This window comes from Vanellus vanellus (genome assembly GCF_965231255.1).
Source record: "Vanellus vanellus genome assembly, chromosome: 1".
NCBI classification, from domain to species: Eukaryota; Metazoa; Chordata; class Aves; order Charadriiformes; family Charadriidae; genus Vanellus; species Vanellus vanellus.
Window position 1 is genome coordinate 155,674,584 of NC_138905.1, and position 144,179 is coordinate 155,818,762.

Consider the following 144,179-nt stretch of genomic DNA (forward strand, 5'->3'; position numbering starts at 1 on the left):
TGAAAAAAGTGTCACACAAATACATTCCATAAACGTGTTCTACCCTCATGTCTTGCCTGATCAATCACAAATAACTAAAGTAAATCAAATTGTGTACACTCATAGAAAATGGTACATGGAGTTTAAAAAGCTCACCCCAAACTAATCAAATACTTTGAATAATGAATAGATTAGACAAAATCATGGACTACTCGTGCATATGCCACAATCAGACAGAGAGGCTAAACTCATTGGATGCATTATTCATTGTGAATTATTTGCTCTACCTATCGGTGGGGAAGCTTGCAAACACTACTGCTATATCTGTGATCATCTAACAGCCTGAAGAAGGAGATCTGATTGCCCTTATCATTGCGTCGCATCTTGCCATTTAGATGAGGATTCCACTTACTTATTTATTTATTTTGTCTGAGAAAAATGTTGTCCATCAAGTGCTCAAACATGCTAGGGACAAACCGGAACGGCTGCTGTAAAGACAAATCATGTCTTTTCAATCTACCAGCATTCTTTGCAGAAGTTGGAGAATGGTGAATAAAGAACAGCAAATACGGTGGGTTTGGTCTTTCAGTGAAATCTACAGTAATGATTTTTTGAAAGGGATAAAGAAAACCAACACAGGATTGGTAAAGTTAAGTAATGGGCACTAATGTAGAGAAAGGGCAAATAACAAAGCCCAGCATTACAGTTTCAAAATATAAATGAGTTAAGGCTGTGTAAGGTAAAATAGTGATCTAGAAGGGAACACAGAGTAAAGTGATAACATTTGTATGTTTTTATTTAGATCCAGTGTGGATTGATAGGGAATATGGGAAATGATGTGAATACAGAAAAAGGTAACAAATGAGGAAACAGTATGTCCACCATATACAAACTTTCATTTTTCTGTATTGACCACACTCTGTTATCATCTCATGTGAGCATAAAAAAAGAACATTTACATATAGGGGAAGTGCTGTTTGAAATTTTATACGTGTTATGAAGTTATAATGAACTTCAAATGAACCGAAGTTCTTGAACATCTTAGAGCAGCAATGGGAATGAGCATTATTCAGCATACTGTGAGAAGGGGACAACCAGTGATACTAAAAAACCCCAGCAACTATGCCTAAAATTTTCTCAAAAAGCTGACTGCTGCTAAATTTTATGAAGCCAGACTGCCTAGTGGATCAACACAGGATATCAAATTTATAAGAATAATAAAAATCTCACTCATTTTTGTAGCCTACTTTTAATATACCCTGTAAGTGTTGATCATATAATGATTCAGGCAATAGAACAACTAGTAAATTCAAGAGTATGAGCAAGGCACTTATATATGCAAATCCTAACCTATAAAATCATGCATTTATATAACTGCTATTGCTGTGAAACATGTGTATAATTTTATCAGCTTAATGATGCTAAGACATTAGACAGTAGTCTATTTTAGGTACCATGACCTCCTTTGAAATGCCTATTAATGGAAAAAACATGACAAAACGTAAACCAGTGTTAGTCTGCATAGGAATGGCAGCTTCTATACTGCAGAATAGTCATCTTGGCCTATTTTAAAGGGAAGAACGGACAGCAGTGGCAGGCCAAAGGAGTGAATGGCAACCTTCCTCCCTTCCTCCTCTCTCAACTGATGGCTTTGAAGATGTAGAAACGCCAAATTACCAAAGTCTCCTCCCTTTCAGGACTGACCATGTTGCTTTAACATCATTTCAGTTGTGCACATATGTTATTAACTCAACATGCTTCATCAATAAATAGGGAGATGCTATATCAGGATTTGGATGGGAGGAACAAGAATTCTGTACAAACCCACTTCACTTCCAGGCAGCACCAAATAAATATCTGAGCATAAATTTTAGAACACTAATTTTGGATGATCTCCCTTCAAATAAGCCATAAATTATCTCCCCTAATCATGTCACATGCAAAATGATGTTATGTGATTTATGTTCCTCTGTTGTCCTGTCACTAAAAAACCAAACCTGTTTTAATATTAACCTGAATAGTCTAATTCTGTTGGGCAATTTCTTCAGCGGCGACGTTTACTTAGAAATCAAAAGACAACTTGATCAATTTTAAATTATGTGTTCCACTCAAACTTTAATAACTGCTTCTTTAAATTAAATGCAAATGAAGTCATTATAACTAGCCAAGATAACACGTGCCACAAACTTGTTTTGGTCATTTTTCTTCTTATATATTCCTTAATGTTCCAAAAATAAAAAAGAACAATACCCAGCATATTGAAGTATTTCTAAAAATCAGAATATTGCTGTTGCTCTATGAGTGCAAAATTCAATCCTGCAGCTTCTTTGGTAGGAACCTGCCAATAATATGAACTTTATCAAAGTACTAGTACCGCAGTGATATCAAAATGTGATGTAAAAGGTTTCAGTTACCCCAACAGTTCAACACATTGATGTTAATGTCTTAATAAACATTCTGAAAGATACAGAATAGTTTATGGTTTAAAAATAGCTAATATTATTGGGGTGAATGTGACCAACATTCGTATGACATCTTTCTCACCCCCTCTAGCAAATAGGTTGTGCCAGAATTTTTCATGATAGTTTTCAGAAATTAGAATCATAGGAAAATACAAGTTGGAAGAGATCTCAGGAGGCCTCTAATTCACCCTCCCACTTGAAGAGGAGTCAGCTGTGTGCTCAGACCGAGTTACTCAGGGCTTTATCTCATTGAATCTTGAAAACCTCCACTAATGGAGACTGCACAACCTCCCTGGGCAGCCTGCTTCAGTGTTTGACTGTCCTCGTGGTGAAAAAAAGAAAAATATGACTATTCATACCATTAAATAAGTGTTTTTAAGAAGTTGTCATAAAAGCATGAATTAAGCTGACTGAGAAAAATTGAAACGTCTCTGCTTTTATATGAGAGGAAAAAGTTCAGGTGGCATCAGACTACAGGGATAGGCAGAACAAAGTGACAACTGTATTCCAGCTACACTACAAACAGAGGGTAAAAGATGGTAGTGCAGAGGAATGTGAGATTTAGGTTTATGTTCAGGCACATAAGTGGCCCCACAGGAGTTGGGATTTTGCACTGCTTTCACAACTAAAGGCAGCAGGCAGCTCTTGTGTGATGCTAAGTTACCAAGTGTGTGCGTGGCTTCAAGAAAAGTCTTCCCTTCCAGCAGCTTTGACCTGCTCGTGCAGTGATGCCCATGGCTGGAGCACAGTATAAAAGCTGCATGGCAATGAAATAACAGTGGAATAAAAAACCACGGAAAAAGGTAAAGAACAAGGAAACTGACAAGGGAGAAAGTCCTTCATCTGTTGGAGTTGTGTCCAGTTCTGGGCTCCCCAGTTCAATAAAGACAGGGATCTGCTGGAGAGGGTTCAGCAAAGGGCTACAAAGATGATTAGGGGATTAGAACATCTCTCCTATAAGGAAAGGCTGAGGGACTTGGGTCTTTTTAGTCCAGAGAAAAGAAGACTGAGGGGGGATTTTATCAATGCTTATAAATACTTAAAGGGTGAGTGCCGGGGGGATGGGAACAGTCTTTTTTCAGTGGTGTCCAGTGATAGGACAAGAGGTAACGGGCACAAACTTGAACATAGGAAGTTCCATCTTAACATGAGGAGGAACTTCTTTACTTTGAGAGTGGCAGAGCACTGGAACAGGCTGCCCAGAGAGGTTGTGGAGTTTCCCACTCTGGAGACATTCAAAACCCGCCTGGATGCCGTCCTGTGCAACCTGCTGTAGGTGACCCTGCTCTGGCAGGGGGGTTGGACTAGATGATCTCCAGAGGTCCCTTCCAATCCTGACCATTCTGTGATTCTGTGAAAGCACGGCAAAGCTGGTTAGAGGTGATCATACCAGCAAAAGGATTTCTTTTGCTAACAGAGTTTGCCCAAATATCGATCAGCTGTACCCTGAGAAGACTCTTCTGCCTCTGTACGTAGGCTTTGCTGGCACTGCTGGGTGAGTTAATCTTCCAGTGTGCCACGGCATCATGTCCAAGTAGTCTGTACTTGAATTACCTTTTCTAAACTTAAAGAGAAGCCTAGGATTGAACCCCAAGAGATGGTGAGAGATTTACATGGGCTTACAGCTTTATAGCTTGCTAAAGGCATTGAAGGATTTAATGTAAAATTAGTTACTGTTCTGCTACTGTAAAGACAAACCTACAGGCAATGAGATTTTTGCCCTTTTTTTATTTTCCCTTTTTTTTACAAATTTTTGCTAAATGGATTTGTTTGTTCAGTCAGAGAGTAGGGTACTGTAGTGGTTATATATTTTCCTGTGAGAAATTCCTGCCTGTTTGAATTAAAAATGTTATCAAATTCCCAGTGAGACCAAAAGCAGCCTCAGCTGCTGAGCTTCCCCAGCATAGAAACACACAGAGCCACGAGGGGTCTTTGGTTTACCCACTGAGGAATGTCATCTTGGCCACGTAAGACAGAGCTTCATCAAATTTGTATCATAATGGCACTGCTACCGCCACCCTCCTCTTTTACGAGGCCATAATCCAGATCCATCAGTTTTCCGCTCAGGAAAGGTGCTCCTGCGTAGCAAAGCTGCTGTTGTTGTTTGGGTAAACATGTTTACATCCTTGGGAGTGAACAGGAGGAAAGTGACACCCGCGTTTGGGCAAAGCGCGCTGTCACATTTCACTGACAGGGGGGTACCCCCGGGCCTGCAAGGCACAGCAGTCCTGAAGGGGGTCCTTGGACCCCACGGGACCTGAAGCCAGGCTCAACCCTGCTGCAAACCACGTCTGGGATCATCCGGGAGCACGGCCTGGAGGGGAGCCGGGCGGGTGGGAAGGGAAGAGCCTTCACGCCTCTGGCTCCAGCTCCACAGGGCGGATGCCAGGGCGGCCACCGCTGGCCTTGGGCACAGGGCTGGGGGGGTCAGGAGTTGGGCTGGAGGGGAACATTTTGCCTCACCTCCGCGAACTGCCCAGCAGGTTGGTTTCGCTATGTTGTTCATGTCAAATACAAAATATTCTTCTCTTTGTTGCTTCCATGCCGCGAGTATCAGACCTTTCTTTTCCAACCCGGTTTCATTTGGTTGTTAAATCGCATTGGCCAGCCCAGCCGACTGAAGAGCAGCCCACTTGTTGGGATTTCTTCAAATGATTCTGACAGGTACATTTTGTCAAAAATACACCACAACTGTGGCTGTCTAATCCCAAAAAGCCTTTGTTTAATTTTAAATGTGTCAGTGCAAAACATGACCAAACACAACAAGCAACTATAATCAACTGAATGTGTAACATGGATGCTGAATTATTGTTATGCTTCAAGAAAATCTTTGTTATTCCTTTCTAAGAGAAAAAAAATATGAAAAGTATGAAAGTGATATTAAGCAGATGTTAGACTGGAGTTGTCAATCTTGTCTAAGCATGCAGGTGCTAATGTGTTATAATTATCCCTTCTGGCAGTTGATATTTAGGATTTTGGATCCCACCTAGTCAATCACAGCTGTAATTGTTAAGCTACTTACATAGCTAATATGCTGGGTAATAACCAGATCAAGATTTAATATTTGACGTTTACCATCAATTATCTTTTCTTCTGACATACATCTCCCCCACTCAGGTTCTTGCAGATCGGAACACTCTTCTGATTTCAGTAAAATAAATAAGAATCTGGTTATAGAAGAAGACTTAAATAAAAAAATATTCCTGTCATTGCCTCTTGTCTCATCGGCTCTTGTTTCTTAAAGAAGAGTAGGGTATCTTCTTGTTACAAGCTTTACAAGTATAATCATTCGATTCAGAATAATTCCTTCCCTTTTTACATTTTGATGGATTTATTTACAGAAAATCTCATACCTGCTATTGCAAAAATGTGGTGTAAGTATGTTAACCTAAGCCAGGCATATTTCCAAATGACAATATTTGCTATGAAACAAAGCGTTGGCGTTTGTTTTGTAGCTTGAAAATATATGCATATGTTCACACCACATATGTTATATCAGAGGAGATTTCCTGCTAAAAGCACTACAAAAATTAATTCTGGACTTAAAACATTTTAAAATGAAAATTAATTTGCCAGTTCTGCGGTTTTTACTCTTCTACTACATGAAATGTGTGTTATAAAATTTCCTCCAATAAGCACAAATACAACAAGAAGGTTTTCTTCCAAATGTTCTGAGATTTCATCCTGTAAGATTGTGTTGAAGTTCACAAAACTCAAACACTTCCATTCCAAATCAGCATGCAGTACTCGCAGTGTGCTCAAAAGTTAGGTGTAGCTATACTGTCCAGAGGACCTGTAAAGAACTGTGTGAACCAAGTTTTCTGTTGCTATAATTGCATGAAAGTACTTTATTTGCATCAAAAAGAATTCTCTATTACTACTTGTCTCAAGCAATATTATATGATTTTTCCTTTAACAGAGAACCACTGGGCCTATTTCTAGTACCGATAGTCCTGTCTCAGGAAACCTTTAACAAAAGAAAAAAAAAAAAAAAAAAAGAAAATTCAGATGTGTATTTGGTCCTGATTCTGCAAAGTTTTTAAGTATCTGCTTTTGTTTAGATACACTGACTGTGTTGTATTTTATTTCCTACCAAAAACCCGCAGGTACACAAACTTTAAGATGAAAACATTTTTACTATAAATTAACTAAAGCCTAACAAATGTTAGGAAGAACATATCCAGTCCAGGTTATCACTTTTAGATACTTATACATTTTTTCTATAAGGATATGTATTTTTATGCTTCTAAACAATTTTAAGTTGCAGCTTCCATATGAATGTAATCATTAGTGTAAGTTAAACGCAAAACTGCAATTTTACCAAATCTTTTCCTGTACAGGCAAGCTAGCATTAAACGAAGTAACGGCGGATAATATTACACCAGTGAAAGCCAGGCAACTAAGCCTGAAAACAGCATTTTTACAGGCAAAGTTGTCCCTGTTGTCTAGAGAAGACAGTGTCTTGGTTCAAGGGGACCGTGCTCAAAGTTTGAATAGGCAAAGGCTGCAATCAGGCAGCCAAGGGACATGAATACTTCAAAGCAGAACAAATGAAACTGGACCTTGTCATTTTGCAATAAAATGCGAAGTCATGTAATAGTGCCCTTTTAAGCCACTAGTGACTTTTAAGACTTCAAATGAAATGCTATTAGCAGACAGATAAACATGCTAAGCTGTTATTTGCCTGGGGTGATAGCCTTGTGATTTGTAACAGGCAATGAAAATACAGCAGCCTAGGCGTTCAGGAAGAATGATACGAATACCGGTAGTCTCTTCGCAGTGATGCAAAGACCTTTGATAATAAATCCTCCAGAAAATCTTGGGTTAGTCACAACGACTGGGCATTTTTTTACCTTATTACGAAAGTTTTCTAAAAGAGGAAAGCATTTCTAAAACCTTACAAAATTTGTAGAAAAAGAAAAAAATATTTAGATCAACATCGCATTCAGTTTTAGGTCAGAAATGAAAAAAAACCCAAAACACTCTGACTTTTTATCAAAGGGTTACAAACACCTGCCTTGATTGTACATTGCGGCACCCTGATTTACTTGCCCAAGCAGACTCGGTAAAACTGCTGGCAATGTAACCTCTCTGTGAATTGTAACACAGGGATATGCAGAACCAGGAGCTTGGATAGAAACCAGACCATACCTGGTTAAAAACCCGTTCAACCTCGGCAAATAAAGGAACAAGTATCCATCACAACTTATGTGAAAATTTACTCACTATTATGCCTGTTCTGTACGTGTGTGTCGACTGGAAAACAGTCAGCAACTCTGTGTTTAGGTTTTTCCCCAACTGGAAGCTTGTATGTATTTCTTGATAGAGAGAGCAAGAAGGATGCAATGTTGGATCTTTTCTTAGGAAGTTTTGGGGCACATAAATAAGAGACAGGGTAGCACCGCTTGGACAGGAGGCTGGGTTTTCCTACGAAAGGGCCCAGCTTCACTAAAAAAAAAAGCCCCATCTTTTTCAGAGCTGCGTCAGAGAGGTCTGCAAAGGAGGTGCCAATCCAAATTAACCTGGAGTGCCACAATAGGCCAGAGTGTAAATTTAAACAAAAACCTGGATGGCAGCTTCGTTTTTTAACAAGGGCAGTATATCTAGTCAGTAACCGATGTATGCTGTTTTTCCAGCTGGCAGCGACTCCTGGGGTATGCAGGCACATATTTCCAAGCACGTTGTTCTTCTGAGTTGTTTGCGCTTGGACCATAACTGTAGTCTAGGCAGCCAAAATAAAATATGCCAAGTAATACTGGCTGAGGGACAGAAAGATTGGACCGAATTCCCGCCTGATACAATGCATTTGACATCAGTGGAGTCACGCAGTGACAGTTCATTGTTCTCCACTTTCAAACACAAAATATGGAGGGGGCTTTAAGGTAGGACAGCGAAGGCATTGCTGCCGCTGCCTTCATGAAATTGTCTTTGTTCTCGTCTGGAGACAACAGAGAGTTATCAGCCATGAGGATTCCCTGTTTGACCACGTTTTGTGACTGCGCACAGACAGGGCTGGTGGCCTCATGTAGATACAGATTTACCTGGCAGAGGACTGGGGGGCAGCCTACCAGCTAATTTCCTTCCCCACCCCTTGGTGACAGTGTCACAGCTCATCCAGTGCTTCCCCAGGTACCTGCAGAGGACACGGGGCCGCTAAAATCCATGAGAAGATGCATGCCTGGCTCTTGGATTTCAGGGGTGGCCCAAGAAGTCAACCATGCTTTTCCGCCTGGGTTCACCAGCTGCAAAACGGGTGTAGAACCGCTCGTCTGCTTGCGCGGTGCTTAGTAGTCAGGTGATGAAACCGGTACAGGGTTTAAATAAAGGGTTTAAATAAACTTTCTCAGCTAGGATGTATTTGAGGCACGCATGGCCCAACTCTGTTTTATCATTTGCAATGAAACCTGGAGGAATTTTCTCGGCAGGAAAGGCAGAGTCTGGAAGGAAAAATGTAAAATGGTTTTCTGGGTGCGCCATATTCTACGATTAAAATCTAAACTAAAGATATATGAGCTCCAATAAACAAAAATAATCTCCTATAGTTTGCTTTAAAGCACCATGCTATTGTCTCTTTAAATAATAATGAAAAAGGAGAAAATATTCTACAACTTCCATAAAAAATGTCATATTTGTATAGACCCCAAATCCCCTCTGTTTAAACAGGGTGATTAATATCAGCTCCTGTAGGAAATTAAATTCAGGGAAGAACAGTAATATGCAGATATGCAGATTTCCAGGCAGAATGGCTAGCCCTGGGTAAGAGAGTCAGGTTGATTAATCTGCATCCTCAGAATACAAAATGAAATGCTGGGCTCTCCTGGGTTAGCACCAGAAATGACTTTTCCTTCCTACATTAGAAATAAACGGACAAACACATGCACGTATATTGCAAAAGGCCTTAATATCACATGCAGTGTTTACGAAGGTGATAAGAGTTTAATATTTAAAATATCCTATTTCATCTGGGAGGGGAAAGAAAAAAAAAGAGCTGCTTTTCATTAGGGTGAAGAGTTTTGCTTATGCTAAAATAGTATTTTTTTTAATCTTTCGTAAAGACTACAAAATTATAAGGAAATCCTGTATCAGCGTGCACGTGCATCTTTAATCTGTTCATAAGCATTTTACTGAAATAATATGGTCCAGGGAGACATTGGAAACAAACATGGCCATACTGTGGAAAAAACTGGGATCGTAAAACAAAACCACTCAGTCCTAAGTAAGTTTTTCATATAAATTTCAGTGCACTTTTCTTTTTTTCATTTCAAAATTACAAATACAATACAGAAGCACAATAGACCACAAGTATGATTCCACAGACTTGATTTCCACAAATGTAAATTCTCCCATAAATATAACCTTTCTCTCACTTCAGAATTATTTCATTTTCACATTACCAAGAGTAAATATGCAATTTTTAATAATTTAATCTTTCAAAAAAACACCCCCCAAAACTCAGAAAAATATTTACAGCAAAATGCAAAATGTCATTTTCAGATTTTTTTTTTCCCCTGTCGTTACTGGAAAACCAAGCCTGTTATTTAAAATCATTCAGGGTCTCTCCAATAATTGTATAGAAGTAGGCATTATGCTATATTATTAAAGCTGTAATTTCCTGCTGAATCTGGCTGGATGTTTCTTTTTATCACTTGGCAATTTCTATCTAGTTATGGCATAATTAAGTTTCCTGACCCTTGCTCACTCTCTTAACAGGACGCTTAGAAATATACTAGAATTGCAGATCTTCAACCTGATGTCCTCTCTCCCCACACAGTAATGGAATAAAATTATTAATCCAGTAATTGTACAGAACACATTACTTTGCATTGAATGTTCCTATTTCTCATTTTCTGTTAGTGACAATCAGGCAGAGGTACAAATCATTTCTGCAGGGAGCAGAGCCCTTGAAAAAGCCTCTCATTCACTCCACTGGAGCTACCTGTACAGCTGTGATTATTCAAAGTCTAACACAGTACTAGGCTCAAGCGAACAAAACAAAGTTAATAAAATGGAATAAGGAACAAGATATTTTCCTGCCTGCAGCCTCCTATGTGCCAAAATTAGAACCTTACCTCCAAATGATAAACCACACTTCCAATTGCGTTTTTATAACAAGACTAATGAGTCTCAGCTAAGCGTTTCAGACTTGGCTGGCGTTAGCAGTGGCCATCTACTGTGGGGGTACGCTTTGTACGCTTGGACCATTAAGGAGGGGCGGGAGGGGAAGGAGAGGAAAGAAGCTGGAAGGGAGACAAAGCATCCCTGTTCCTGAGCCTTAGGATCCAGGCACCAACGATGTGGGTCCGCGCCTACTGAAATCTCCACAGAAGGAATCCCAGCTGCACCACAGTTAATCACAAAATCCCAACTGAATTCAGTGGAGTTACTATTTCCCCCTAAGAAATTTGCAGTTTATCCTGCTGTGCCTGGACCCAAATCTCAGTTTGGTCACTGCCTACATGGGACTCGTGAGCCCAGTGAGTGATATCTATCCTGGCAGATGTTATGAGCTCCACAACTCAGCCAATGAATAAAGGCTTGGAAAACAACTTGGGTTTTTTAACACACATCTCCTCAACCCATCCCCCTAATAACTTTGTTTTATTTTCAGATTAGCTACAGCTGGGGCAGGAAGGGGCAGGGGGGGATGAAGTTGTATTTTATCACCATTTTCTAAGAACACAAATGGAATCTGCTCCTGCACAGAGTGCCTCGACTCGAACGGTGGATCTCCCTGAAATATGTAGTCCTAATCTTTGCACTGGTCTCCTCCCTCTTTCCCGATTGCACCAGGTTTATCCCCTCTCTGCCTCTTAGAAGAAATATATTATCTCGCTAAAACCTGCTGGTTTATTGGACTGAAGTCCCACGAATATATCTTCAGCGTGCACTTGAATTGATGGAACAAGCTAGTGAGAAAGTCTCTGAAGCAGCTTTGCTCCTTTAATAAAACCCTGATCTTAGGGAGGATAAACAGCAAAACAAAATCCCTATCTTCATGAAGAACTCTAGTGATTTTATGCCAACGCAATAACGTATTTCAAATTGAAACAAGGCAAAGTGCTGTGTATCATTACAGAAAAGAAACACAAATAATGCATAGGATGCTGCATTAGGATACTCCATTTGATCGCGTTTCTTTCTTTGTATTTTTCCACGCTCTTGCCTTGTCCTCTAATAATGAATATCTTTGGGTTTTTCTGAAGAGCAGACTGCACAGCCAGAGAATGCTGGTTGCATAAGCATTTCCATTACAGACTGTCAGGTTTATAAACTCATCTGTGTTCCTTGCTTTATATCTACGAGAGGAATGTGTGCAATTTTCACTACTCTGGTAAATCGAACTGATCAAATAATAAAAATACTGTTCTAAAGTGCATTAGACAATAGGCCATTTCCAGTGAAAAACAATACTACAGCAGTCGTCTCAAGGTGGCTTTTTTGGGGGGTTGTTTTTTTTTTTTCTTTCACCTGCTACAAAATAGCTCTGGTTTTATTTCCATTGAGTCAGTCACTGAGGAAAAGGTAATCACTATAATCACAGCAAAGATTTCTGTTTGTCTAGGGCGCTTAAGTGACTGCCATCACCGTAGTGTCTGAGCAGCTTCCAGAGAAGTCGTGTTTCGTAGGAGGCTTGATATGTGCTAACTTTATTTAATTTATAAAGCAAATCATTGTGTCTGTGACTTGCACGGTCATCTCAACCACTTCTACAATTAATAATCAGCTTTTATACAGAGAATACTTCCCAATCGGAGGTGATAAAGGAGAGATAGAGGAAATAAAGCTGTGGACTTTTAAACTGTTTGTTTCCCTCTCCTGCATTGTCACTTTAATACAGCATACACTAATTGAAGTCTATTTCTTCTTCTATGCCTAACACAAAAGCTCCATTTGCATAGATCAGGTAGCAACCAACTAATACAGCGATTTATCGAATTATTATCCCCTTGCACATATTTGGTAAGTGATGGACTTGAGAGCGCATCATAAATAGAGACGCATGACATATCAGTACACTATACAAAAATATACACAGGTATTCACATGCAGTTATTGAGTATTGCTTTACACCATTGGCCCAGCCTGAGATTTTGCCTTTGCAATAGGAGCATGGTCAGCTCTATGGGCGCAGACATTATATACTTGTGCAGATCACAAAGTTCTGTTTTATACAAAGATCTCTGTGTATATAGATAATAATTTCTTTAGCATATCAGCAGGAAGCAGAGTGGTTATTTGCAGACATAGAGGACTTTTGTGTTCAACTTATTCTAAAATGCGTGGTTTTCCAAAAAAGGGAGGAGTCACGCTTTCCCTTCCAAACTTTGCTTTCTTTTCCGTACAGGGCAAGCATACCCACACACCGAGTGCTCTCTGTTCAGCCTGATCTGGCTGTCCTGACTTCCCACATGTAGATGGACGGGGGCTGGGACACTGCATAAACTGCACTAATCAGCATCATTCTCATTCTCACAGTCTGATGATATTTATTTGGGATTACTAAGTACCCTAAAAAAACCCCATCATAAACAAATGATACGTATATCGTCCATTCATCTAAGCAAACACCCAAATAATTGCATGAAGTCCACAGTATTGCATATGTTCCCACAGTCAATTCTTATTTGATTTCACCTGTGTGAACCTGCTTCTTTTTACCCACTGACAAGAAAGTAATCTTTAAAAATGACGTGTTGATGTTCTGTAATTTCATTTACAGTGTTTTGCCTGTTAAGAGACTGATGGCAAAACAGTTATAAATTCTCCAAATCAGCCCCTAATAAATACGTGCATTCATTATGAGGAGGTGGCGGGGAGGAACTATCACTTAGCTTCCTAAAGTTTCATTGATAAAAATGATCTTGGAAGCAGGAGAATATATTAATTTTTTCCTTTTGGATTTCTTTTTTTTTTTTTTTTTTTTAATCTAGAAGTCTGGAAGACATTTCTAAAATGGATCTATTTTCTTTTCATTCTGCAGAATAATGCATGAATGATTATAACATATGCTCTATCTCCAGTTTTTTCAACCAGTGGAAAAGTGCCTGACACAATAATCACAACTTGTTGGGTTTTCAATCTGATGCTGTCCTATTTTATCATGGTAGTTAAATGTCCATTCTTGTTCGGCGTGATAAATGTTATGGCCATTTAACAGTACCGAAAAAGAGAGACATGTTAAACCAAATATTGCTTCAGATTGTGTCTTTTATTCTCCTTTATCATCATATCTTAATTTATAGTATAATCATCATTATCACAACTGTCAGCCTCATTTAACCTTCCCTGCTCTCCCATGATTCTCCGCTGTCAGGCCTGATTGCCTGCCTTCTGCTGACGGGCTGATAATGCCTGACTGATTAGCCCTCCCCGAGAAGAAGACAATGATATATAGAACCGCGCCGCTCACTCTATATATTAATGAGGAGCTGGCAAAGCTTTGATAAGGCGGTGGAATAATCCATCAGCCAGAGAAGGAGCTTGTAAAACTGGTGGAACATTTCATGGGAAAAACACCTGGGAAGGATGTAATGACCCGGCAGCTAAATACCTCTCAGCCCTCCTTCCCCTCTTGTAATTAACATCAGATAGCTGCCACGTGGATAGCGCCCGGGGCGTTATCAGTCCCCAAATCCCCCGTACGTTCTCCCCGTCCCGTTTTGCACCCAGGGCTTTAGGCCTTTACAATGTCTTTAGCGAGCGGGCAATTAATAGCTCATTTTCCTTGGCGTTCGGCACTGTTTATCTTCTGAACTAGCTCTTATCGCAGACCGTTACCTATGAAAGGCGAGAGTCATCGGCGTTTTTGCGCGCTAGTTGTTACACTTACTCAGCAGAGGCCTGCTTCGCCATTAGATACAAAGCTTCTGATGGCTACTTGAGTTTGAATGCACTGTTATTACAGGTATTATATGAAATTGCTTGTGTTATGTGAAGGGGATTATAGAGGTTCTGGATCAATAACTTCAGTGGATGTTGGGAGTGATTACAGTGCTCTGTCAATTTTTCCCATTTGGCTGTCAGTACTGATTTACAACACACCACCTCTTTTATTCACATCAAATCACTCATTTCATTGGTAAATTCTATATATCTCAATTTACTTTAAGTAGCTGATTTGTGTAAAATAAAATGACTTCCTCTCTTCAGCGTATGTGAGAGAGTGTGTGCGCGTATGCACACAACAGACATAACCCTATAGTGCCATAAGTGGCACCGACATTTACGAAGCTCTTTGTCCTCTTGGAAAAGACAGCATGCAACATCATATAGGTCACCTAAATAAAAACAAACACATAGAGTTGAAACATTTCTCCAATGGCTAGGGTTTCTTTAACACGTTTTTTCTTCCTTTACACAAAGTGGCAGATCTGCTGATGCGCATCTGCTCAGAGGATGCAGCTGAAGGATTTTACATCACTGCAAAAAAAAAAAAAAACAAAAAAACCCAAACCAAACCAAAACCAAAAACCTGAGGAGCTTTGGACTAAAGAAATGTGATACTGGATGAAGACCCCAAAGAAAATGCCCATGGCATTTCAGGCTTCAGACTTGAAGCTCAGTGCAGAAGGTCCGTCCTGGAAAGGGGGCTCAAGCCAAAGATGTGGAGAATTCTCAGGAGAGCCACCTCATAAGATTACTTGGATTGATTTTAGGGTACTGAGGGGGACTGGTGGAAGCCGATTCCTGAGAGGAGGTACTAGGCATTTTGCAAAGGCCTACTGTGAAGGGAATTGCATTTTTTAATAAAATATTAGGCTTACTCTTTCCAGAGACTTTTTAGAAATGATAAACGTTAGTGAAAAAAAAACGAGGGCTCTTAGAAATGACCAGTGATAAATTAGGTTTTGCAAAAGGAAGAACAGTGAGATGGAACATGATGAAACAGTCAGGTATTTATGTACCTGTTGAAATTCTGCATTAGAAGACAGGGGCATCACGTGCAAGCCTACTGACCAACATCAGTGAAGTACAGATATATGTTTCCAGTTTTATGTTTATGGAGTTACTTTATTTCATTCTGTGATATATAGGCATCTGTTCTGTTAATTCTGGAATAAAAAGCTATCAGTGTTTTCTATTAACCTTGACCTAGAAGGAGCCCTATATTTTTTCTTAAAGTAATAAGCAACTTATAGAAACAGTCTATAAAGAGCAAACAAGTAATATCTAATAAAAATTCTCTAACTGCATACGATTCAAAGAATAAAACATAAAAAAGTAGATTTACAAAACTACTAACTCAGACACTTTCTGAGTGCTAAAGCCATTACACTGAAGTAATAGATTATAGAATATAAAAAAAATACATTTTTTATCATTCCTGGAAAAAACTGTTTATTTCTTTTTATCATTATTTCCATTCACATATACAGATTAACCTTGTTAGATTTGCAATTCTCAATCTTTTTCCTTCACTGCAATATATTTCCTAATATAATTTAGAGATTTTAAACCACAAAAATATAGAACGATGTTTAAAAGTAAAAGCTCTATAAACTATGCCTGTATTTCTGAATAGTCATATTACTCCAGGTAACACTGTGTTAGCGAATATGATACTGAAGTAAGAGATCACTTACGTCATCTGTTTCTTAGAGTCTTAACACAAGTGCTTCCAGTGGAACGTTTAGTACTTTCACTAATACAAAACAACCCCGCAGCTTATATTTTATAATTATACTAGTATTAAAAATTAACTGAGAAATAAGGGTAACAAAATAAAACCCTTTTTCTCAAAACACTCAGTTACTGTAAGCATTAAGAAAATAAGCATGGGTCAAAAACATTATAACCACTCATCTTTTGAAAGGCTGAGCTGGTTGCAGGCAGAAATAACAATCAAGCAAAATTCAAAGCTCAAAATAACAATTAAACTGATAAGCCATTTATCCACAAAAATACTGATTGTTACCTTTATTTATACTGTATTGTATCTGTAGATCAAAAGTAGCTTTGCAATATATCTTGTGGGCTGAGCTGGTGCTTGGCAAGAGTAATGTTAGTGGTACTGACTCCTAACTTGCACACAATTTGAGTTATTTATGTTTTGAAAAGTTACAGTAAAATAACTTTGCACTGAGGCCTAGAGAACTTAAGCTTGAGTTCTGTGAGGGTCCATGTAACCATCCTTGTGGTAAAATTAGGCACAGGTGTAAGTAGCTTAATAAATCAACAGTCTGTCAATCCTTTGTATGGATTTTGGCTCTACAACTTTTGGAACATGTATGACAATTGAGGATACATGCTGCATTTGAATAACTTGCTTAATAAAGATTTACAATAGCCAAAGTAAGAATTTACGTGTGAGAACAAACTCATCATGTTGTCTTGGCCTAAGTGTATATGTTGCTGAATGTGCTATAAGCACCGATTCACAAATAGAAAACAATAATCTTGATGACAGTGTTACAGTATATTGGTCAAATATACTTAACTAATGAATAGCTATTCCTTCAAGAAAAGCACAAATAGAAATTTAGGAGAAAATTAATATTGCCCCCTACCATAAATTTACCAACACGTGCTCACAGGTCTCAAAGTAGGTATATGTGGCTAGGCCTGCTTTCAGTGCAAACCTGCGAAGAAAATGTCAGTGCTAGGAGTCTCTCTTAAATCTTTCTTCATCTTAACCAGATGTGTAATACCTTGGAAATGTATTTTATGACTCAGATCCCTTTGTCTCGATACCCACGTTCACGGGTCGTGCTCTTTTGTGCCTCAGAAGGGCCCAGTTTTCTCTGTGGCATCAACTTCTGCTCATTTACTCAGTCATGTTACATTAGCTGGCAAGATGATGGGTTTTGGGAGGACGGTGCTGGGTGTGGTGTGAGGGACGTACTGCCTTGGTCCTGATAGCTTTCCAGCTGAGACCTGTTATTCCCCACATCCCCCCATGGGGAGTTGCTCTTGCCACCTGCACCAGCGAACTGAGAACAGACGTCTCTGTCTTCACCTAAGGGAAACCTCACCAGCGAACAGTCTTCTGTTTTACAATGAAAATTTAGACTTTGCAGACAGTTTCTCACCTCGGTTGCCTCACACAAGCTTGGATAAAGCCCTAAAGTATGTACAGCAGGGAACTAATTCTCAACAGCAGGCAAGGTCAAACTCAAGGCTGATACAAACATGACTGCCCATAAAACCTTGAGAACACTTTGAAAAAGTAGTATTCCATCAGTTTTAATTCACGTGTATTGTTTGTAAATCTCTGTCACGCTTAAATGGCATTTTTTCAAATATGCTATGCAAATTAAAGGCAGAAAAAGTAGTGTTTTGATGAAAGCTTGAGAACCTCATACAGTCATACAGCTCTAGTGTTCGGGGGCTGTGAGAAAGAAAAAACAATTACGATGCTTGTGATGAAGCCGTCTGCTAGGCTGAGGCCACGGGCTAGATGCTGGGAGATGGTGCATTTAAAACTCACAGGATAACATGAGCAATTTAAGAAGTAACTTTAGCAACTCTATGACAATCTGAACAGTCAATGGCATAGAAAAAAATCTAACATTAACAAGTAAAAACAAAAGAGTTTCTTTTCCAGGAAGCGTAGAAACAAAAAATATCTAAATGATACTTCAGTCCATACTATACTGAAACCTGGTTTAATGTACTGATTTTAATGTAGTGATGTAGTGACACATTTGTTGACAGCGGAGCTCCTCAGCAAGGCTTCATGTAATTTACTATGAGGGTGGCATAAAACATTTACAAAGAAATTAGTTTAAGGTTGTTTTTGTTTTATTTTGGTTTTGAAGGAGAGAAGGTGAAAGCTAGATGCTTATTTATACAGTTTTCCTGAAACAAACTTATATTTTTTTTTCCCAAAGAAATGTATCCATTTTTTTGCTGAAAGAATGTTTTCAGGGTATTTGGATAAACAATTCAAGTCAGGATGTTCTTTGGCCTCTACTGTGATCAGTTCCTGCTAATCATCTGCATGTGTGATTTAGTTGCCTGGACAGGCAAACTTAGTTGCCTTATTTGCCTAAACAAACAACTACTGTGTTTGAGATGGTTGAGAGTCTCCAGGCTGGCTCTCAGCCACCAGTCCAGAGCAGTGTCGGTCTTTTCTCTCTCTTGCATTATACCTGCTGACACCATAAGGATATCTTAGACAAACTGAGTTGCCTCAAATGGTTCTGGCTGTCTAAGGTTTAGGCACCTGAGGCAAGGCTACAAGACTGGAAGCCAGAGAAACGGGTCTTCTAATCCTACCTTTGCAGCTGAATGCTGCTTGGTAACTTGCACATAAGCGCTCAGAGCACTCCCTATATGTGTGAGGCTTCTGCTCACTTGAATAAACCTACTGAAAAAAAGTTTTACTTGCTAAAATTCCACTTTTATTTTTTTCTGCACATTCGATTTGGCAAAACTGGGGCCTAAATATTTTTTTCCCCTCTCTAAAATCCTACAGCCCAAAGCTTCTACTCCATCACTCCGCACAAATCCCGGCACTCCCAGAAGTCACAGAAGCTTGAGTACTTCTGACCCATGGCTTTTAATCCTACAAAAGAGGAGCAGGACTAGAAGGCCCTCGGGAGCTTTGCCACTGATCATCCTCGAGGCCACTTGTGCACAGTCCTGAGCCAGTGCGAAAGGTTTGGGAAACACAGACCTCCAGTTTTTGCTTGACAAAAGTAAATTTCAGAGATGATATGAAATCAGTAAAATGGAGCAGCTTATCCTGGGGTGACCATTCCAGGCATGCACTGATCAAATGTGCTTGTCAGGCTTTTGCTCATTCACTGGAGATGAGTGAGCCACTCCAGCCATTCTCTGTATGATTACCTCTGTGCAAAAGCAATAAATCCTCCTCATTTACCTGTATATAATTTACCTGTGGGTTAGATGGCCATATCTTGTGGTTTCAGTTTAGGCACATAGGCTGAACTATGTGATGTGCAAACTAGGACATACAAGTAGGCTTTCAGTTCAATCTGAACTGCTTTGCTCTACTTCAGAAATGCTTTTACCCCAGATGAATGTGTCTCAAGTGGAGCTGAGGGTTTTGTCTAAGCCCTTTGCTCTGAAGTTTTCAGTTCAACGCGGGGTTAGGATCCCAGCACTCATGTTTAAATTCCAGTCTTAGCTGTCACTCAGCCTTGATCTCAGCTTTCTCTGCTGTAAAATGGGAATAATGATTTTTTTTTTCCTGTAGGCAAAATGCCATGAAGGACTGCAGACTGCCCGTCGCCCTGTGCACTATTTGCAGTAAGTTCCTCCGTCCACTTCTACAGAAAGGGCAAAAGCAATAGTTTGCAGGTCTCTGTGCCTGGTCCTGCAGAGGGGGAGTACGAGGCAGATGCACTTCATGAGGTGCTCTGCAAGCAAAGCCTCACCTGTGAGCCCAGGCAGGCTTCCCACAAAAGATGGGGCTGCCCGCAGCCTTAGCCTTGGGGAACCGGTTTGCAGAGGAGCTGTAGGGATATCATTCCTGGCCGTAGGCATGGGAAACCAAAGCTAGCACGGCAGACCCTGACCCCCATTTTTCCTGCCACCCCATGTCAAGAGAAGGCTGATTTTCTGGCTCACGAGAACATTCCCATCCTATGGGGGACCTGGCAGGGGGCAGGAAGCCCGAATGCCCGACTCGATGCCACTTATGATGGGCTTTGCTGAGTATGGGCGTGAGGAGAGAGAGGTTGCGGTTGCAACATTTGCTGGGACTTAAACTATCAACACAAGGAATTAGTAAGAAAGCCTAGTGACAAACATGGTGATAGAATCTTCCTGTGCCAAAAGCTTGCTGTGTTTAACTCAGTGATTGCATATCACTCTTTGTCAGAAACCTGCCATCCTCCATTTTACCTAATTTACAGGTCTGGATTTTTCCACATGTATGAATATGCAAGATCAATGTTTTGTCACAAATAATACCCAGTTCTTTGAAAACAGGAAAATATCTGAGGTGGCAGAAAGCCTGGGGACAAATTTGGCCAACGGTTTCACCTGAAACCCCTAATTCTGGAAACAGTGCAAAACCAGGTTAAATGGCAGGATCCATTTTCAGCACAAATGTCCGTGAGTTATTTGATCAGTAACTATAGCGAATCCAGAAATAGTCAACTTCCTTCTGATTCCAGCCATTGCAGAGACATACATTTCTCCTCTTCCCTTTATGACACCTGTCTTCTCCATAAAATGGAACAAAAAGGGCATTTAATATATTTTATTTCTTAGCATCAGAACACCTGGTTATCGGTTGCACACCTGGTATCAGGAATCAGTACTTGCATTTTCTAGTCGCAATGCTCACATCAAACAGTGGCCTCAGAAAACCTTATGTTTACCCCTTTAATACTATGCCTATACAATTAAATGAGCATTGAAATGCATAAATCTGATTAAACTCAAATCAGTCCAGTATTCTGATCCTGCACTTAATTTATGGATGAACAGATACTTTAGTTTTTTAAATACTGCAGGTGCTTTCCTCTCTGTTAACAAATACCAATTGATCTTAATTTAGTTGCTATATTCTGCGGTGTTTGAACTCTCTTCTGATAGGACAAAGTTATTCTTTTTTTTTAAACATGGTAATCTATGTGGGTGAAAACAGCGATGGGGAATTTCTGTGTGACACATTTAATAGTTCAAATGAAAAATAATTGAATACTTTGCAGCTCAAAAGTGGTTTATCACCATGGGTATTGCAGTGTTTAGAGTTACTTAGTTTGACCATGTTAAAGCAAGAATGGATTGTTCAGTGGTGAAGCATATTATTTGTGGTCTATTTAGTCTGCTGTTTCTTCCAGAGAGAAAAATCCTCTTTATTTGGAGCAGAAAGCTCAAACCAAAATGTGTAGGGAGGGTAAAAGCTTGCCATAATAAGCCCTTACCTAAGGTGAAAACAGTACTATTTTGAAAAACAAGATAATTTGGGAGCCTGCCTACACTTACTGATTCCTAGCAAAACTGACACTTGCTACCATCTTAGCTGTTAAATATTTTACGACTCAGCTTTCTATCTTTTTGTTGTTGCTGTTGCCAATCTGCCATAATCAACTTCATGAATTGATCACTGAACTGGGTATTTTATTATCATGATGATAATAAGCTTTCAGGTCAGCATCCGTTTTTTGACTTTGTTTTCTAAAGCCCCCTGGTCCCTGCGAGGGTTCATTAACGCCACGTAACAAACCCATGACTTTGGGGGCAGCATTCAGTAATTTCTACTGACAATGATTTTAGTATCCGTCACCCTGAGCAATGTCAGAATCCTCACCTTAAAGAAAAAATCCCCCCACCGACCGATAACTTTGAAACCTGACGCCTTTTGCCCTGTGAGGGTCACAGGTTTGAGAGACTGTGTTCCTTGAAACAGCACTGAAGATGCCTAATCCATTTTCTAGTCCTGCAATAATCAGATTAAAATTCAAACATACCAGACCCTAGCTCCCCGCATGTAGGCAAGCACACAAACACCTCTCAGCTACAATGTAACCAGCTGATTAGAAGCGGCTTTTATTTCTTTTATTACAAGTTTTGCTCAATTTTAACCCTGAGATTTGCTTTATAGGGAAGTGTCTGCATACCGCCTTCCTTTTGTCTCAACCAGAGGGTTTAATAGCTAAAGTAACTGAAAAGGACTAGCACCAGAAAGGCTTTGGTTACCAGAGTAACCGTAAAAACAGACCCCAGTCTCCATGGCAAAGAGAAAAGCTATTTGCTGCAGCCTTTTCAGACCTTGAACAGACACTGACAGTTTTCCTATAATCAGTGCAGATTATTTGTAGCAACTAACTATATTATAATGTTGACTATAGGAGGTCTTTGAAAATATGCAGTGCAAAAAAAAAAAAGAAATAAATATAAGGATTTTTTTTGCTAGGTTAGGTGTGATTGGATCATATATTTAAAAACAATAACATAAATCAATATAACATTGTATTCCAATGAAACCACCTCCTTCTTAATGTTTTTCCCCTCTTTTTGTTTTGCTTTTAATTTTCTGCAGGAAATTTGTGTCTTTTGGGCGTCTAAATACCTAACGTTTTAGTAAAGAAGTTCTTACGATAAATGCGTATGCTATGGTTTTATTGCATGCCTCCTTCTACATATCTTTCCAAATACTATACATCAGTGATGCTTTATCTTATCTGAATTACTTGATAGCTGATTCTTCCTCGTGTCTGCTTCAGGATATGTTCAAATTGCACAATATATATTTTTAAAAAGATCTCTGTAATTCATGGGTCTACAAACCCTGCAATACAATTACCTAAATTACCAGTGCACATTTAAGTGCTCCTTGTGGCTAATCATTCTGTCCTCAGTGAATTGCTTGACTTGCCAGTGGCTTGTTCTCTGTAACAGCAATGTTCAGTCTCTGTCCTCCAAACCAACGTCTGTGAGCAGAGTCATTAATTCCAATATGAGTGAGGATGAAACTTAAGTCTTTACTGGTTTTAACTATATCTATTTAAATAGCTGATAATTGCAATGCTGGGAGATATACTGCATGGTATTTCCCAGGTAGCTTAGTTTCAAAAGAAAAATTTCAAGTGAGCACTCATTCTGCATTTTAATGAGTGAAGTAAAAACATAGTGAATAGAGAAAGCAAATATTTAGAAGAATAGTTCATTTTAAAATGCGTATGTGCATATCCAAAACAATGCCATAAATATGTGCAGCAGCTAAGGCGTAGTAGTGGTAGGGGGCATTCTTAAAAAATTATTTGGCTTAATCTAGTCTGGATTGTATGAGCAACATGAAATTTGAATAGATATTTTTAAAATTGCAGTTAAAATATGCAGTATGTGCAACATATTTAGCTATAGGTATTTGTTTACATATTACAGATATTCATTAAGTTAAATGGAAATATACAAAACATACAAAAAATGCAAGAAAATTCAACATATCTCCTTCAAAACACTTCATAAAATTACCCCAAAATTGTATTGCAAATACAAATTCAAATACAAAATTATGCTTTTATTTGAAATAAAGAAAAACAACTAAGTTAATTATGTTTAGCTTATTTTTCACTGTCTGTATCTGTGTTGAAGAGAAGCAAAGAATTGTCTAAATAATAGAATGAAAATTATTGTCAGATACCTGTCATGTCAAAAGGAAAGAAAGCTTTTATCACCTTGTATAATGCCTTTGCTTTAAAGGAAACTGAGGCAAGGATTTTTTGCCTAAAGCCACAGAGGCTTGAGTGTCAAATCTAAGGAAAGAACTCAGCACACCATGACCCCTGTGCCAGGGCCCAGGATATGATTCTTCACCTTTCCTGTAAAAAGACATGTTTTTAAAGTGTCTTATGTGTTTTGATGCTGAAATGAAAGGCACACAGCTCTCTGAGCTCAAGTAGACTCATTTCTGGAAATGAGTGGTGGAAGAGCGGTGGTAGAAGGGTTGGAGTACTTCTCTTTGGAATCAGAATCTATATTTTTAACTGGAGGCATTTTCACTCAAATTAAAAAACAAAACAAAACAAAACAAAACAGAGCTTCACTGAGTTTACTGGAGTAAAAACTAGGACAGTGAGATCATAATCTATTTCATCAGTTTGTTATAAAAATGGCATCTTCACATGGTAGAGAAACAAAAAATCCCAACCATTGTCTTATTAAAATCTACTAATTTCAGTTAACTTTTTTTCTGGAAAAATGTTATCAAGTGTGGTTAAAGCAGAAACAGATTAAGAAGTCTTAAAGCCAGAAGAAGCCGAGACAGAAAATGTTAGTTCTTCCAAAATGCCAGGTCAATGTACCTGGGTTGGAAGATGATGGAAGAAAGAGCTTTAAGGAAAGGTCCCCAGAATAGGCAAAAATCAGTGTCCTACTACTCCGGACCATGGAAGACATGCACCTGCACCACCTCCTGCAAAACCACTTGGCTGTTCGAGATTCCTACCTCTCTCTAGTGCCAAAACTCTTCTTAGAGCTCTTCTAAAGTCTGTAAATAGTGCTCCCTGAGGCAGACCCTTAGAGGAATCTCAAGGCATCTGAACTTCATGTCTGCATTCTAATAAATAGCTGTAGCCAGGGAGATCTACCCAGAAAAGCTAACAGCCAACAAGGTAGGCTATTTTGCCTGTGGAAGAATGGCAAAACAGACTTTCAAAGCAGAATTTCCTACAGTTCAACTAATTGCCTGCATTATGAAGCTATTGGCTGCTCTGAAGTCTTTCTTTTCTCTTCTGCCTTCTTCGTCCTGATGTGGATTGGGAATCTCAGAAAGTTTGGAGAGACCCTGTGCCAAGTCTCAAGACCAGCAAAGAAGAACATCACTTTCAGTTTTACTAGAGGAGACTTCCTGCTGCACCAGTTCACCCAGTGATTCCTAGGATATAGGAAAAAGTCTTCCGACTAGTAAGGTGGAACTAAAACCTTGTGACCCCAGCTAGTATTTTAAATTGGTCCTCCAGAACACGAAAAGGTAGATGTGCTTCACCAGATAGCCTTTTCTATATGGATTATGGCTTTTTTTATGTTACATGCTGAAATAAGTCCCTCGAAGATAAAAGACGCAAATGTAAAAATAAGTCCATAACAGATAAAATATAATGTTGAATTCTAAGTATAATGACGAGCACTCCTGATGCCCCTTATATATTTAAAATTGCCATTCACTTGCATTGAATGTAATTCATGCTATTTTTCCAAAGTATAATCCCACAAGGGTTTTGACCAAACAAAAATGCTCTAATGACTGCAAATGGTTCAAATATTCTGTCCAGTGAGTTGAAGTTAAGTGATAAAAGTTTCCATGTTAAAAGAAATAATAAGTGGAATTTCACACATATTATAGTAATTGTGAAGCATCCAATTTACATAGAAATAATGTAAAAGAATTCTGACCATGATGGTTTAAGTGAATCATTACATGCATCGCTGATACATTTAGAAAACTGCAGCATGCCAGGTATGTTTCTTTTAGCATAATAAGTCTTGTAATGGAGCCTTTAAAAGCCTTAAATGTATAGTTAGATTAACCTTTCTGTTTGGATTAAAAAAGGGAAGAAGAAGAGAAAGAAGAAGAAGAAAACAGATAATCATTAAATAGCCAATTAAACCAACTTTCATTTCCCTTTCCGAGTTAGTACAGGTTCTTTCGACTGTCCCTCCCTCCAAGACACAGTATGTTATTTACACCGCGCTCACATTTTAATAGTTTTCCTCTGCTAATGTATTTTACTTCCATAGGAGTTCACTCCTCTCTGGATCAGTTACAGTTCACGGCAGTACTGAGGTACCCAAGCTCAGGTGACGTTCCCAAGCAGCTGTTTGGCACAGGCTGATACTGCAACACGACTGTGCGATTTAAGGACTCAGACTTCAGGTGGAGAAAGCCCTTCACCCGCATAAGTTGCACAACCTGTGCTACGGGAAACCAAGAGCCAAGAAGTAAGTTGTTGGGAGCGTATCTTCAGGAGTATCTTTGGCGCTTGAAGGTGCCAAAACAAGTTTTCAACAAAATGCATGGGAAAAGTACCTTGCCCGGGAAAAGTTAAGGAGCTAAAATTTGTTAATGGTGTTCTATATGTTTGCATTTTTTTTTTTAAATTATTGACCCTGTTCTTGTCTTTTCAACGCCGTCTTTTCAGTTTTAGACTCTAGCTTTGTGTAGTTTATTTAGAACAAAAAAGATTTCTCTGGTTCTGTGAAAGGGGTGCTGAAAACAATAATTGAAACAAATCAGTCAAATCCATATCCCGAAGTGCATTTTTATTATCACCACTGCAGAGCTCTGAAAAACATCTTAAATTACATGTGAAGATATTTGACCATCACGTTGGCGGTCCCTGAAAATCAGACCTCTCTCCCAGACTGTTTCACCCCTCTTTGAGTTTTTTCTTATGTGGTCTGTGATTATCACACCATTTGTCTTTTCTGTTTCCTTCAGACCTCGAGGGAATGCAAAATAATACAGATCCCAGAAAGAGATTTGGATTGAATTTGATTCTTTCCAATAGAGAGTTCAAACAGCTAAAGAGGGTCACGGAATCAATATGCTCAAAAAACATGGGCGTTTCAGAGAAAAACTCAGTCGGGATACGAGGGGGAAAAGCAGCTGTTCTCCCCTCTTCACCTTCACCCTCCCGCTGTTGCTGCTGCCCTTCTTTTTCCCATTTCTCTCCCTTTTGGAAGCTGCTTTCCATTCTCTTCTTTTTGTGTACCCCTCCTCCTGCAGCTAGCCCTCTCCCTCGCCGGCTGCGGCCCTTTCCCAGTGCTGCCTTCTTCCGCTGCCTCCGCCGCAAGGCTTGTGTAGCTCTGCATGCTAATTCACAGGCATGAGATCACAGACAGGCTTCAGCTTTAAAAGACACTTCTATTCACTGAAAAAAAGAACGGATACGCAACCTGACTACTTTCCGTGATACTTCGTACTTTTGAGAAGTAACTTTTGAGCATGATGAAGAGGCAATATAAACGGACATCAATTACAGCAAATCCAAGGCCCTGCATGCTGGCAGAGTTTGAATATTTCCAAATAAATACAGAAAAAAAAAACCAAACAACCAACCCAAACACTTATCATAATAGATAAGTGTACAAGCGAATCGATTCAAAGTTGTTTACTCTTGGTCTCACTCCATGACTCAGGGTATAAAGCAGTAGTGCCTCCTTCAAACTACTTCTACTGCAAATAAAACACAAAAAATGCTACACATAGTTCTATGATAATTTTTTTGGCATTCATTAACAGACAGTAGCAATATTCATTTAACTGCTGTTGTACTGTTTGGGTTTTTTTGTTAGTGATGTAATTCACCTCAATTCCCACTGAATGTGCTCCACATACCGAGGTACAAACACAGCAGCCTTCACGGTATCCCCCCTACCTTCATGAAGCATCAGGTTGAACTTGCTGCTTTGCAACTCCAGAACGGGTGTGGAGGAGAGCACAAAGCAAAACAATGTGCAGGCTTGAACGCTGCTAGTCCCAGGGTGTCCTGCATTCCCATGGGCATATTGCAGCATGGAATTACAGCCAGAGCTTCTCCTCCTGGAGTCACTGGAGAGGAGATATGGCTGACAAACGTAGACCTCCTGTGAGATCCGCCTTTGCCATTCCACAAGGGCACAGATCACCTACGGGAACCAAGCTACACCTGACAGCCTACTACAAATATCTTGGCCAAGCTAAAGCACCTGAAATACACAACATTAGAGGACCATGCTGGGTAGCTGAATCTGTCCTCGTCGAGTTTAAATTTTCACAATATCTCAGAATTTAAATTTCCACAGCAAAAGAAAATTTACAGCCACCCCTCTTGCAAAGAAATTTAGAAAATATGACCTGTGTGTAACCAGTACTGGTTGAATCTGCTGAGAGCCAGAAGCATCTCTGAGAAATATTCACAGACCAGTTCGGTAGTAATGAGGGTTATTAATTTGCAGCACCCCAATTTAGCCACTTAGCAGAGCTTTAAAGGGGTAAGGTAGCTGGCTAGTTTCCTTAGCTTGCCGATGCACAGAGTGATACCTTTGGTGATGGCAAACTGACATGGGTCAGTCTCAGTCTTTCTGCGGGCACTGCATAATGACACCAGGATGATCAAGCTGCTAACTTGGCCAGTTAAATTCAGTGCATAACTGTGAGTGGCCCGAACAACGTTATTGTCGGTCCCTGCTCTTCGGTGACCTCACAGCATATCCACGATGTAAGGTCTGCAAGGGGGAAGTGGTGAACTATGGAGGCGATCAACCCCATTAATGCATGAATTAATACCTTAAACGCTGATGATTCAGACTCCTTCTGAATCTGAGAAGGCCTCTACCACTTCTGTGGATAGAAAGAAGGAAACACTCTTGTCAATCAGTCTGCAGGAGTAAGACAGTGGGACAAGTGTTCTTGGTGTGGGAATAGAAGTACAGGGACAGCACAGAAGCTCAGCGCTGGGTTGTTACAAGCTGCCGCTTGATCAGAGGTTGGTCGCAGCCAGCTACAGTATGAGGTAGCCACCCACCACTAATTTCTGTAATTTATGACATATATGCTACAGCAGTTCAAAAGACAAAGCCAGAGATGATTTCAGAGCAGAAAACCACATTTTCTTCCTGTTTCTTTCATTCTTAAGACGGTACAAATCTGACAAAACATTCGCCTCCTGGCTTGTGAAAGAGGATACCAAATGCCATCTACAGAAGTAAAAGATTTAAAGGTTGTAGACGAGCAATTATAAACGACCCAGTGGAAAGGACGGGTTTGTACACTGCTCTACCACACAGTGGCAATTTCCTGAGCCTCGGTCCAGTGCAGGGCTCTAGCGCTTGCCTGACGAAGCATGTGAAGAGTTCTGCTGACTTGCAGACCATTACTAGTGTACTTCATGCTAAATGCATGTTTGCATCAGCATCCTGTAAGATGCAAAATGTGCTAAGAGTCATTCCTACGGTTTTCTGTAGAGCAAATTGTGAGAGATGAACTGAAGACTGGAACAACTTTTCTTTCAGAGATTCCAGTTGGTGGCTGAAAGGTTCTTGTAACCTTGTGAGATAAATAAGGGAAATTCAGGAATGTGTTCCACAGTGAAAATGTCAACATATCAGAAGAAGATCTGTTTTAAGAGAATGCAATAGACTTTACCTATATGGAGTACTTAGCACACAAAAAGGTATCATTAAAAACTAAAAATGCTGTAATTGTTCTTGGAGTCATACTTTGCATGTACTCTATCATGATAGACTGCCTGTGTTAAAAGATGTAAATAAAAATTCTATTGACAAGCTGCGAGGAAACTTATATACTGAAAAAGAAGTTATATTGTAAAAGGAATGTTTTATGGATACGTTTAGAACATATCCTTTTCATAATTTAAATATCCAACCATACAACTTAGAATATTTTTTTTTTTTTTCAGTCACTAGACCTAGCGGAATATCATATTTCAACAGATACCAGAAATTACCTCATTTAATTCTGTGTGGTGGGGATATGTGTAAGCCTGAGGAACCAGAAGTGATTACATTAAAGTTATCTTTTTAGCGATGGCTAGAGCTGGTCACCACTGCCAGAAATATACCAGAAAGCACAGAAGTGTTTCATCAAATGTATTATTTAATTGTATGCTTGATAGAAAGTAATCAAAATGTTTTATTTTATTAACTATTCAATGCTTCATTCTTATCCAAGCAAAATATTTCAAGAAAGGCCTTAAATACCTCAAAAACATTTTCAGAAGGAAATTTTGGCATTTTTCTGTTCCACGGTAAAAGGAAAATTTAGCAAGAGGAAATGTTTTCCTCGAAAAACAAATGAGAAGTTCTGGCCAGTTCTAAAAATGACTTGGAAGTGACACAGAACAACACTGCGTGCAAGTCAGTACTACAGCATTAGTTCTAAGCACCTTCTCTTCAGAGGCCAAACCAAAATTTTTTCAAACTGCCCAGACCGCCTGTTTTCTTCCTCATCTTCTTACAACAGATGCCATTTTAGAGCAGTGCTTTTACAATTCTTAGTAAAAGCTCAGTCCCCCAGCTTCATTCACATCCACGGTGGAGAAGAAATGCCCGTGTTCTGTGGCACATATGGGACTGCACAAGGCATCCCTTCCCCATTTCCATAGCGATGGCAACGGTCTTACAAAACTACTAGCTGTGATCACAACTGCTCCCCAAAACAGCTGAAAGAAAGTATTAGCTGGAGGCCACGGCTCCCCATTGCACTAATTTGATCTTTTGCAGTCAATGGAGAGAATGGGTCCCGCAGGCAACAGCTGAAGGGGAAAGTGGCAAGGAAACACAACAGCTCAGAGCAGACAACACTGGTTCTCCCTGAAATTTGCCGGTGAGGAAAACAGGCTCAAGCTAAAGACGCAGGAAAAAATTTATCCTGCTTTCGGACCAAAAGTTTACTTCTCCCCTCCCCCCGCCCTGTGTTAACTGTCGAATCTTACAGTTCAGTTAGGTGAAGCGGGAAATTTTGTCAGCCTGGCATATGATACAATCAGAACATAAGGAAGGATCCCACAAAGAGGGCTTTGGGGAAGATTTTGTGGTACATCTGGATGTACAAATTTGCCTTGTCTTGCTCTTGCTCTCAGGTGGCTGGTTACGAACAAGTTCTAGCACGTGATTTGTATATCTGCGCAAGCATGGCACCATGCCCAAGCTGATAAACCCCTCTGGGAATAAGGCCAGCTTGCAAAACAGACAGGTGAGCGTATATCTGTCTGCATCCGGCCACACCAATATGTGTTTAAAGATCCATTCATCGCCTACAAGAAAGATTCTGTTCAATACACACATACACAAACACTCATGTCCCTAAACGCGTGCAGAATGGACAGAGGATTCACGTCCAGATATATATGAACATCAATGAGTGCAGCAAAAAACCTTATACTCCAGCATCAACAAAATGAAAAACTGACAGACAGAGATGAAAAAAATCATTTGACTAATTTTAATTTTACCATAAAAATACCAGGCAGATGAGAGGAATACCAATGCCAAAATCTTATCAAGAATATCTTTTAGATTGGGACAGATTACTGGAAAATACTAGAAAAGAGATATTATATGGTGTAATAAACGCAGCTGTTACAGCACTAGGAGGACGGTGGGTGGTGGCAATTCCAGCAGACTTAGCGGCGGCAGAGGAGGATGTATTAGAGAACACCAGACTCACTCACAACCAATTAGTAGCATGGAACTGAGGAGAGCACAGCAAGAAAACCTAATAATAAGCATTCTTAAATATAAGAAACTGGTGCAGAGGACAAATTAAAGTCAAGGGCCATGATTTTTTAGGAAGCCAATTGTAGCTTACCATCTATTTAGTGTAGTTTCTCCTGCCAACTGAAGCAATGCTCATTACGTGAGATTAATACCATATGTGTTTGAACTCAACTGTGTTCTCCATGCTACCTTTTGCTATTATGATGGGTGTACCTTTTAAGCTAATCAGCAAAAAAAAAAAAAAGACGATGATGATGCTTAGTGATTTTTTCTCCTATTTTGTACTATAATGAATGCTCATTTCACTCTGAAATGATAATTAAAAAACCCTATCAGTGTAAGTGATGACTATCCACAATAGAATCTAGTAATAAGCAAAGTTCTTAATTCTGGAAAAACAGGCCGATGATTCAATAAAAATTAAAAGAGAGATCATCTTTCATTTAGATTTCATTTCGTTCCCAGTCCAACTTCTTATATGAAAATCCAAGTTCTTGTCTGGAAATGGAACAAATTAACAAAAAATAATTATGACGTTCTTAAGAAAAGCAATGGATAAAAATTAAGACTAGCCATTTTTGAAGGAGCAAATCACTTTTGTGACCAAAAAATAACAATGACTCTGAACTAACAGTTTCTGACAACTCAAGTATGTTTGCAACTTGCATTCAGTTGACAGTTTCAGCCAAAAAAAAAAGAAAATCAGAATTTTCGAAATTATTTGCTGCAGCATTTCTGAAACATTTCACTTTTGCAGGCTGGATTTACAAGTGATTTTATAGTTTCATTCATATAACTGCCAGTCTGCAAAAATTGGTACCAGTTCATTTTTGTACCAGTATAACTTCAATTTGCAAAAGGCAATCTCAGGTTGCACAATTCAGTGGATTGTTACTATTTATACTGAGAGATGCCAAGAGAAGCTGGGTAAAAATGATCTTTTTAAAAATTGAGATTAACCCGTACACTCAATTTGTATGACCAAGCCTATAATTTCATTGTGATTTTTTAAACTTCTTTTAGGTGACCATTTCCTTTCAAACAACTTGGAATCATAGAAAGCAAAGACCAGATATCATGGTAGCAAATGTAATTTACTTATAAATTAGCTTGGAAAAAATGAGAGATATCAGCTGAGTAAATTCTACAGTTTTGCTCCAGATAACTAAATGAAACAGTTGGTCAAAAGAGAAGTACATCTCTAAGTACATTTATTTTGAAGGAAATATTGGGCAAAAACCTGACAAAGAAAAAGAAGGCAGAAAAGGAATATTACTGTTTCTCTACTGTTGAGATGAATCTCCTTTTAACTATCAGTTGGTGTCCTTAGTTATTCTCATCAACTTAAAATAATGTCCTGGAGGTTTATGATTTTAACCAAAGCCAAAAAGTGAACCAAACTTCCAGTAGCGACTTCCTAGCAACGACATACAGCTATTTTACCCCGAGGTAGCCACTTTAAACATGTATTCGTGATAAGAAGTCACATTGGCAGATGTCCCAGGTGAGTAGAAAGATATCTGTGACCCAGAGGAGTGGCTCATTTCATTGCTGGACGACACAGTTACACCTGTGTAATGTTGGACAACGCCGTCATGATGTGTCATTACACAGGAGCTGAGGGCAGCTGTCTTACGGGTGCAACACCTTATTATAACAGTTTCAGAAATTAAGTGTATGGGCTTGATTCAAGCATTTCTTTGATGCAGTCTTTTACTTGTCCCACAGACCGATCTAAAGTCACCCTTCCCAAGTCAGGAGAGGTGGAGGACTTGAAGGCAGCTTGCTTTCTCACAGATTTAGTACCATTTTGATGACTTCCCAGACCAAAAAGACTTCTCTCAATGTTTCTCTAGGTCTATCTGGCCTGTGTCTAGGATTTCCCTTCCTGGTTTATGCTGTGTCTTCTACTTGTCTCTCTCCCTCCCCTTCACACCTGCTCAAACATGAAGCCCTATATTCAAATATTCAAATGGTCTGTTGGACAGAGACATGTGCTATGGTCTTGTTTTATGGTCACCTTAAAGGAGGGCTGGTTGCTAAATGCTCACTGTCGGCAGTTGTTATAGGTTAATGCAGCCCGTAGCAATACTTTTCTTAGCAAGCTCAAAGGAAGCATCTAGAAACTGTCCTCTCTAGTGCAACAAACCACCTTCATGCATGCAGGAACTCAGTTACTCAGCTGCAGCACTCCATCCAGCTATCTGGTCATTGTCACTGCCTGCCCGAGCCTTGGGCAATTTACAACTGCACTTTTGGTTTCCGTATGCTTACACAGCTCTTACACAGGACCTTCTCATAGGTAACATTGTTTAGCATTATAGGATAAAAACCAAAAGGAACATAAACTCCCCCAAATGTGCAAGTCTATAAATCCAAACTTATTGGGAAAAGAGGACCACTGGTCATCTTAATACCGCTGAAATACCTGCATCATTCTTCCCTTGCCCAGCGTGAGTAAAACCTTCCCACTGGGGCATGTTCATCTAATGCAGTTCTGAAGATTAGGTAAGTACCAAATCTAATAAAGGTAGGTAATTAAGAGGATTGAATGATAAGACATGGTTCTGTGCCTTCGTCACATTGGACAGGATATATTTCCAAGAGGTCTCACAAGTTCCATTAGCCCGAGGAAAGGCAAGCAAATCTGGCACAGTCTGCACTAATGCAGGGAGGAAAATTACGGATAAGGTGAAGAAAATCTCCTATAAGGTTGAAGAATGGCAACTAACTCATGATAAAAAATTACTCCTGTTGTGAAAAAAATACTCTTCTAGTGACCACCATTTTACTGCTTGATAATGCTTACGTGTATTTTTGTAAACAGATGTAGTAAGAAACTGGTACAACCCTGTCAAAGGATGGGTAATAAATATCTGACATGTCAGCTGTGAGTATCGCCTCCTCCCTTTTCCTTTCTATGTACATTTATATGTCATAGTCGGTGCATATAACATGTTACCTCCTGTTACTGAAATAATACCTTTACATCTGTAAAAGTAGGGTAGAAACTGAGGACTGCACTAGATACTGCATTCTCCGTCCACTGACATAAGCACACCTTTTGATCTACCATAATAGTAGATGTGGACTAATGAGTGATATTAATACACCTCACTCATTTTCCAAAGCTGTATATTCAGTGTATTCTAAAGGAATCAGAAAATTTGGGCAAACAATCCTCTTTTCTAGGGAGAGGAAAAAGAGAATCAGCATCTGCAGATGAACAGTCAGAGATCTTTCTCTTCTCTCTCAAAGGAGCACTGGTCAAAACTGGCAATGAAGGAGAGAGAGAGACGGAGAGAGAAGGATGCTTTATAATACATTGCGTATCTACTGCTTTCTTTTACTAAACTGTCTTTTGTGAGTTTTCTGTCACCCAAACTTCTTTCACTAATAGCAAGAAATGTCATAAGGAGTGTTGATTAATAAATATTTGATGTAGCATTACGCTTTACCAGTAATACAATCCTGAGCACCAAGCTGTGCGACGTCCAAGATCTCCCAGCTCCATTTATTACTTCTGAAGTTTCTAAGGAAGAGCAGAGCAAAGCTTACTGGACTTCTGCCCACCAACGAAACACGCTGAGAATCACAACAACCCTTTCCGAGACTTATTTTTCATACCCCAACCTAGGGCAACTGCAGAAAGATTCTTCCTAAAACTTGAAAAAAAAATGGGTTTGGTACAGGCATAGTATTCTCTATAAATTTGAAAACAATTCAACAAACATCTCATCATACGGATTTCATTTCTGAAGTCTATTTTGCAGCATACAGCTCCACCTGTTGAACAGGTTTTAGGAAAATAATCTTTACTATATGTTTTCTTTTTCACCTTGCTGTTTCTGAGTACTTTGAAATAGAAAAGCTCAAGAAAAGCTGTTTCAAGGTCTCTTGAGCAACTGGAAAATCAATTATGCAATAATTTCTGACAACTCAAAGAGAAATAGAGAATAAGAGACAATATGCAGCCAACCTCAGTACAATTCAAAGGGAAATTCCCTCCAGTCAACAGTACTGGTGGTGATGTATTTCCAACAATATTTCAGAAAGAGAATGGTCCTCTCGGATCTTATTGTGGGAAAGGGTTTTATCTGAAGTACTCAGAAGATGCATATCAGAGAAAGCATGAACTTTACAGCAAATTAGCCTTTGTTAGAGGTGAGTTCCTACTTTTCAACACAATCACGCCATGAAGCAGGCAGAATAAGTGTTACCTCTGCTTTGAAGTGCCCATATTTTCAGGATAGAATAAAAGTGCTAATTGTCTCATTAACTTTAAAACATGTAACAATTCAATCTGTTATAAAATTTTAGAAGAAAATTAAAGAAGCCAGTGTACTCCCAGCTACTGTTAAACAGAAAACATCCCTAGGCACCTTAGAAGGCATAAAAACACCGTGGGTCAAATACACTGAATCACAGCAGTGCTAATCAGGAACGTGTTGGCTAAAGTTGACTCTGACAGAGAGAGTAAAGGAAAGGGAAGCACGGATTTCTTCCAGTGCTTTAAACAGGCTACCAAATTGAAGGGATAATTAGGAATATCCTGTACATATTGTTTCTACCAATGACTCCCAATAACATAACTCAGTAACTGATACATATAATTATTATGTTTTGCTACCATCTCTCCTGGGTAACCTGCTGGTATGTAGGACACTTACGCCACTTTCAGTTATCCAATTGTAAGGGCTCTGACCGGGCTTCAGTGGGAAAAACTTCCAACAACTTCAGCTGAAAACCGTATTAGAGAGAGTATTATGGGGCCTGGCTGTCACGTGCCAAATGTCAGCAAGGCCACAGATAGGTTGTATTGTACAAACATCTTAAAATTAAACACGTGCATACACTTAATTGCACATTTATGCGATTTTATTTTTAGCATTGCCTAATACCATAAATAATAAATAAATAAATAGATAAATTCAAAGTGAAAGTAGCTGAAAGCAATATTACATCATATTGGGGATTTATTGTACCATTCTCAGAAGATATTTCTGATGTGCAGAAGCATGTTGTTGTCTAACTGTTAAGATACTAAACTAAGGTGGGGGAGCGGGGGTAATAGGGGATGGATTACCTCAAATATATTGTATTTTTTGCTTCCTTAAAAATGACCTAGAAGTTCATATGAAGCAATTAAAAAATTAAAATGCTTTAATTACTTCCATTATTCTGAGAATTATGAAAATGAAAGACCTACGCTGCAAAGACAGGGAAATTTAATTGCTGCATTAGCTGAAATATCTAAAAGTCAGTAAAATAAGCAAATGTACTGTGTACAGCAGTCCCACGGAGGCTGCTAGAACAGAAGTTGCCAAAATGGTCCATAGGCTTGTTTGACTCCTTGTTCAGGGGAAAATTGGTGGTACTAGATTTGATAAGCTTTTTGATTTGCCTCATCTCTCTTTGCAACGTTAATTTCTGGCAGGCTGTAGGATACACAGAAAAAAAAAATTATTGTCAAAACAAGTTTGCACAAGTTATTTTGGAAATAAAAGGAATGTAGTGCTGGCAAGTAAAAGCTTTTTAAGCATGACCAGCTTTTGACCAACCTAAGTTTTTCATAAAGAGGTGCACTCAGCCTGAACTAAATTAGTCTAAAGATCCACATGAAAACACACACAGTATACTTATATTGACATTTACATTTACATTGATATATGTATTTACATGTATATAATATATTTTTACTGTCTTTAGCATTAAAATACAGCTGTGTGACTTTTTATGGAAACTGGGAGATGCACCATCTCTGTAGGCTGGTCCCAGTGGCTGGGCTGCTGACCCTAGCACGGGTCCTTGGTGCACTGCGGCCAGGGGCTTCCTGGGATGCACAATAGCCATTCCCTGACTGAGGAAGCTGCTGTGCATCTTGGGAGTTACACTGCCTGTCCAAGAAGCCCAGCTGCAGCATTCAGAAGGATTTCCACTGTGAATTTCTGAGGTTTAGCCAGAAATTTTCTGGGGTTTGTTTTTGGCTGGGTTTTTTTGCTTGCTTCTTTTTTCTATACTGCCTCTTTTTAAATTTTTTTTTTTTTTTAAGGAAAAAAATCAAGACAATAATAATGCTTCCCTTCTTCCTCTCCCCTGAGCTTCTTCCATATGCTGACAGATTTCTCAGCAAATTCTACGTACTAAACTTGCCTTTTTTATCTTTTGACAAAGCGTGGAAGGCCAAAGTAGGTAAGATTTGAATACGTAGTTTCACAGCATGAACAATGCACACTAAACAAAAACCTGCAAAGTTTGCATTTCTGTACTCCTTTAGTTTAGTTCCGGTCTTAACCTAGGGAAAGGGACACGTCTCTAGCGTACACATGTAGTGCCACAAGCAGAGCAGCAGCGAAGAGCTGACACACAAGATATGCTGAGTTGACTTGCAGGTAATTATGATGCAAATGTAATAACTTCATGAACCTCCCATTTCATTACATCCTTGCTGTGACATGGCCGTTGTTGGTACATATCAGCTGAAGTTTTCCGAAAGCTGGAGGACATGTCAAGTAAAAGTGGCTGTAGCGGTCACTTAGAAATGATGAATCTTTGGTAACCAGGTGAAGGCACACATCCAATTTCCTTCCCCCAGGCTGGGCATTCTGTAGTAAGGAGGGTACAAAAGTGCACACACATTTCTGCTAATTCATTATTCCCACCAAGAGTCAAGGTACTGAGGAGGCTGAAAGATTAAGTCTCCTCATCCTCCTGAAAATCAGGATAACACGAAGCAAATTCGCTAGATAGAGACATGGCCAAGCTGCGTTCCAGACATTTTAAACACAGTAAATGCAAATAACAGGTTTTAGGTAAGGATTTGGGGGGTTGTATTATTTTTTCCTGTTAAAGTGTTTCCCTTCTCACGCACAGTCCCTTGTGCAGTGCTGTACTATGCCTGATGTAGGATACTGCACTAGCAGGAACTTGTCAGATATTTTCTTTATAAAGCATCATGCAAATCTATAGCACTGCATAAATAAAACACAGTTCTATTAGCATAATGCTAAAAAAGCCCCCAGATTGTAGATGTCAAGTTGTGACTCTGGTATTCTGTCACCAGTATTTTATGCAATCTACGTTTTCATATCAGTGCTCTGAGAACTTTTTTTCTTACATACTGGCATCTAATTGAAGAAAGAACCTGCAGCCGGCCATCACAAAGGGAACTGATTTTTTAAGGAGAGTTCAACCTAAGGGCAGGTTTGTAGTAAAGATTTTCCCCCAAATGATGTGAAACTGGGAATTTAGGAAACTTAACAGAGCCTGAGGTAAAAGAAATATCATTAGGAATTAAAAATAATCCTGAATGGAGTGAGAAAGAAAAAAAAGAGCTACCAAGTTTCATTTTAAAGTCTGTTTTACTGGGTACAGCTTTCGTGAAACGTGTGCAGTTAGAGGTGTTGATCTTGGCAAATATCAGCAGATAAAGACGTTGTTCTAGCTTCCTCTGAAACCTGAGTGGAAACAGACTGTGATATTTCACTGCTCTCATCACATGAGGTACATTAATCTGTCAGAAGTACCTCCAAACCGCGCCTGAGGGTAAGGGATCATGAAAGGGGACGGCAGAGTCCTAGGGACATGTACTAGGTTCTTATGCCAAGGCTAGAGAGAAAAGAGGTCATGGGACATGGAAACGTGGAGCTCGGCTGCTGTTCAGCGATTATCCCTTTTCTCCGCAAATATTGCCTTCAGTGCATTGTGTCAAGGCTATTCCCTTGAGTCTGAATCAGAGCTGCATTGAATGGCAGCTCTAACAAAGTGTAGGGGAGGTGGCAGTTCAATCAGGAAGGTACAGACAGTACATTCTATGGGTAATTGCAGGATTCCCTGTAGTATGTAAAGCAAATTAGAAAATACAAATAAACGAGGGGCAATTACTAAAATGTTTGCTTTGGAAACCAGAAATATTTTTTCCCCGCTGTAACAGTTATTGGCACTTTGTTCTCTCATGGATTTAAGAATGGGTCTAAAGCAAAATTTTCTAAAAAAATTAAGTCGCTTCGTGACCAGGTTGTGCTTGTAAAGCCTAGGTTCATCTTCATCTGCCTGATGAAGACTCTATGATGTCTAATAATACTGTTTAGCTGGCTCTATAGCATATATCTCCCTAATGTGGCTGTCGTTTTCAAGAAACTTGACAGAATTTCATCTGTTGGAGACTTCAGCTCCTCAGTCAAACCCAAGTGGAATGGGTCAAAGCATTCCTAATTTATACGTGTGAGCTGCTTACAGCAGGCAGTGCAGTCAAATAACCCACATTTCTAGAGGAAACGATTAACATCAAACAGGTAATCTTTAACCAAATTCCCAAGTAACTATCACGGAATCAAAACAGTTCTCGAGAGCAGTTCACACTGAATACTTCTACAATTTTACCATGGCAAAAAGGCGAATTGGATGGGGAAAGCAGTGCATGGGATTCATTGCATTAACCGTTTAACGTTTAACTCAGTCCGCGCTCTGAACCCGTGATAGCTATTTTCCATTTGGATCCTGTTTACGCAACTGGATGTGAGCAACTTTCCAAGTTCCACTGACTGCTCTGGCTTTGACAGTACCTGTGAGACGTGATAGACGTGATAGACATGATAGCATGCCTATCACCTCAGAGTTAGGCAAACCCCACAAGGCATTCCTGGCCTCAAATATTTTTGGGAAAAAAAAAAAAAGAAGATAATTAGGCTGCAAAATGCACTCGGTCGTCTTTTTCGCAGATCCTTAGAGAACAGGCACCACAGCAGAAGCACTCTGAGAATTATTAGTTGAATAAGTATTCAGCATGCCGAGGCAACTTCTTTTTGTTGATTGAGGCTTTTTAAAAATCGTGAACACTGTTAGGTTTTGTAAGCACTCATTGAATACCGGCTGGGTTAAAACTTCACCATGTCTCTGTTTTCCTAAAAAGGCATCCACTGCGTGTGCTTTGATGCTGATCCAAAACCAGCATTCTGTGTTTGTCTCACGCTGGAGGGTTTTTGGCTACTCCATGCCATAATGTACCATAGCAAACAGAATCAGGCATGTGACAGTTTGCTACATCTGTGCAGGGATAAGTCATTCATCTCAACCTGACACTTCTCTCTTTTCCAAAGTGACACTGCAATAGAGAAATATGCTTGCTCATTTGTGGGAAGGAGAGTAATCAGTCCTGGCAAACAGAGATGGATTTCATTCATACAGTACATAACTCACAGTTCGTACTTTCATTACATTTCCATGGAGAGTATCCCACTAATTTCAGCCAGAAAGCTATATTTCTAAAATTATTTCGCCATTGAGCTGTAAAATGGGGTCCTGCGAGGTACTTTAAGAGACCTTCTGTAGCATCAGGAGTAAAAATAGCAGTACTTTCTTCAGAAAAATTATAGCTGCCAGTTCCAGATTTTCCGTGGTAATTAACCTAGATGCACTCAAGTGATGAGTACTCTCCCTAATGACTCTATTGGTTCAAAAAAGGAACATTTTCCTGTGATCTCCTCTGACAGTATCATCAGGATGTTGTCAGTGCAAACAATACCCTTATCTAGCTTCTTTTCAAGTCACCTGATTAACTGGAGAAAATAGAAACAGAAAGAAAAGAGCATGTCCTTGCACAGAGGCTGTAAATGTCACCGAAAGGCCAAGGGACCAGCTCCACCTGTCCTTCCTTCGTTAGCTCAGCTTCTCCTGCTGAAGTGGCGGCTTACTGGGGTGCTTTATTTCCCAGTCTCTCCGCCAGAAGGTGGATCTTTACTGTTAGAAACCCAGTTCATGTGTCCTGATCACAATGGCGCCTTTGTAAAGGGAACAGTGGGTACAGGGCTTGAAAAACAACTTTCCTTCCCATTTAGAACCCTATAGGCTCATTATTCAATAGCACAGTGGTAACATAATGCATTTTCATTTACTTCACCCTAAATGTATGTAAATTAAAGGGTGGGTTTTTTATTAAAAATAACACTGATGTGTTTTTTGTTATTCAGAAAAGAAATTGTATTAGTGAAAAACAGCACTAATGACATTTCACATTCAAATTTGCCACTTGCTGGAAAAAAGGCAGGTCTCACCCTGTGCTCAAAATATAAAAAATAAATACAAAATCTCTGCTAATTGGTACTGTCATCCATATGGTTAGTCCATATGTGTGTTTCGCTTGTTTTAACTTATGATTGTCTCTTGAGATGGAAGATTGTATCCTAATGAAAAACGCCACTCTCTTTACAATGAAAAATAGATCTGAAATGAAATGGCAGAATCGCTACACGCCATTGCTGCAGGGGTTTTGGGTGGAAAAGTATCTTCTTTACCAGGAAAGATTACATATTTATGACAGTGTTTAGTGCATTAGGAAACCAGGGATGCTAAGATGTGGCAACTTGTCCTTAACATTTGAATTTTTGAAGCACCTAGGGCTTGAAAGCTACTCTTATTTAGTCTAAACATTTAAATGGCTATATTGTAAGATCCTGTTACTGCGCCCGGACTGAGTGTTTGGCTTCATAATCAAATCAAGTAAAGATATCCTTCTTTTAAGGCTGCCTCACCTGTGTGAGTTCTGCAGATAAATGATGGATTGTCTAGGTAATTATGGAGTATAGAGAGACAGTGTATGAGCACAGATTGAAGTATTTACTCACATCTAATCTAAACTCCTTCTAAAGCTAGAACATTTACCAGTCTTCTGAGTTTTCTGTTGCAAGCTCTTCAAGTCACATCTCGGGAAATGACGACCTCACACACAAAAGATCAAGTATATAAAGAAGATGAAGGGAAACAAAGAAAAATAAAAGACATACAGACTACATGTGTTGCTAGCAAACCGAATGAAAGCCAATCAGAAAAATTAGTTTTGCATTTTATTCTCAACATGTTCAGGCCTATTTTTTTTTTAATATTTCATCATAAATATTTACATCAGCTAGTTCAAGGTCTCGTTTTTCCTACTTTCCATTCCTGTTACAGTTCTTTTGATTCTAGTGGACCAGATCTGTCATGAAGGTCATCTCCGCAGAGGAAAATATAATTGCTGAAAGAGGTAGAATCAATCTCATGGAGAACCGTAAAAATCAGAAGGAGACCTTGAACTGGGATCAGAATTCAATGGGGCGAAAAAGTGAAGAAACACTAAGATGTGTTCACAATTGACCTGCATTGTCAAGCAGGCAGTCTGCTGCTTCCTTGATTAGTTGAAGCTCTTTCCAAGGCGTTTTGTTTCATTTCAAATATACTGAACCGAAACGATCGAGCCTTGAAGTCAGAGCTATGTAAGTCAGTAGGGCCAAACATGAGTTCAGTCACAGAAATCAAAACTGCAGATGGAAGGTCAGAAATGTTTTGTTGGTCAAGGTGTTAGGACATTGAGCAGCCTCTAAAAGTCTGAAAGAACCTGCTAAATGGGGAAGCAATTTAGGGACCTGAAGGAAGATACTCTGAACAGTGCAGGAAGTACTGAAGTGAGCAAATTCTTGTGAGTGCTATCCCTGAATTAATCTGTAACTTTCTTGGTTTTATCTCAGTACCAGTTTTGGCTATGCAATGAAGAACTGCAAGATGCTGTTGTTAAGCAAGATACAAAACAGAGCTCAGAAGGGGGTCACGGAGAGAGAGATGCTTACGGCTTTTATCTTGACCTGTGTTTTTCCAATATCTTTGTCATCTTGATGCAGACTTTGAACATTCTGGGAGAATTAAGAGTTTTCTGCTAATCAGTGGGTGTGGATAAACATGGGAGCAAAGCAACCTGCTTGGCTTTTATGAAAACAAGGAAGACAAGATACTTTTGTCCAATCTATTCTGCCACTTGGGGACGGGGATGCTTTTATTCAGTCGCCGAAGAAAGTGAAAGGTTATGGTTGCCCTTATCTGTAAAGGGATGGATGTGAGGTTTCTGTTCCATGTCTTGGATTTAAGTTTGATTGGTGCTACTATCATCTGGCAAATGATAATAAATTATGTTTATGTTGGTCCTCAACTGCATTACTGAGAAGAGTGACATCAGACTAGGTAGTAACTTAAAAGTTCAATAGCTTGAGTTACTGTAATAGTATATTATCATTGCTATATAGCCTACTCTAGGTTTCTCTGGTTTTATTTTAGGATGTAGATATTGCTGTGGTCACAGGTAAGCAATTTCTTTCATGGCATCATTCTGCTACTGGGGGATGAAGGGGTGCAGTACGCTAAACTTTTAGAGGAAAAGGTGTTACATCTTCTGATACTGAAATCAGACAGTTCTACCGTGTGATCCAGGGTTCCATCTTGACTAGGACAATGATATTGAGAAATATCAGTCCTCAAAACACAAGAAACGCAAATTCAGAGCTAAAGTTTTGAATTCTGAGTTAAACAAACATTTTACACTGTGAGGCATATGATATTTGCTGAACATACTTGCCTTTTCTTCCATCACGTTTAATATTAATCTGAAAAATGTATATCTTTATCACCTTTTTCTCTGACTTTTTATTCTTTAAGTATTTTCGTCCTGACTCTTTCTAACAGGTAATCCCAGAGCTGCAGGGAAAGAAGTCCATTGACAGGTGTCTACTGTTGTGATTAGGGAGCAGTACAGAACCTCAGATGTCTTACTCTTTAGATTTTTTTTTTTTATTGGGAAAAGCTGGAAAGCCATACAAAAGAATTTTCTATAAAGACATCAATCCATACTAGATATAGCACAGGCCTTGTTATTGGTTGACAACTCAGCAGCATCAAATTTGGATACACGAATGCCACATTTTTATTTATGGACTGGTATAGTGAATGAAAGTACATGTGTGATCATTCATAAGAAGTGATCAGCTGTGGATGTACATTTCTTTAAAAATGAGGCCAAATTTCACGGCAAACACAGATATAGCAAAAGGAAACTGTCTTTCAGACTGTCTTATGTTCTGTTATATAATAAGTCAAGGTTAATCACTAATGAAAATAAGCTGTGAAGCATAGCTACTGATTAAACATCAAAGCCATCTGTGCCATGTCACTAAGGTCCAATATAAAATAACCATAATTATTAATACCTTTTGGTATGCTCTAAAAATCATTACTTGTGAAATGAATTTTCCGCATGTAAACTCACTTCCAAGGGACAAAGTAAAGGTCTAAAAAGCCTTTGTGAGTTAATGCTGGAATTTAATTAAATCCATAGTGCTGCCTAAAGTGGATCCACAGTCTCCAAGTATGCTGAAAAAGAGAAACTGTAAAACTAATTTTCTATGTCTTACTGGTATTCTAATATGAATAAAAGCTATTAGAGTAATAAACTCAGTTCTAATTAGAAACACTGGGACTCTCAAAGAGAACAAAGTCTGGAGTTCAATAAATGTGGCATTTTTGGAAGGGTATATATGAAGTGAAAGTCCTGATTGCAGTTGTCCCATATTGTATGGAAGAAACCGTAAAAGACCAGAGAGCAATCCTGAGAACCGTAAGTGAGAAAAGAGAGTTGGTTGCGTTTGGCAGTTGCCCTTACGATGCCTTATAAAATCCACAAGATAGAGTAAAACTAACTTATTCCAAACAGACTGGCTGAGATAAAACAAACACTGATTCTGCATGGACCACACTAGCTTGCTGAAGCCTGGTGAGGTAGCATCCACATAGGAAAGACGCACACCATTATATGCCACTTTCTTAGAAGTGATAATACAAAATGGCTGGGCAAAACCTGCGCACAGAAAAACGTGGGTTTTGTATAAATGAAACACTTCCTACCAGCCCCACCTCAAAATGTTCCCGGGAACCCTGGGGGTTATGAATTCATTCGTGCCTAGTAGGCCAATACATGTACCTCTTGTTCAGAGGCAATTGCAGCATCTCAGTAGGATCCAGCTGTGATCGATTCCTGTAAACACTTTCAGGTTGCCCTACAGGGTCTGCTAAAGGATAAATGCATGCAGGTGGAATCACAGAATCATTTAGGTTGGAAAGGACCTTTAAGATCATCAAGTCCAACTGTTAACCTAATGCTGCCAACTCCACCACTAAACCATGTCCCTAAGCACTACATCTACATGTCTTTTAAATACCTCCAGGGATGGTGACTAAACCACTTCCTTGGGCGGCCTGTTCCAATGCTTGACAAATTTTTCAGTGAAGAAATCTTTTCTAATATCCAATCTAAACCTTGCCCAGCACAACTTGAGGCCTTTTCCTCTTATCGTATTGCTTGTTACCTGGGAAAAGAGGCCAATCTCTCCCTTGCTACAATCTCCTTTCAGGTAGTCGTAGAGAACGAGAAGGTCTCCCCTGAACCTCCTTTTCTCCAGATAAAAGAACGCCAGTCCCCTCAGTTCCATCATGCCTTACTTGTGCACCATGGAGTTCTTCCCCTTGTCCTTACCTAGCCCGGAAAGCCAAAGCGATGGATTTCAACCACGTTATTTATCATTTCTACACTCTAGAGATAGTGAGGAACCACGCAATCTTAAATTGAAACAGAAATAAAGGTAAATCCAACAATGTTTAGCCAGTTTGTATAGACAAGGTGAGACCCAACATAGATATGTGCTAGTCTCCTCTCCCACATGTTCCTTCAGGAAGGAAAGGTGGCTATATGTCCCAGGTAGGGTGGGACAGCAGCCTCTTCCATGTAACTGCAGGTACATCTCTGATCACCAGCGGTACTTCAGGGCTCAAGGATTCCAAACACCCACTGGCGGGTTGCTGAACCACAATGAATGCAATGGACTGAGTTTGTAGGTTTTTACAGTCTAAAACACTGCAGTTACAAGTCTTCAGACAAACTCTGCAGTAGTACATCATATTAGTTACGCTATTTATGTAAGAAAATAGGGGAATGCAGACTTAGAGGGCATAGAAGAGCAGGTAAGTGGCATTAAACAAGAACTACCAGTAATTAAAGAGCTGTAAGGAAAACAAGCTTATTGGTTTCTTTACCTGCTTTTGTACCCTTTCAACTCCAATGAAATATGTGTTACAAGAGCTTCTATTTATACCATACTTAATCAACCACTTACCACTATAAACATTTTATATACTGCTTTTTATTGCGTGGGGACTATACTCTTACTGATGTTATTTCATAGAAGTCCATTGAATTGCACCAGAAATTAATTTGGCCCTGCACCTCTGCAGCTGTGTGGAAGATGTTGGCTTTTCACCAAGTTCACACAAAGATGGAAATATTCATTTTCCAACAGTAATTTGCAGCTCCCACATTTGTCAAAAGCAAAAAGCATATTTTTACTTCCTTATTTATTTTTCCCATGAATACTGTTTTTGCAAAGCACAAACAGAAAAAAACCCCACAAATAGAAAATATAGCTATTTCCACCCATAAAAATTCTCCAAATTAATGAAAACTTGCAAATATGTTAAAAGACACAATTTGAATGCTTCAAAGTGTGTTTCTGTAATTCGTAGAATTTTGACAAAATTTGTTCTCTATGAAATCCTAACAAACTCCTTCCTCTGCTTTCACAGTGGTCCTTGCGTACGGCAATGAACGTTCATATCAGCTCTTTATCTTTCAAGCTCAGGCCCTAAAGGTTTCTTTTTGAAAGCCTGCTTTTGGGACCCATGGAGGCAGCCACAGAGATAAAGTTGGACAGGAATGAGTGCTGACATTGAATCAATTCAGTCCTCAAGGGTCAGCTTGAACTCCATGATCTAGCAGTACTCTCTTTTTTACGGATCTACAGCCAACAAGGGCTAGGCAGAAACTGATAGGCACAAATATGCTAAATTAGTTCACATATTAACAAATATTTAAATGAGCGTTAAGAGATACTGTTGCGCTCTGAATCAAGTAACGCATGGGTCATGTTCCAGGACAAAGCACAAGCCCTCCTCAGCCTTTAGCACTGCACTGCCTAACCTTTCTGGGGGGGAGCTATTTAAAACTTCCAAATAAGACACAACGATGGGAGCATCCACCCGGGGAGAGAGTGGGACACAGCTGACAGAGGTGCACTGTCTGGGTGAAGGATTCATTTGAACCTGTGTGTTCAGTGGGCTGACGAGGGACAAAGGTTGCCTCCTGCTGGCTTTCCATATTATGTATGGTCATCAAGTAAGTCTTACATTACCCAAATCCCATTGTCCATTTTATGTGTCTAATTTCTTAATTTTACAATCCATTCTTTGTAGTTCCACTTTTTAAGCTCTTTTAGGGTCCAAGCTCTTTGAAATTATATAGCTGCCTCCTTTACACTTTGATTATTTTATCAGGGTGTGTGGCAAGGATGCCAGGAGTAGTGAAAAAATGATGATCCTATGGATTTCAGAGACCAAACTCTCGGGGGCTTTATTAAAGTTTGGGTTACATCCCTCAATAGTATGCTGAGCTCTGCTAGAATCTTGCTGGTGAGACTAGGGCCAAGTCAATTCATCATTCTGTGCTCTTTCTTCTACCAGATTATCATTACAGCCCTGCACCAGCGAGTGCCTTCCACGTGCTTGCTAGAGGTAGTTGGGAATTCTCCAGTAAAGTCAAAACTGTCTATGTCAAAAGATAAATCCAGAAGCATTTTGCAATTCAAGAAAAATTTGAAAGATATTTTGAAATTATCAGACAAAAATTTTGACATTTCCCGAGGAGAAAATTACTTTCCCGTTGGAAATTACTTTCCCGTGCAAAATATCTAGTAATGCATGCAATTTTATATGTAGCATATGTACAGTACTACATAACACAACTATATCTAGTTTTTAATATATAGGTGTTAAAAGATAACAAGACCAGAAGGTGAAGGTCAAAACATTTGAAATTATTGCAGCCAAACTTTTTAATTTACTGAATTCAAAATAATGTCTGGGTGGGCTTTCAAAACCGAAACTTCAACTCTTTAAACTCAAGAATGGAATGGGAAGGTTTTTTGTGTGTGTTTTGAAGATTTTCATAGGATAGAAAAAAAATTTTTGTCCAGCTGTGTCAGCTTATACAAAAATACATGAAGAGTGGAAATGGGGCTTTTCTTTGCTGACTGGGAATAGTTATTTTTTTAGCGGGGAGTCATCCCATTACCTTCCTCAGGCCAAGCTCTTTGTCAGTATGGGGATACAGGGCAAATAGCCAAGGACTTGTGTCTTGGACATCTCCCCTGCCTAACTGGGTTCTCAGAAATTAGACGTTATGAGCTTAATCTAGTAACTGCTGATTTCTACCTTGTGAACTGCTTTTGGTTCTTCTCAGTTTCCACTGCATTCAGGGTAGAAAGAGCATCCTGAACATCTTATGTGATCTAAGCATTACCCTGCAGGTTCTTTAAACAAAAGTTGAACAATGTCTTACGGACTTCTTATCTCATTATTTATAGTCGAACTTCCTGGTTCGTACATATTTTTTTCACTGTTTCATTGTAAAGAAGCTGTTATTTTCCACCAATCCTGCTTTTTACAATTTTTTTTTCCAGATAGGAGACCTTGCAAAGTGCCAAACTGTTAGCCTTAGTCATACCAAACAGCACGCCATGCCAGGATTGGCATGACCTCAACAAAACCGGATGTGTAACACCTGGAGGTGAATGCATTTCACTGCTCAGGCAGAGCATTTTGTAGCAAAGATGTGGGATCCAGCTTTCTGAGGTGCTAAAGTAACCGTGTTTGAAAAGGTCTGAAAAACGTTGAGCCTACCTGTGTTTCACTGACTTTAAAACGCGTGGGTAGGTTTTCAACAGCTCAACAACTAAAGCCTCTCAAGTGAGAAGGTCATATTTGTCAGGTGAAAAATTTAATTAATGCCGTCACATCTTCAATGGGCAACACAATCATTCAGATTTTGGCTTCTTTTCAGCTGCAACGTGGCAGCTACCCGGGGCCAGCACTATTGATGCACCGTGTTGGTGTCATTCTGCTCTACCTGGCCTTAATCTGAGCCAGAAAAGCACAAACCCCTATCCTTCTCACAGCCCACGGGCTGCCGCTGCTGCTCCCTCCTATATACAAGTTAAAACTGGGGTGAATGAGGACAAGCATTAAAAAAAGGGAGCATACCCCTATTTTTGAAAACACAGCTCTTTTATCCACAGACATCCCTATCGATTCCCAGTCTGCAATATTGTGTCCAATGTTTGAAAAATGGGTGGAGGTTGCAGAAGTAACAATAGAAAGTTAGATGTTACTCAATTCTATTGGTGATGAGCTTCATCAAAGAAGATAAAAGCAATGTCTGTATAGAAAATTCCCCATTCAAACGCCCCTGATGATCTCATGTGATGTTTGCCATAAATAAATAAATAAATAAATAAATAAATAACTCAGAGACAGTGCCGTTTGCCAAATTTTCCAAATGGCTTCTCACTACCTGGTACAGCTCTCTGTCATGATGTACAGGCACCACATCAGAGGAAGAGTCCTGAGTGAAGAGGAAGGACCTAGGTGGTCTTCTAACCGCAATAGAGGGCTAATAAGAATATTTATTGCTAAAAATATTGATAAAATACAAGCATTGGAGCACCAGTGGGAGAGTAATGATTAAATTATCTGATTCGGAGAAGATACCTGCATTGTGTAATAAACACTAGCATTAGAGCCTGACTTGTAGTAATAACAACCAGCAACTGATTATAAGCACTTTGCCTTCAGTGTTTATTTGTCTGCACCTGGGTATTGCTGCTTGGCAATAATTGGGCTCTAATCACTCAAGCAAGCTTTAAATTTACCAAGTGTGAGCAAAACATGCTATGTTGTGTTTACTCAAGAACAAACCGATCTCATTCAGAGGAAAGATGCCTGGTTGCCTCGCCTGACTAAGGAAAAAAAAAACCAACTCTGCAAAAGCAAATAAAGCCGACCGTTTTCTTTTAGTTGTCTATGTAGTACTTACATGAATTATAGTCCAGATTCTCTGGGGTACAGGTATACTTTACTACACTTTTAGGAAACCTGGTAGTAACCTACAATGTGCAGGCTGCCGATATGACTTACTCTTGGTAGGTCTTTTAGCAAAATAAATTTCTTTTGAATGGTAGTATATTAAGAAATGCCAGTCATCTGATACTGCTATGAGTTCTCAGGCAGCTAATGAATGGATGCTATCTTTTCAGAGGGTTATTTTCTTTTTCTTTTTTTTTTTTTTTTTTTTTTTTGAGGCCGGTTCCAGAGGAGAAAAGAGATGGGATCAAACGTTTACGGATAGCTCATTAGCACCTCTAGCGTTTGCCAAAGTCTTTGCCAGATCAAATGCAACTCCTGCATAAATTGTGTATAAACGGCACGTTTAGGAAAGCGCACATCCTTTTAAAGGGAGGAAAGACCCTCTTGTAAAGATGTACCAAACTGTCAGATTTATAAATATTCCCTTAAATAGACATTTATATATATTTTTAACCAGTCAGGTATTATTCGATGTACTTAAAAGCTGTCCTATGGACTTTGCTATGACGGGTGCTGGAGAAATGCATAATTAAAAATGAAAAAGGCTTTTAGAGCCTGTTTACTTCGGTGACTACTGTGAAACAAATGTTTCTTTCTCCTTGCATCGCCCACCCACAGAAAGGGAACAGAACAAAGATGGCTCTGTCAGGCCTCTCTCCACTAGAGAACGCCTTGAGAGGCCAGAATGTATTAGGGCCCTGCTGAGCCCATTCAGCTTCACATAACACTCATACACACCGTACAACTAATTACATGTCAGATTAGCGATTTCATTATTACCACACTACCACTAATTAAAACTGCTTTGATATTGCTCAAGTAGTTTTGTGTGTTTACACAGTTTTAAAGTCTGGTATTTTGAATTATTTTTTTTTTAAGAAAAATCAAATTAGTATTATTTAAAGGGCGAAAATAACATATTAAGGAAGCAAAATCTACCCCGGTACTTTTCTCCTGCAAACCAGCTTTTTTACAAGCGAATTCTAAGTGCAAAGTCCCAACCGTACCTTAATCTGCAAATTGATAGATTCATGTCAGCTTTCCATTCCTAACACTGCCCAAAGCTTAAGTTGTCCAAGTAAGTAAATAACAAAAGTTACATCATTTTAATCTACATTCATCATTTTAATTGCCTGAATCTTCACTCAGACAAAGTAGCACTGTAGTTTTATGGTATTTGATTAATGAGGGCAAGAAAATTGAAGTTTTGCAATAAAAGTAAAAAAAAAAAAATCAACAGACTTTTATAGTTTTTTCCCTTATGATTTTAATTTAATGGCTCGTGTTTTCATTACTGCAGAGGCTGTACACTTTAGCTTGCAATTATGTCCCATCTGTGAAGCACTGTGTTATTACAGTTTATTCTAGTAGCTTTTCAATCACTTTTGAGTTGTGCTTTACAAGTATTCTTGCAGCAGGTGGGCTTACTGGCATGGGACCAGAAACACACAAAGCGCAAAGCTGGAGTTTAATGGCAGCCATATGCATGTGGCACAGAGCGCCAGCCTTCCCCCATATGCTGCTAAGCAGCCCCTTCAGCCTGCCAGTCACTCTTCTTACTGACTACAGTCTCTAAGTAGTTTTCTGCCAGGGAAAAATATACCAAGGCAGCAAATTTCTCCAGTGCACCATCCTTATTACTGAGACAACCCTGTCATTAGCAAAAGCACAATGAACCTGATCTGGAGATGCATACCAATTAGGTTGCACGGAGCACTTTTCCTTCTTATCTCTATGGAAACTCGGCCTCCCTGGCTGCAGTGGACAATCAGTAATGTTTCATCCACCCATATGTCACCTAGTTAACACTGTACACTTTTATGCGAACCAAAAATCTGCTCTAACCCTCTCAACAACGCAAAGCAAAGAAATTAAAGAAAGGGAACGAGCAAAGTGCCCCGCACGTTTCTGAGCCAGTGCGCCTTTGCGACGTACGAACCTGCACAGTCAGCACTCCTGCCCGCAGATAAAGCGGCGAGAATTGTAACTTCAGCTGTAGCGAACACAAAAATCTACGTTTCATTTTCTAGGTCCAAATCCGAGGAAGCTTGTGTCAAGAACTCGAAGCCAACTTCCCTGTTGCAATAGGTATAGTCTTGAAAATCTCTTAAAAACGCTGTGCCACCTGCTTTGTCCAGGAGAGTGCTTTACACTACTTTCCCCCTCTAACTGTCCTTAGGCGTATTTTTCCCCCACGCACGTAGAATTTTTTTTTAAAAAGCTAAATTTTTTCCCTGAGATTAACAAATATTTCTCTTCGCATTTGCCGGACTAAAGAAGAAGGACTTTGGGAATAAACAAACGCACCCGATTCATTCCTTCTCCGCTTGTTTTTATGCCTGTTTGCCATTTAAGGCTTTGCTCTCGTTTTTACGTTTCTCTTTGTTTAAAAACAGCAACAGAAGGGATTGGGACAAGATTGCCGTGGTATTGATTTTAGCCTCTACGGGTTTTGTCTGCAGTTTAATGTAGGAGAATGGGTACCAACAGACGTGCCATAGTTGCATCAAGAGCTGCAGTTTTGATAGTACACGTACCACATACATAAATAAAACACAGCTTCTTCAAGGCAAGAGAAGGAGCTTTTCTTTTTGCTGTTTACAACCCGTGTTTCTCACCTATAATGTATCACCCCCATTTGCTTTGTTCGACAGTATTGTTTCTTCATTTTGTATAATAAATAGCAAATAATAACATGTGGAATAGCCGTACTCCACGTCCTTTGGGCAACAACACCTTTCCTAGGAAAGAATGTCATCTTTATAGCGATTCTTAATTTGTAATTAGCAAAGGAACACCTCATAGATGCATCGAATATTGACAGAAAAATAGAACAGGTCATAAAGGTCAGAAGGAAAACTGGAAATCTCCTTGTGAAATCATGCAGGTCTGAGAGAGTATAGACTTTGAGAATACTCCGGATTAAATGCAATGAATGTGCCTGATAGGGGCCGTGGCACATCAGGAGAGGTGAACTCATAATCCATAGGGAAAAACATTTAAAGAAGCTGAAGGCAATTAAAATAGCACCTATCAAACAATGGAAGCCGAAAAATAAAGCCAAGCTGAGAACTGGTGGTGACTCAGGAAGCTGCGTGAAAAGAGAAAGAAAGAGGAAGCTCAAGGAATGCTGGCTTCTCTCGCAGAATTGACTAGACTTATGTCACTGCTGTTGATATTCCCATGATACTGTCACTTATAGAACATTTATTTTTTATTATAAAAGCAATTCTGGATACGTGTAAAATTCTAAGTCTTCTGGTGGGAGCAATTTAAAACTGAATAATGTTGTCCTGAGGGGATTGTACTACTCTCTGGGTTTTGGTTTTAGGTTTAACTCATCACAGGAAAAACTTCTTCTCCAGAAGTAATCACTATTAGTTGTGACCCTTGAGAACAATGGGGAAAGAGTTAGTAGAGAGTTGTGAGGGAGCTGTTCATTCAAATGTTAAATATACTTTTAGGAAAACAGAGAGGACTAGAAATCAGATTGAAACGGGCCAGCAGAATTTTGGCCAGTCTGGTCAGGCTTATCACCAACCTGACATTCAGCTATTTATGGGTTGCTACAAGCAGAGATTCACACAATTTCCTCGGAGATTTTAGTTTAGAGATACAACAATATATTTTATGGTTTTTGGTAAAAGATGTCATACCTGGTGTGAGCTTTTTCTTTTATCAGTTCAAGAGAAAAAGAAAGAGAGAAAATAACTTAAAAATTTCACCCGTGTCTCTTTCAGATGAGAAATCCATTGCGTTACTCAGCCTGTAAAATGAGCTCCGGTATGCTTGCTGTATTTGTACCCTATAGCCCTAGAAGCGTAATGTTACAATAAGGGCCCGATTCTGTGTTCAGTGAATAGGGTAAGGAACACTCTTTTTAAATGAGCTTCCTTTTCCTTCTTTTTTGGGATACAGTCATTATTTATACAAGTTTTAGTCTCAAAAAAAAAAAAAAAGACTGGAAATACACTGCAAGTGACTTCAAAGAAACAGAGAATAAGAATGAGAAAAACAATTTTATACCCGTGGGATTGTTACGATTATTTCACAGAGACTTGGGCGTCTTAAAATTAAGCATTTTGCTAAATAATAACTGTAGAAATTTGATGCAAAACCAAAACTTTTTTCTATCGTGGCCAAATGCAAACTATTTGCAGAGGATTGACGTTTATACAGTAGAATAAAAATACCTACTCTAGAGTTCAGAGTCCCTGGAATTTCACAATCATTCTTGTAACTTAGCAGCTCTGTCACAGTTATGTGGTACCTGTTCTTGCTGTGTAATGAAATACAGCAGTCATATATAATTGGCTCTTAGGCTATGAAGATGTGTTCCTTGTATGCCTTTTCAAATATGCCTTTATTTCCTGCCAGGAATGACATTTAAATACTTGTATCACATAACCTTTTTTTTTTTTTTTTCCTTGATTTATTTCACGCTTTTTCTTTGCTTAAGTCAAATTCACAGACCATTTTTGTTTTTCAGGGAATCTAACGAGACACTTTTGAACAGGAGGATAAAAACTCCTGGTTTACCTTGCTGTTTATGATGCTCGTATAGAAACCTTCGAATTCAGAATAGGTCAGTTGGGATCGGGGGTTATTTCAGTAAAGGAAGGAAGGAATGTAATTGTCAGTCTACAGGGACAGGATAAAATGCACTTCAGACAGCATAACTATACTATATTTTTACTTAAAGATGTCAGGACCAGTTCAATATAGCACACTATAATTTTTTCCTTGATATTATATCGTTGGCACTTTGTCAAGTTCAGTACGTTTTACTTTCTGGTGTTGCTGTACAACTCAGTGGGTACAGTCTCAGTGCAAAGCCAGGGAGACACATTTCTATGATCCGAGCAGTGTTCTGCTGAGGACTTGAGGGGAGGTGGAAAGACATTTGAGCTGCTTTTCTACAGTATGGCTTCAGAGCAATCGGGAGCATATACTGGGTTACATCAACGGCAAAATTCCTCTAGGAACCAGCTAAAGTGCAAAAGGTTTAGCTGCCTTCTGATAAATCCAACCTAAATTTGGATACGTAGTTGAAGAGCTGAGTTAGGAGCTTGCCAAACTCATCTCCCTCTACAGTCAGTAGAGAAGAAAGCCACCAGCCCAACAGCCGTCTGAGTTGTCTTCTGAAGGTGAACCTTTCTCTCCATGGGCAGTTGCGAAGCCCGGGACAAACACATTCCTAGCATTAGCTCCTCGGCCTAACTCTGAGCTGGAGGAACCTAGACATGGCCCACTGACCTTTTCCCAAACAGCATGGCACGCTGCAGCACCCCTGCCTCAGGACTTGGGGAGAAGCCTCGCTGTGTTGTTTGTAGTTAAAATACTGCTTCGTTAGCGGGTGTTTCGTTAGAGTGAGTTTACTCCCGATGGAAGCAATCTGAGTGACAGGTCTACAAGATGAAGTTGTCTACTTACACCAGCCTTTACTGAAATGGCACTTCAATTTCCAGCTATTTGAAACCGTATTTTCTTTTTCAACAAGGCCAAGTATGGCTTGTTATTGACAAAATAAAGGGTTTTTTCTGTGTTGGTTTGTGGGTTGTTTTTTTTTTTTGTTCCTGGGGCAGAGTGAGAGCACTACCTCAGCCGGTTGCTTCTGATCGTGCTAACTGCTGACTAATCTTGAATTCAACTTGGGTGTAAAATAAGACAACTTGGAAAGTTACCGCGTATTTGTCTGTCTTCACTGTCCCACAGGAAAGCAAAATCTATTCATCATCTAAAAGCCTAGTATACACCTGTAACAAAGGGAATAAGTCGTATGTGAAAATTAATACTGAAAATCCAGAAAATGTAAAAGGAAAAATAAGTTCCTTGGGAAGCACTGAAAGGCACAGTCATGATCATTACGCAGCCATAGGTCCATTCCTGCCATGATTCCTGAAAAAAACCTAGAAATGCAAGCATAACATTTCCATCCATAAAATAGGCTTTTTATGGTTTGTATCCCCACCACCCAGAAAGAAGGTCTTTTTCTGCAGTTTTACAGTATCTAGCCTAAAGGTATGACGTCTCCTTCATTATTCTACCAGACAGGGACAATAAAAAACTCTGTTTCTGAAAATCCAGGATCCAGAAAGCAGTAAAATTATTCAAGAAAACTAAAAAGATGGCTTCATTTCCTTTACATATACCAAGCACAAAATGATGATGCTTTGTACATCACAGAAAAATGTTTTTCCAGTAAAGACATCACTTCCAGAGGTTACTTAGAATGGTGAAGTGTAACACCGTGCATAATATAGCAAATGTGGTGCAAATGTTGGAGTAAATTTACACTTTTCAGAGTGAATATTCTAAATAATATCACTAGTATGGAGAGTTCCAAAGTTAGCGTAGAGACAAAGTATTGCAATCATTGTCGGAAATATCGTATAATTTATGATAACAAATATGAAATCAGCATTGAAAATTTTCTTCATGATCATTGTCAGACTGGATGGGAAATGCAGGCAATTTATTTTCACAAATCCTGAATATCTTAGAAAAATCTAGGTCCAAAGGTAATCTTATAGGTGAGATAAATTTGTGAAGTGAGGATAGTGATATCTCATGGGGCCAATAGTTCATAATTACTTCAGTAAAATTAAGTGGAGTCTTTCATATTTTCTCATCTTTAATTATGTTTCTCCTCTGGTTTTTGGCTAAATTAGGCTTTTTTGGCACAGGAACATTCATTTCAGGATCTGCTCCAGAGCCGGTTGGTTAAGCTTGTTGTTTCTATGTAATTTGGTACAACCCATAAACAAACTTCACTGCAAATTTGCAAGTTTACAAATCGTTTGCTAACTTTGTGATGAAAAATACAACTGCATTATTTATTAGCTGTAATTAAGGTAAATTAGATTCTTTGTTAATTAGCATTTTATGGTTATGGGTGTTTATAGGTTATATTTACCGGCACTTCTTTGGACATTTATCTGGTTGAGCTATATAGTTAAATACCTAAATGAAGTTGTGTCATTTCTTTTCCCTTCTTGAATGATCCAAGAAGCACACACACACAAATATATATATATATATGCACTTTTACAAATATACTTATCTCTCTCTATACACATCTATACTTGTATATACACATCTATACTTGTATATGCTTTTACATTTACATACACCCATATATACAGATACACATACATGTATATGCATTTGTACTTGCACATAGGCACACACACATTCCCTCCACCTCTGCTAAAATCAATCATTATTTATTATAAAGAATATTATTTCTCATAAAGAAAATTATTTCTCCATCCAGTTAAATTCTGTACCAGTCCCTCGCTTTACTTCGCATTAGTATGCTCACAGAAAGGGGCTATCCTTTGTGGGAGTTCATGAAAAAATGGAAATCTAGATACTGAAATCAAAACATGATTAAGATTCACCCGAAACACCATAGGTCTTCTTCCCTGGTTACTGTCTCACTTGTTGTCCTATTATTGTAAGGATTCCTCTTGCTAATCCAAACGAGGGTAACATGCCATCATCTGTTCTCCGTCAGAAACGCAGACATACCTGAGAAGTTCAAGGTGAACTGGCATGCTTCTGCTCCATGGTACATGCACTATATGAGAAAATTACCTTATGTTTCTGCTTCTGTGAAAATGCCTTGCATGAGTCTTTTTTCCTGGCTCATGTCCCATGCTAAACCCAAAGCATTTTCGTCTTTTAAAGACACCGTTGTCAGCCAGGAGCACCCCAGGAGAATCAATAACCCCCCGCGGTAAATGTACACTTCCCTGGACTGATATATCCAGCCCATCAAACGTTCCTCTGCCTAAAAGGAACGCAGAGCTCCCCTTCCTTGTCATTAAATCCATTCTTCCAATCAATGCACATATATTAATTACATGCACAATTAATGAAATAAAGCAAATGCTTTAAAAGCAAACCCGGTATCCAGGCATAAGGGGTAGCAGAAATAGGCAGTACCGTCTCCAGGCCTGGGCAGGAGAAGTGCAACATGCTGTCTTCAGGGGCAGAGAAGATGCGTGCCCCTTGTCTCATCACTTTTCATGTCTGTCTGTCTGCTAGGTGGTCTGAGGGAAGCAACGAGAAGATGTGCGTATAGACCAGTTAGGACTGACAAGCAATTAGCCAGGCTGATGTGGTGGGCTGCCTCTGTACCGGTGAATGGGCAGTGGAGCTCGACTCTGTGCTGCTAGATGGTGTGACAGGTTACTGGCATGGCGTTGGCCCATGCTTTCCACCTGATCTGCTCCCAGCCATGCCTGGGGACCGTTCCCAGTAGCAACTTGGGCCCAGCACCAGTTCCAGGTGCCGGTTTGCACATGGCCACCCTGACTTGGAACTAACAGCACGGACACTGGTGTCCCTGCGGCTCTTGGCCAGAGGACTCAACGTCAGCACGTTTCATTTGCTGGTCTGGCTGTAGCTGTACAGACCTGCTTGGGCTTTTTTGCCGTTAACCTGCTAACTATCGCCTGTCACAGCTAACAGTGCTATGCCAGTGATCTTCTAGGGTTAGCTGTTAGTGAATCTGCAAAGCATTTTGTCTAGTGGGCAGGCGGACAGGAGAAGACTAAAAAGGTGAAGCAAAGGAAAGGAAAGAAAAGAAAGAATTTTCTCTCTTCACCCCACATTACACCGCTTACTTAGTCCTCTCCAGCGAGGTGGAAGAGCTATTCCAGTTTTGCCCTTCAGGTGCATGGCTTCCCTAAGCCTGAAGTATGGGATCACTGCAGCAGTGTGAGACTTACTTGGGGGCAATTCTCCACCCTAACTTTCGAAGGCAGAATAGTACAGCAGGAGAATATCTAAAAAGCAAAAACTGACAGCAGCAGCAAGATAAAAAATTAGGAAAAGGAATGGAATTTATAGAACCTCCTTCAATGAGAGACTTATGATCTCTCACATAAATTGCAATCAATGTTGTCCGCTTTCATTATTTCTTGCAATGTTTAGTGTTGTTTTCTTTCTTAAAGTTTTCTTTCTTTCTCAAACCACTACAAGCTCCCATCTGAAGTGACTATATGACTCTTTCAGCTTAGTTTTTGGTTTGTTTGTTTGGTTGGTTTTTTGTTTGTTTTAAAAAGGTAAGAACATAGTCTTGGATGCAAAGAAGAGTTTAACATTTAACTCACATTTCCCTCAGTGGTGCAAAATATGTCAAATCGCAAAACAAAAACTTGTTGTTTTTTAATTTTTTTTTTCATTATCTTGATTTGTAGCACAATTGATCACGTGGAAGTGAACAATCCTGGCACAGTCCAATGATGCACACCTCCGCGCCAAGTGCCAAGACCAGTCCAGGAAAGCATAGAGCCTGAGACAGGACAGGCTTCCTCAGGCTGCCCTAAAATCTTTCCTGAGACTATTTCATGTTCCCAGAGATCTGTTTCTAGCCTCTGACTCTTGCAAAAGTACTGTTCCTTAGGAAGTACCGTAAGAGCACCTCTCCTACGAGAACAGGCTGAGAGAGTTGAGGTTGTTCAGCCTGGAGGAGGCTCTGGGGAGACCTTATAGTGGCCTTCCAGTACTTGAAGGGGGCCTAGAGGAAAGCTAGAGAGGGACTTTCTACAAGGGCATGTAGTGATAGGATGAGGGGGAATAGCTTCATACTAGAAAAAGGTAGATTTAGATTAGATATCAGGAAGAAATTTTTCACTCTGAGGGTGGTGAGACACTGGAACAGGTTGCCCAGAGAAGTTGTGGATGCCCCATCCCTGGAGGTGTTCAAGGCCAGGCTGGATGGGGCTTTGAGCAACCTGGTCTAGTGGGAGGTGTCCCTGCCCATGGCAGGGGGGTTGGAACTAGATGATCTTTAAGGTCCCTTCCAACCGAAACCATTCTATTATTCTAAGTATTATTTATGTGGAAAATGTCTGATTGTCTTTGGTCTGGGTTTGCATTATTGGGAAGTAAAATTAGAAACATGGCTGTAGGCTGTGATGGAAGTGTTTTCCTCTATTAGGTTTAAGAAATATGCAGCTTTTTCATTTTTACCCCCATGCTGATTGGATGTGCATAGTTAGTCTTTACAGTGCATATTCAGTATTTCTAACCTATGTTTTCTTTTCCCTAATTCAGATAGCATAGCAACAGTGTCTTCGAATGTTAATCAATAAATCTCAAAAAATCTGAGTTTAGCCCAGTAATGGAAAACTGCAGTTTACAAGTTTGAAAACACCAGAATTAACCATTAACCAGAATTAACCAGATTAAGGTCCTAAAGGGGTTCTAGAGAACATAGGGTTTATTATTAAATATTAAGACAAAGCGACTACTTAACATACCCATTTGCTGGCTTTCAAATGTACATTACCTGCCTCCCTTTTGTATTGCTGTATGTCCGCTCAGTTCCTAGAAACCTACCTAAAAATACACTTTGAAATTGCATCTATATTAAGTCCACAGATAGCAACTCACAGCTCCATGTGAGCAAAACCATATGACTAATGACACTTCAAAAATGAAGTTTTTAATGGAATTGCATTTCTGATAAACTGTTGACCCCTTGAACACTGGAAGCACTGCAAGTCTCACAGTGTAGCCCAACTTGAAAGCCTTCTGAAACCAGTGCAAAGGCATCCACTGACCTGGATGGTCTTTGTACTGTGCCTCTGGGGTTATCAGGGTACTTCTTCATAGACAGAGAGGAAGAAAAAATGTTTATAACATATCCCTGTAAAGCACAGGGAGAACTTGTTATGAATCAGCAGTTCAAGATTTGTACCGCTCAATCGGTAGCATTCTCTCTTGCAGGGGATGTGCATATTGCTTATGGAACATAACTAAATAAAAACTCTCTGTATCATCACTATTTTTTTGAATTCATCTTACTTTACACATACTATGTCTCCATAGGACAAGTTTTATGTGTAGGACTTCCCTTTATTCTGAGGGGAAATAAACAACTACGCTACAGGTGGATTTTTAAGAATATCTGAATAATACACAGTCATTTCCCTCCAGTTCATACAATGTGGATACAACAACAGGGCCTAATACTTGTTTCTCAATGACAAATGAAGTATGGCATTACATTAGAGATGTATCTTAAGTAAAACATCCAGTTTAAATGTCCTCTGGCAGGTTAAACTAGCAAATGGTAGGCTGGAGTCCGATGTTACCTATTGTGCTTTTTTTTTGACCAGAAGCAGATGAATCAGATGGGATGTGAACACAGATGCAATTTGTATGTAAGCCTCAGTTTCTTCTCATCCCTCTGTTTCACAGGTACTTCCCACACGCATCTTATCTGCAGGATTTCAGAGCATTTTGTAAGCTGAAGTCCCAATTCTGCAATTGCATCCACAGTTTTGGAGACAAAGAGTTGATGTCATGGGACTGGAAGGTCAACTTGATATCAGCGCACATTCTTGTCCCCACAGGATCTGCATCTATGCAGAAAAGACTGCACATTCAAGACTTATCTGTGAAAATCTGACAGAAAGTATAAACCAAATATCAGACTACAACATCAGTTGGTAAAAAAGAGCAAAACGAGAGAAAATTGGCCCAAAGTAACCCTGGGAAAAGTGAAACTTCCCCATCTACCCTTAAGTTCTGCCTACTGTGGCTTCAGTATTTATTTATCAGTTGAAACAAGCACACCAAGCAAATACATTAATTTTTTTTTCTTTCTCAGAAGGATTAAATGGTCTTCATGTTTTTCAGGACTTGAGGTTTCTAGCTAAAGTAGTTAATTATCTGAGAAATTTAACAAGGAGACAGAATGTGAAGTCTCTGGAAATTCCACCTCTGCAACAACTGATGCTTTCAAGTTTTGCCCAGAGATATTCTTAAATGCTCACTGATGACTTGACTTTTCTCACAGTATTCTATTCACTAATTTTTAAAGAAAGAAAAAGAAGAGAACAGGTAAAAAAGAGGTATCCTTTCTTCTTCCATCTCTGTCCATTAAACGACTGCTTCCAATTTAATGCGTTGATGTAGAAGGTCTTTGAAATTCAAAGGTATGTTTCTCTTCCCATCCCTAATGGGATAATAGCACATTCTAATGCACATGCATTTGTTCTTTTAGTCACAATTTCATAAGAATTGCAAGTTGCAAACATTATCGCTTTATGATTATTGTGCAATTAGACAAAAGAAGACACATACAGAGAGAGGTAAATGGAGAGGACAGAAGATGATGACATCCAATAACAGAAGCTTCTTTTTTCCAGATTACACAAAGTTCCGTCTGTAGTTTGCATATTTCTCAAATTCACCCTCTCAAAGCACTCCAAAAACAAATGCCTAAAATCTAGCAGTACTTATATTGCTCATTTGCCCCCTCCTTAAACCCTTCACCTGATACCCAGCAAAAAAGAAAGCATGATGTCCTGGTATAGCCATGTAAAATGTGCAATAAATTACTTTAAAAAGGAAGCACTTTAATGCTAGCAAGCACCAGTGATCTGCTTCAGAGCTGTCACCAAAGGACACTTTAGACATTAGAGTGCATTATTGGATAGTAATAGTAAATGGCTGTATAGAATCTCACTGATCGTTATTGCCATTTAATCATTTCCTTTCCTGTTTGCGAAATGGATAAATGAGCATTTTCATGCTCTCAGAACAAATGGTATAAATCAAAATTGATAAAATAGTTTTAAATAGTTTTCCCTTTAAAAAAAGTATTGTTTTGATCTGCTGCAACACTCCAGCTGTATGTAACCGCAGCATATCTTCTTGTATTTTATTGAATTTAGCTCACCGCAAATTAAAAATGGAATTCTCTTCTTCACAGTTTCAGGCTCATCGCATTGTAGTTAGCTCAGGAATTTGATTCATGGATGGTTGTACCAAGCAGGAGTTTGTCACAGCCCACCAGCTTCCATCTCCATCTCTAACTTCATGAACTGTATGGACTTCAAATGATAATCACGTATAACTTTTTTCTTGTGACTGAAGCACAACCATTGTAATGCTTTAAAAATACATTTAATAGAATAGCTTTCCTTTGCACTGACTTTAGCCCTCGAAGTGCAGTTTAGGAACAGGTTCCCACGTTTGTAATGAGATTTCTACACAGCAGCCTATGCACCTCCCTCTCATTCGTATATGTCTGTCCTTAAGTACGTCACAATACAAAAGCACATAAATCTAAGTACACCGCATCATTTGTGCATGTACAAACATGTGCTTCGGGGTGCTGACAAGGATTACCCTCAGAAAGGAGGAAATCCATGGAGACGGGAGATGGGAACCTGCTGTGACTACCATCCATGAGTGAAAGAGCCGCTGAGCCCCTATTTGGTACGCACTCAAATGGTATGTGTTGGCTCAGCCCGAATGGGGTGTGCTGTGGCTGGGAAACGCAGAAGGCTGGCATGTCCTCCTTCAGTTTTCCTCACACCTATAGTAGTGTTCAAAAAGTATCTTTATCAGACGAACTAAGACAGACTTCACTGAAACATTTTGTCCCCGAGGAAGTCAAGGGGAAGGTCTGCCTTTCCCAACATCACTAAATCACCCAATCCACGTTCGAGACACTAGCATTGGTCACAACACACAGACACAAAATGCTCCTAGGATTTCACTTGAAAGCATTTTCCTGTTCAAAAAAACCCACCTCAAAACAAAACAAACCAAAACACAAGAAAAAATATCCCCAAAACCTCAAACCGAAGGAAAAGATAGGAGAAGCTTAATGAAACATTGCTCTTTCTGCCCGGTATCGGAGACCGGAGCTCCTGCGTTATGCAGAGCGAGGAGTGCTACCACTGCTGCAAACACGAACAGCTTCTGTCAGAAGGAAGCACAGCTGATTAATCAACTTGATATTACCCGAACTGATTAAACAATGAGACGTCCTGGGGTTTTGCTGTCTGTCCTGATGAGTGCTCATCATAACTATTAGTACAAAACCCCAGCACGTCTCCCTTGGGAGTAAACTACCTTCAAATGTTTTTCCTCTAAAGATTAATTCCATTGTTATGGAACCTGTGCATTAAAGGAACTATAAACTAATCATTAGTCATTTTCAAACAATTTGACCTTTCCAGCTTTGACTGGTGGAGTGTTTTTGGAAGAGGTCTTGTTCAGTTTCCCTTATTCACATAAGCTGGTTTACTTAGACAAATAGAAAAGGGACTGATATGTCTGCAGTATTGTGTTCATTTCTAAAGCAGAAAAACTGGACATTTTTTAATGAACTTTTTTTTTTTTTTTCCTGAAGTAATGTTTAAAGGATTAGCAGCTGTGGAAACCATGAAAACCTTTGCTTTGTTCCACCAAATGACCCAAACCTCTGCCTAACCTCCAATACAATAAGCTCTCTCTCTGAAAGACTCCATTAAACTTGAGTGTTACCTGCAAAAGGAAACAGTTTTTTAAACATGCACTTAAACAGAGGCAAAACAGTGTATTTGTCTCATGTCAATAAATAATTTCTAAACTTGGATAACATTTAAAACTCATGCTTGAAAGACATGTCCTTCGCATGTCTGAGATGGGTTTCCCTTGTCTACCTATCTGTTTTTCAACATGATTAGTGATGCCTTTGTATGGCAATCACTCAGGTGCAGTGAGCAAGGGTGAATAAATTACCCAGGAATTCCTCTTTTAGGAGGTTAGAGAAGGTCCCAACTTTCTACATTACAGTATATCCTTGGAGGTGTTACAGGGTATCAACCTTTCACCTTCCATCAAGACCATTCACAACTTCCCTCCATCCCTGCTTGTGAGAAAGATTCAATCTGACTGAGACCAAAGGCAGAAAAAGGCAATTAATTCTAACTTTGTATTCAGGCTTTTCTTTTTTTCTCATTTCCAGTGATAGCAGCTTTTAAACACTTAACAGCTTTGTTAAAACAAATTTATATCAATTTTAATTCAGGTGCCTGGTTTCCAGAGTGGGAAATATTTTTTAAAATCTCTTAAACATTTTAGCCCCCGGGGAAAAGAGTTTAAAAATAGTTTCATGCATGAAATTCTCAAGTCATTTTGACTGGATTCATCAATGAGCGTTCTACCATGCACCTCTTCTGGATTTATTTCCGGTAACTTCGTTTTTTTAAGTTTTCCTGATGTGTATGCAGGTCAGAGTAAACAAGCCCATGAAAAACTACCAGTCCAAGCCCTTGAGCACAAAGGACACAAAGAGCAGCCGGGCAGCTTCAACCCTGCGGGCATAATAGCGGTAGACTGGTGATTCTCACCCCTTCAGTTCCCCACAGGGGCATACATCCCAGCACAAAAGCTTGCAAGGTTTGGTTGGGTTTGTTTGTGGGGTTTTTTGTTTTTGTTTTTTTTTTTTTTCTTTTCCTTTTTCTCTTTTTCAAAGGTGTGCACTACTAGCTTAAAGAAATGACGTAACAGGGCCCGCTCACAAACTCATTGCTCACAAAGTACCAGGTGCTCAGATGCAACAAATAAATTCAGAGGCAAGTGCTAAAATTTGTTTAGGTTCCAGATGCTGCTGACATCTTTCTGGGTTATTTATAGCCTTAAATATTCCTAAAGCTTTGGAAGTATCCGTTTGTTAACCTTCCCGGTAAGCACCTAAAACCAAATCGTATTTCCTATTGGCTACATAAAATGGACATCAGTTCAGCACACTGATTTTTTGTAACTACTGTTCTTTAGATGCTTATGCTCTTCCTCATTTTAAATAGTGTTTAAACACCTACGCAGATTTAGGGTGACGAATTTCACACAATTACAGTGTTTGGCAGGACACATCCCTGTCAAGAAAATACTCCCACGGGCCTGACAATATACCCATGGAAGGTAACAGGAGTTTTGTTCAAAATTCAGTATAGGCAGGGGTTTAGACGTAAACATCAACACCTTTATTCCTTCGCTTCACAGCTACATTGTAACCTTTTAGAAAAACCTTACTTCTTAATTTCCATTAGAGTCTATGGACATTTTGTTCAAAGAAGAAAAATAACCTGTGTGTTTCAAACTGTGCCCATGAAGCCCAGTGGCCTATGCTGTATTTCTGAAGTGCATCTGAAAGCTAGGAAAAGCCAGACTGCCACATTAACTGAACACGGGTCCGCTAAAAAGTGTTATGAGGTCCTCAATCTGAGGCAGGTTTGATTATAGGACTAGATTTACAGCTTTGGGGGAAATCAGTCGAGCTGAAGTGATCCCAATTAAGATATCTTTTCTGTTCCCTCAAAAATAAAATGAATTTATAGATATTTTTCTCCACTAAAAATGCTTTTAGAAGTGGAACTTTTATTTCAAACCTCCGCTCTGTGAAACAATTTCCTTTGATTGTATTGCTGGCAATTTAAAATATGATTTATGATTAATCTTTTAACATGTTGTTTTATAAGATTTCTTTCAATGGCAATTGCAGACTTTTTAAGCTGTGAATAAGGCCTGCAAGAAATCAGCTCCTATACAAGGGTCTCTAAAAGCTAGTAATTTCAGTTACCTATGCAGTAGGTGACTCACAGTCGGCTTAAAACCATAAACTAAAGTCCAACACCATCCTGCAAAAAGTGCCGCCAGCAAGATGTCATTATTTGTTTGTTTTATAATCAATAAAACCTATTAGCAGACAAAGCATTGCAATTGCCAGAACACCAGTACAACTAGTTTAACTTCAGATGCTGGTTGACTTGAGATGTCAAAGCTCCCACAGTTGTTGGGAGTCTGGCATTAAAGGAACAGATACAATCCTAAGCCTAAGTGTTAACAAAGCTTGTTGGCATCCCAGAGGAGATTAGGTTGCTGATCTTGTAAGGATCAGCTACTTACTTAGTGATGTTTACACTGACATTGATGTAGTGACATCCTGATCTAATTACATGTCAATAAACCACAGTCCTGATGCCCTGAGAAGATCAGGAGAGGATTACAAGAACTCCACTGCCAATCCTTAAAGCCTAAGGAAGCAACCCTGTCGTTTAATTACCATGAATTCAGTAACTGTAAAGCTATTGTTTTAAATGGGCCAATTCTTTTCACAATTAGATTGCATGCCTTCCTTTAACCCCTTCACCTCCAAATTCTGCAAACATTCTGCACACAATTCACTGCTTTAGCACAAACACCCTGGAAACTTGTTTAGATGCCTTCAGGCCATTTGTGTCTAAGATTCAAATTTTTCTTTAAGTCTAAGTGCTTTTAAAGGTTTTGTTTTAAATCTATGTTATTATTTTCGTGTTCTCTGGCATGGTGCCAGAGAAAATTCAGCACTATGTTAATTCTGGCAATCAGTTGGTGTGTTTATCTCCTTAATGTCACCAGCACTGGATGACCTATGCCGCATTCTTAGGGATGTATGGATGGCTGCTCCTGCTCAGGAAAAGGTGGAGTGTCATCCTCAAGGAGAAAAAACATCATTTTGCCTGAACAGCTGGGAAACCTCACGATAGCTTTGCTGTAAACGTGGGAAATGTTCAGGTCTTTAGAACAAACATAAGTACTATCATGCATCACACTACAGTGAGGCTGGTGCACACTTTTAAGCACTTCCAGGTAAGAGAAGTACAACTTAAGCGGTCCAGAACTAGTTTTTTAGGCTACTCATTATTGTGCTTGGAAGGCTTTGTTCAACAAGATTTAACACAGGGAAATATATGTAGAGTTTCTCTGATCTTTGTCTTACGAGTAACTAGAATTGCTAGTGTCATCGAGTCATAAATTAATTCCCTACCCTTCCAAAAAGCTCAGAAGATTTTTAAAGGTTTGACTCATTCAGAGCACCGTATCTGCCTCACGTGCAGGTGAGATTTTGGTTACTGTCTTACTAGAAAAGCCAGATTTCTTATGTATTAATGAGGTGCAGGCAGGATCCTGCAGCACAGAATCCTCGCCCAGCGCGAAGTACCCACAAGTGTTCTGCATTACCACAAGTAAGATATTTCACCTGCTTCCTTTCTTAAGTCGTGGGAAGGTGAGAGGGGCTGTTGGAGTCAGAGGCAAGAAACCTAGCTGGTTTTGCACAATATCTTCCCAGAGCTTTAGAATATAATTTTTGTTTAAAAAGGAATGCACCGTATTCTGTCTGCCCTGCTGCGTGTGGGGGGTTGAACCAGATGACTTCCAACTGAAATTATTCTATGATTCTATATCAAGTAGCAAAATCTATATAAAAATACATATTTTTTTTCTGCTCCTCCAACGTTCCCTCTTACTTTCCCTGGTCCCTTATTTCATCATTTTATTCACCCTTCAAGTAAACTACTGGGTAGCGATGTATAAAGCTTTCATTATGATATCCAAAGGTGCACAGCTAATTCATATTACTGGAAAGGACACAATCTTCAAGAGCGGTTGAGTAACTTAGAAGTCTAAGGCCCACTTTTAAAAATGACTTATGCTCTTTGAAAGTCAACGTTGTAGTGCCTTTCCATGGGAAATGACAGCTTTCAAACATTTCCACCAATGCAACAAATTGAAAATAAAGGAAGTTTTCTTTAATGGTAAGCTTTTGAATGGTGAAAGCACTTGGGGATGGATGACATTGAAAACTGACTCTCAGGGTGTTTCAGTGGTTTTGCAGACAAACATGTTTTTACAGAAATAGGTCCTAGTGTGACCTAACTTGATTTGATATAGATTGTGTTACAGATAAAAACAAAAAGGACCAGGTTCAGCCCTGATAGATTTCTACTGGCCTCACTGAATTACACCAGGGATAAACATGGCCCGAGTTATTTCAGTGTGAGAATGTGAAATAACTACTCTCCGTGAATACTTCCATTCTGCATACCTACCGTAGTAATAACACCAGGCACTTAATGCTTTCATCTCCAAAGCACTTTGCAAACATTACCCAATAGGAGAAACCCTTATGCAAGCATAGCTGAAATTTCTTGGAGGAATAGATAGATTTTGTTGTACATCAAATGAGCTTTTATAAACTCGATGTTTTTCAACTCAGAGAAGACTGCAAAAAGAAAATATTTTACTGTAAGTGCATCTAGATTTCATTACTGCCATATACTGCAAGGACAAAATACGTCTGGCAAAGGCTGCTGTATACCTTCCTGACCACAAAGCTCTGCTTCATGCTGCAGCATACTAAGCCATGCGCGCTTGTGTCAGCAACGCATGGAAGCTTTTATTCACCTTTCAGCATACGGACCTACTTTCTTACCTGAGACACTCACTTGGTTTCACTTTAAGCAGTCAGTGTGGCGGCTCTCATTACCCTCTGAAGACTCCTGGCTCTTTCTAGCATCTAAGGGAACTTTGGTTCCTAAACGCAACCACTCCGAATCCAACCTTAATTAGGGACCCAAACTAGATGATGTGGATGTCTGCTCTCCTCTGAGGGTGTCTGCTCCTCTGTTTGAAGTTAATTACCTGCTTACGGACTTTGCTGAGACCTTTGTGGATAAAACTGGTGTGCACTGGAACCAAGAGCCGTTCTGGACTCTTTGTAAAGACACGGGAGAGTTGGTGGAAAGCCATTCACATACAGTCAGAAAACATCAGCGTGGAAAAAGAACAATAGCATAGTAATCACCCAGTATTTAGTTCACTAGCTGAACAACAAATTCTATAAAATCTGTTTTCAACTCATCTGATTCAAATGGGAAATGTGAACAAAAGTATCTGCTTAATTAAAGGAAGAAAAAAAATAAGCCTGAAGAAAGTATTGTGTTGAACTTGAAGTAAAACATTTAACTTCTAAAATTTATCAGTCTCAGAAAATTCAGGTTTGGCAAATATCAAACTGAAATGGTTCTGTACACACAAAAAAATCTGGGAGAAAAAGGCCATCTTTAGGAGTTGGGGGAGAATTTACAAAAACTCCTTCTGTGCTGCAGCATACACAGATTTTAGCTCTGTGGAATCTTGTTCAATGCCACAGAATACTCTGTAATACTCCTTACCACACCTCAGTGGATGGTTGGTAACATGGGGCTCTTGTTTTCCCATTTCTTCCTATCTTCGCTACACTACAGATTCCTTCAACTAACCTGCAACTACCTTTTGAGAGTTTTCCCATGAGGAAAGGGAGCTAAGTTACCAATCTACTTTTCCTCAGACACACAGAAAAATATTGCAATGGACTTGTTTTATTATCATCAACATCAATCGAATTAACTTCGCCCTCCACCACAGCTAAGTAAGAACTTGTAACAGATACGTGATGAAGAACATCAATGAAGGGAATGTAATGGTGATATAGACTACATCAAAAAAGGAACATCATTTAAAAGGGTAATATAGCGCATTAAGCTCAGAAGCTGAACCCTGATCTAAATTCTGGGCTCAATATATCCATTTGTTTAATTTCCTTGCTGCTGAAATTAAGCATTATATAAATGTGTCATAGTGCTCTGGTTGTTCATCTCTTAAGAAATGAAAAGCCCCGAGTCTCATTCTGCATATTTAAAGAAAAATAAATTGCAATCGAGAGATATAGGGCTGACTGAAATTGGATTCAGTATTTATTTAAAGTGGGCCTCCTTTCACTGCAACATGGGCAGCATTAGGATACAGCCTACATGATCTCCATCTTCTTCAGTACACAAAATGAGAACAGTGAAAGCGTAACGTTTGTTTAGGCCATTTTTTGACAGTATAGATTTAGTTTGCTCTATAAGATTAAAAATTTTGGTAGGTTTTTTATCCGTTGTGTGTTGCAAAATATTACAAGAAACTGCTATCCAAGTCAAAAAAGCACTTTTCTGCATCCACAAGCAACTGCAAAGCCTGCTGTAGTCACAGCCACTGCTGTCACAGAAATAGCTTGTCAGTTCTTATGCACACAACTTCACGGGCTCTTCTAGAAAGTGAGCGAGCTTTACAATATTTGGAAAAACACTGCAGACTTCAATTAGTGCACATGCTGCCAAGATTTATCACACTCATGCTACTAAATCACAGTCCATCAGTGCAAGTGATAATGCTTATTAGCCGAGTCCTAGCCTGTACAATGAGCTATGCAGTGAGGATGCTTAGCAGTTAGAAGAGTCACAGTCTTTCAAAAAGGAGCCTCAATGCAGCTCTTTTATTGACGCTGTTGCAGTTTTAGGATTGCAGGGAGAGAGACAAATTGAACCCATAAGGTAGCAGCCACTGTCTGCATCTCAGTCCCTCGTTTCTGCCTTACTCCCTCCATTTCCTAGGAGTTCCTCTTGTCTGTAAGATGCGCAATGCACACTCCCTGCTCCCACACCTCTCACGGCATTGTTCGTAGGCAGGCAGCTCTCTTTTCAAGAACTTTTAGAGGCCTTTATTGAAATGCACCACTTAAGTATTTGTTGTTTTTAAATCAGTTTCAAGTGTATAACCTATACTTCTCAGAACACTAAATATAAGAAATACCCGTTTATTGCCTTACACCTTGCCACTAGCAATCAAAGCGCTGTAGAAATTAAATTGTAGTAGCTCATATAATCCGTACTGAAGTGAACAGATCTTGTTTGAATATAAAAGTGCAGAGGTACTATTACTGGCAATAGTGTCAGTATCTCCTGACTTTTGGCCACACTATAGAGTTGCAGGGGAACCTCTTGGCTTCTCAGGCTGCTTTTGGCTCTCCTGACAGTGCTGCGCTTACCTACACTGACATTTGGAAACCCTGGTCTCCAGCAAAGACATTTAATCGTAGAGGGGCTGTGCAGGGGGCATTGTATGCAATTGCAACAAGGTCAAAATAGAAAGCTGCTGGGTGGGAGTAAATAAGAAATTCCAGCTAGCACACAGGTCCTTAAGGACGCTTATAATTAAATAAAAGAAGACCAAGGAGACAGCTCAAAACCAGAACCCTAGTTTTCCTCACTGTTCAATAGTTAGCCCTCACTGTAGCCTTTTTTTTTTTTTTTTTAAAGATTTCAGTAAATTTTCTCCAAGACAAATCTCAATGTGTTCTGGTGATAATTTACTGTAGAAATTACTGCCAATAAAACTGCACTAGATTTGGCTCCTATCTGTCTGTTCTATCCCCCAAAGTTATTTTAGCTCCCTCACATCCCCTCATATTCCAAGGCTTAAAAAAGATGCACCCTGTTTCATACTGCAGGAACAATTTGGTGGTCACACAGAACTCACAGTACTTAAGATATTTCGTGATGAGAAAAAAAAAAAAAAAAGCAGCATAAAGGCACTCATTCATCTATCATTTTAGTTCCTTTTGTGGATTGCAAGATACCTAGAAGTATTAGAAGGGACAAAAGAAAAACAGAGATTCCCAAATGCCGAGGATTTGGGAGTACCTGAGCCCTAGAGCGTAATGAAGAGACCAACTGAGTAGTTACAGCAGACACTGAAGACGCCGAGCTGCTGACAGAGGAAACCCAGCAGGCCACCCCTTTTTATTGCACTGGATGCATTGCACTGCACAACCAAAAGTAGCGCACATGAGGAAATGTGAGAAGCCCCGAGTGCTTATGAAGATAGTTCACTCGTGGAGTTCACATAAGCCTGTGGGATTCTCTGTCAGTGCACGACCATCACACATTTGTGCGAGTCTTTCCAAGTCTACCTAGAAACTGCTGCCACACATCCCTTTACTATTTGCAAGTCATCCAAGCAGCAATCCAAAAGGCATCTCAGTTCTTCCCTAGAAAGACAGAGATATAGCAGCAGCATCCCCTTCTTTTGAGCCTCTATTTCATTACCTTCCATCCAAGACTTCTTAATCTTTTACCCATTGTTGTTTCATCAATAATAATTCTTACAAAATTCCTTTCAAAATTCTTAAATAAGTCTTAAATAAAAAAGGGAAGTCGTAGTAATTTTGTAGCTCATATCCCTATTTTTAATCCCTGGGACTATCTTCTCTGTCATGTAGTTAGACTTCCCTCTGGTTTTATATTTAAAAACAAGCAAGAAATGACTTAGAAATAGATGCCCTCTTATCCTAGTGGCTATGTGTGGAAAGGTAGATCCTATCTTGCCAGAGAACTCTGAACAAACAGGAGACAGCCTGCAGGAGCAGAAAAAGCAGCACTCGAGAAATATTTTGCTTCCTCCTGCATTGCCTGGCACAAGACCCACCACAACGCGGCAGCCACAGCACAACACAACACAACACCCACCGATATATGGGCAAAGGTCTATCTCAACTAAACGTAGACATCGAGTCAAGGTGTATTAATTGGGGTTGTAGTCTATGGAACGAAAAAAGAGGCTTCAAGAGGATGATTCAGTTAATTTAAGATCTGAATCGCTTTCTGGAACTGTACATTTATCTCCACTGCTTAAGAAGGAACATTGCCCTAAATAAGGTATGTCAGCTGAGAACTAAATTTAAATGGGATGACTGTGGGCCAAAACCCACATCTGCATTAAGTAGTTGGGCCAGTATTTGAGCTCATCTCCTTTTTTATGAACTGATGCACTGAGACACATTGGGGCATCAAATTGATGATACAAAGGCATGTATATATCTGCACAGGGCCTCCCAGCCTCTTCTTTCATAGGAGGTCTGCATGGTTTCTTCTGCTGCCCAGAAAAGAACAGTCAAAGTCTTCCCTAAGTAAATAATTGCAGAAAGCAGAGGCAGAGAATAACAGAGGCAATGGTTTCATAATTGCAACGGAAGGCCACAGAATTATGTAAATGAAAGCTGATCACCACAAAAAACTGTGTAAAAGGTCCTGTATCAAATGAAACCTCATGACAGTTTTCTTCTCTGCATACAACCTCCATCTCAGTTTGACAGAACTACAAACCCCCATTGAGCTCACTGTGCATGAAACTGAGCGACTGAAACACTTCCCCATTAAATCCCATTTTCCAGGAAAGCGTCCACAGTGATTACTTTAAAAGAGAAGCAAACAAAGAAAATCAGTCTGGGAAACCAGATTCTTAACAAGTTAAGGACACACTGCACTGTGACCAGTTACTAACTTATAATTAAGGCATCATCTCTGCAGCAGCAAGCAGAATGGGAATCTTCCTGAGCAAGCAGAAGAGACCTGTTTACACCTTTTCTTACTCACAGTCAGCTTTTGCTTGTGATTGTATATTTTTTTTATGGTTCAATATTTACAAAAAGACTGCAAAATTAAAAGAGATCCCACAGTTACAGAAGACAACATAATTATAAGGGTCAACTTGATAAGACATATAATCTTCAGAAACCTGCAGGTTTGCCTAATAAAATATTTATATCAGTCACTGTTGGACACCAAGGGAGAGCAATGGAAATGAATTCCTCAGGAGTAACTTTTCAGCACATGTGAAAATGTCAAAGAAATGTCGTATTTGGGAAGATTTTCAGAGGAAGCCAGTGTTTTTCTCTTTTTCTTCCTTACTTGACATAATTGCAAATTAAGTTAGCACTCTCTTTGAGGCATCTTGATTTATTTCTTATTTTACTGTCAAAGGATTTTTGTCTATGTACTCCACATATTTGCAGTTGACCATAAATTTGTATAAAACAAACCAGTCTCTACCAGCTTAAGATCCTATTCTCAGCTACAAAGTAAACCTCAATGCGCACAGTGGAAAACGCTTATTTTTGTGCAACCATGGGACGGTTGCAACAGAAACAGAATAATGGAATCGTACATGTAAGCTTTAAGCTTTAGGATCTACTTTCAAATTTAGATTTTGGATTTAGCTGTATATTTATCTTCAAAATATCTTGAGACCAACTCATCAAAACTGGAGATCCTCATAAAGAGATGAAAGAAAAGAAAGCTAAAAGTTGCAAACCTAATCAAAAAACACGGGAGGAAAGAAATAAAGAGAGATCCTGGGGTTCTGGATGTGTTAGTATTAAGCATGGACCTGAGAACAGACCACTCTCAGGAAAAGGCTAGGAAGAAATAATCAACTTGCTGTGAATCTAGTTGGAAGCTATTTCTAAAAACTGTATCAGAGGAACCAAACATCAAATTGTAAAATTGCATTGAAAACACTTACTGCAGTATCTAATATAGCAACATCTGATGCCTTGCAATGTTACTATGGCACTGCAGCAAACAGGGGCATCTAGTTCCTCTGTTCATTAGAAGTGTGCCAGAAGAAACCCACTTTTGGGGTCTACTTTTGAGAAGCCAGACTTCTAGGTACGTGAGACATATTGAATACTTTTATGGAGACATTGCTGAAAGGAATAGTTAATAGAGAGCTAAGGTCATTACAAAGCGGTGCAATAAAAGGCAAGAGTCATTTAAAAACGATGTTGGCCTTGTAAGGATTTTAAAGACTGAGGGCAGGAGTTTGGTTTTCGTGGGAGATGTGACCAGAGTCAGAGGCAGGTAGAATGATGAATGATAAAAAGAAATCTCTTAGCAGACATTTATGAATGGGCTAAACAGAAGCAAAAGAGGTGTTTGGATGAAAAGACAAGGACTTCACGGGTGGGAGATGACGAATGAGGCTTACAAACTTTCCTTCTGTGGTGGAACACTATGACTGATGTGGTACGGCAAGGGATGTCAGAGATAAAATCGTATAGATCTTCCAACCTCTTCTTTCACGTGTGTGTGTGTGTGTGTGTGTGTGCTTTTAAGACATAGTGTTCTAGAGTAGCGCAGACCCATTAGTATCCAGGCACGAATCTTTACAGAAGTCTCTTTTGTAAGCTTCTGTTTTGTGCTGAGACAAAAGAAAAAAGCAATCAGTGATGAGAAAAGAGAGAATCAGCCAGCTCGGAGTCTAACAAGTGTGACTGCTGAGCCTCTTTCTGGGTGGTAGGAATTACAGTGCACTTCTCTTCCGGTATGTTTCGAAATATAATTGCAAATTAATTACCATGTGACAATAAACAAACAGCTACAGTGCACAGCATATTTACTGTACAGAGCTTTATTCCCTCTCTCTAGTACTCCAAACAGGTGTTCAGTGTTACCTACAGCTAGAATTGGGGCTACAAATCAGCATGAGATTCATCAAAACGGATCCCTGCCACTTCACACTATTACTCCAGCAGATATAATTCATACTGCTCAGCAGTGGAAGCATTATATGCACCTTCCCCCAGCCTCTTTCTCCCTCCTTGCAAAAATGTCAGGAGAGACAGAGAGAGAATATTGAAGGAGATCCTGAGTGTCAATGAAATATCCCACGGTGCTGGAGACAGAGAAAACATTGGCAAGCTGCTTTAATAAGGGAACTCTGCCATGCCATATCCAGGCCCTGAAAAGAGGGAGCAAAACTATGCGGGGGAAGACAGGAGCAAAAAAGGGAGATTATACACACTGGCTACAAGATTTACGTATAAACACTTGGGAATCATGTAATGGTCTGTAAGCCATTTATCTGGAACTAGGACTCTACCGACATCTCAAGACTCATCGTTAAGAAGGTACAGGAGGTGCTGGAGAGCTCTTTAAGGACATAGTACGTTTGAGACTAAATTATGAAAACGGTATTATATTTTATTTTATTTTAACAGATGACTGAGACACACTTAAGTTATGCTAGTTTAGATCCATATATGTGGATTTATATTCCATACTGATCTGCATGTGCTGACTGCTGCATAGGCAAGTTCCAGCTGCAGGAAATCCGGATATAGGTCAAAAATGGAAAAACTAATCCAGCCTGGGAGGAGTTTGATTCAGCCCAGTGGGTTTTTCTTCTTGCTGTAAGGAACTGCCGTGTGGCTTTGCAGATCCTGTCATTCCGATGCCACCTGACCTACTATGACAAACCATTTTCTCTTCTGCGCTTGACTTTTGGCCCCTGTCAGTCTCAGCTGTATTAGTGCAATGGCTGGAAGGTCTCATGCCCTCAGAAGAGACACTTAGTTCCTCATGGAAATCAGTGAGATATTCATTACTTTTAAGAAGGCTGTGGTTAGGGACCTCATCAAGTGAGACTCTCCTGCTATCAGTCTCCACCTCCTGAACCAGAGACTGAGAAGGATGTGGGAGGGCATCCACCTCTAAAAGCATGGGCTCCTACAAATTCTGGGACTCTCACCAGTCTGATGCCAACCCCAGAGATGCTGTGGAGTCTGTTCTGCCTCTATTCCTCTGCCATTTTCTGTCAGAGAATGAAAATGATAGTGGTTCAATTTGTAGTTATCTCAATGCCACTGTAATATAGCCCCTCCTTTCCATCAATTTTAAAGCCCATTTTAAACCTAGCTTAAGATCCCTTTAAATTTCCAAAAGAAAACAAAATTGACTTCATGGGTTCAAGTCATTCATGCTGATCCCTGCAGCCCTTTGGTATTGATGTCATGTGCGTGCACTTAAGACAGGTGTAGTGGAGCTCTGCTCCTTTTCTAGGCTGTCCAGAAAGTAGGCGAATTATTTTGATTTGCCCAAACTCTCCTCCACAATCTTATTTCGACATCATTCCTGTTCAGCACAGGTGTATGACACAGCAACAAGGGAGCAACCATCCAGCTCCTTGCAAAAAACAGCAAGAGAGAGACTGTCAAAGGAGACCCTGATTGTCAGTAAAATATCTAGAGGTGCTGAAACCAGGGAAACAATGGCAAGCTGTTCTGTGCCTTCAGTTGTACGCCTTGGCAAGGTAAGATAGTTTCAGTGTCATGAACAGTATTTTTGTGCATAGACAGAAGCTATGATTGGGACAAATGGGTATTTTTAATTTGCTTGTAGCAGAGAAAGTAATGCTTTTCTTTTAGACATAGACCCGTTGAAGGTTAGCTATAGATCTGCCAATTTAGGTGTAGTAAAACATGTGTTGTATGCAGCTACTCTAAAAACTAGTTTAAAGTGAGCTTAATGCTGTTAGGGGCTTATTTTTACAAATAATTCTGACCCGATCGTGTCTTATTCTGCAATATCATCTCTATGTAGCACTGTTGACTGAGGGCTGATGGAGAGGTTTGATCTAAAATATTCAAACCTGCATACCTAAATTTAAGGCCCTTAATCTATATTTAAAGTACCTAGAATTAAATGGCCTGATTTTCAGATGTGCGGAGCACCCACAGATGTTCCAAATACCAGTGGGAATGAACATTAGCATGCATACAGTAAGCTGTTGCAGCCACAGTGTCGATGTGGATACTGCTGCATCTCTACCACGTCACAGAGATGGTACCAGTCTTGGAGAGACTAACAGCAGCCGGGGAAGAAGAGAGGGTGCCTGTCTGCTTCCAGCCCTCTCCCAGTAATCCATCCCTTCACAAAGACAGAAGCAAGTTTATAGCAGTTCCAGTTCATGCTGTGGTAATGATGTTTACACAGTACATTTGGTTTTACCAGTTCTGTTACCGCTGTTGGTGGCTTACATTTGAGTTTCTCCCTGCAGTGAAGTACGACTGCCAAACGGGTCACGGTTCCTCAGGGACACGCTCTAGTCATTGCAGCAAGGAGTCCCACAGAAACTTCGCTTGTGTTCTCAAATACAGGGAGATCTGAGCCTCATTTTAGCAATCCTCTTAGCAATCCTGAAGTAACACATAAATCACTCCTAATCCATGAAGAAAGGTTAATAGTTTTTTGCCCAACAAACATGCTTCAAGGGTTCGTTAGCTTACTGGTCAGACTTTCAGCTGGTGCACGTCAGTATAACTACATAGTTTTGTGCATCGCTACATATAGTACTGGGAAAATCAAGTAATCCCAAATTTTCTATAGCTTTATGATCTACTTAAGAGCATAAAAGCAGTGGTAACCAGAAGTGCGCTTCCCTCTTTATGAAATGAAAAGTGTTCCAGGAGGATACAGGGTGGAAACTTGTGCTTTCAACTTGCTGCAGAGAAGGATGAAATCCTTTCAGTGCTTTAAGAACTCATGCATCCTTGTCCACCTTTGCCCAGTTTAAAACTGATTGAATGTTTGGCATATACGAGCACCAAAATGAAACCCATGAATTTCATCAAAACAGCTGTTTGTGGATTGTGTTTTCTTTTGTGAAGAAAAACAAGCGTACATAGAATCACATAATCTTTTCCCTCCCGTGTAGCTATGCACTTGGCTGTGCGAATCTATAAGGTCAGGCACAAAAAGTTCAACCAGCTCCTGTAAAAAATTATTTTTAAAAAGAAATTGAAAGTAACTTCACAAAGTAAGTTGGTGCAAGACTATGATTTGAACAAAAAGTAACAGTTTCCTACTGTTTGGGGTTTTTTTCTGCCGAGAAGGAAAAGAGTCTATTACATACACAAAAACATGATACTCGGCTTCTTCAAATATATTTCAGCCACAAAAACAATTTTAACTATTCATTTCAATTAGATTCTGCGGTGTAGAATAAATTGTAGTGTCTGGAGTTATGCAGACTTAAGGCTCTTGAGTGGGAAGCAGAAATAAATGAAGTTTCAGAATAAAATGTTCATCACAACTATCTCAAGCTTGACACGAGAAAAGCTGCTTCTCCTATTACTACAAGTCAATACATAGCAGTACAATATAAGTGTCTTCCATTTTCCCCTATTTCACGCTAGATTTGTCTGATAGATGAGTGTACTTAAGTAAATAGCACATGCAATTTTAATAGGACAGGTGCTCTGAATGTACAGGGAAGGTCATTCCTATTATTTCAATTAACAGCATAAGCTACAAAAACACATGAGGGTGAATTAATTTAAAGCTTCAATTTAATGCTACTAGTAAGGACATCCTTAGGCCTCTTGGTTGTCTTGACAACTCCTGCATCCCAGCCAGCAGAAGCCAATCTCTGCTGTTCTCCTTCTCAGCATACAAACAGTTCAGATAGTACATTAGCAAAGAATATGATGCCCATGTAAATGTTGAAATATTTTTGTTGCCATAGAGATAAGAAGAATGGCAAAAATACAGGAGCACTTGACATACTCCAAGGCAGACTTTTAATTAAAAAAAGCCTCAAATGACAATGCCAAGATGGCTGAACATACCATAGTGCTTTTATGCTAACCTACTGCATACAAAATCTGAGTCCAAATAATCTACTTGCTGCTGAGAGGTCTAAGAATCACAGATAAATGGTAAATGAAGAGACCCAGGATTTGCAAGAAGTGAAATAATCATGATTTTTTCAATTAACCATTATAAAAGAACAGTAGGCAATTCATTACAATACTGGGATTTTAAATATGTTCAGAGAAACAAATGTCACCAATATTCATGAAAAAACATCCAACTTAAAGTAACACTGCCATTAGTCTTGTAAATTATGTGACTAGGCAAAACAACCTTGTACCCAGTGAGGATCACTCTTTCAGCTCTACATCTATTTTAAATGTATGTTCAGTTCCACACCTACACTTGCAAACTTGCATATGAGCAGAAGTCACGCCAAAGTCAGGTGAGTCACGTCAAGTAATCAGTTCAGCATCTACATTTTGAACATGCCAGGAATGACTTAAACTCAGTGTGCTTTTACCTGATGAGACAAAAAACTAGGCCTGATAAAGGATAATAAATTATCATCCTATTCAGTGACTTCCTGGGCTCCTTTTCAGCTCCACTAACACCTTTTAAATATTTGACTTTACAGCCAAACTAAAAGTGGGGAACAGGACTGCTCTGACGAATCCCCAACAAAATAGGAACCATTTTGACATGTGATTAACATACACAGAATCCGAAGGGGTCAGAAAAGTATATGCCTAATTAATGCTGCTGCCATTTTGTATAGAGCCATTTGACTTCAAACTTGCCATAAGGGATGTCTTATTTACACTAAAGACAAGGAAATGTTGGCCCGAGTCCAAATAAATATTTTATGCACTCAGTGCAAGACTGGAATTCAGTTCTAGGTGAAATACAAAGTTTTAACTTACAGCATTTTTTAGCTGCCCTTATTTGTTGTGTTTCTCCTAAAGTTTGAGAATAGGCTCAAGTTCTAAATTTTGGTCTGCGTAGCTTATGAAGAATCATATTATAAAATGTGTTCATGCACAGCTCTATTACTGCTAAGAGTAAGGCTGAATTTGTTTTCTTTCCCTATATTATTGCAAAGCAACTGCTCTAAAATGTGACCAAGACAACTCTCCTACAACATCTGAGGTCTCCTCTGTTCATGAGTGGACCCTAGGGGTATCTTACAAACATTTGCTTCGCAAATTTGTACTCAGTGTGGCTCAGAAACTTAGCTGAACCACAGATTTCTGTAAGAACCGCTAGGCCGGACTGATTTTGCCACCTCAGAAAACGGTATTTCATGTCATGATAAGTCGGCGATATATACATAGATGTAAATACATTTAAAAATCTCTTTGTGCAATCTTCACATAGGTATGAAAAGTACTAGAAACGTTTCCCCCAGTTTCAATCCCAGAGCGTGGAAATGCCAGTGCAGAGGAGCACAAAGGCCTGCAGGCTCTTCCCAGGCACAAGCACTAGACTGTGTTCCCAGTGACTCATACTTGTCTGCATGAAACTGCAGTCGAGAGATGGACAAGGTGGTTTTGCCCTTGAAATTAGTAAACATCCTTTCCTCTTGGATGTAAACATTATCAAATATGGCAAATCACACGCACTTCACTGAGGTAGCTTCCAATTAACACTTGTGAGTAATGTAATGTCTTCATATTAACTTAGGGTACCTTTAATGTTCAGGTGTGGGCTAAACTTCTGGCTGCCTTTCTTCTCACTGCCTGAGGCTGCCAAAATCAGCTAAGGTGATTAACTTCACACAGCCCAACCCTTGGGGTCCCCGGACCTCCTAGCAAGGTATTCTTTGTAAGGCTCTCAGAATCAACATCTCAGCTTCCCTGTTGCCCTCACAGAGGTTGAGTTTTTCGGCATTCAGGGCACCCTGGAAGACAAAGTGGTCCCCGGGGCTTTTGTCCAGGGATGATGCCAAGAGAAGAATGTGCTTTCTTAAACAGTATTCCTTCCTGAAACCTGCAGAAAGTCTCTGTGACAGCTAAGTGGTCAGCGTATAAACTTGTTTTCCTTTGAGATGTTCTGTATGCCTACATAGAAAAGCCAGGTGCCTAAGGGGTACAGAAGAAGGAGGATCGTTTATTTCTCTAACTCCTGCTTCAGTCATTTAGCTTAATACATGATCTTTTTATTCATCCGCACTGCAGCAAGGGGACTGGCTTTTCTCAGATGGAGGGAAAGATCTCTTGGCAAATCACCCCTGAATAAGTCAAGGATCAAGAGAATGCGTTTTATGCCCCAGGGAGAGAAGAAAAGCACACTAGTGACCATGGCAAATTGACTCCAAACTTTCTTAGTGTAGCAGTAAATGTGTTGCTAAACTGGGCTTCTGCTGCTTCCAGTGTATCTGATACTCGGTACCACCATATTACTTGTCCCAGGTGGGCACAGAGAAGTATGATCAGTGGGTTACTGAGGGTGACTATGCAAGTAGACTTTTTCAGTATAATTTCATTTTTAAAAGAACCACAAAAGCAGAATTGCACAGCTCTCCAATTGACTGACAGATTTTGTTAGGCAAGTATGTTTTTGTTTGGATAAGAATAAGATTAAACATTTTAGTGATTCTTAATGAAAGTAAATCCATACCACAAGCTGTGGGACAGACCTTGTAGCAATCTGTCTCCCAGCCTCACATCTAGGAAGCTCAAGCTGGAGAGGTGGCAGGGCTCTGTGACTGCAATCTTTCCAGGAACCTGCTTTCTGTTTCCAGCCACCTCAAGGGAGTAAAGTGATCTCAACAGAGCAGCAGATTCCAAAGAAAGTATTTTAACAGAATTTTTCAACCATCTCTGTATATTTCTTTACTGAAGAATTTCCAACTGTGTCAACTACCTATTGACTATATTATGTCATAAAGTAAAAAAAAAACATACTCTTTTCTAGATATCTTGTTTGCTGTTCATCTCCAGCACCATTCCCATGGGTAATTCACATGGTTATCTTTCACTGACTGCCATTTTCTGAACTCCTATCCGCTGGGGCAAACCATTTCCTGAAATAAAGCTTCAGCATAAGAAATGTTGTCTTGGTCTTTTAAAAAATTCCTTCTGTTAAACGCATTCAGATATTAGTCTCAACTAACAGGTTTTGCCTGTGACTGTTGTAGATAAATCCTTGAGTCAGTCTTATAATACCTGCCCAATGTACCGCTCTTTAACTATTATGCCCAATGTTAATACATGTGAACTGTACTCCCAGTCCTTACTCGCAACATTTGGCCTACAGTTTTACTATTCAACACTCACATGTGTACAAATATTGGAAAGAGGATGCACAGAAGCCCGTGCCATGTTTATGTTGCACTTCTGCAAATTAACATGTAGATCTTTAAATGATGAATGCAGTGCTAGGTAAAAATGCTTAATGCATCTCTGAATATCCATTTTAGCTTGGCATTCACATGAAAAGCCACTTAGAATTGTTACGCTCCAGTAATTCCCAATCAACTTACTGACAAAAAGATGGGTTAACAGGTCTAATTGGTCTTTCCATTTCTAATACCAGTAATGCAATGAACAGATTGTTCATAGTAATAATAATCAGTACAGTATTTATGACAAATCTCTCAATATGTTTGTAGTAAGAGAGTCTAAAAATTGTTTTGAAAGGATGTGGGTAGAGGTAGGAGAGTTAAAGATATTAACAAAATTAATTCCAAAACAGGTAGACTGCTTCTTCCTTCCATTTGGATAGGAATTTAAATAAGTAATTTTGGGGCTAAATAAAAGGTAAGTTTGCGACCCCCATGTGTAATGGCTTCAACAAACTTCCCTGAGAGTCTTTCAGTAAATGGTTCCTGTGATGGAACAATGTCTATCTGTGTCAGAATTTAATTGAGAATTTGGTTGTTTTATTTCTTTCTATTAATAAAGAAAGTAGATTACAGAATCTTTGGAGACCTGGAATGGTAGATTCAAGCTAAGGGGCTTAGGGCAGAGCAGCTCCTTACATGGAGTCTATTCTCTTCACACTTGAAGACTGCACTGGAAATGCTCAAGAACATTGAAAACAAGTATAGCACACTGTAAACAGTGAAATCATACACAATACGATGAAGCAAAAAAGTGTAATAGCTTATTTGTTGCAGGATAGAATGGGTAATTTCTTTAGCATGTTACAGAAATTAGAAAAGGAAAAGACAAACCTGCCACACTGCCTTACTTATTTTCTTAACAAAGCTAATTTGATGTTGTAAGACACAGATTCAAGATGCCCTCTGTTTTGATTAGGGTGTAGATGGCAAAGTTACATAATTTAATACTTTCTTCTATTATTGATATTTTGCCGTATTTCTTAACTCCAAGTATTCCCCTCCCCAGTTTCAAATATCCAATAGCTTTTTTCTATTCTCACTCTTCTCCAGCCTTAGTGGTTGTGTTTGGATGATCACATTCATTTTCTCCCTGCCTTCATTGCCTGTATTCTCACTACCACCTTTTTTCAGAGCTGCTTTCTATCTTGCCAGCATTCAAACTAATTAACTGTATCAGCAGGTTGCAGTTACAGCCAGGATGCCTTCATCACTTCATAATATCTTTGGTACCTCTAACTTGTTTCTAACTCTCCTTTCACTCATCTATAAGCACTTTAAATGGCAGGGTTTGTAGGGGCAGGTAATATAATTTATTAGACTAATCGATACAATTGGGGGAAAAATAAGATGTTTCTAAACCCATAAGCCATTTCTCGGGTCATTTTGACATATTAATACTCATAATTTTTTGTCTTCCTAGAACTACACTTTCTGTCTTCTTTTCTATGCTGAAATAAATCAGAAAACTTTGAGCTAAGCCATACCCCTGTGTTTCCTCAGTTGCCACCCATGCTAAAACAGCTGATGCCTTGGTGGAAACTTAACCGTCAGTTGAAAGAAGTAGTTTAGAGACAAAGAAAATATTCCAGAAAATAGACTACGGGCAGCACCTAGGGAGGTGGCTGGTGGGAAACAGATGCACAAACAAACTGATAACTTGTAAATAGAGCTTTGGAAGCAGTGATCCTGCTGACTGGGCCTGAGGAATACAGATTACAAATTAATGATCCACTCAGAAGAGTAGAAGAAAATGCAGGGGAAAATGACAGGGCAGGGATAAATTTCAGGGAAAGGCAGAAAAGAAGCAGTGTCCGTGTTTGCACACTCCAGAAGTCCACTCAAAAGCTTTAGGACCATTACTAAGGAGAAATTCTCATTTTTTCCACTGATACCCAACATTCCCTAAGCCTGCAAAGTACCAGAACCTGACAGGTGTATACTGTGGCACGTTTATACTGAGACAAGTTATTTTATGTCAATTAAAACGGTCCCTCTGATGACTAGGGATCAGAGTAAATAAGCTTTGCATTCAGAAATGTAATCCCTCCTCTTCTCATTCTCCCCTCAATAAAGCCATTCTAATAACATTTTATAAATGCCTATGGTGTATCCTTATGTTTGTTTTGTCTGTAATCTCTGATGACACAGGAAGAATGCACGTGGACCAAATCTTAACCTCTTTTTCTGTTGACCTGTATAAATCACAGGTGACTTAGTTGCTGATCCCAAAAGATACACAAACGCACTATTGTGTGTCCTCATTCTACGGATGATTAGGTGAGAAAGAGAGGGAGAGACGGAGACAATATATGATGTCATGGTACTGCAAGTCTATTTGGGATGGCCCGATTGCTCACAGGAGGCACAGCCAATTCATTGTGCTGAACTTCTGTCACTCACGCAGGTTGTGAAGCAAAGTCCTATTATCTCCCATGCCACGCGGCTACGAGATGGCACGTTGCTCACAGGCAGGGATTGTGCATATGCATAGCAAAATGGGTTTACAGAGTATCTCTAGAGATAGAGCCCGCTGCAGATGATGTGCCACAACATACTTCTAGGAAGAATAAAAGACTCGCAGCTGATACAATAGCTTGAGAAATGACTATATTCAAGATCAAAAGAAGCTGAACTGCATAATGTCAAGGAAAGGAAAGCAGAGAAGAGCTGGGTTACTGAGGACAGGAGAAATAAAGGCTTAATCATCCAGGAAGGCTGAAAATCATATCATGAGCTGTCTCATGAATGCCTCAAGTTCGCACCACCTTGCAAGCAATGCTACTCCTGTCTGCAGGGCAGCTGTAGGAGGCAAAGTTGTGTCATCAATGCACACGTCGCCACTTCCAGGGTAATTTAGCAGGTGTTTGGGCACGCGGGGTGGGGAAGGGTTTAAAGTGCCTTTCCAACCACCTCCTGTACAGGAGGCAGGTGTGCTTGCCCTCCTTCATCTACTTTGTCCCCAGCTGCCCTCTATTGCATAAGCATGCACACAACTGTGGAAATTACAACCTGAGCCCAACAGCCCCAGCATCTCCCACAGCCCAGGCTGGAGCAAGGCACTTCTGTTCTCCCTTCTGCTTCAAAAATGGCATCTTTTGGCCTAATTTTCAGAGGTGACTGGTGATTTTGATCACTGCACTGATCTACCAAAGGACGAATGCCCTGCAATTTCCAAAGAATAGGCTGGTTTAAATCAGCTAACATCTTTTGAAATTTTAGGCCACATGACTTGCCTAAATTGACACTTATGCAGGTGTGTGTGTACAGGGATGAGGGAGGAGGAATTCATGTATTTATGAGAGGATGCATTAGTCCTTTCCTGAAATGGAACATGAAAACTGTCTGATTAAAAATAGAAGACTATTCATCCACCACTAAAAATAACATTAGACTACCTCTTCCTCATGCAGCCCCACAGGGGACTAGGAGAGCCGAGCTGAGGCAAACCAAATTAGAAATAAGAAAATGGAGCTAACAAAGAAAAATATCCTGACAGAAATAAGGTCATAAAGAAAAAAGTTCCTCAGGTGTTTATGTAGAAATGCTGGAAGCAAGGTGAAGATAGCACGGGACCTCATAAAGGGATTTTACTTTATGGGTGAATGAAGCAGAATGATTTAAAACCAAGGAGGAAAAGGACACAGAAAAGAACACAATATTGAGGCAGAAACTGCTGGATGTCTAAGGTTTTTGACCCACTGCCAATTGCCAAGAAATAGCAAAAACAAAACACAAAAAAGGTTGAACTGAATCATACACGTAACCAAACAGGAAAAATACCACTGTTCTTCACAATTCAGTTATTGGCTGAAATTCATTCAAACAAAACATTCATTCATTCATTCATTCAAACAAAGCTCAGCTCAGGAATATTAATTTGACAATTCCTATGCAAAATACAGCAAACATCTTCGTGCTTTCTATAAAAGCTTCACCTTCTTTTTATGAAATGTAGGAAGAAATAGACAAAAACTTCACCTCGTTTTGTTTGGAAAAGTAGAGGAGGCACTTTCCCTCATATGCTATCTCTTGTTTTTGGAATATAGGGGTTTCTCCCAGCCCAAATAGTAACACCCCAAATAATCACAGCTTTCCTCTTTGTATTTTTTTTGTATTGCTCCTCTTTGTGACCTGGGAAGGTAGGTTTAGAAGAACGATAGTCTTTCTTGTTCTTTCTAGTAGGGAAAATTAAAACTCTGTATGTATCCACAGCAATAATCTTTTAACCTGTCTATTCCTCTCATAAAGAAGACTTGCTATAGAAGCTGCAGACCAGGTGGGCTGCCATAGGTTTAGGGCAACATAATAAACAGGAGTTTTATCACTTGCAGTGCCTGAGGCTTTGGATGAGATGGATTTAAACATCTCAAAGATTCTTGTTCATACACACAGAGAAACAGACAGTATAAAGGTATGTAGGGTGGGGAACACACTAACACTTTTTCCCTCTGAGCCATGCCTTGAGGCAGACAGACTCCTTGCAAACATTGGAGAAGACTGAAAAAACAGCTGGTTGTCCATGTAACATCCCATATCACAGAAACAGAAGTGGATATCCTCCCAGATTACAAAAAATGCAGGAACCCTGGGACAAAGGAGAACACGCCTGCAGACTCCAAGAGCAATAGTTAGAGCCTCTTAACCCATTCATTTGTATGTTTGATACATGGAAAAGACAGTACATACAGAGGAATAACCTCTTGAGGAAACTGAACAAAGCATCCTGTGTTTCCATTTTGCAAAATTTTCAGATCCTAAAGAAAAAAAGCAAGATATTTTCCCCATTTCATCAGGTTTCATTATTTTGCCTTCATTTTATAAAACATTTACAACCTTTTTGACATTTTCTAATATAAATTTGTGCATAAATTCAAGCACCCGTTTTGCATTTCAAATTGTACATTTAATCTTAAACATAATCAGAGGAAACTTAGGAGTGAATGCAGGCACCATAGCCTCCAACAGAGGAAACCGTACCTGAGCCGAAATTAGTGTTTCGAACGATAACCGGTAATGCTGCAATAAATAGATCTCAGTCTAAGAACAAAAATCAAATCCCAGTACTAGTTTACATATGCGTCTGTATGAAAATGCACACACAGAAAAGCGTAAGTTTACCCATACTTAAAAATAAATGCTGTTACAACAATTAAATCTGTATTAAATTTGCCCTGGAAGAGGTTGCCCAGAGAGGTTGAGGAATATGCATCTTTGGAGATATTCAAAACCCATCTGGATGTAGTCCTGGGCAACCTGCTGTAGCTGACCCTACTTGAGCAGAGGGGTTGAACTGGATGACCTCCAGAGGTGCCCTCCAACCTCAACCCTTCTGTGATTCTGCAACCCCCCTGGGTTTCATTCATTATTCTCATGCCCAGTGTTATTCGGCATTTGAAATTCTAAAGCCATGGGATTCAAATCATCATCATCAAAACTTAAAGGCATTTTTTAATTCTCCTAGTAGGTCACTTCTGGAAGTATCAACCACACACAGATATATTTTACAATTACTGTTAGAAATCCTAATCGCTATAGGAAAGCATTTTAAAAGGGTTGTGAACTGAGAATAAACTGCAAACTAAATCGGTCCACAGTATGTTTCAACTCAGTGCTAAAGCCTAGATTTTTGTTGATTAGCTGCAGCATGTTATCAGTAGAAAGCATGGCAGACAGCCAGTATGCCTCAGATGTAGATTTTATGCTGGTTTTCTGTAGGACTGTGTAGGAATCACTGTATAAGATATTTTTCTCCTTGTGAAAAATTCTTACCCAAGCAACAACTTACAAGAATAATAACATAAAATGTTGTCACTCGGGATGCTTTTCCTCTTAGGTCTGGATCCTACAGGTTTTGAAGGTCATAGCAAAATTTCAACTTTAGTCACACATGTCCAGGCACTTCGCCCATGCATAAACACATTTGAGCTGACATCGTGCTATTTTAGCATATTTTTGTAACTTGAAATTGAGAAAGCCTGTCTGTATTTAGCAGGCATGTTTCCATAAGTAGTATTACTGGAATGAATTCTCAAAGAGGATCTCTTTATTATTATGAAATATAACCATCTTCCAGTTTCCACTGGGGGCTTAAGATAATCACTAATATAGTCAAACTAAGCACAAACACAAATGCCACCCTACCTCAACTAGAGAAAGATTAACATGTCAGCGTTCATTAACTCTGTTCTCAAAGGAGCATGTCCATTTTTATTGGCACACAGAGGAGCTAGGATGACAAACAAAATAATGTCCTATGAATACCATCAGGAGTTCACCACACCATATCAAGTAATGTGACAATCCAATCCATGGATTAAAAACCAAGATGTTGCTTGTAAGAATAATTTTTAGCTCATTCTTTATATCATTGTATTTCCCAATCTGGCACCGTGAACCATAAATAATCCTATCATTTATTAATTACATTTTCTAACCTAGTCAAGAAGAATCCTGCAGTGTGAAGCAGCAGATCATGAATAAATGGTTCATTGAAAAGCAACTCTTATTGCCAAGTAGTTGTAAATTAGGGTTGTGATAATTACCCACTTTAACCTTTTTAAACAGGTTCCTCTAAAAAGCTCCAGGATGGATGTTTTATTATAACAACTTTGACCTCTGTTACACAACAACGCAATTAGTTTTGCATTATGACAAAGGGATGCTCTGATTAAAAATCTAGTACATTACCTTATGTTATAAAACATCCAAACAGTACGTTTGTGTATGTTTGTATACATATGCACACACATACACATACATGCATATAACCATAAAACACTCATCTATTGTGCACCAAATACAGCTATAAAAAAAAAAAAAAAACAACAAAACACAATAGGCAGCTGAAATGCAACAGCATTGGTGTAGCCAAGGTAGTACTTTACTGAATAAACTGTGAGAGAGACACCTTTACAGAGATAACCCATGTGTTGCCCCTTGCCCTGCTGATCATATAAACTGAGATCATTTAGCGAGTAGCAGCCCAGTGGGTGAAGGTTTGTAAGGGGGAGCAGTTGGTGCGGGGCACCTGAAGTCTGCGCTCTTCTGGTGGTTTTATTTCAGACTGACTCCACTCTGTTCCCAGCAGCAACGTGCCTATTAGTGGTTGGAGTGCATTAGGCGACCTCCCAGAATGCATCTTCCAGTTCAGTTTCATCCAAAAAGAATCAAATCCACATGCGAGGAGACTGCTCTGCGATGGGAACCACAGTGCATTACATGGAGTCAAAAGGTTGGTGGTTTCAAACGCAATCTCCTGAGCCAAACTAAAAGGCGACTCCTCTGTGTCAGCTAGACAAGATCACACACTAGTCCAGGGGCAGCATAGCCATGCTTGTCCAGGCAAATCTACTGAAACGTCTGCACCACTTTAAACCTGGAATTTGTTCATGTACACCAGCATGTGGCTGTCTGTATCTGCCCCCATACTGCTGTGACGGTAATGGGACCATGTGCTGCCACAAGCTAGCTGAGCCAGCAGTACAGCTTTAGAAGACTACAGAATGGTGACAAGATAAAATTTAGCTCTCAATGTGCTTTCCTTGGTGGTAGTAAGACTCGCCACTTTTCGCCCTTCTGTTTCACCATATCAGGACTGGCTCTAAGGGAAGAAAACTGGTGACCACCTGCCCTGGCAAGAAAATAGCCAGCACTTGCATACATGGCCTATGATATTGGTGACAATAATTGTTTCTAAGTTAAACAGCAGAATTGGAAAGAGTTTCAATTAGTCTTTTTAGGACTCAGTGAAGGATTTAGGAGGTAAATTGGGATTATCAGCAAACAGTCCTAGTTACCCCAGCATGAAGGCTACAGCCAGCATAATATCAGAACAAGGTTTCTACCTCTGAAAACCACACAAAGATGAACTCATAAAACAGTATGAACAGTAAATACTGCACAAAATAAACAAATGAACTCAAAAACTATCACTCAAAATCTTCTCAAGCCTCATCTCTGACCATAACATCACTAGCCTTTCTGCCACGTGGAAGGTCTTCATTTTGGACTCACCCAATTGTCTTCTGTTTCCCATGTCATTTTAGATTTAAAAACTCAGTCATGGACACCACTCTAGAGCTGTCTTCCAAGTCTCTCACTGAGCTTTAACAATCTCTCTTTCCTAGCTTTTCTGGCCTTTGCTAGAATGGTGAGGTTAGCCTGCAACTGTGATGCCATCACCCATTTGGAAACTTTCTGCTGACTCCCCTCTTCCAGTCATGTCAAATTCACCCCTTTTATAGCTGTGCATCATCTCCTTCTTCCTATCTGTTACTTAGCCAAAACGATACCTTTCACGGTACAATGCATGGTTTTACTGCTGTGGTATTTCAGCACTTCTGTAATGTACAGGAACAGAAATGTCATAATGTGTACATTCCCTTCCTCACAGAAATAATAGGATCAAAATCCATTGAAAGCAGTGACTTTGACGGTCGGTTGTAGAAGTGTTGAGATGTTTGTTACTGTTTGGGAGAGAAGTACCACAGTCCCAACTCATGAAAAAATGGCCTGTGCTTAAGCATCCTCCTTCTGCCCAATTAAAATTCATTGAGAGTAGGATGTCGTGGGATAACGGCTGGAGGAAGAGCCCACTCTAAACAATTCCCATGGACAGCTTCAAATAATCAGGGTAGGTACTTTGAAGTATATTTTGCAGTCAGTGGGAAGGTAGTTCTTTCTGAACCAGATATAAGAAGATGATGTGCCCTAAGCAAAAATACACATGCAGTGCAGTTGTACCAGGCCTTGTGTTCAAACAAAGCACCTCCGACCATGCCTGAGGTTGCTATTTTAACGTGGGCAGAGGTACCAGATGGCTCCACAGGGCTGCATGTCTGCCCCTGCTTCATTGCTACCTAAAGCTGCCTCAGAGCCACTTATGCCACTTTCTTTTTTTTTTTTTTTTCCCCCCTAATATTGAATTTCTAGTGGTGTTTGGCCTGGCACTCAGGCCAAAATTTGATGAAATGCAATAGCAAAGCATGGATTTCCTGAGTATGTGGTTTCCCTTGGCCAGGCTGCAGCATGAAAGCCTGAGGCACAAACCCCATGTAGTATCCATGTATCCAAAGGTGGATATTTACTATAAGGGCCGTTTGAGTCCCCTAGAGCACAACAGAAGATGAAAAAGTACCAAAGAGGCTTACTGCTTTAAAACTACTTACCTGCATAGAAACTATTAAAAAAGCACAAGATGTTTTTTACAAGGGGTAGAGCCCAAGACAAGTAGTAGAATCATGGGAGGTTGCTTGAAAGCACCACTGTCTCATCATCTTCCAGGGGGAAAAAAATGGTATTTAATGACTATTTGTCAGTGTACAGTCATGGAAGTAACTATCAGCTCTAAGACTACATGTAGTATCAATATTTGCTTGTTTCTACAGCTCAAAGATTTAACACACTGGAAAATGAGTGAATGTGTTTTTAATATGTTTTATTTCTCCCCCTCCCCTCCCCCTCAGGGATTTTTTTTGACAAAGACATGAGTGGCAGAATTCGATTTAATGATGCCATTTCAGCTCTCACTTCTTTGGTAGTAATTATAAATGGTTTCATGATATGAAACAGGTGTTCCAGCATGGTCCGTTGGGCAGCATGAGGAACATTTTGCTCCCTGATGTCATTGTACATGATGTATTCAATAATTGCTATTTTCTGACGGAGAATACATTTAGATGTGCAGTAGGTAGAAATTCAGCTGTTTTGTATGTTTTGGTTGGTCTGTTGAGCAGGAACTTCTTTATTTTCTGAACTGTGTCGGGTTTTCCAAACTCTTGTCAAGTGAAGAAAAACCGTACAGGAAGGATTCTTGTTCTAATTCAGACACAGTGAGACTAAAAAGTCCTGTGCATTCACGATAAGAAACCAACGGCTTCCAGAATGTTTTCATTTTTTGAAAATCAAATGTTTGACAACAAAACAACTGTAATGATGTATCCAAGGATGTCCTGAATGAGTCTAGATGGCTGCCCTTAAATATGAATTGAGGAATGCAAGAGTTTATGGGCCTAAATGCACCTCAGCACTGTTTTATGCTATGACCCACTGCCTGATAAATACAATTTTTCCCTTCTCTCCAAACACTGTGGTCTCCACCAAATAGAAGCCTGGCACGTAGTCAGAGGGCAGACCATCCAGTATACTCATATACTACCTGGACTATCTCTATATGCTTGAGACCAGGACCCTGGGATACACCTATACGCATCGCTCCAGTTAAATCCAGTTTCCTTCACTGCTGGCAATGACAGGAGTACTGAGATGAAGGCTAGAAGGAATGCTAGAAAAAGCAATATTGGGAAAATATCAACTCAGCAAGGCTGGAAGGAGAGAAATAACCCTCATTAAAATATGTTAATTATACAAATGATAAAGAAAGGACTGCTGGCAGGGTAAAGAAGCAGCTGTAGAAGAGGACAAGAGGAACACAAGGGCAAAGTCAGTGATTAGTCTCCATGAGCAGCCATCAGTGCCTGGCAAGTGTAGCATTTACCAGGAGTGGCTTGATTGACATCCTATATCACCGCCTCTCCCCTACTTCTCCCCTACTTCTGCCATAGCTGCCTCTTCCCAGCTTATGATCCCGATGGGTGACCAGGGAAGTCTGGTACAGAAGCTCGCTGAGTTAGTTACGAGGAGAACCGAGCAGAACTTGTGAGAGAAATGGTGTTGTTGCTGAAACAGAGTCTTTGTCATCAGTTTGGGACAAATTCAGCAAACAACTTCACACGTAACAATGGAGGGAAAATTCATCTCAACCGATTTTTTTTTTAAAACAATCTTTATTCTGAAATCTAACTTGAATGGTTTTTAAAAAGGGGAAAAAAAAGACATCCTGCCAAAATCAGCAAGGTACACTAAAACATTTGTTTCACCAGAGAGAACTTTCCTCTTTCTTCAGAAAGTCTAACAGATTTTCCTTCTGTACTAACCTAAAATCTGACTCCTTTCCCCTGACTTTTTTGAATAGGCCACCCAACCAATATAACCCATAATTCACACAACTTGCTTTACAGCCGTGCTACGTAGTACACAATAATTAAGTCCCTTGCTGCATGTCCTTTCTCCTTATTTAAAATCTGGTAAACAAGCAGCATTCGTAATATTTCTCTTAAATATCAATATTACATATAATATAATATTAATATAAATTAATACAAATTGAATTAATATAATATTAATATAAATCAATATTATTTAAGATCTAACCATAAGCTGGTTAAATTGTAATTATTCTTGTTATAATTAGGCATTTTGTAGCAGTCTTTTCCTTGCTACATAAATTTTCCTGGTACTGTTAGCTTAGATAAAAAACCCACTTTCTCTGTGTTTTTGTGAGCAGCCGATAAAATACATTTAAATCGTTCTGTTAAAAAACACGTATATCCAACATGTATTTATATCACAAACTATGCTGTAAGGGAATAAAATAATTACTGTACTTTGCAGCCCAGATAAACAGTGGAAGAGAAATAAATAATTTCTTCAGTGTGGAACCAATTACTTTCCACACATAAGTAACTGTTCCCTGTAACTAACTGGCCTCTATTGTTTAATGCAGCCATCAGGTAATCAGCAATTTTCAAGGCTACATTTAGCACAGGCAATAACCAAAGCTGGCCTCGAACAGTAAGTATCAGGCAACACCAGAATCTGAGCTCCCCCTGAAAATAACAGCTAAACCCTGGCGCGGCTGAAGTCAATCACAAAATGCCCATTAACTAAGCTTAGGCCTGGTTACCCTTTTGGCTCTCCCGGTTGCAGAAGCCGGCCCGGTCACACCGCGGAGCGGGTGAATTATTGCCTGAGCTTGCAGACAGACCCCCCCACAGCAAGGACAGTGGTGGGTGCTGGGAACCTCCCAGTCGGTCTCGGCCGAAGGGTCTCCCTGAGACCCGCTGCTCAGCTTCTGCATTGCCATACATTAGCTGTCCTACCCAGAGAATCACAGCCTACAGAAACTCATCTCTCCTTTTGCGGTGGCTTTTAAAACAAGGGTGACTGATTGTACGTAGGATGATACGCAAATCCATACACGTGGCTCAAATATGCAGCGTGTACAGAACATCAGTGTGTCAGTTGGTGAGACAATGCAATTAAACCAAGCACGCAGACCATCTCCCAGCATAATTAAAAGGAAAACCAAAAGCAACTCAACAGGAGAGGAAAAGAAATCCTTAACTCAGCCCCTTTAAAATCCGGGTACCAAACACAATTTATAATGGAAAAACAATCTGAGAACTGTTTGTGCTGAGTGAGTGATGGAAGGTAAACGCCGGGGAAGACCCGTGATAATTACAACAAGCCATGCTGACGAAGGTTAGAGCCATACAAGTGTCTGCGTACTGCCAGAGCGCTAACCTTGTCAAGCCTGTTGGCAGGGGGCAGGCAGCTCCTGCTCCTCCGTGCGTTCTGTCATTAGCTATTGATCACTTCCTATTTTTAAGCTTTGCACTAGTGGCAAAGGAATAAATTGACAGCTTCATTAGTTGACTGTCCTAGAGACATTCCCTATGCCTGTGCTCAAGGGGAAAAGCTGGCGATAGGTGTACTTATAAAACTAAATGGGAAAAGCAGAGATTCTGAACAGAATATCCCAAAACATTGAGCCGTTTCTGAAACTGCCTCACCTCTTTTTGTTCAGGAGCTTGTGTGGATAAATGCAGCCTCCAGCCTGCTCTGTATATGAAGAAGCCAAGTCTACAGTATCTTTACAACCAAATTCCGCACTGGAGGAATTGCAGCTGACCAGGCATTGCAGGATCAGGCCAGACTGTTTTTGTTTGAAATGGGAGACTCCTGTTCTCAGCGAATGTGGACCTGTAGCCTTTTGGGGAAGGATCAGTCATCCCTCAAATGGGCTGGACTCAGAAGGACAGAAACCTCTACGTGACGCCATTGCAGAGCTTCCCGGACCACTCTGCCGGAGGAGTGGGGTTTGGCCCCTGCCACAACACCTACCCCAGGCCTCAGGATTCTCGGGAATCTGCCCCAAAGTATCCAGCTGCCAGTACAGCACCTGCCCCCCAGCCAAGGCCTGGGAACCCAACGCTAGCACAGCAGGGAGCTCCAAGAACTACCCCGGCCAAGTTGGGGAGCTCTGTCGAAAAGACAATTCGGCTCCTTTGTAGTGCCTGTAGAGCCACAGAGGGACATGTATGCCACACTTTCACCCCTTTCCATCTCTCTCAAGCTCTTCAAAGTCCTTATTCCCTTTTCTTCCATGGGCTGGAAGTTTTACTGCCTGTCATTTAACTGCATCTTTTTTGTTTTCTTTTTGGGAGATGCAGGAAAGGGCATAACATTTCAGTGTTTTAGCTTTAAGGTCTCCAGTCCTAGGTAGCAGCTCTCGGCGGCACACACGGAAGCTTGTGCAAGCAGTACTTTCCCCTTCTGCTGCCACAGACATTGGCATTACCCTCAGTCAAGGCAGCTCAATGGTTAAAATCAGCTCTAACACCATTTTTCTGGGGCTTTTTCCGGGGCTTTTTCCCTTCTTGTCCCGCAGAAAGCAACTGCTCAAAGCAACAATTTCCCACCTGGCGCACCGAAGCCTTAGGAACTTGCTGATATGGACTAAGGGCAAGAAAATTGCTCTATTTGTTGAACTCCATGACAGCTGGTAATTGTGATAAAAAAATCCACCTCTTAATGTTAAGGGCTGTTCTGTGGAGTTAAAAAGTAGCAGGGTTTAAAATCTCATTACTACAAAAGGCACGGCAGAGCAGAGAGCAAGCTGGCTGCCTAGTTAGATGGGACATGTCCACTTCATTGAAAATCCTAATTAATTACCATTTGGTAGCTCTCTTGAGTGCAAGGATCCGTTACATTAAAAACAAAATAACAATAATCTGGGTAGGTAGCAACAATTTTATTTGTATGCAGGCATTGCACATAGGCTAACAGGAGTTCTGTGCTTGTACTTCGGATTTCTGCAGGATTTTTCCCTGCACATTTTGTTTAGGTCGAGGAACTTCTCTAGGACTGAATAGAAGACAATGTCTGGAATATCACTGTAAATGTAATGGACGGAGTAAATTGACAGCAGCTCCAACTAAATTACAGTTTAAAAGACAAGGGAAGGCTCAAGGGACATCAAACAAAGGAAACTCTAGCTGACCAGCGCTCAGGTAAAATTGAATTGGAAATGTTCCCTGACTGATTAACATAACAAAAGTCCCAGTGTTTAAAAAGAAAGTCATTCTGCAGAAATAAGGGGGGGGCGGGGGAAGAAACTGATCTTCCTCCAAACATACAGTAGTTATTTTTAAAAATATACATTCAGGGAAAGATCTAAAATACTAGTGTGAATAAGGAGTTTTTGAACAGTTTTTTTCATGATGTCACTTGAAACATATAATTTTTTAATAGAGGAATATGACTCGAATATTTCTCCACTTTCATTCCCCCAGTTTATCACATATAAATAAGAGGCATTCTACTCAAAGATTTTGAAATAGAATTTGGTAAAATACATATTTGAAAAGGACAAAGAGAAAGGAAACTAAAACCAAAAATAAATGTTTTATTTCTGCAGAACAGCAGTACGAAAAAAGGTTTTCTTATAAAAATATAACTATTGGGAAAATCATCAACTCTTATTTAACATATCTGTAGATTAGTAAAGGTGTTCAATATGTAACAAGGGTATTTTTACTAGTCTCATCTCCTGAATACCTAAGAAACAGAGACAGAGACTCATGGTTATAAAATGAAGTGTTTTTAGAAGTGTTTCTCTAGTTAGACAACAGATTTGTATTCATAGGGTACCTGCATGCTCGGAGCCTGCATGCAGGAGCAAGCAGATCAAAGAGGTCCTTCATAGGGTTCATAACTTTCGGGGTCATAGTTTAGGGGAAATCTTGTATTGCCACAGTGTTGTCTCTAGCTGATTTTGGTTTATCATCCCAAATTACTATGTGACACGACACATTTCTTTGCTGCTTTGCTGGTGGTGAGAACCCCTTGGAGGCAGCTGCCAACAGCCAAGTCCCTTGAAGGCCAAAGGAAGCCCGAGTACACCTCTTTTTTTTGCAAGGGTGATCCAGCGTGCTCCGCACCCTGCCACTTTTCGTGTTGTCTTGCCTCCCTCCCTGCCAGCTCTGAGGCGGGTAGCTCCCCTAAAAGCGCACAGATCAAACCTTGCCCCAACTTCCCAGCCCGCAGCCGGCCTTGTGTCAGCTGCTCTCTGCAGGGAAATGTGAGGGTCCTGTCACTTCATCCAAAGAGGCGCTGCTGAAATAGCAGATTCCAGTCTTTTTGCGGTATATTAGTTCTTGGGGGATGGGCACTTCTTAAAGTCTGGATCTACAAATAGATCCAAGTATGTGAAAAAAAAAACGGTAGCAGTAGCAAGACTTAGAGCTTAATTTAGATTTGTTAACGTCTCTTGCTTCTTAGTTATTGTTAACAAGTTTCTGGATTACACAGGAACCCAATTGTGTCACCCCTCTGAGCATGGTGTCAGGAGCAGGTCTCTGGTAACTAGGCACAGACAGAAGAATGAACGCTCAGAACATGAACTGGAGAGGGAATGTAAAAAATTAAAGCTTCTCATGTTTTGCTGAAATGTATCTAAGATACAAAATGGAGGCCTAACAAGGACGTTTCCTCTTAGAGTACATGAAAATGTTCTGTTCTGTGAGAGGGTTAAAAAATAAAGAGATTAAGAATTGTGACTAGCCCGTACAGGAGTACCTGTTGGACCAGGTTAGGCTGTAGATTTTGTCTTTCCTTCTTGTGTGGCTGTACTGCTGCTGTACCTGCTTGTCCTCTCCAGCTCCTTCTCACCTTCTTTCCAATCTGATACCGAGAAAGCCCCCACAAATTCCAAGACCTGGGTGTCAGCAGTGGGAGACTCCTTACTAACCCATCGCTGAGTCAGGAGAGAGGGAGGATGGGGAGGACCATGGCTGTGGCCTTCAGGGGACAGGCAGGGGATACAAACCTGCAGCAAAATGAGCTTCATTAGCTGCACTACTCATAGGAATGCAGGTTTAATTAAATTAAGTTGCTCTTTAATTCTTCCATTTAATGGGTGGATGCCAAGGGTGAGAGGCGGTTGTTGGAATACAGGTGACTGGCGCAACTCTAACCCCTTGAATTTCCTGCTCCCGGGCTCCTGCCACTTTTCCAGACAGGCACAGTCTCCCAGCAGCTCCAGCTGGCATCTGCCACATACCCCCGGGTGTGCAAAGTGTCTCCCAGTGCGCGCATTTACACACATCCAAAGTGTTCCTCAGAAAAGTTTGATGAACGGCTACTTCAGAAGGTACAGGACGATGTTCGAATGATAGACTCCCTGGTTCTCCTATTTCATAAGGTGGTGATTGCTTTGCAGAAGCCGCACGCATTCCCACACACACTCTCCGAGAGGCTTAATTTCCACTGCACGACAGAGACTACAACTCTGTAGCCATATACCAGACAACTGCACCTGACACAGTCAAGAGGGTCATAATCTCTCCATCATGCCGCAGCACCGAGCAATCGAACTGCATGCTAAAAATCAACTTTAAACCACAAAATCTTCCTTTTCTTTGAGAATATAGTTGCAGAATAAAAAACAAATGAGGCACTCAGAGGGATAGTCGATTAATAAATTGTACTTTGCTATTAAACTGTTAGACAATAGAAAATGTGTTAAATAATATGCCTGGCAGGACAAGTTCAAAAAAGCGTGCGTGGGGAAGAAGAGGGTGGGAGAGAGGATATGGTTCTGTAGAACTGACACAAGACACCGAAGAGAGGATTTGAAGTCATGTTTTATCTGTAAGACATACTTGAGCAGAGTACAAAATAGCAAAGTCAAGAGTTTTAAGCAGGTTTACTGTGCGTGTGTTGCACAGGATATTTTGACTATGTGATACAGCCTTAAACCTGGGAGATCCTGGAAAATGTCTTTCACACCAAAGCTTTGAGTAAAATGCTTACGTTATAAACTGCTATGATTGTGTTTGGTGTTTACATGATGTACTGGTTTCATCTAAAGAATAAGAGGAAACAATTTTTAAAAAAAAAACTATTGCCCTGAAATACCATTTTAAAATGAATTCTCTCTCAGACTTTCGCACTGCATTTAGCTGGAAATATCCATCCCAGTCTGACCTCTGAATACCTCTTCTGTTTTCCAGAAATATTTTCCCCACTCCAGAAAGGTGTCCCTATCTGGCGTCCACAGGATTTCTTTCAACTGTCGTCATGCAGTCAAATCCTTTCAAGTGCCCAATTTGGTGACTTTGCTCAGGAGAGTTCCGCGCCACTTTTAGTCTGGCCTTCACAGCACTGTTTTCCTTTTCTGCTCCCACGTTTAGCAAAGCTGGCAAGCAAAGAGTCTCTGAATTATCGCCATTTTCTTTTGGACGATGTTTTTTATGGAGGGGAATATGGTGGGTGCTTCCGCTGATATTTCGTCCTTTGGCTGCTTCCAAATACATACTCTGAGACTGCACAGGCATCCAGTATGCCTGTAAACACTTGCACGGCAGAGCTAAACAATGAAATAGTTCAGACATCAATCACCCTCCTTAATTATGCATTTTCTTCACAAATGCACATTCTTTTCTGTTGCTCGCAGAGGATGGCACGTGGGAAATACGGGGAAGACACTGGGAGAGCTGTGTGAAGAGGAGATCTGTTTGCCACCACCGCCTGGCTCATCACATCTGTGTTGGAGGTATCATTTACCTTTAACAGCAGTGTATTTTAGAAAGTCTTAATTCACTTCTGTCAGGCAATCAGATTGTTGCGAAATATATAAATTCTATATACAAATACCATCAGATGATGCAGCAGGCAATCACTGTGGTAATTAATCCCACATTTTTGTAGTTGAAGTAACAATTCTCATTTCAGGATAGAGTTTGAGTAAGAAGAGCCTATCTATATCTGTAAATGAATGATATCATTATTTTGGGAAATGAAAGTTTAAGCTCTGTAAAACATACAATCCCATGGAGATCTCAGCAGAGGAACTTGTACGTGCAGGTGTTTAATGTGATAAGGTACGTTACCATTTATCTGTGTACTTGCAGACAAATATTAACATAGTCATGAATTAAGCTTTTAATCCCTTTTATTATAAATTGAATATCTTTATTTTAACAAACATCAACAATGCACATTATTGTGCTCCCAAACTATTCATTACTATTCCCCACAGTGTACCATTACATGATACGCCATAATACATGTGTTAATATAATGCCAAGCATCTGCTTGAGTATTCCATAGTATATTTCATTCTCTCCCTCTCTCTCTTTTTGTTTAAACAAAGAGGCAATCTCACAAAGACACTTTTTATATAGGAAACCACAGAGTCATTCAGCCTCACGCTGGAGAAGGGACAGTAAGGCAGTACGTGCCATTTTCTGATGATTCCAGGCCCTAGTTCCAAGTCTTCAGATTCCTTGACAGCAAGAAATGGCTCGGGGAGCAAAGAGAAGGAAGAGGGAGGTGTGAGGAGGTGCACTTAACTGATAGTGCTCAGATCGGGTCACCAAAATGATGTGCGAGGGATTGTCACTGATGGCTGGGTGGCTTCCTTAGACCTTCAGTACCAGGACCTGCCGGTGCTGGCACCTGGAGGACGCAGCAATTACTCAAACGAGTAACACCATTAACTTCAGAATTAATCCCTCAGGAAAATTAACTTCAGGTTATCTAGGTGAGTTTTGCTCATTAAGAGCTATGACCATAGAACTCTTGCATGTCTAAATCCAGATCGGAATTTGTATTGAAGAACTGCAAGCAATGCTAGCTCTACAGATCAACTGGAGAAGTGGGCTTTATTTAAAATCCACAGAAAACTTAAGGAAAATATGAAATTAAGGAAAAAGGAAAGGAAAGGAAAGGAAAGGAAAGGAAAGGAAAGGAAAGGAAAGGAAAGGAAAGGAAAGGAAAGGAAAGGAAAGGAAAGGAAAGGAAAGGAAAGGAAAGGAAAGGAAAGGAAAGGAAAGGAAAGGAAAGGAAAGGAAAGGAAAGGAAAGGAAAGGAAAGGAAAGGAAAGGAAAGGAAAGGAAAGGAAAGGAAAGGAAAGGAAAGGAAAGGAAAGGAAAGGAAAGGAAAGGAAAGGAAGAAAGGAGGAGTGTTCAAACTATAGTATGGAACAAGTATTATAAGAAAAATGAAATAATAAATACTCCATTTTGATCAGAGGTTGCGCTTGTGCTTCAGTCTCCACAGAAAGTCTTATACTGAAAATATTGTATTAATAGTAACCCTGGATGGCTGCAGCTCCTCTGTGACTCAAACTACCAAGTGCAGTCTTGCAGCTATTTTGCTTGCAAAGGGATTAAAAAAACCCACTTGGAGTCAACCAGAACATCCAAGCAACATTACTGCCATCACAGAAAGTGGTGCATTTCTGTCTAAGCAGCTAGCTAGCTTGCTTGTTTTCATTTTTGTAACAACTGTTTTTCTTCTAGTCAAGACTGTTAACAAAAATGACTAATGATTGTTACATTAAATGAAAGGTTGTTGTTCCAAAGACATTATCCCAGAGATCTCGTCAATTACTGTAAAGGAATTCTGCTGAAAAAAATATTCCAATAGTTCAAATAAATTGTAGCTAAGCAAGAAGAAAAGGGAAAATGGATGATGGTATGTGGGTTATGTTTTAAAAGCTGTACATTGAGTTTAAACAATTCAGTGTAATCTTCATTATCCCCCAAAAAGCCTTTTGATTGTTTTATCCCTTCAAATGTGCCCTATTTAAATATTTTTCAAGCTTTACATATGGTATCTATGTTATTAGCTCTGTAAAGTGTTTACATCAAGTCTCAAAATGCAATCCTCAAGGCACTGTAATTTACAGAGAAGCTAACACTGTCATAATAACATCTTTATCCTACAACAGATCAGAGCTTAAAGTAATATTGCAAAGTAAAACAAATCCCATTAAAGAAAACAGAACTACCAGCAATAAAATTACAGTATGCTGAATCACCCTTGTGAGAGCATCGTGGAAGCCGGGCTGTGACAGGGTGCTGAAGTAGAAGGATAAAGCAAACGGTGGGGTTGGAGAGTGAATAGATTACAGACCCCGTTAAAAGTTAAATATAGATCCTTTCACCCACCTCTAGGTCACAGGGGAGAATGGAGACAGATTTCTATATGTAGTAATTAAAGCTTTTCAGTGGCTTCTGTGGAACAAGTCAACGGCCACACTAAGCCCAGGACTTAAGCGGTAGGTGTGTAGTTTCTGCATTACAAGGAACAGGAATCCACCGCGATAAACAGCAACACTGAGCAAATACAGAACTTCGTTCCTGCAGCTGCTAATCAGCTGTGCTCAAACTGCAACATTTTAAAGATTTATTGAGTCTCATTAGCAAATAAAGCACCTGTCCCAGTGCATGCAAACAACTCGCAAAGAAGCACCACACCTAACGGTGCAGGGGAACCAGCAGGTTAGTACGCTTGTCAAAAATACCTGGCACAAACCCACGACTGTTGCGGCAGGGTACTATCAGGCTTTCGGGCGAATAAATGGGATTTCCAGTCCATTTTCTGCCATGTAGTTGCATCACTTCCAAGGGGGCACTAGCAGTGTCTCCCTATTCCTTTACCATTCTGTGAATTGCTGTCATTTTTATCACCCCGGGCTGGCTAGCCGTGTTATTCACTGCACCCTCTATTTATGAAATAAATAATTATTTTCCACTGAATTGGGAAGAATTTGGGAAGAAAAAGATGCTTTTAAGTATAAACCGCAGTGACTTTATAACAACCACTGCCATATACTTAGGAGCGCAGACCAGCTTTTTCGTATGTTGATAATGTGTTCTGTTAGTCCTTCAAAGGTATCTTTTCTGATTTGAGAAGTTAAAGCAAATCCCACTTGTCTTGACAAACTGCAGCTTTCTCATTTTTAAGCAGTTTCTTTCTCCTCCTTGAAATGTTGAAAGTTTTGATGCGTGTGTCCTCTGAAAATTAGGAATAGAATGTGGACAAATTTTTAAAAATTGGGTTAGTCTAAGGTGGTTCCTTGAAGCAAGAAATGCCATATTTTCTGTTTTGCATCAGTCCAAGCACTTTGACAACATACTATAAGCAAAAAATTTATGAGCATTCTCAACTACCTTTATCTCAGATACTGAACAAACTAAAGACCCGTCTCCAAGCCTTGTGACATTATTAAATTTTCTTCATTTTCCATATGAAGGAAACCCCTCAGACACAGATATTAGCATGGTCAAACATGAGAAAAATAATGATGTGTCTCATAGAAAAAAAAAACAAAAAACACATCACAAAAAAAAAACCCTTAGAAAAATCCCTTCTCTACCTATTTCTCTGCATATAAATATAAGAAACAGACAAATAAATGCTAACACATTGCTTTTAGTATTAGAAACTGGATGAGATCATGGCTTTGGGATAATCATAAGGTTGAAAGTTGTAGATACTCATACAACATTTTTCCTCCTTCTGGAAATGTTTCCAGTCCTTTATTTACCCCACCATCAATATATAAACAGATTAACTTATAAAGCCTTCATGCTTAAATCATTCTATAAGAAAAACCCCTCCAGCCAATGGATAACAAACACAAAGCCTGGAAATAAGCTCCCTCCTGTCAAACTGCACCCAAAGACATGGAGTGTGTCAGACCAGGGCCATAGAGGGAGTAAATTTAAAACAAACAAAACCATTTTACACTGAAAGAAAACTCTCATGACTACGTGATATAGTTACATAGTCCTAAATAAAAATGAATATTCTAGTGCAGCAGTATTACATATTCATAGGGAGGAATACTTTGGTGCTTTGGGTATATATTCTAAATAGCTGTGGCAATCCTGCGATTAGTCAGTGGAAAACAAGACTCTACTGTATCACAGGTATCCTGTAAGGTCCTCAGTGCAATTCCTGACAGAGCAGGAATGTGCCTGTGCATGTACCAAGGAGAAGATTGCCCTATGAAACGTCATGGGCACTCCAGGGGTGCTACAGTCCCAAGGCACTCCTCGGAGCACTCTCTAACCAGGGGGGCACAAAGGAGACCCAAGCACTTTCTCCCTCTTTCCAAGGGATGCAACACAAAACTGTCAAATGAATTTTAAAGCAAAAAATCACCATTAATTCACTGGACCAGTAGTTCCAAATCTTTTTCCTGTTTGTGAACCTTCAAAACTCCTTTAGCAGAGACTGACTCAAACTCCTTCACATGTGTAGGTCGTTACCTAACATAGTATGAGACTACTGTTATTTTTAAGTCTTTTTTTTTTTTTTATTTGTACCCTGAAGAATTAGCTCCAAATTTACCAGGGAGCCTCAGACCTGAAGTTAAAAGCAAACTGGAAACCACTATACTTGTTCTGTTCAGCACACAGCAGGTCACAGGAATTCTTCATCAGGGCCTTCATTGTTTTGCCAAGCAAAGATACGCGAGATATACCCAATTTTGATCTAAAGACTTACAATCCACTAAAACCCCGTAAACCTTTCTTTGGTAGATAATTGTCACAATTAAAATGATACATTCTTTACCTCCAGTCTAAACCTATTTAATGTAGAAGACATTTTAGATAGTTTATAATCTACAAATATACTTTGTAGATTCCAGCTGCCTAAACTATTTATGCTTCCTACTTCAAATTTAAATTGCCTTCTTTGAGAGATCTTCCCTCCATCTCATATAGGCACCATACATTCACAGCTTGAAGATCTAGACCAGTAATTCAAAAGGACAATAATTGTACTACAGGAGTGTCAAGAGGAAGTCAATATGGGTTAGGTTATCTTGACATTACTATAACAAAATTATCATTATTCCCTTTTTCTATTACTGCAGTGTCAAGAGGAACCAACCAACACTGGAGCAGTAAGGTGAAATCTGCTGTAAGAGCACATGGAAAACGCAGTCACCCCAAGCCCTGTTTAAGGGTGGTAAACAAGGCAGGTGAGTGAGAACTCAAGGACACAAAGATCTGGTGAAAGCCTCACAGGAAGCCTAAGAGTCCCGGGGCTTTCCAAGCCTCTTAAATCTGTTGTGTTAACACGAGTTCTTCTCAAGTTACTCTCTGACTTATTTTCTCAAACCTACCGCTCCAAAATTTTAGCGAAAAAAATTTTGCAATTCATTCTTGGTCGTCACTCAGATCTGAGTAAATTGTTGTGAAAATATTCTGCGTTCAAAAATCCAGCTTACTTTGAAGATGACTCTTCTTCTGTGTAACATAGCTCTTGGCTGCTGCTGGGGTAGCACACAGAGACTGTTGGAGCTCTACAGCTAGCCAGGGAAAAAGCCCTAATTCCAAACACCGTACTTATGAATCAAAAATTATTAATTGAGCTTTACAAATCACTCCTCTGTGCCACTTGTCTCATCTTAACTAGAAGTATCCCAAACTTTCCATTTGCAAAATGACATTCAAACGTGAACTAATTAATCCTGAATTAGCTCCCTGATGTGAAGAAGTAGCGTGAGAAGTTATCGTAGTCCCTTTACTGATGGAAGAAACTGAGACATGAGTGAGGAACCTCAATGCCTAGCATGACAGAGCAGTTTGAGGTTAGGTGGCACAATTCCTGGTGCTGGGTACAGAGAGGTTTACAGCATGATGTTTCTTTTACAGAGGCTTTATGAATGACACACCAACAGAATTAGGCTAATCTTTAAAAGATCTGTTTTTTTTTTTCTTTTCACAACATAGAACTGAAAAAACCCACCAATTCACCAAAATGGAATAGGATGTGTACAATATACCTTGCTGTGGGAGGGTGTGTTTTGTATTTAACTTTAAAAAACTCGTAGGTCTCCTAGAGCTGAAGTATATTTGGAGATTATAAACTATCTAAACCGTCTTATACATTAATAAACAAAAAGTCCTTAGGCCATGCTCATATTAAACTACAACTGTGCCATCAGTAAATGAAAATCAATTGAAATCAATTTAGCTGGGATAAAAAGTCCCCTTCCCCTGCTGCAGCTCATTTGGTGTGCTAACAGCTCCCAGTGATGAAACAGGTGCTTGTAAATTAATTAGCCTACTGAAACACACCTTAAAATGAATTTCCCAGAACACCCTGGCAGTGAGCCATCCTGGTCCCACGAGCTGATCAGTGTTCTGTAAATATTGAGATTTGATAAAGTAAACGCTACTCTGGCAGCAGATGGTTTGGAATGCTCTGTTGACATTGCCTGCGATTACTTGGATATGAAGACTTTGCTTCTCATAGACCTCCTTTGGGAGCCACTGGAGGACTTGATCCCCTCTCCAGCTATTTGCCTTCTAATTGAAAATCCTTATTCCCAGATGGAGCATAATGCTGCTGCTTCAGGCGTCTAGCTCTGCACTGCTTGACTGTTGATACATGGGTAATTGCTTTCAGTAATGCAGGTTAAATGTGACATTTAGTGCTTAATAAAAATTATCAAGGCCAAAGCCGTTTATCATTCTTACACTTGGGCTGTCAGTTCTAAAGGAATTTTCAATTCATTTGAATTCTTGCTGAAGAGGCAAGCAGCTCCTCCCCGGCAGAGGGGGAGAGGCCGGAACCAAACTTGGGTGTTTTTCTGCTTTATTCCTAAGATCTCTTTGCTAACAAAACCCCTTTAAAATTAACCTATCAAACATGGCAACCATCTGCCTTTGTACTTAGTATGTTGGTGAATAATACGTAATCAGCAGCCGCTGTGTACACAAAGCACATAAACCAGATGCACTACGCTGCACCTTCTGTGGGTGGCCGGAGGCTGGGAGTTATTCCTCTTGTAGCATCGTAAAGAAAGGAACCTGAAAGGAAATGGACTCCGCTGGGTCGAGTCCTTTCAACCTCAAAGTGTTTAAAAAATAAGGAGGACAAAAGCTTCCATGTCGTGGTAGGCATGGCAGCTCTGCTTCACTGAGAGCATTTGGGATAGTTGCTGCAGCAGTGCTTTGGTTTCCTTTTTTTTTTTTTTTTTTTTAAAACAAAAGATGACCACTCCTATTGGGGCAAACAGATTAATATTCTCATTATGGATTAGTGACTTGATAAGAGAGAGATGCTGCAGTCCACAAAGCTTAGAAAGAACAGGTTTATAATGGGGGTAGGGTGAAATCTGCTGACTGAGCTATAACAGCGCAGACTGATCCCTGCTCTCCAGTCATCAGAGGTTTTCAGACACGATCTTTGGGGAGGGTTTACAAATCTCTGAGTTTTAGCCATCATTATAAGGGTAGGAAGACCAACATTTAGATCATTCCTTCTCCCCAAAGTTTGTGCTGTAATGTAGAGGTGGAGTCTTGCTTCTTCTAACTCCTGCCACATTTTTCCAGAGGGCTGAAATAAGTAGCTGGCTAACTGACCATAACTCTTCTCCATCGTCTTTGGAGGGACTTTTAAGACACCTCTTGCGAGACTTTGTAGCAGTCTAAAGGGAGAGAGATGCACTGACCTTTGTGCATCAGCCAGTTTGAGAGGACAGGGGCACAGGAAACCTTAAAAGGAGGTCATCAGTTGGAGTGGCGTGCCCAGCTGTATCCTTCAGCTACCATGAACCTTTGTTAATACCTTTCACATCTACTAAATACTAAATCAGATCTAGGCTTGAATAAAAAGACACATTATTACTCATAACAGCACAGTCAAGCAGAACCCTTTTTTCATAATTGGAAATTTTGCTGAAGAAATAATGTTTTTTTTTAACAAAATCAACCACAAAACCCAGAAAATTAATTCATATTGTGGAGGTATGCAACTTTATATCCGTACTTCATGTAATTTGGAGGATGCCTTCAGACACAGTATCTGTGTTTCTGTTGTAATATATTATCACTTTTAACGACTAAAGCAAATCTAGGCATACTGGTGAGTTGGATGGCTGAAAGCCAGAAGAGTTAAGAAAGCGATGATAATAATAATTCAAGAAACTGAAAAAAAAATATTTTCTCCAGATGCTGTGATGGATGGTATTAACTTCAAGGCCATAACCTGTCCCTGAGCATGCAGTTTTCAGGAGTTCCAGCTTCTCCTGTTGGAAGAAGCTTTTATTTTCTTCCTTGCTTAGTTCATTTTGTAAAGCTCAGGCTTCCTTCCCTATGTCTCCGTTACAACCAATAACTCACTTCCTTAGTTTCCAGAATTCAGTGCCTCTCATATTCTGTTCTTCACGTTAGTTAGACTAATTTTGCCTCATCAGAAAAAAATGTAAGAATTTTGAGCTCTCATACGCCTTAGAACAAACCTCGTGAAACTGAACTTCCCCCCTTTTGAGAAACCTGACCTGGGTGCCTATCGGACAGCCCATGCAGAGAGCCTGGCAGGTCAAAGTAAGAGACTCATTTCAGCTAAATATGGCATCTAAAGAAAGTAACTTCTTATGGTACACATCTGGAGACGTGTGACTAACCTCCCCTCCACCCACCTCTTTTCTCAGGACTAACCAGAAGGATGTCCATTTGGTTTTAAGGTCCATAATCTGGTGCCAAACCCCTTCATTTGTGGCAGGCTTCTGGTGCAGGTTTCTCCATGAGGAGTCTGCACAGCTAAAACACATACAGTGCCCCCGGTCTGCCTTGTCATGTTCTCCAGGAGTACGTATCCACTTGGCCCCCTCACATACATACCTACATCTGGAGTTGCCCATTATCAACCAACACAGAAGAACACTGGCTATAGAAGTATTCAGGCAAAACATAGAAATAAGTATTTCCCCTTCTTATAAAGAAGACAAAGAAGTTCTGCCATGTTGCCTGTACAGAGGTCCAGGACAGATCCTAAATTTAGAGATGTACCATATATGGATCTCTCAGCACTCCTACTGCTATCTACTACACTTCCTAAATTATAAGGATTGAATTTAACAGATTATTTACTGTAGATACTTTTGCTCTTTTTCCTCTGTGCTGGAATACCATTTATTAGGAACTCCTCTGGGGAAAATAACTTTTAAAAAAATATAGTGGATGCTAAGTAACTTAATGGATAATAAAATGCCTTGCGCTTCTGGGACTGCTATTTAAAGACCAACCTGATGTTTTATGTAAAATAAGTATTGCAGTCTTGGGACCTCACCTCGCATTTCTGTAGGATTGACTATAGGTAAAGCACTTTTTCCCCAGTAAGAGCACACGTTTCTAGGAGTCATTAACAAGCTCCCACAGGACAAGTGGCCTTTCTTGCCGCCAGCCCCCACCAAAAAAAGTGGGAGTTACTAAGTAAAGAATAGTAAAAAGAAAATCAGTAATGAAGTTGAATGTCTCTTCACCACACAGGCAGTGGTGCTAGGGTACAGACTCAATTAGTTAAATGTAGCAATATGAACAATTTTGTGTAAAAAAAATACCTTTTTGTCCTCTTACTTACAGTATGAAAATTTACCAGTTAGCCAGTTCTAGTGCATACATTCTATTGCGTATAAGCTCATTTATGACTTCAGTAGGCTGTTCGTCTGCTGTATTCTGCCTTGGCATAGGATGCTATAAATTCCTCCAGCACTGATATCAAAGAGTGTTTTTACGAGGATTTCAACTATCTTCAGAAACAGTTGAAAGAAAGCTGCATGGAAATCGAAGCAGCAAGCTACACAGTGCATATTATCCATGCCTCTGAGAAGTGATGCGATTATCAGAGAAGTACCAGCTCAGACCTTCCAAAGTGTCTGAGGACATCTACGTTCAAAACGAAAGCTGTACAAGAGCTGGAAGCACCAAAGATGAAGAGCACTTGGTCCCTGGGAAGGAGCCCTCGTATTGTTCTCCAGATATAACTGCGCACAGGGCATTATCATCTGCAAAGATGACTGTATCTAACCATAAATATTGGGGTGGAAGCTCATTTCTAAGAAGGATTCAGGGGAGGAAACAAAGGGTACAAGAAATATATATGCTACTAGGTATTCAAAAGGAAAAAAAAATCATATGCCAGCTTTCTCTTGCTACTTTCTTCCTTGTTATACAGACCAATATTCCTGTATCAAGATGAATACCCTCTTTTTCAGAATAACCTCTGTCTTTGGGATCTTTAGAGAAAAAGTCGTATGGTGGCTCTGCAGGGGAAACTGAAAATTAGAAGTGGGAACCGGTTACTTCTTCAACCTCTCAGAACAGTGCCAGAAGTTGTAAGTAGGTGGTCATAAGCCACCAGAAACCTCAATGAATTTACTGAAAGCTTCAAAAGTAAAAAAAAAAAAAAAAAAAAAAAAAGATGAAATGCAGAAGACATGTTCATTTAGATTTTGTGGTCATCACTGATTTGGTGGCAGAAAGAACTCTTTGAGTAAAACTTGCACTCTCCTGACACACAAGAGAAAATTACTGTGTAATATTCCTACCACTATAAAGAAAATACTCACCTTGCCTCATTTCTCTGTGTGCTCAGTGATCACAGCCACGATAAGTTAAATAGAATAAATTTAGGAAATGTTCAGAGAACGGCAAAGCATTCTGACAATGAGAGGTCCCACTTTGGCGCTCTCAAAGGAGCGGGTGAAAAAGCCAGCTGTAGGGTTGGCAAGGCAGGCAGGGGCAGTAGGGCCACCTTCGTTAGCGCACTCGGCAGATATCTGGAGCTGCTAATGTTATTCAGAGAAGACGCATTTGAAATCCCAAGGAAGTTCATTACAAAAGAGGCTTGACTGGGGGAAGGCAGTCAGTTGGAAAATGATATTTCAATAGAAGTCATGTTCGTCTCCCCTGTGTAAATGCCCTTTCCTGAGATTTAAACTTTGCTTTGAATTCAAGCTTAGTTAAGACATGTCTAGCAAGGTTTGAGTTCACAGTTTCTTCAGCTCTAATTGATAACAAGTCTGAATGACCTAGTTGGTCCAACATTTTGTTCTCTTTCTAGCCATGGTATGAAAAGTGATGCTCTCCTGTGTTAACATTGACTGGCCTCTTTCATGGCTCTATGTGTATGAGCCTGGAGTAACAGAGCACCTCTGTGAGAAGTCCTTGTGGCTTGTTGTCTGCTTTCTATGTTTTTACCTACCTTCATCAAATCCTCTGAAAACCCACAGATTTCTATACTGTAGGTTTGGCTTGTAAGAGCTGTCTCCTCATCTCCCTTACAGCTTTTCTCAAATGTTACCCCAAAACTTCTGTGCCGTTACTTTATTCTCCATCTTAACCCTTTCACTCCTCAAATTTCTTTCCACCTTCTCTTGCTTTAAACTTGAATGTCTTTAACCAAATTTAACCTCCCGCCATTCTGGGAGTGACTTCTGGCCTATATGTCTCGTTTGACTTCAAGAAAATTATTTTCAGAACTCAGTTCTTTGGGGTTTCCAGATGCTGATCTTCTGATTTCTTCAAAAGTAACAGGTTTTGCAGTTCCTTTGTATCATTACCCCCTTTTTTTTTTTTTTTTTTAAATCCCACATGTGCACACAGGCTGCTTATTTATTTGGTTAAACCTATAGTACAATACACATGCATATGACACTAATTAGTACCTTGATGAGTAATATAGGGTATGGAGTACTCTCTAGTATAATATAGATACACCTAACAGTGTATGTGAAATGCCTGTAATGATACTTTATACCTGTTCTTATAAGAATATGATTGCCCTGAGCACTAGACACTTTTTCAAGTTTCACCACATTGGTGTGAGATCCCAAGCAGAAGTGATTGGGACGGGACTTATGATTTGGGCGGGAGAAGAATTCAGTCCCTTAAATCACCACTTCTTTTGACTCTGTTCCTGTCTCCTGACTATTTGCATTTTTAGTTCCCAGCACTCAGACTCCAGGACGTAGTCTCTGGCGGTATCATCATCCTCGACTCTTCAGTAACAGACCCAGCTTTGACTGTGTAAGTGAAAAAAAATTTTTAATTTGTTAGTAATGACTTAACTTTTTTAATAAGAACAAAACTAACAGATTCTGAAACTAGGAGAAATTTCACACACCCTTCGATGACAAAACCCTTGCTTATGAGCGTTTCATGCAATGCAGCCTGGACAATTGCGTTTGCAAGATTATCTACCAATGTTACATTATCAGGGAAGGCACTGTTATGTCTATATATTGACCACTAGTTTTGATTCTTTTTCATGGAAAGCAAAAGAAAATACAAACTTCCCACAGACTGGCTGCCATTAACACCGAGCCACTGCTGACAACATCCACCTCCAGAATTACTTTAAGACTAGTTTTCAAAGATGCAGGCTTCATGTGGTAAAAGTCAAGAGGTACTGAGTTTCCTTCCGCAGTAAAGTTATTGTGAGGAAAAAAATACCATTCTTCATAACTAAAATGCAATGAAGTAAAACATATAGATGCTTTATTTAGCTGTTATTTATTTAGACATTCTATATGGAAGTCAATTATTGCAAATTTAATGCCACAGAATACAGTTACCCAACACCACCTCTGAATCTGTTTCTACGGCTCTTTTATTGTGAAATAAAACAATTGTGTTTGAGGACTTCGTTCTTAATTTATGCTAGCAACAATTTAAAAAGTTCTTAAACCTGTTTTGAAATAAATACTTCAAACATAAAAAATAAAATGGAGTTTTTCTACTGCCAGGAGTAAAAAACTCAAAGCAGGAGTTTGGTCTATTATCACCATTAGTTTCTGGCTGGTTTTCACTATGTTTGAACAGGTTTTATTTGAGTTCTTAAGGCCTGTAAAAAGTCTTGAAAATCTAAATATTTTTTAAAACCTAAATGCTGTTATAAGAAGGATCATGGTCATTATAAAAGAGTGTTAATTATCTCTGGTCTATATTAACATTATATAAATACAATTATTCATTCCTGTGTTAAAATAAGAAGTTATTAATCAAAAAAGACACTATCCATGTAGGTTAATTGTATGGTCGGTAGAATGAAACCAAGAAATGAGAGTATTTCTTCAAGTCTGGAAAGGACTGTCAACAGCAAATGCTAAACAATAGCTGAAAAGGGAAAAAAAAGTTTTGGTTTTTGGCAGAAGAAAAATAATTGTTGTTATTACATTTTTTAATGAAATAATTCCTATCCATACTATGTTTAAAAATATGGCTGTATGTACAATGTTGCAGACTATTAGGACTAGGAAATAAAATATTCCTTTAAATGACCGGTGCTAATTCAGAAGTCTCATTTTAATTATGGTCCACTGTCCTGAGCCAAAGATATAACTGATTGCACCTGAAATCCAGTGTAGGCTGAAGTTTCTAATAGTGTAATAAGTGTAATGGTAATGTAATATGGTAGTGTAAAATGGTAGTGTAATAGTGTAATGGAGTCCCCTTCCCTGGAGATTTTCAAGACCTGCCTGGATGCAGTCCTGAGTAATGTGCTCTGGGCAATCCTGCTTTAGCAGGGGAGTTGGACTAGATGATCTCTAGAGGTCCCTTCCAACTCTGATAATTCTGTGATTCTGTGATTCTGTGATCATCCAAACCTGGATAGGCTGTAGCAAGCATGGGATGCATTAGATTTATGCACCGATTTCCCACATCCACTAGTACTTTACTAACAGACCAGCTTAAAAATGGTTTTGGAAGTGGATGCTTATCCTTAGTCTATAAAAAATAACTTCTTCTGGAAGGACAAGAGAAAATTATAGTTAAAAGCAAAGTGCTTCTTCAGAACTGAAGGAGCCTGGCAGGCCCACAGAAGTTTATACCAAAATAAAGGGCACAGGGAGAATATCTATAATGTAATGCATGTTTGGAGACAACTCCTTCCTCCCTCTGGAAAGACTTCAAAAACTCAGAATAATATTTTCAAGGGAAATCCAACCAATGTTGTGAAACTAAATAAAATTATGCATCCCCATGATAAAATAAGAAGTTATTAATCAAAAACAGACACTATCCAGGTAGGTTAATTGTATGGTCAGTAGAATGAAACCAAGAAAATATAGTATTTTTTCAAATCTGGAAAGGACTGTCAACAGCAAGTGCTAAACAATGGCTGGAAAGGGAAATTATTCTTGGTTTTAGATTTTCACCGAGAGTTTGGACAGTCTGAACTCAACAGGGGATGCACTATTCCTGTGCTTGCAGCGTGTTAACCACTTCCATCCCAAACAAGAACCAATATGTTCAGAACTGCTCAGGCTCAGAGCTGGGTTCTAGTAAAGGTATTTTTTTAGTGTGCTGATCTAAAATCAGAAATGGCTAATTTCAGAGCATCAGACTGCAAAATGACAAAAGAACATAAAGCAGGTGCCAGCAACAAATTTTAAGTCAGTTACATAAGACAAAGTCATTGGAAGTCAAAGGAAGTTAAGAACATAGAGAATATAAAATTAAAAGATCTGGAAGTTCTTTAGCATAGCTGAGCAAATTCATCGCATGGGGGTTGAACTAGATGACCTCTAAAGGTCCCTTCCAACCCAAACTATTTAGAATTCTACCATTCCTAAATAGTCACAGACAAGGGTTTACCACCAGCTGTGGCAAGAGAAAAACATATGGAAAGATGAAGAAAAAATATTTGATGCAATGAATGAACCTGAAGTACATGTTTGTCATTTGGAAAACATGAAGTAACAATACAGTCTAAAAGTCACCTAGAGTTAAAAATGAGCCATGTTTGACAATATGTCCTGTAAGACTAACACATTTACCATCTACCAAAAGTATTTGGATTGTCTATGCTGACCTCCAAAGACAAGTTCAAACATGTAATTGAGGTCCGAAACTATTGGGTTCTTGGTTCCTCTAGAAATTAGGTTTTCTCATTCAGTTTTTGCCATTAAAAAAAAAAAACCAAAAAACCAACAATAAAAAACCACCAAAACCACCACCAACAACAAAAACACTTGAGGACAAGTTTGGCTTTAGAACTGACTGTACCAATGGGGGAAATATCATTGTCCACTTTGCTGATGTTTTCACTTCAGCAGAAATATGTTTAAAGAGTTTAAAGACAGGGCAAGGAGGCGTCTCTGTCCAGCAACAGACATGAGTAGCGCAGGGCAGACTAGGAATATCAAAAGTAGTATACAAAAAGTTTTGTCTTGAAGGTCATCAGGACCTGTAAAAGTGCTCACCCTTTCTTCAGATATTGAGTTTGTGGAGTCTTATCGCATACTTAAATTCACCAGGAACAGACCAATAACCAACCTAACCATGAAACTTTATGTTTTGTCAACCAATTTCAGATTTATGCCAATTTACACATGTTGGGACCTCATCTCTCTGATTCTGATGATTAGACACTAACAAGTGCACCATAGTACTAAATATTGCTAGTACAATACTGAGTAAATCGCTGCCGGGGAAATGCTGTTCTGACTGTGGAGAGCATATTGCAGCAGCGTTACTGTACCATCCAGTTCCCAACCTGTGTTTGTTTCTGTGGTTCCTGTACAGTACAACATTTCCAGATGTGTCAGACCTGAAGTGATCATGAACCACCTCAGGTCTTCCCTGAGTCAAAGCAGACCCTCGGGGTGAGCTGCACTTAGTGCGAGTTAATGCAGCAGTGGACTATAGTGAAATCTTTGTTTTTTGAAATGAAGAAAAAATTCACAAACCAACCAGATCTTTTCTGGTGTGAACTTGTCCTGAGGAACCCCTGGGACAACAGATGCCCAGAGTTAAGGCTTACATGAGGGCCCAGGGAAGGAACACCTAGACTGAAGCAGATGAGAGCTGCCCTGACTATTCCTTCCAACCTCTAGAAATGTGAACACTGGGATAGAGGCTTACAGTCCTCTCAGCTAACGCCCTGTACCAGGTTGCAAAGTTTCCCCCTGAAGTTCCTGAGTTTAAGCTGTTGCTGGTCTTCTAAAGTTGATGCTTTTACATGTATACCATCTTTCTTTTGCTTTTTCAGTGTGTTGGTTTTTTTTTTAACCTCATGCTGTTCTCTGTCCCCATTCTGCTTGCCTTTTTTTTTACTCCCTCTCTGTCTTCCTCACGTGACTTCCCTTTTCCCAATTTTCTTTATAATCTCTAATTTTCTCTGTTACACATTCTCCCTATCGTCTACAGCAGGCAGTCTTTTTGCTGCAAGCTTTGGTGGAAAACAAGTAAAAGCCTTCCCTGGTCTTTGCTCCCCGGTCCTTGCCACAGTGGCGGTGCCACTGCCTCAACTGTTGGCTTGCAGTATCTTCTGGAGTCCTCACTTGCCTTTGGGTGAGTCTGGGTCCTGGTCTCTGCAGGGTCCCTCAGTACCCCTTGGAGAAAGGCTTCTGCTCCAAACAGCCTCTGACCAGGAGGCTCCTCTGCATTAATAGTCTGGGGGAAGCACTCGCTCACTCTCCTTATGGAGTCTGTAGGGTGACAATTCATCAAGGCCAATTTCTCATTAAGGACCTCCCCTTCATAGGGCACTGTGGAAATCAGAAACCCACCACAGCATTTTTTGTAAACAAGGAAAGCTGAGCAAGCTTGGATTTTCATTCAGGGTTTTCTGATCATTATGTTCAAAGACATGCGGAAATGTCTGGAACCTCCAGTTATCCCAGATACAGCTTACTTTTTTAAAATAATAATTTTTAAAACTGATTAACCGTAGTTATCTATCACAGCTCATTTGTCCAATCTAAAAGCACTATTTTTCTGGAAGGAATACACAGTTCTCTCTTACAGGTAATAAATTAAATTATTAGGAAACAGAGAATAATGTGTGTGTTTGTTTCTCTGAAATGAGCTGTGTGAGTTTCACAGAGCTATTTTAGATTTCCATACACGTGATAATGTTTTAAATGAGACCATAGTAGCTCATACTAATGTTTTCAATGTTTTTCTGTAATGTAGAATTAATATAAGTAATTTCATTACCTACTTCTTTTTCTCAAGGGTGCATAACGTTCTGAACACTTTAATGTTTTGATCTAGGAGAAAGAGAGGGAGTTTATTTCTTTACTTCCTGTGCCCAGACCAAGGAAGATTTTTGCAAAGTTTGAGTACTTCTCTTTCAACAGAGTTTGAGTAATCACAGCCAAAAGACTGTGGATTCTGGGTCTGTGCTCGCATTCAAGCTACACCCTCAGTATACATAAAGTGTTATGGAGAATTCGCTTTCCAATCAGTTAAAAATTACTTTTTTCATCTTTTGGATACAAAGACTAAAATACAGTGTGTCTTTATAATTTCAGATTTTCAAAGGGTTTAGTCTGCTCTGAAGATGAGTGGTTTAGGAATATCTGGGTACATTAATTTAGAAATTATATGCTTCTCAAAATTACATTTTTCATGATTTTTCACTGTTTTTAGAATGATTTACCAAGTAACAGAATTATGCATGTGTTCATGGCAACAAGAAAAGGGCAACAAGAAAAACTTCTATAAGCATGTCAGTGATAAAAGGAAGACTTCCTTACCGGAAGGAAACAGGAGACCTGGTCACCCAGGATATGGAGAAGGCTGAGGTACTCAATGACTTTCTTGCCTCAGTCTTCACCAGCAAAAGCTCTAACCCCACTGCCCAAGTTGCAGACGGCAAAGGCAGGGGCTAGGAGAATGAAGAACTGCCCACTGTAGGTGAAGATCAAGTATGAGACTATCTAAGGAACCTGAAGGTTCACAAGTCTATGGGACCTGATGAAATCCATCCATGGGTCCTGAGGGAACTGGAGGATGAAGTTGCTAAACCACTTTCCATTATATTTGAAAAGTCATGGCAGTCTGGTGAAGTTACCATTGACTGGAAAAGGGGAAACGTAACCCCCATTTTCAAAAAGGAAAAAAAGGAAAACCCAAACAACTACAGGCTCATCAGCCTCATCTCTATGCCTGGCAAGATCATGGAGCAGATCCTCCTGGAAACTCTGCTATGGCACATGGAAAATAAGGTGGTGATTGGTGACAGCCAACATGGCTTCACCAAGGGCACGTCATGCCTGACAAATTTGGTGACCTTCTATGACGGGGTTACAGTATTGGTGGATGAAGAGAGAGCAACAGACGTCATCTACCTTCACTTATGCAAAGCATTTGACATTGCCCTGCATGGCATCCTTGTCTCTAAATTGGAGAGACATGGATTTGATGGATGCACCACTCGGTGGATAAGGAACCAGCTGTATGGAAGCACTCAAAGGATTGCAGTCAACGGCTCGATGTCCAAGTGGAAACCAGGGATGAGTGGTGTTCCTCAGGGGTCGGTACTGGGACTGATGTTCTTTAACATCTTTATCGGTGACATGGACAGTGGGACTGAGTGCACCCTCAGCAAGTTTGCTGATGACACCAAGTTGTGTGGAGCGGTTGACACACTGGAGGGGAGGGATGCCATCCACTGGGACCTGGACAGGCTTGAGAAGCGGGCCCATGAAGCTCAGCAAGGCCAAATGCAAGGTTCTGAACCTGGGTCACGGCAATCCCAAGCACAAATACAGGCTGGACAGAGAATGGATTGAGAACAGCCCTGAGGAGAAGGACTTGGGTGTGCTTGCGGACAAGAAGCCCAACATGAGCCGGCAGTGCGTGCTTGCAGTCCAGAAGGCCAACTGTATCCTGGGCTGCATCAGAAGTGTGGCTAGCAGGTTGAGGGAGGTGATTCTGCCCTTTACTCTGCTCTGTTAAGACCCCACCTGGAATATTGCATCCAGCTCTGGAGTCCTCAGTGCAAGAAGGACATAGACCTATTGGAGAGGGTCCAGAGGAAGGCCACGAAGATGGTCAGAGGGCTGGAGCACCTCTCTTACGAAAACAGGCTGAGAAAGTTGGGGTTGTTCAGCCTGGAGAAGAGAAGTTTCTGGGGAGATCTTATAGTGGCCTTCCAGTATCTGAAGGGTGCCTACAAGAAAGCTGGAGAGGGACTTTTTGCAAGGGCATGTAGTGATAGGATGAGGGGGAATGGCTTCAAACTGGAAGAAGGTAGATTTAGATTAGATATCAGGAAGATTTTTTTCACTCTGAGGGTGGTGAGACACTAGAACAGGTTGCCCAGAGAAGTCGTGGATGCCTTATCCCTAGAAGTGTTCAAGACCAGACTGGATGGAGGGTGGAGCAACCTGGTCTAGTAGGAGGTGTCCCTGCCCATGGCAGGAGGGTTGGAACTAGATGATCTTTAAGGTCCCTTCCAACCTAAGCCACTCTGTGATGCTGTGATTCATTTACGCCATACCTCAGTAGATTTTCAAGCATTATTCCTATGGTATTCTGGCATCACGTGTGTGATATTTAATTATTTGGAAACATTCTGTGGAAACAATCAGAACCATGTAGTTGAGTCTGATTCTAATTTATCACACTCAGATAAGCATAGGCTTTCCCTCATAATATCATTCTGTTTTCTCCAAAATGACTGTATTGAAGGGTTCTCAGCAGACTTGTCTTCAATTTTTTAAACAGAGTTGATTTACCAGTGCAAAATTCTCTGTATTGCTCCCTCCAAATGTTCCCTCTGCATTCTGCAGGACTGAAACTTAAGTGAAAATCTTTTCTAATCCCTATGTGAAATGACTGTTTTCTTTAACAAAATTGCTAAGAAGGATGCTGACTAATGAAACATTAATTTCTTTCTACTTTGTTCTTAAAAAAAAAAGAAAAAAGTCTCATTAACAAGGAAATAAAAGACTTTTAGGGCTGAGAATATAAACAAACAATCCAGGAATTTCAGTCACATTGCATGCATAGGTCAGTCAAAGAACATTTAATATATTATTTGTCAGAAGAGCAGTCTATAACATTTAAAGATTTACAGGTACAACTCTGATGACAAAAGCAATATTAGGTAGGTCACAGGAAGCCTAGAGCTTAATTTAGCGCAGCTTGTTAAATAAAGTGCCGGTAACATCAGACCAGAAGTTTGGGCAGCAAATGTGTGCGATGGATGCCCCCCCACAGCCCATCTAGCTACCAGGTAGTAGCCACCAATATCCACAGGCCACAGGACCTAAGAAAATCCCTTCTGTGCCAACTGCAAAAGCACCTTTTGCTTCACGATACCACATGCTTGACCATCCTGGGCTTACTGACATACAAACCCACTACTAATTAAAACACTGTGAGGATCGTGTTCAAATTGTAGACTCCTTGATAGTCAATACTACAAAATCCTTAATTTGTCTCCTGCCTTCTTTTTTTTACGTGCTCCAACTATTAATCTCCCAGAAACATCTGAGGAGGGCTTGGGTGGACACAAAGTGCTGTGCTTTACTTGGCCCAAGGACCAGGAATCATCCCCAGAAGCACGTGCATTTTAATAGCACAGGCACAAACCGAAGCTTCTCTGGTAACCTAAGTGTGTTAGATGAGCATAGACACTTACGTGTCAGGTGAGCTTGCAGGAAATGCCTTTGCTGACAACTGAAATCGACCATGTGCCATGAAAAAATTTGCCTTTACAGGGTTAACCTTTCCTCCCGTATGTCAGAAGTCACTCTCAGGAATAGTTCCTGGAATATACAAATCCCTGGTCAATGTAAGGGATTACACTGAGGCTGACAGCGGGACAGTGACCCAACCTGTGCCTTGGCTTTGTTCTATTTCTAAACGTAGCACCGTCATCTCAATATGTCTCCAACACCACAGAAGCCTTCACCAATCTTGCCCTAACAAATATCGTGGCATCTCTAGTGTGACAGGCTTTGCGCTAACGGCAAAGTCCCACTGGGAGACGGGAGGAGGAACTGCAAGCAAATGCCTTGTAATTCAAACCATGGTATGTAAAATGTACAAGCTTTAGTTATTCTATTACCAACTGCTGCACCGTAACCTTGTGCCATAGCTACAGAGCAAACTCAGGATTTCTGAATGTCACCCGCTACCCCAGAGTGCTTCAAATGTCGCTGTAGGGGTTGGTACCCAAAGAGAGGTTAACAGTTGCTTTGTCACTTGAGTGGTAGATGTCTACAGTGGGGGAATCTGAAGGTTCAGGATCCACATTAGACTAATGACCCGCATGGGAGGAGCCTAATGGCGGGATATGATGGATTATAGTGGTTTGTTTTCATTTTTTTTTTACGTAATAATTTAATTGTATTCAAAGAAAGAGAAAGCAACCTTGAAAATGAGATTCCTGCTTCATCACTATAAACCCTACATTATGGTGAAGCATGCAGCCAAATACAGATAGCCTTTTGGCTATTTGTCATCTCATTTACTTATTGATGTTCATCATCTGTTAGTTTTTAAACAGGCAGATGAAATCAGTTTAGTAGGCTCTTTTGAAGCCTGTAATACAGTTCACCATTTTGCTGGAAGGTTATACCATGGATGATCCAACCAGTGTAAAAGCTCAACGGAAAACATGTAAAAAAGTTTCCAGTCAGGTTAAATGCAAAATAACTAAAAGCATCTAATATTTAAGCAAAAGTTTAATGTTTAAATATGAAATATTCATGTAGTTCTAGCTGAAATGTCAGGTACTTTTAGCAACTCTCATGACAGGTCATCAATTAAACAGTTAACTTCACTAAATTACTGCTTAGTAATTTAAATACCCGTCTTCAAAGCTAAATTTCTCTCGCCTTTTAGTGCAAAAGATATTTCCTTGGCCACACTCAGAAACACCCAGTTTCACTAGATGTATATCTGTGGCATTCACCCTTTCATCTCAGAGACAAGTATTTCCTAATATGTAAATGTTATCCTATATAGTTGAGAAAAAAATAAATCAGTGTTTCTTTAAGGAGTAAAACATATATAATGCTGCGATGTAAATAAAGCTGAGTTACTGTTGCTGTGGGAACCATAACTTTGAATATCCTCACTATTGTGCATTTAAATTCTCTACCATAATGTTGCATTAACTTTTTTTCTTTTTTGCATTACATTTATATCTAATGTGATTCCATTTCCCGCTCTTTACAGATGCAGATTAGCTACTGTAATGTTCCTGATGCAAAAACTGTTTTTGGTAAATCATATCAAAATGTTTCATGGAACTCACTGAGAAGTGTTGATATATGGAAATTGGTCTTTTTAAAAATTGCTCCTAAAAACCAAATTGCATATTTTGAACGACACCCCCCCTTTTCTATCATCACTTCCCATATTTCTGGAGAATTAAAGGGAATGGCACATCTGTGACATTTCAAAAGGAAAGTTCCTATTATTGCTGGTCTAATGCTTATTATAAATACACTGTACAGCAAGTTACAGTAATCTAAACAAACAAATGTTAGTAATAAAAGTTAACATCTTGCCAAATTTATCAGGCTTGCATTGATAATGAATCTTTCCCAGTGAAGTGTAAAGATTCTGATATATGAAAAACCTGCGCAGTTTCGGAGTTTATTCAGAAGAAAGTCATTTCAGATTATAATTCATGACCGATGACCTATGAACCAACGATTGACTGTAAACTTATTATAGTATTGAATGTATGCATTTAAAACCTGTCGTGTGGTACAGCTTTCGCTGGAAACAGTCTCTCCTTTGTTAGATAAACCCTTTGGAAATTTTCTCTGCTTTCTCTAGTCATTTCCTGCCTTTTCTGGTAGGCTTCTTCCAGTTCAGAACAAGATAATGACAAATTAATTCCAGCTAAGAGTCAAATTTTTTAGGTACCTGATGGAGTATTTTTATAATGAATATAATTGTAATTATTGAGATTAATGTGCTTAGGGACAAATAGAGTAGGTTCCAGAGACAGTATTATAAGAGCGCCCATTAAAATCAGGGTAGAGCATAGATCAATAGTACTTAAGAGACTGGTTGCTTTCAAACAATTCATAGGAGAGAGGTTAAATTATATCAATAAATTATATTATTTCAATGAACAGTGCTGGTAACAAAAGTTGAGAGCACAGAACTGAATCAGCTACTACTCAGTTCATACCAAAATATTTTTCCCTTAGAAAAAATCTTACGAAGTTGTGATGCGGTGGAAATGAGGCACAGCAGCAAAAAGCAGAGTGTTTTGTTGCTCACTGTAATCCACCAGCAGCGGCTCTGCACTTCCCTGTTTGTGGCATTGCATTTGCCGCTGAATTCCTGTGTAATCATCTGTGGGTTTGGGGCTCGTCTGCTTGTCCAAACCCCATTCCTAGCGGGTCTTCCCATTGATTTAAAGTCTAATGATACCCAACATAATATTAATGAGAAAAAAGCCCAGCTTGCAGGATAGGACACTACTTGAAACCTTACATAAGGAACCGTGGATGTGCAAACATATATATTGTATATACACATATGGATACATATATTTATACGAGCACGAGTCTATTTCTACATTGGGTACCTACATACAGAACAAACCACACACGTGTAATTGAAGGGATTGTGAAAGAGAGTATATGTAGGGAAGAAATGAGTATATGACAAACTTCTGCAACTTGAAATTGATCACAAGTCATTCTTAGAAGATCCATTTATTACAGTGTCTTGCTAGCTCTGACTTATATTTATAATCTATCAAGCACTTAATCAAAATGTTACACAGCTTTGACAGAGAACTTTCCTATACTCTACAGGATATGACTGTAAAATGTCTTCCTTTCTTTGACTGCATGATTGAAAAATCAAGCTTTGAAATTTTATTTTAATAACATTGTTAGAGGCCTGTGTATTTCACTTCATTGTCAAAGTCTAATAGAATAATAAACCTTGATATTTCATCAGCCTTAAGTGTTTTCTTTTTTTCTCTCTCTCTTTTTTTTTTTTTTCCCCCACATAATGGTTTTAGGATTTTAGTTACTTAGTAGATTTAAATTGTACTCTTGGCATCTTTGCTATTGATTCAGGTATCCTTAACCTCCTTGAACGTGTAGAGACATCCTTTCATACTTCTATAAGGTGGGAGCTTGCACAAAAGATCCACCTAATTCATACAGATTCTCCAAAACCAAACCCCAAACTTAATCACTTTCTGGAATGTCTTTAACCTCTTCTGCTTTGACTTTTGCTGTATTCTGGCAGATATTAATAAAAGAATTAGTATAATAGATGGGATAAATAATAAATGTTACACTAATGTTCCTCTGAAAATGATCTCCAATTACAAGTAATTCAGAGGTAAAAAAATTTCTAAACACCTTTCCAATCTGTTCTTTATTTTTTTAAAAAATCTCCAACTCAAATGCTCTTGTGAGTTTTGCTTTGTATGTGTAACTGGTAGTAATGACCACTAAAAGGAAAAAAAATCAGAGTTTCTGTTGACAGTTTAAGATATTTGCAAATTGGTTTAATTTCTATCATGGTCCAGCTACCACTAAAATATAGAACACTTTTTTGGTTTGGTTGGGGTTTTTGTGTTGTTTGGGTTTTTTTTTTTGTTTTTGTTGTTGTTTTATATTGGTTTGTTTTGTTTTCTCTCTAATTGACCAATAACTGAATTCAGCACCTCGGTATTACATTTTTGCACCTGATAGTTTTCATCTGAAAAGTCAAAACATCTGGTCCCTGGGTTCTATGCCTGAGTTTTGCCCTAGATAAATATCTTTTGTCTTCCTCGCTTTTTTGGTTTGTGTTTTTTTTTTTTGTTTGGTTGGGTTTTTTGTTTTTGTTCCGTTTTTCTTTTATTTTTTTCTTCCTGGTATTATTCTGAAAAAGTGGGAGGAATAAGGAACTATTTTCTGGCATGTGCACCTATGTACTCTGATACCTATTTGAAATTGAAACCAAGGTGAATGATGGGAAATGCAAGTGACAACAGGTATATTTTAGCATTTTGGCATAGAGCAGATCTTTAAAGAGTGCATTTACATTTCTTCAGGGAAGACTTCCAAATCAGAGCCCGCTTCCTCCGTGAACTGGAGGGGCAGGAGGTTCAAAAGGACTTCAGCACAATCTGTGGCTGTAAATATTGTGTAATTGGATCACCTCTGCTTTAACCTTTTAGTTGTCACCAATTCCTGATTCATGTGCTTTTTTGTGTCCTTTCGCACGGCAAGGTGAAATATCTGTCCCAATTTGTACCCCGCAGCCTGACCTCTGATCTAGATTGCTCACTCAGAATTCAGTTCCGAATGACTAGTGTTCTGTCAGGCAAAATCTACATAATCTGCTGTCAAAGACTGTCAAACAAATGGTTGACTTCATACACCCCATTTCAGTAAAATGATCAAAACATCAGAAAGAAAAAAAAAATAAAAATCCTTCCTTGGGCTCAAAAATATGGTACAAAGATTGAGAAAATACCCTGGAAAGAAAAGAAACCTATGAAAAGGTAAAAATCAAATTATTCTTGGGAGGATATAAATAGCTACAAAATCCTGAATGCGTACTCTTAATTTTTACTTCAGTTGTGGGAAGATTTTTTTCCTATTTCAGATTTGAATTCTGGAATGTTTTGGGGGTTTTCTTTGTATAAAAAAAAAAGCTCTCGGATCCAGAGTATAGTGCAATTAAGTTTGGGAAGAAGTACTAAACAGCAAGCAATTATATGTGATCCAGCAATTGCATGGGAATAATTATTTAAAGTCCAAGGTCTTTGTTTAAAAATGTCATCAAACCAGTTGATTGGATATAAGCCACCGTTAAAAATAAGCTTACATATTAGTTTTCCTCAGGGGAAAAGGGCGGTTAATACATCCATTTCTAAATGTAATTACATTTCCAGTGCTATGTGTATTTTATGGCATAACTTGTATCTTAGTAAATCATTTTCTTTTGTTCTTGTAACAAAGTTCCTTGGAACGCTAAATGAAGAAGCTGCAGGCATCTTCCATTTAATCCACGTCCATTAGAAATGACATATTTTGCTTTCTAAGAGCTGTACAACCTTTTCGTACCTGAGATTGTTTTCTTTTTATTGGCTTTGTAAGTGTAACAATTTCACTTTATTCTTCCTCTACATCGTTTTTTTTTTTAATATATTTTTTTTTATTAAACCTTCAGATATACTTTATTCTTGCCCTGAGAAACAGCAATTCACTCTGCTAAAGGTAATGTGCTATTTTGCCTCATTATAATAAACCCCAATGTTTTTACAACTGCAACAGTTCTCCACCAGTATTAGCATATTTTGGCTGAGGTATTGTTTTACTGTGACCTGTATAATAAGTGTCACATTAGCAACACAACAAATCAAACGTTTGTTAATTTCCCTCGCTTTCCCACACAGCTGCTAGTGTTATCGTGTCACCAGATTTTAATTAATATGATAAGTAACACTTGCAAGACAACAGGCTGATTTTTTCCCCCCTGTGTGTATGTGTGTCTCTGTGTGCACACGTGTAGACCAGAAAAGCAGCAAATAAGAGACTTTTGTGGCAATTGCCTAGTTTGCGTTTAAAACAACTCGGTATTAAAAGATAATTCTCTTCCAGCTTGCCCTGAGAATCCAGTGCACGAGTCTGAAAATACGTTACAAATATACTTGATTCGCCCATTCCACCGTTTAATTTTCATATTTTTAAGCTTTCACCGCCCGAGACACGCGTGGCAGCCTACTTGAATCTGCCTCATTTCTTTCGCCCCTATGTAAGTAATAACAAATATGTGCCCGACTTACGAAAAACCCTGGCAAGTGGCTTTTCTTTCAGGTATTGCATCCTACCAACCGAATCGCTCTAGTACAAGTCAAAAGTGCCATCTATTTGTAACAGCTAGAAATGCACCGGAGGCCACGGCTGGAGGGGAGCGTGTGAGATCCCCCCACGTCTGCCCTGCCCAACCCCTTCCCAGCAGACCCGGGGGGGGGGGGGCAACCAAAAACCGGAAAAAAAAAAAAAAAAAAAAAAAAAAAAAAGAAAGACTCAGCGAAGAACTTGAGGGAATTGTGGCGGGAGGTTTAAACGCCGTTTCGTTTGGAACGCGTTAACCACACTACGATGAGCGTCTCGAAAGAAATTCCCCACTTCTGCGGAAGCGCCTAATCGGCTTTTTAGCCTCTGCCCTGGGAAGTATAGAAAAAGAAATGACTTCAGACTAAACGAGGGCGCTTGCCACATTTCGTGGAGGGCAAAAATCTGAGCAGCAGTTCATTACAACACCTTTTTGATTCAGTAGCAGCATGTATATAGGTGTATATACATAAACCCATAATTCTATCTTATTATTGCGTAATTGCAGAATACTTAAACACATTCTTATTAAGGATATGGTACGACTGAAACTGCCGGAAGTAAGTTGCCGTTTCTAGCACAATTTCGTTAGGAGCAGGATGGTGTCCTGAGGATTTCACCTCCACCACCACCAAGGCCTCCCAGTAAGTGGAAGGATTCTTTTCAACATATATGAAAAGCAGGGCCACCCCTTGAAGAATTTTCACGTCAATTGTGTTCTCTATTTTAAGGGCAATATCGAGCTTCCTACAACCTTCAAGTGGGAAGGTTGAAGAATATAACATATATCAAAATGAAAGGAGAAAACCCAGAGCAGCAGGGATCTGAAAGCAGAAAAGTGAGATGGGAATGGGTCTTGCAGAGAAAATTCCCCTGCTGATATCAAAGGAAATAAAAGTGCACACAAAAAAAGACACAGAGCTGCCTTTTATAAGGCCCTGTTATAAACTACCGCTGTTATTAGGCTGCTGAATTTTAATTCCCTCCTCCACTAAAATGCCCTTTTTCTTTTAACCTACTTCTCATTAGAGCTTGCAAACTGACAAACTCCCCAGAAGGAGACTGCTGGGAGAAAAAAAATGGCCCGATAAACTCCCAGCATCTCTGCACCAGGCAGACCCCAAGTTAAATAACGTGCATGTGCCAGAGGAAAGGAATAGCGCTTGCTTTTTTTTATTAGAGAAGAGGCAAATGTTATTGAGCACGTTATTACCTATGGAATAGGCAAAGGGAATGCATTGACTGTAATTAAAATACTTGTAGATATCATGACCTTAAAGTAGTCCTAAGGAAAAGGCATTTCAGAGCTGCACAATTCCGAAAGGAGCATTGAGAGATACATACACACATATATCCTAGCCTGGCAGACTGAATCTGTTCCCAATTAAGTTAATGTGATATCCCCTTTCGTATCAGGAATAAGATTGCAGTGGAGTGCACAAACAGCAGCACGTCCTCCAGAGTAACGCGTTTTCCTAGCAGTCTGGACAACACCTTGGTTAAAGAGCGTTGTCAGTAAGACAAATGTAACACCAGAAGATAAATGGATATGTAATAACAGCTATGCCTTAGGTGTTTCAGTAGGATCAATAAGGGTTTTTATTCTGTGCTTAAACAGCTGTGAAAAGGCTGTCCCAACGTGGTTCTGGCTACTGGCGTCTAACCCCTCTGCACAAGAGAGCAGTAAATTGCTGTTTCTGTGCCTATAAATTAAAACACGCAAGAATATGCACATGCTTAAAACTTATGGAGCTGAAAACAAACAGTTTGAATAGTTTCAAGTTTGTAACTGGGGGAAAAGGTCTAGCGTCTTGCGGAAAAAAAAAAAAAAAAAAAAGGAATAGTTGCACATCTACTGTTTAAGCAGTGAAGAGTTACTCCTGTGACCAAAGGAACTAAAATGTGGCTGTACGAACTTTGCAACTCCATGAGCCACACCAGTAACCTACCGAAAGCCAAGTGCCAACTTAATTTCCATAGCTATTTACATAAATCAAAATGCAAATCATACATCCATACAGGCATAACGCTGTCATTGTTTGCATTTTTATTCCCTTTGACTGACAAACAGCGGCTGCTTCTCTTTTGAGTTCTCTAGCAATAAAAAAAAAAACAAACAACAACAACAAAACCAAGCCCGGAGTGGCCTAATGGTTGTCCTTTCTGTGGACTTATGGAGATACAGAATGTCTGGGGTAGATGCAGTCCCAATTCCAATGGGGTGCCAGCAAGCTCCACAGCCCCCAGTCATATTAAGAAGTATATATCTTGGCCGTCAGTGCAGATGAGGAGAGCTAAATCTGCTCTTGGAAACCATCTGGCTGGCTTGAGAAGGAAAAGGCTTTGCGTAACAGCCCACGGAGCTAGGAACTGGAGGCCACCTCCTTGCAAGAAGCTGTATGCCATCCCCCTCCAATACTTCCAAAAGTATTCTTCACTGCCCCGGCAATGCTTACAAACCGCTCTTAGACAAGTTAAGAATGAGAAAGTGTATTCCGGCCCCTATTACAGCTAAATAAATATTGACGGTTCTTAAGAATTCCTGGAGAAAAAAGCTCAGAAAACTTTATCAAAGGGCAAATTTGAAAAGGAGTTACAACCTTCCCAAGCACAAAACCCTTCCAGCACGCCAATCTTAGGGACAATTGTGTGGCCAGTTAGGTATCAAGTAGGTGACAATATCTCAGTTTAAGACAAGAGTTAACAACCATCGGAGCCGGGAAATAGGTCAAGCAGCTTGCTAAACCCTTGCTTTCCTAAAGCACTACACCAGGGCTTTTGAAGAGACCAAATGCCGCATCCAAGAGCTAACGTAAAACAAGAGCCTCCAACCGGTCAGTCTGCCATACAACAGAGCTAAAACATATGCCCAGGGTGTTCTACATACGGGCTTAAGTAAAGACGATTCCAACCCCATGGAAAACTTTCACACTCGTGTTTGTGTCTAAGTTAATGTGTTTAAACTGGATTTTTATGTACGGATTTGCCATTCATCCGATAAATGTCTACCAAGGAAAACGTTTATGGTCTGCATGAGCTCAAAGTTGCTCAAATGCAAACTCGCATTCAGGCAAAAATGTCAGCTTTAAAAACTTGTTTCCTGAAAATGTTAATTCATACCCTCCCTCTGTTAATTCATACATTTGTGTCAGTTGGCGGCACTGAGCTGGTAAAGATCTCTGCAAAATTATCAAGTGGATCTTGGTGTCTTATTTCGGATTCTGCCTGAGCTTTGCAGTCAAGCCAGCCGCGCAAGAGGCTTTTGTACCTGTTCAGCAGGAGAAATGACCAATTCACATACTGGATCAGGGAGATCTTGCCTCACCTATATAGTCTATGGTAAGTAATTCAAATAAATAGAAGACAATATTGTGAGTAACATGAAGGGGGTTCTGTTTGGTCAGTTAAGGTGTTTCTAAATTTATTGCAAAATGTTAAGAGATACATTTAAATGAAGAACATTTTTTTTTTCTACTGGAAAAATAGGCACAGTTGAATGTGGTGTGTTCCTCTTTAAGAAGGTGACTAGTCTACTCTGAAGACAGCCTAAACACTGTATTATGTGACATTCAAGAGGTCTGAGGAATCATGTGAGACAGTAAATGATGCAGTAAAATTGTGTTCTTGTGCTGCTTTTTTTTTTTTGTTAAATTCCTACAAAATTGTACTTGTAATGCAACAATCGCTTTGTCATGAATAGGGCCCTTTGTCATTTGTTAGCTGACCCGTCTCTGCTGTTGCAAAAATCAAAAGGGAATTGATTTTGATGAACTGACATGCAGCTTTAGGGTAACACAACCACCAGATGAACAAAAAGCCAGCTTCACCACCAGTAGGCAGATCGATACTGTACCTATGTCAGGTATATGTGGTTATAACAAAAGAAGAAGAAAAAAAAATTCCAAAGCTACGCTCCTCTTAAAATCTGAGACCTTCATTGTGCCTTGTATTCATCTGGGGTTTTGCTGGTCTTCTCATCAGGTAATTTTTGTCTCTTAAAAAAGGAGGACGCTGACCTACAGTGATGCATATATATGCGTATGCATGTCTGGTCAAGAAACCTTGAAGACATAGTCCTCACGTTTAACCTTGGATGTTTCACTCTCCTGTAAACAACGTGTATGAATAAGCATTTCTGTGTTTAAACAGGCCTGGGCTAATTAACAGGCATAGCTTTATCCATTACACAGACCATTCAAGTCAGTACAGGAGAACAAGTGGGAAAAAATAAGAGACCTTTACATCGTACATGACACCTCTTGCTTCTGCTAATTTTAGTGATTGCGTTTAGACTGGACATCTTGTTAATTCTAACTTCCCTGCATTTTTTATTTCAAAACAGAGAGAAAACTCTTATTATTCTGCAAATGGAAAGTTCAGGAAGCAAGCGGCTCTGTGGCTTGCTTGTAACCTGTCTGCCAGGTTTGCCTCTCATCTGAAATGGAAGCGGCAATCTGTGTCATGTTGTAGGGTACAGTTTTTGGTTGTACCACAATGATGGCCATATTTTGTATCAGCCACCTATAGTTTTAAACATTTCTAGGAAAATGTCCCCAAAGTGTTAAAAAATACATGAGGATGCCAGGGTAAAGCAAAAAAAAAAAAAAAAAGAAAAAGAAAAAGAAAAAATGCTTCAGTGTGGTTTGCACTTGTGTGGTTTATGCATCACATATAAACAGATTATGTGATGTGCTGGAAATAAACCATATATTCATTATGGGACCATTAAGGGAACAAGGAGCCAAAATGGGAGCTCTCTTCAAGACGCTGCCATCAGCAGGGAGGCATTCCTACAGTCTTTACTTACATCACTTATGTTAAAGGAAGGAACCAATTGAACAAAGGCTTTTGACTCAGGTTGGGGAGACCCACCATAGTCCGTTCACTTGCCTGGTGCACTGTCTTCCAGGAAAAAGAAGACAAACTCACCTCAGTTCCCACCACTAAGTGCCCTTTGTGTATCTTAAATAATTTGTCTACTCTATGTGAAAATAAAAACTTTATCTCAATAAAATTGTGTAGCAAGCAAATTCTTCCCACGTTTCATTAATGGGATATTCGTCATTTCTATGTCACAAACCCCAAAATAGACGTGTTCCTAATGATCCAATTTACTTTTTGAAATTTTCTATAAATCAGTTACCTGTTTGTTCTTAGATGTGTTCATTTATGTCTCATGAATGTTAAAGATATACGTGTATTAGTATGCTGACATGTGAAAAACCTTGATGTATTGGTGTGTAAAAACTTGATAGCATGCATAAAAATGAGCAGCAGTTAATTTTATTCATAATTTGTAAGAAAGCTCTCCAAAGTATCACAAAAGCTCTAACGCTTAAATGTTATTTATGGCTTATTATTTAACGGGGCGGAGCATGGACTTGTTAAAGGTCTCTCCAGTTGTATAGATCTGTCCTTACTCCTTGGGAATGCTTCACATATTTTCCTGTGTAAATTAACATCATCTAATGTAAATCATATAATCTAATTGTGTATTTATCTGAGAGACCAGAATTACTCTGAAGCATTTGTTTTATTCTCTCAGAGCTGTGTGAATATGCCTTTAAAGAATTACCTTGTTATGGAGTATTTGCCAAAGAGACTGGACCCCGATTCCTTTTCTTTTCATACCCAGCATTGAACTTCTTTTATGCTTCTATTAAAAATACTCTTGGGTAAATTAGACACAAAAAGCTGTGATTAAGTAATATTATAATGGTGACAGAAACAGAGAAATCAACAGTTAAAGTTCCCATTAATGTATGCACCTACTTCACAAAGGTATGTTATTTTATATATCAATGGAATAACGTGTGACAAAGCAGATTATGTTTTTCTTGAATTTTTTAACCTGTGGATGTTTGAGATATTTACACAGCTGAACGGGTCATGTCTCCCCTGCAGATCAGTTGAATTCTAAGAGCAGTCAAAGCTATACCCAGACCGAATTCTGCTCTAAACAGGTCCGCTTGCACAAAAATTAAATGTCTTTGATGCTTTTCGTGGGCCCTAAATGTCACACAGTGCTTCAGGTGTAGTGGACACATTTAACTCTATAATACAGGTGTTTTATGGGGAGACCCCATAGCAAATCTGTGTGATCTTGCCATTTGTTGAGCAGCCAGTATTACAAAGTATTACAAATAATTAAACGCACTGCAGGAAACTGCCTCAGCAGATGTCAAGCTGGATGATGAATGGTGGTTAAGAAATGATGGTGTTCGGTACCCTTTTGGAGTATGGCTGGATAGAGATACTTCAACTATACTTTCTGTCAAAAATGTCTCAAGTAAGGGAGCAGTGTTCCATTGCACTCCTATACATCTCTGGAAGACAGGGGCTGATGCGACAGTAACACTCTTTTAAATGAGTGGTACATCATAGTCACGTAAAGGAGGTAAGAGGCAGTTTCATATCTTCCCAAATGCTAAAACCAAACTAAACCAAAATACAGAATCATAGAATTAATTTGGTTGGAAGAGGCCTTTAAGATCATCAAGTCCAACCATTAACCTAACACTGCCAAGTTAACACTAAACCATGTCCCTCAGCACCACATCTATACATCTTTTAAATACCTCCAGGGATGGTGACCCAAGCACTTCCCTGGGCAGCCTGTTCCAATGCTTGACAACCCTTTCTGTGAAGAACTTTTTCCTAATATCCAATCTAAACCTCCCCTGGTGCAACTTGAGGCCATTTCCTCTTGTCCTATCACTTGTTACTTGGTAGAAGAAACTGACCCCCACCTTGCTACAACCTCCTTTCAGGTAGTTGTAGAGATCAAGAAGGTCTCCCCTGAGCCTCCTTTTCTCCAGGATAAACCACTCCAGTTCCCTCAGCTGCTCCTCATGAGACTTAGACCCTTCGCCAGCTTTGTTGCCCTTCTCTGGACAAGCTCCAGCACATCAATGTCTTTCTTGTAGTGAGGGGCCCAAAATTGAACACAGTATTCGAGGTGCGGCCTCACCAGTGCTGAGTACACAACAAAACCAAACAGAACAACTCAACCCTGGACCTTAGACCAGGTGAAATAAATTAGTAATATCTCATACCTCCTGTGCTAAAAGTGAGCGTTGGAGTTCTTGAAAGGGTAAGTCAATTAAATATACTCATTTGTTGTTCGCTGATAAACATCTATAAACTTACCTAAAGAACCTTCTATTAAAATCTTTACTTAATATCATGACTTTTGAAAGAAAAGTTTTGTTCATAGGATGAGTGTATACCTATAACGTACTTGAATGCTGCCTGCCATCCTATTGTGCATCACCTATGTTAAAGGAGCTTCCCATTTCTAAACAAAAAGAGGAGGGGAGAGGGGAGAAATCCCTTTTCTTAAAGTAATAATAACTGTCAAATTGCCATTTGCTGCTTTCACGACTCCTGACTGAACTGTTAAAACCCAGAATTGAGCTGCAATCCTTGAGAGCATTCGATGTTTCTCTTTAGCCCTTCAGGACCGAAGTCATTATCCAGTTCCAGTTTTAGATGCATTTTTATATTGTTCTCTGTCCTCTATCAACTCCTCCCTGTCTTAAAAGGGTAGCTATTAACTCAGAGGGGTCTTGGGTTCACTTTCGTGGCCTATTCTGCCCTGCAGACAGGGGCTGTGGAAAACAGTTGAATGCTCTTAGATTTTAGTGTTTGTCCCAGAGGACTGGTAGGTTGTAAGATTATATATTGACACCCACTTACCTAGATTTAAAATGGAAGAGCTGACTCCCACTGACTTTCGGGATATTGGATATCAGGTTGTCACCACTTTGGAGGATAAAGAGGGTAGAAAGGGCTGGTCTGAGAGCTTGAAGACAGCTCGCTGCGTGGATCTGCCGAAACCCTCTATTCATGCTCAGGCTGTCCAACGCCTTGCATTGGGCAGGCTGGCAGCCCTAGCTTGGGGAACGGGAGAAGATAAGCCTGATACTGCTCTGAAGCTCTGGGATGAGCAGAGACTGGCTCCAAAAGGAATTTCTTCCCGCATTCCATGCCAAAGCAAATGGCTGCAGAGGAAAACCAAGAGCTTATTGTAATCAGTAGGCGCTAGAGGAAAATTATTTTCAATATAAAAAGACTGAGGAAAGCAGGTATTTAACTGGTCTGTCTGCAACCAAGTTATCTACCTGAACGGAGACCCACACTCATCAGTCTGGAACGTTTCTCAGTCAAACAGGAGAGGTTGGCACTGCTTTTATATAACATAATGGGAGCTTGAGTGTTGTAGACAAGCATCTCACTTGGTTTCTTTTTAGAGCTGGTTTACAGAAAGCTGAAGATTAGAAGGTGACTTAATAATAGACTGCGCTGAGTTCCAGTCACCTGTATTTCCACCTAAAATGCTTATCACTTTGGAATTCATCTGTAGCAAATGCTACTGCCTTAAGCCTATTATATTTTATTAAACATTTGCAAAATATCATTAAATTGTAATGTAAAGAGTGGCAACTTTCATTTTCCTTAGGGGAAGTACAAATTAAACTGAATAACTGAGAATGGATATTAAATCCAACTTTCCTCAACCAAGCACTTTTTCATTTCCCAGTCAGTTGAATTTTGTCTTTAGTCTATTTTGGTAAGAAGCTGGAATCCAAAGTCATCCTGCCTTAACTTTGGGCACTTACCTGAAGCAGCCAAATTAGAGTCCACATGTCCTTCACTCTATACTCCATGGAAAGAAGCGACAAAGCTTCTCATAAACATGCCACATTCATTCATTATTAATATTATTTCATTATTAAGTTTACAACATTATGGGGATTATCCGAGATTAGATAAGAATAGTCTTTCATGACATTTTGATTTTTAAGGGCTGAATTTTCTGAGTAAAACATGGTCCATAGGTTTGGGTTGAAGTATAAAAGTTTCATGGGTCTCAGCATCATCATCTACAAGCCATTTTCAGTGTGCACCACACACTTTATGCTGCAGTATTTAACCTGTTTGGCCTCAAAGAAGGAAAGGAGCTGCTTTTTGAAACAGTTCTGTGTGCACAGAAAAGGGAACCAGCAAACCAGCTGAAAACTCCAGGACGGTACAGGAAGACAACCAGAGCTCAGAAGGAAAGGAGGAATGCTGTGAATACAGAAGTAACAAATGTCCCTGTGGACTTAGTCCTCCAAAGGTATGAGTCAAGCTCGAGCAGTTCAGCTTTCAAGCTTAGGTCTAAGAATTTGTCATACATTGCCTTTTAACCTTTACCTACTAAATGGGCTTTGGGTAAAAATACCATATATGGTCCACAAAGTTGTAGTTGATGGAGTTAGAGGCTATAGCTTTTATGGAAATAAACCTGATCTAATTTCTGTATTATCAGAGGCTTTTTTTCACCTTAAGAGAACACAAAGCTCTCTACAAAGCCAAAGAGAAAAAAAAATTGTAAATGTAGGTAGTCAGGAATGTTTCAGCTGCGCTTTCTGATGTTTTCTGCTCAGAGAAGGTGATTCAAAACAACTGTAAGGATGAAAAACAGCTGCATCAAAAACAATCCTTTTTTCCTGCAAGACTAATGCCAATGTAGGGGAAATTTGCATCAGGATAGTCTTTCAGGTCCCGGGTGTTTGTTCCGGAAGACGACATAAACGATGGCCTAGTAAACCATAAACCATGGTCACTGCCTCTAATGTGCTCATGTTCCTTTTGTGCGCCTGGGAGCAGGCGGGAGGGGGGTGTCACCTCTAGCACAGGACAGAACAAGACATGCAACAGCAGCCCTCGGTGTTATAGATAAGGCGATCGGGAAGTATGTCACATAAGGGAATAAGAAGGATAACAGAACAGGAACCAATCCCCCAAATCTTCAGTGATATTCTTTTTCTGGGTTTGTTGCCCCCTTTTCACCCAGAAACAGCGGTGGCTGGGTGGGTTTGTCTTGATATAGAATAAGGAAGTTTTCTAAATCTGAAAGACTTTTGTTAGTATTTTTAAAACCTTACCCAGTGACATATGGAGAAAAAGACAATATCCTTACGGCGAGGAAGTCCTGCAGGTAAATTCTAGAGATTAATATTTCAAAGTAAACATACTTTGGCTACAAGTAAATTTTGCTTTGTTTCAACAGAGTAATTTGATTGTGCTCTAATCATCTAACAAAAGCCTACGGGACTACAGAAGCACCCATCAGTTAAGTTTCCCATTTGCTGAGTCAAGTGTTTTCTCGGGGAATTAGGGCTGTTGTAGTTTCATTCCATTCAGAATAGTCCAGGAGATACATACTACACAGCAGACCACACTCAAGTCTGAAACTGACTCTGAAATAAATGTAAAGGAAGAGAGGGTATATGCCTGCCAAGGTACAGAAATACTGTATTTAACTCAACTCTTCACATTGCAAGCCATACGGCAGAAATCAAGTTTTTATTCAAAAGTAGACAAAAGAGTTTATTAAAAGCAATATAGCCAGGGTGACTGAAGACTTGGGCTCAAATATTACTTAAGACTATTGCAGAAACTATTCAATAAGATCTAAATTGAGATACTCTGAATACAGTAGTCTGGGACATGACTTGATATAACTTTTTTGAAAATTTCTCAAAAATACAATTTTGGTGCCAAAGACTACATATAATTAAACACTTTATGCTCTCACATCATAGCATGTTCATTTTGAACATGAATCATTAGTGTTTGCAGTGAAGAACAACCAAATACTGGGCTACACGAGCAAGAGCACAACCCATAGATGAAGGGAGGAGATCCATCACTTCTACTTGGCACCGGTGAGACCACATCTGGAGCATTGTGTCCAGTTTTCAGCTCTCCAACAGAAGAATGACATTGACATAACTGCAGTGATTCCAGTACAGAGTCACTGAGACAGCGAGGGGGGTGGAGTACATGATGCACAAAGAGACACTAAAGGAGCATGTTTGCTCAACTTCAAGACGACATGGAAAAAAGGGAGGCCTTATTGCTATCTACAACTGCCTTAATGGGAGTGTGTAGAGAAGATGGAGCCAGACTCTTCTGAAAGGTGGATAATGGTAAGTCCAGAGGGAACAGACACAAGTTGGAATATGGTACTTTCTGATTTCCTGTGAATTAGGAAATGTTTTTTATTATTATTATTATTATTATGAGGGTGATCAAACCCTGGAACAGGAACCCAGAAAGGTTGTGAAGATTATTGCAGACATCCAAAACTTGACCTGCCTGTACCAGTCCCTGATGAACCTAAAGTATCTGAACTGCTTTGAGCAGGTCTCTTCCAACCTGAATTACTCTATGATTCAGCAACTAAAAGTACAACAGTAAGGGAAAAGAGTGCAAGGTTGTGCTTCTGTCTTCCCCCAACATATGTGTCTGCCAAGCATGTGGCCTGATAAAATAGACACCAAACCCAGAAGCTTATTGCAAAGAAAACATGATGTTACTACTGGTAGACTATACACAAACTGTCAAGTTCTTCTCATAAAAGAATACACGAGTAGAGCCACTGGTCTACAGAGGCACATCTAATTTATCTACTTTAAAAAAAATATATATATATATTATTCATTCCTAGAAGATATATGTAAAAAGAGCCAAAAGATTTTCTTGGGTAACTGAGTCGAGCAATATGAAAACCTATGCCCAGACAGACTTCTGGAAATTCCGTCTGTTTCCAGCAGAGGAGAAAGGCCATGAAACCTAAGATGGCCAGGCTGTATGTGTTAGTGAAAGTAACAAGGTAAAAGATTAATTTTAAAAAGGAAAGGAAAATGGAGAGAGAAGCATAAGAGGGGAGATGATGAGACTATCATTAAAAAAGCCACTCCAGCTGGCATGGAAAGATGGCGGGGGGGGGGGAGGTGAATCTTTCTGGTTTCGTAAGTGAACTGAGTGTGTCCAAGAGTAACATTACTTCCAAGAGCAGGAGGGAACAGTCAAAGCTGCACACCATCACATCCTTGGGGTGCTTGTGCCGTGAAGTGGAGATGCTGCTGCCCTCAGGAACAAAGCAACGAGAGCTGCACTATGCTGCACTCTAGCATGCCTTTCTTGCCATCTGTGTCCTACGGTTTCCATTCAAGTCACCAGCATCGCCCTGAGAGGTACAAAGGGTCATGACTCCTTCAGAATATAATTGCAAATATTTTAAGACACTCTCCAAATATTGCAGAAATATTTTGCCCTTATATCACTGTGCTATACATATTTTTCTACTTAGCAAGTGCACATTGGATTTTTTTTTTTTGTCCCTTTCTCACTATAGTCACCCAGATACTGAATTTTTCTCCCTGCTGAGTGGAACAATGAGAATTTTTTTAGCATTATTTCAAATGGTTTTCACAAGCTTGATTCAAAAAGGGATAATTCCCCACTATATTTTCGTTCTGATTATCAGATGATGACGGACAATAGATTGATAAGAGTCACTCAAGAAGATGCAAGCTCTTGTGTATAACAGCCACTGCAATTATCAGACACTACTAAACTATTATTGATCCTGTTCACATTGGGTGATAACTGAGCATTTTCCACTTATTTAAAGTGCTGTTAGCCAGAAACTCCCATCAATGAAAAGCAGTAGACGAATTTCTTCAAACACGGTTCAATAAATAATAGCACATATAGAAGGTCCATAGTTTCTTAATCTCGGTGAAACAACTAACTGTGAGGCACAAATATACCATCCAGTTGTTGCTAAATGATTGATTACAATAAAAAAGGAACCTCCACAAGGTCATTTAATATGTAACCCAAGTATCACTGACAGAACAATTGTAACCCTCCAGAAAACAGAAAAAAAAAAAAAGGCTGTTGCTTCATATAGTTTCAATAATATCGAGAAGAAAAAACCCAACATGCCCAGATCAAAAAAAGTGGACTTCTCCCCATAACACCATGGGGCAGATTTCACTGTCTTAATCGCTAAAGCAAGGTTTCTTATATATAATTGTATTATTTCAAAGATATGTAAATCTGTGCGTAATATTAGACTGGTACATTTTGATAGAACTATAATCACAGCAAAAGTGGTCCTTATCAGTGAAATTCATATTACTTTCATTTTGTTCTCTTTAATACTGGGGACATACAGGATGTGATCTGATATTCAGTGTATTATATTTCTCAAGCAGGGCCAGTGGCAACATAGCAGTGGACTAAATGTAAAACTGGCTATTAAGGATATTAACTAGTAATTGCTTAGAGTAATCTCTCTAAATAATCAGTAATTAAAAAAATAAATAAAACAGCTGACCATTGTGATTTAAGGTCAGATTAAAATTGACCAAAAAAGTCAATTGGAATAGTTTTAATTATTTATGGTGCCGTATTTTCCTTCAACAGAAATGTTTTATATTTTAGTGTGGACAAAACAGATAATTTGTAGCAACAATGGCAGTTCTTTTATCAGCTGAAAAAAGTCATGCAGAGGATTTCAGGTCAAAAATAACCTTTCTTGATTCAAACAAACTGTTAACAAGTCGGCTTTCTTTTGATCCTCTACCATCACACCAGCAAGCCCCATCAGCAATATGTGTAGGGTCTGAATGAACAAATTTGGGGAGAGACTCAGCTACCCTGTCAGCTGCTTTCAGAGATGAACCTTGTCAGCTTATGCCCAAGAGGAGGGAAACAGTGTACAGAACATGTGTTTGCCAGACTACAGCTGACGGTGACAGTCATGAGACTCTCAGCATGAGACTCAGCTTTGCCTTGCTGGTGCCCAGCAACATGGGAATTAGACTTGAAAAGGGGACTACAGGTCTTCAAAGCTCCTGCTTCTCTTGATCCATGTAATGGAGAGACAGGGCAGAGCTCCCAGGACTTCCAGCATCAGTGAGTGCCACCTTGCTAATAGTCAAAAAAGGATGGTTGGACCCCCTGGCCCCAGCAGATACTCTTTTGACCTGTTTCAGATGCGGTCCAGGGAAAACATCCAGCATTGGATTAAACCTCTGCAATACCCATTTCTAAGCACAACAGCAAGACAGAGAGCATTTAAGACAGAGAGGATTAAAAACAAACAAACTAAAAAACCACAAATACACCCCAAAACATTAGAACCTGAACTAAACAAAACTGAACAAAGTTCTTCGGAAAATGTTGTTAGGGTGTTGCGGCTGTTGTGAACTAGAAGAGTAAATAACTTTGACCCTATTTGATGACATATACTGGTTATTTCTTTTATTTATTATTTAAGGATCCAGTTACCATGTAAGAACACCTTTTAAAAAAACCCAAACAGACAACTCACTGACCACAGCACATGTTCCCAGTCTTTGGAAGCTATGGAGAAGGTCACTAAGAAATTATAGACCATTATGAAAGGAGATCCTACCTTCAAAGATATGTTCCAAACACCGATTTTCCTAACCTTCAAGTAACCTCCTCATTTTATTACCTTATAAGCAGGTTAAAGTTTCTGTAGTCCAAAAAGTACTGTATGGAAGGTCTGGTCTGACTAATAAGCAGGAAGCTTGACGAAACTTCTGTGCAGCATCAGAATAGATAAACAAAACGGTCAAATTCCCAATACTTCTCAGTACATAGCTCATATGAAATAGTACATTTCATACAGAGCACTCACAGAAACTGAGTAGGCAAAACTTAGCAAATGCCACGACCTAGAGCTCACACATCCATCTAAACCAATGAAAGAACCAGGTGTTCACCAATCACTTCACCTCTGATCTCTAATCCTGCTCTTCAGTGGAGACCTGCAAAAATGTCTTCTAAGACAACTATAAAATAATGTTCATAGCGTTCGTGGATAACAGAAATAATGAATTCCAGTAAGATACAGTTTTTGTTTAGTTTTAAGGTGTGCACCTCCTATTCCAGACCTAAAGATGGGTTTCTATGATCAAAAGCTTGTCTAGATTTTCCAGTTATACTGGTTGTTCCAACTAAGATATTGTTGCTATCTACAAGACTTCTCTCATCTGCTTCCTTAGTTATAAGAACACTAACAGAAGACAATAGGTGTATCTACTTGATTTCAACTCTTTTTATTCTTGGCTTTGTGCAAACACATTATAAAAGATCATCCATAAAGTTTAAATTCTAAAGATAAAAAGAAAATCACAGCTTTGCTTGGGGACAGACCTAGGAATAGCAACTGGCTTATTGTTCATTGATTCATTTGTTTAATTGCACTGCCGGAGCCCATGGGAAATAGTCCTGCACAAGTCCTTCACAATGCAGAATTGGCATGTGCTCGCTGCTCTCTCTCTCCAAATCCTACTATTCCTATCGTTCAAAGAGCCACTAGCTCTATATTAGTGGGACCCTAGCATTCCCTTTTTTCCTGTATTTGCTGGTTGATTTTGTTGAAATACTGCATGTAACAGAAAAGCTAGTGAACCCCACATTTCACAAATGACTGTGGAATGAGTAAAGATCTGAAAAAAAACCCACAACTGACTTGCTTCTGAATTATTCTGGTGGCAGAATTTTTCTGTTAATTTATCGAGACTCGAGCTCCCAGGTAAGCTGTTCTAAAACCAACACAAAATTGCTTGTACACTGAGGCAACCTGGATCGGAAAAATAGCTGCCTTCCTTTCTTCCGTTAAAAGGCTTCAAGCACAACAGCAATTTGCAAGTGTGTCACTATCAGAGCTTGAGTTCTTCAGCAGCAGGAGGAGGACATCACTCCAAACTCAGAGACATGTTAATAATACCTTTTAGAATAGTGTGACTACTGGCTTGAAAACTAATGCAATAAATACACAGTTTGTTACAAAAGAAGACTATTTATACTGATTCATTTTAATAAATATAACATCTTTGGCATCAGTGAAAGTTCATTACAGTACTATAGCTGCACGTGGTAAAGAACCAGAGTACAGAATTATGGGCCTGGAAAGATTGAAAGGGCTTCTAGTTAAATCTAAGTATATAAAATTAATTCGGGACTTTGTCTCTTTCATTTGGGCAGTGTGTATTTCTGCCACTTTAAATTTAATGGGGGAAGCAGAACGCCTCTGCTGTGTATCATGGGCACTGTTTGCTAACAGCCGAACACTAAGTCATTCTTACATAAAACTAAAAAAACCACTTTTTAGATGTAAACAAATATTGCTATTCCCATTTTACATGTAAGAAGGCTAAAAAGCTTATTTCTAAGGTGATTTTCTCATGATTAAACTGCTCAGACCAATTAGGGAACAAGTTTCAAGAGCTTGTGCCTGAGGTCCATTATTTTAAGCTCAGTGGTATCACACTAACATCAAACGGAACCGTAGAGCAGTAAATCAGTAAAATTCATCGGTAGAGACTACAACAAGCATCCAATTAGAATAAACCAGATTTTTTTATTTTTATAATAGTGTAAACTCCAGGTTCTCTCTCCACCACACATACTTTTTGATTTTCAAGCCTTAAAAATCCACTTGGGCTTGTTTTTCAGACTTCTTGACCAACCGTGAATATTTTTCATTTTTCTCATAAGAAATACTGTCTCTCGTTATTTATCTTCCTGTCTTGTTTTAACACAGACTGAGATTTTCCAATATGTACTTTATTTTCCAAAGCTACTGCTTTAGGTACGATGTCAGATGGCATGAGACCCATGATACAGCTCCTGAGGACAGCAATGCCTGAGCTGGTGCTCCCCCGCAGCCCTCACTGCAGGAGAACTTGCCCCACTTCAGGCTGCTAGGGAGCTCCACCATCGCATAGGTAAACTAAAGTTCTGGCCCAGCTGCTTCTTGATGCTGGGTGGAAAGCAGATAGATATTTGTAATTCTATTTTTTCAGTGACTTCTGGGAGAAGCACTAAAAATCATTTAACACCAAAAGCTGAAATTATACGTGTGAACAGTCATGAATATCCGCTTTATCAATTAAAAGAAAAGACTTAGTCCAGATCTTTTTTCTTTTTTTACCCTCCTCCCTTCAGCCTTGTTCTTCTTGCTAATAAAAAGATTCAAGAGTAATAAAGAGGAAATTAAAAAAAAAAGGAAACGCCCAAATTAATCGTACGGAAGCATTTTGATTGACCGCTGCAATAGGTTAATCCGGTCCAGTTAGATCTCCTTGCACAACCACTTAAGCAGAAGGGTAGACAAAAAGAAATGCTTCAAACAC